Here is a 115,515-nt window from a genome sequence, read left to right on the forward strand (position 1 = left end):
TAAATTTTAGCTGAGAAGTTTTTTTGTTTCTCAGAATGAGGATTACATTGTGCAGCCTCCTTTGGGTTTGTTCTGAAGTTCTAAGTTCTGGCTAAGGTGATGTGAATGGAAAGGATATGCACAGCTTCCAGAATAAACACTTAAACATTGAGGCAGGTTCACCATGTCTCCTCTCCCTACCACACCTCGGGCTGGAGCACTGACCCCATGGGTGCTTGTGCACTGACCAGGTAGAAGGGCAACATTGGCTGGAACGTAGAGCAGTTTGGGAAGCACTGTTCTAGGGGTTGGTAGAGAACCAACCAAGGTAGAAAGAATCTGGATTCATTTCAGCCCTAGATCACTTATATTCTTGGCCTGTCACATGCAAGAGAACTTAAGTCTATCTAGTTTAAGTCATGGGGTCTTTTTATTCCAGCAAGTGAATCTGTGTTCTAACTCATATTTACTTCATGTTTTCTCCTCTAACCCCTCAGTCTCTTTCCATGAAACTTTCCCATCTCAGCTTGTATCAGCTTCCACTCAGTTGCTCAGGCCCCAAATCTAGATATCATTCTTGTTCTCTCTTCCCTTACATTCTTCACTAGGCCATCATTGTGACCTGTTGGCTCTGTCTCCAAAATATATCTCACATCTGGTCTTTTCTTATAATTCATAGTTCCACAACCTTAGTCAAAGCCATTAACAACTTTTATCTGAACTCCAAAAGGTTTGCCACTTTTCTTTTTTCTTTTTAATTTTTTTTGGTACTTATAGATAGACAGCATATCTTTATTTTGTTTATTTTTATGCAGTGCTAAGGATTGAACCCAGCACCTCACATGTGCTAGATAAGCACTCTGCCACTGAGCCACACCCCCAGCCCCTTTACTCTTCTCTTGATTCATACAATTCATCTATATAGCAATCAGAGTGTGATTATAAATTCACAAATCAAATCATATAATCTCCATCCCCTGCTCCAATGGCTTTCTTTTATATACAGAATAAAGTCCAGAGTCCATATTTGGCTTCCAAGATCCTATAAGATGCAGACCTTACTTCTTTTCTTTTTAATAGATTTAGTTGTAATATATTTATTTTTTAATGTGGTGCTGAGGATCAAATCCTGTGCCTCATGTGTGTTAGGCTCTACCACTGAGCCACAACCCTAGACTGACTTTTTGGGTATCATTCTCATGAATTCAAAGCAGCGGCAGCAAAAGTGAGGTGCTAAACAATGCAATGAGACCTTGTCTCTAATAAAATACAAAATAGGGCTGAGGATGTGGCTCAGTGGTTGAGTGCCCTTGAGTTCAATCCCCGGTACCTCCTTCCCCCTAAAAAAAGTCTTGTTGAGTGCAGGGGTGCACACCAGTCTGTAATCCTAGCAAGTCTTGAGGCTGAGACAGGAGTATCACAAGTTTATGGAGGATGGGCGCAAATAGAGTTCTCTGAAATATAGGGCTCTTTATAGTTAAAAAGAAAAAAAAATCTTGTCATGGTTTAGATGTGAAATGTCCCTGGAAAGCTCATTTATTGAAAGGGGAGCTTCATTTATGAACAACGAATCAAAAAGCTTTCTGCTGATTAGAACTAATTAAAAAATAAAAGAACAGACATGCAGGTATTTACTTGATGCTATAAATAAAAAAATGCTGTGGGGGGGGGAGGTGGATTATGAGGGCTCTAATCTCATCGATGGGTTAATCCACTGAAGGATTCCTAGTTTACCAGGCTTTTGGGAGGTGTTGGAAACTTTAGGAGGTGGGGCTTATTTGGAGGAAGAAGGTCAGTGGGAGCATGACCTTGAAATGTATATTTTGCCCCCAGTCCTTTCAATAATCCTTCTCTCTTTCTGCTCCCAGCCACCATGAGATGAACAGTTTCTTTCCACCAGGAGTTCCTTGCTATGATATTCTTCCACATCACTGGCAAAAAACAGAAACAATGGAGCCAAGCCCCCTGTGATGGCACACACCTGTAATTTCAGCAATTAGGGAGGCTGAGGCAGGAGAATTGCAAGTTTGAGGCCATTCTTAGCAACTTAGAGAAACCCCATCTCAAAAAATAAAAAGGACTGGGGATGTAGCTCAGTGGTAAAGCACCACTGGGTTCCATCCCTAGTACAGAGAAAAAAAGAAAGAAAACAATGGAATCAAGCGACCATGAACTGAACACTTCAAAACTGTGAGCCAAAATAAAACTTTCCTCATAATTCTGTAAGGTATTTTGTTACAATATAAAAATGACTAAATAACTTCTGCCTTTGTCTCCATTCCATTATTTAGGTGTGAAATACAATTTTGAGATTAGATACGTGAAGTAATTTTTAGAAAATGGAAGTTTTTCATGCTTATAAAAAACCTCTCTGGAATCTTATAATCATTGTTATCTCAATTCTGCCAAATTCTGCTTCTGTGAACTTGACTTTATTTCTGCTTTGGGTCTGTGCTTCAGTGGTTATTTCTTAGCCTAACAACATATCAGAATCAACTAGGATGTTATTTTAATTTTTTTAGAGCCCCACCCTCTAGAAATTGTGATTCAATAGTCTGGAGTTGAATATTTTCCCTGAATTTTTTTTATTATATGCTTAAACATTTTTCCTTTTAAATTTTTTCTTTGTAAAATTAAGCCAAGATTTAGATTTACAGAAAATAGTACAGATATTATAAAAGAGAATACAGAGTTCCCATATATTTCATGCTTAGTTTATTTTTAATATCTCATGTTAGTATAATACATTTATTATAATAAGCCATATTCTTTTAGTCAGCTTTTCATTGCTGTGGTGAAAATACCTGACAAGAACAATTTGGAAGAGGAAAAATTTATTTTGGCTTAAAGTTTTAGAGGTTCAATCCATGGTTGATCAACTACATAGCTCTGGGTCAGAGGTAAGGCAGAACATCAGAATGGTGTGGAAGAGGAGAGCTGTTCAGTCCTTGACAGCCAAAAAGCAGAGAAAGCTTGACTATAAAGAGTCACGGATAATATAATATAATCCCCCAGGGCAGGACCCCAATGACCTACTTCCTCCAGCCATGCCCTACCTACCTACCTACCTAGTTATCACCCATTAAACCATTCAAATTGTTAATCTAACAAATGGATTAATCCACTGATTAGGTTACAGCTTTCATAATTATTTCATTTCTGAACATTCCTGGTTTATCTTACACATGAGCTTTCGGGAGTATACCTCATATCCAAATCATAACATATACATACACAACTAAAACCCATACTTTATCAGATTTCCTTAGTTTCCTTTCTTTGTTTCAGAATCCCATCCAGAGCATCACGTTACATTAATAGTCTTGTCTCTTTAGGTTCCCCTTGGCCGTAACATTTTCTCTGATTAATGAAGACCTCAACAGTTTTGAGAACTGGTCAGATATTTTGTAGAATGTCTCTCAATTGGAAATTTCCTGATATTCTTATTAGACTAGAGTCATGGTTTGGGGGAGGAAGATCACAACAGTAAGTTGCCATTCTCATCATCTCATATCAAGTATACATGATACTGATATGACAACTCTTTTTGTTTTACTCTTGGTTATCTGGCTGAGGTAGCATTTGTCAGGCTTTTTCACTGTACAATTACTCTTTTTTTTTTTTTTTTTTTTTACAATACTGTACTCTTTGGAAGGAACTCACTATGCATTTAGGGAATTATGTTCCACTACTTTGTGGGTAGAGTATCTACATAAATTACATTTCTGCACAGGAGACTTCTCTGCTATTTTTAAATTCAATTATTTAGTTACATGATATGGGTTCATGGATATTTATTTTGTACTTTGGGATATGACTCTATACCTACCTTATTTCAATGCTTAAATTGTTCCAGATTTGGCCATTAAGAGCTCTTTTTTGTTGATTCTTATGTTCTTTCGGTATTCCCTTATTAACATAGGGTTTCTTGTTTTTTTTTTTTTTTTATTTTTGGTGATTGTTTCCTCACTTCCTGGCACTACAAAAATACTTCACGTTCATCTTGTATTATTTTCTGCCCCAGTCCTAGAATGCCACTTCTCCAAAGAGAGTTGGTACATTTTATTAGAGAATTTTATCAGAAGCCCAAATCTGAACATGAGATTCAATCTGTATCTTTAAAACCATTGCAGATGAGTTTGATGCAGCCAGAGTCTGGGTAAAACTTGCCTTTGTGAACCATTGCTTTTGGTAACTTTCTTCTTGGAAGAGTTTTTAGTAGACAGTGAGACATGACTGCATTATTTTGCTTGCTTTCTTACTGTTGTCCCAGGAGTAGATAGTTCTCAGTAAAACCCAGAGCAAAATGAAATCCTCAGTGATAAGCACAATGGGGTCCTTTTGTACAAGGTGGAATTTTAGAGAAAGGAAGAGATATTATTGACCACTGGACATGATGAAAAGACACAGGGGCAAGGGGTAAAGCTCAGTTGTGGAGAATGTGCCTAGCATGTGCAAGGTCCTAAGTTCAATCCCCTGCATGAGAGCCAGAGAGAAAGAGATGCTGAACTTTGAACTATATTATTGGGCAGGCAGAAAATATCTAAAGAATTTTGTTCTTATCAGTGTTGAGAGTGTCTCTCACTGCACTTACTTAGCATGCAGAAGGCCCTGGGTTCAATCTCCAGCACATTAAAATAAGAAAATGAGCTTTCTATAGTGGAAAACAGACTTGGTTCAGGCACAAAATATAACAATATCTGTCATTCTCTCAATTTTTTGCATTTCTTCCCTTTGGGTTCACTGAGGTTTGCAGCTCCTCCAAATGGTGGCTCATTTAATTTTACAACACAACATGGGATTTATTATACTACATAACTGACTGGTGGGGTGTCCAGTTGTGGTCCACGTTCTTGGGGTCCAGAACAAAGAATTGAGCAAGACACACAAAAGTAATAGGCAGAGCTTAGATTTATTGAAAGTGAAAGTGACACTCTATAAAGTAAAGCAAAATGGGGGGAAGAGGGAGGAAAAGGGGGTAGGAGGGAGGAGGGAGAGAAGCTCTAAAGGTCCCATGTCTGAACAAGTCTTGTCTTTTATATGCTGAGCTGTGCCTTGTTCCTCTACCCACAGAGAAGGGAGAGATTTGGTTGAAGATCTTGCCACATTTGTTCCCATTGGTTACTTGATTTTTGCCTGATTAGAATACAGAACTTGTGGTGGGAGTTTCCATGGCAATAAGCCTCAAAGGTGAGAGTTGTCATGGTAATGGGAGTGACCCTGAACAGGGACATGGTGATTCATCTCTCTGTCTTGTACTCCACCAGATGTTTTTCTTGTATCCTGCCTCTGCCATCTCAATGCCCCTGAACTCCTACCTCACTACCTCATAATCAGACACTGACCTAAAGGTGAGACAGAGATCATCCTGGGGATAAAGGGCAAAAGAACTCCTGGGCCTTAACTTATAGCCTGACAGCCATTAAAGATAGTTACAAGCCTTTTTTCTCTGCTGTCTCACCTTAACTCTTAGCCTGTTAGGTATGTGCCTTAAACAAGCTGATCATACTTAGGGCCAGGATGTTCTTACCAGGACAAACATAAAGGATAAAAACTGTTGCAGAGCCATCAAAATGGCAGATTCCCATGATTTGTGTTCTCTTCCATTTCCACCTATGTATTCACTTAATAGCTGCAGCAATTCATCCTTACCACAAGGCAGAGATGTGAATGCAGAATGCTGCATCCAAATTAACATTTGGTCCCAGGGTGACGAACTGACCTTACCTTCCTCAAAGTTAAAAGTGCCCTCCTAGAAAAAGAAAATCACATCTTTGACAATTATCATTCCTAAAAGTGCACTGCCCCCATCTCCCACACCGGCAAACAATTCTTTCACATGAATAAACCTAGCTCTCTACATTTGTTAGGGGAACCAGCCTTACACTTTGGTCAGTGCTGCATCTATCTCCCTTCTCTTACTAGAAGCTCTAATAAAAGGCTTGTCTGTATGTTCTCTTGCCTGACTTGTTTTCGTTTCTACCAACACCAAATCAAGAATTCTCTGGCATCAAAGGTGCCATTGTCCATTCCTAGTTGGGTGAATTCCTTCCAATAGGAACTCTTAAGTGTATTGACTCCAGTTTCCATACAACTTGGGTTTTAAAAATGGAAGGAAGGGGCTGGGGTTGTGGCTTAGCGGTAACCTAGCATGTGCCGGGCGGCCCTGGGTTCCATCCTCAGCACCACATAAAAATAAAGATATTGTATCCAATTACAACTAAAAAATATTTTTTAAAAAATGGAAGGGGAGTTGTTGTTGGGATGGTGACTGCTTCATATAACAATACAGTTGAGTGCATTAGTGCACACTCCTGTAATTCCAGGTACGGGGGAGGCTAAACAGGAGGATTGCAAGTTCAAGTCCAGCTTGGACGACTTAGCAAGATCCTTTCTCAAAATAATAAAAGCACTGGGGAGTGAAGCTCAGTGGTAGAGCAACTCTGAATTCAATCCCCAGGACAATAAAAACAAAAACCCCAATATTTATGTAGGGGTTTACAAAATATTATTTACGAACATTGTAATTGATTTTCAGTATTTAATGCTGCTCAAGGGTCACATAGTTATTGGTGAGTCACAGTATGGGTTGCTCAAAATACCAATAGTCTTTTTTTCTTTTTTAAAAGTAAGCAGGGTGACTTTTAAAATTTTTAAATATTTTTTTAGTTGTAGATGAACGCACAATACCTTTATTTATTTCTTTTTATGTGGTGCTGAGGACTAAACCCAGTTCCTCATGTGTTCCAGATGAGCGCTCTACCACTGAGCCACTACCCCAGCCCCATCAATACACCAAGTCTTTTAGTATTGACAACTAATGTATAGTTTCATAAGAAGCGAACATATTGCAACAGACTGAATGCAAAACACAGATGATTATCCAGCTGTTGTACAGTAAGTCAGAAATCTGCAAAAATGTAAAACCCGCCATGAACATATATTAGGTTTATTGTTATTTAAAAATACTTAATAATTTCACGTCTTCAGTTTTAATTTTGGCTATAATAAATACTGGATAGATATAACCAAAATAAACAAAAGCTCTTTGGAGGAACTGAAATCAAAAAGGTTTGAGATTCATTGAGTCTTTGGTATTAAATACATTTTTATTAATATGTTTTTTTCTTTGTAGTGCTGGGTATCAAACACAGACCCTTGCACATGCAAGCACTGTACCACAAGTATATCCCAAGTTCTTTTGGTGTATTTTTTAGTTATGAGAAAAGCTAAAAACCTGAATGAATTATTTACATTGATGATTAGGCCTGGCTCACATAAAGCTAACTTATTTAGCATTTTTTGTCCCAAGTCTAAATAATATTGATAAAATTTAAAAAATGTTTGGTACTAGGGATTGAACCCAGGGGTGCTTTACCACTGAGCCCTTCTTTTTTTTTTTTTTTAATGTTGTCAATGGACCTTTATTTTTTTTAATTTTTTTTTTGTTTTAATTAGTTATGCATGACAGTACAATGATCTTGACATAACATACATTTGAATCAGATGGGGTATAATTTCTCATTTTTCTCAGTGTACAGGTTGCAGAATCACATTAGTCTTTCAGTCATGTATATACATACAGCAATAATAATGTCTATTTTATTCTGCTGTGCTTACTTTCCCCCCTGGACCTTTATTTTTTATTTATTTGTATGCAGTGCTGAGAATCCAACCCAGCGCCCCACATATGCTGGGCAAGCGCTCCACCACTGAGCTACAACCCCAGCTCCTTTTTTATTTGGAGACAGAGTCTAAATTGCTTAGGGTCCCCCTAAATTGCTGAGGCTGGCTTTGAACTTGCAATATTCCTCCAGAGTTGCTGGGATTACAGATGTGCACCATCATTCCTGGCAACAAAATTAAACATTATAATGTACATGACAAGATGGCTATGATGAAAAAATAAGTTTGAGAACTTCATGAAGTGTTGATTATGGGGACTGAATCATTGTGTCAGGGTATTTACCTTATGAAAATTACAGGATAATAAAGAACATCAAAGCTGGGCACAGTGGCACATGCCTGTAATCCCAGGGGCTAGGGAGGCTGAGGCTGGAGGATTGAAAGTTCAGCCCCAGCAATTTAGCGAGGCCCTAAGCAACTTATCAAGATCCTATCACTAAATAAAATATAAAAAGGGACTGGGAATGTGGCTCAGTGGTTAAACACCTCTGGGTTCAATCCCGATATTCCCCCCGCCCCCCCCCAAATAATCATCAGCTGTCTTTCTTTAACCCAAAATTCTTTACATATATTTAATGTTTTCAGAGATTACCATCAAGAAAATTTAATATGAGAGCACAAGGAATTCAACCTGTTGCCAGTGGGCACTTATTTATGTGACTGTTGAGTTCTTGAAATACTGGGACACAATAACAAAAAAAATCCTGGGATGTTGTAGAGGAGAAAATTGTAGCCTTCCCAATCTTTTTTATTCTGTAGTGCTAGAATTATCCTGCTATGAAAGTTGCTTTATTCTCTTTTTAAGAAATATTTTTTAGTTGTAGTTTGACACAATATATTTATTTTTATGTGGTGCTGAGGATCGAGCCTTGCACGTGCTGGGCGGGTGCTCTACTGCTGAACCACAACCCCAAACCAAGCTGCTTTATTCTTCAAACTAAAATTGCTTTTCACTTTTACATATGCCCTTGCCTTCCAGACATCTCCCTACCCCTTCAATAGACATCCATTTTGGCATGTGAGTTTCAAAATTGTTTCAGTAATCTAATCCTGAATAACATCCATTTTAAAATACACATAGTTAAGCAATAATCAAACAAATGTTGAAATGTTTATTGAATGAATATAATCCATTTGAGAAGATATTCACATTAAAGTTTCATGAAAACCAACTAATGGAAAAAGATTATACTGTTAACCCATTTTATTTTTAACTTTTTGGTACTGGGGATTGAACTCAGGGGTGCTCTGCCACTGAGCTACATACCCCGCCCTTTTTATTTTGAGACAGGGTCTTGCTAAGTTGCTGAGGCTGGCCTTGAAGTTGCGATCCTACTGCCTCAACCTCCTGAAATGACTGGGATTACAGGTGTGTACCATCATGCCTCGTTTTTAAAAAGTCTAGTTGTGGGGCTGAGTAAATAGCTCAGTGGTAGAGTGCTTGTCTAGCATATGTGGAAGTACTGCAAAGAAAAAAAAAATCCGAATGTGAAAAAGAATCATGGCTGGCACAGAAGCTAACACCTGTAATCTCAGTGACTCAGGCTAAGGCAGGACAATTGGAAGTTCAAAGCCAGACTCAGCAATTTAGTAAGGCCAACAGCAATTTAGTGAGACCTTTTCAAAATATATTTTAAAAGGCTGAGGATGTAGCTTAGTGATAAAGCACCCCTAGGTTCAATCCCCAGTACCAAAAAAAAAAAAAAAAAAGAGAGAGAGAGAGAGAGAGAGAGAGAATATCATGGTTGGTGTTTGTTTGTGTAACATCTTTTAGGGAGTGGTGGGACTTCACAAATTGAGATACAGAACTGAGAAAATCATCAGATGAAATGGCAAGAAGCAAAAAATTTATTCTATTTTGAATTTGATTTTCTGAGAGAAAAACTATTATTTCAGAGTCATTTAATGAAACCTTAAGTTTTATTATGAATTCCTTTACCCACTGACAAGTAATGATAAACTTCAGACTAAAATTATTTCACAAATTTTGCCATTTTAGGTAATACTAAAGATATTGCACAGACATTGACACTAGAATGTCACAGCAATTGTACCATTTTAACATGCATCTCGATATTAATGATCTTTAGTATCTGGACACATTCCAGGTCAGAGCAAAAGCATATCATCATTTTTTTGTTTTCAGTATAATTACAGGTCTCACTCCTTTTAGGTAACATGTAATTACATGTATAATTATGTATATTAACATATAAAAGCATATAACAAGCTCAAATATTTAACACTATTGAATATTACTCCCTAAAAGCAAATGTCAATTTGACTCTGTATTCTAGGAAGAAAGAAAATAATGAAGAAATGTAATTGTAATTTAATATCCTGGGGATTCTTATAATCTCTTCTGAATACTGGCCCTATACCGCTATTATATAAATATTGTTTCTTATAATTTAAAGTTCTCTCTTTAGTCAGGGGTAAGCAGTCTTACAAAGAAACTTTAACATAAATGTTAACATTTTACTAAGTGAAAGTGCTTCTCTTTCCACAAAAGCCAAACAGAAAACAAAAAGCGTTACTAACATTTTCTATTTATTCATTGATAAAAAGTGCATAGTACAAGCCCTTAATCCCAATCCAAGTACTCAGTAAAAGATGAACAATAAATCCTGGATGGCACAGACATAATTTGTTTGGCATGATTTAAACATTTAAAAACAGCAATTTACATTTAGTACATCACATGACCACTTTTGCTTTTAACAAAGTAATCATCAGACATGGTAACAATACATATGATTTTTCATTTAGAAATATAAGACTAACCCTACTATTACAATAACAAAATTTAATCCATTAATTGTAAACTCTATTTTTTTCCTTCTTCAAGTTGCTGTTTTGTGTCTTAAACTCAACTGGTCAAATTTGAGCACATACCCATTTAGAGTGACAGATTTTCATTCAGAGCAATAGATTTCCAATGTTCCTTTGAAATTTTAAGATGTTGGTAATTCCATACACAGTATCATATCACATACCATAAAGATACTAATAGAAAATTTCTGCAAATTGTAAAATATGACTTACTGACAATGGGGGCAGTGCTTAGATAGATACATGATAAAATCTTTTACTATAAATAGTTCCAACGTTAACTTTTTCCATATGAAAAGCAAAGCCAAAATTACCATTGTTTTAAGAACATTAAATGACTCTAAAACACAATAAACTCTTTTTTTTTTTTCCTTTTGGTGGTGCTGAGGATTAAGCCCAGGGCCTTGTATATGCTGGGAAGCATTCTACCACTGAGTTACACCCCCAACCCTCAAAATAAACTCCCCCTAATAGCATTTGCAGAATGTTTAAGAGTCCAAAGTAATAAAAATGTAAGCCTCATCTTTCTTTTATGCAGATTATTTTAAAAGGATTATAGCCATATTTCAAGTGAATGTTTACAAGGTAAGGAATGATTTAAGAATGTGCTCAATTTAAAGGCCACATGTTGAAGCTTTAAGAATTAAATATAATAACATAAATCACTAGTTAACAAGAACACTTTATGTGCAGTACAGTGACTTTTCAGAAATGCAAAGAAATTTTAAAAGCAAAAACCCCAGGACTAAACAGTTCACTAAGAATTTCTATTACTAACTTAGTAGTAGATTCATATGAAAAGCCTAATGTATTTAGATACAATGCCAATTAAGTGTATGTGACAAAAATGAAAAAATTCAAAAATTTCAGGTCTCTGATACTAGACATTTTTATCCATATTTTGGCCACTTGAACAGAAGCCAATTCTAAGTTATGATCCACAGACTCAGTGAATATATTAGCATCTCTCCCGGGATTGGTTTTCTAGTGAGTTAGGAACAGATGTTAGGATATATGGGTGAGCCTTCTATGTTCAAGAGGCACAGCAGATAAAGGACTACATCAGGCAGTTAGCTCATATTTGCCATTCAACACCTTTCTGCTTTAAATACTTTACTAGCTATGGATAGAGATGGGAAAGCTTCCAGTGGGCCACTGCAAGACAAATCTTTACCCTGTGGTGTTCATTTATCCAAGATTTAACTTACCTGTGTTAATATTACCACTTTATCAGGATAAGTAATTAAGAGCTGGTTATATTATTTCAAGAAGTTGAGCATAAAACAAAGATGCACAAGAAGGAATGCAAGCAGTCACATTAGATTATATAATGAAATGATGCCTTTACAATGTTTATGGCCTATAATGTAATCATAATAAAGGGGGAAACACCCTATGAGTGTCACACAATTGTATCAGAGACCATTAAACAGTACAATAATATAGAGAAGTTTATTTAGTTCACACAAATAGTTTCTCAGATCTGTACATGAAAAGCTAGACTGACCTAGGTAAAAATCCTTACATTTGATAACAAAGTATCTTCTAGCCCCATAAATCATATGTAATCACTTGTTAAGGAAAAAAAATTCCATAACCACATGGGTTGTGCAGACATTTTTTAATGCAATTTGTATTTACTTTTTGCCAAACTCAGCAAAAACAATGTAACCTTTTACTTTTTTATGCATTTCAAACTTCACTTATATCAATGTTCTTTTCCACACCAATCCATCCCATTACCAAACAGGAATGAGGTAAGGGATGGGAAAATATTCTTGATTGTTTCTAATTTTCTTCCTTTTCCCTTGGAATAAAACAAAACTTCATTAAAATTTTTTTGAAGTTGGAAGGATAACAAAAGTCTCAAAATTTTCTTCAAATAGAGTAAATAAGTAAATAGGCATTCAAATGTCAGTAAGCTATTAAGCCCCAATATAGATGTAAGAAAGTTTCACTTTAACAGGGAAATGTTAGAACAAAAAGAGGTGTCCTGAGAGGCACTCATTTACAAAATAAATTATAGCTTAAGTTATTACTAGATAGATTATTCCTGGCAAAGAGAGAAAGAATAAACTTTTCCCCTCCTTTCACATGAACCTTGTAAGGCTAGGGTATGGCTTGCAAATGTCATACTGGACTGTAAATTATCTACCATATTGATTATTCATGTTTTTTTTTAAGTATTCTTGGGCTAGGGAGATAGCTCAGCGGTAGAGCACTTGCCTAGCATGTACTAGGCCCTGGATTCAATGCCCAGCACCGCAAAAAAAAAAAAAAAAAAAAAAAAAAAAAACTTAAAGAGTAAAAAAATTATTAAAACAACCATTTCACTTCTCCTCCTAGTCTAGCCACATAAGTCAGCTGCAATATATGATACAGACTTCAGCTATAATTTGTAAAATATTCCAAGAGTTGCCACAGTTCCAACAACTAGAGAAAACTGCCACCCACTAATAAACTATCAAAGTAAATGTAAATACAGTGTGGTTTTAATTTTCTTTCATATAATCCCAGGTAACCCCAAGTAACTTTATAAATACCTTATGAAGAAAAAAACCTTAAGAGCCTATCAAAACTATTTAAAATATTTAAATGCAGAAAACTCAAATTTCCTTCAATCAGGTCACACATCACCCAAAAATTATGGTCACAGTTATAAACAGAATGAGTGGAATGTTTAAAGTTTAGGACAACCAAAAAAGCCCCACGTAACTTTTTAAATATAATCATTTACTCAAATATACTGTAAATGGGAATGGTGATAACACAGGAAGCAAAAATAAGTTTGCAAGTGAAATTTCTAGAAGCTCATGAAAACAATACCATCCCATATTGCAGATGCAAAAGGAAAAACAGTTCTAATGGGGTTAAAAGTACTCTGGTCATCTTCGTTCATTTGGTCTTGCAAGGTGTTAACTATTTTCACTTCCCATATCACAAAGTTAGTCCACAGGAGGAGCTGGTGGATCCTGTCCCTGGCATTGAAAAAATAAATAAATTATTTGAGGGACTTCTTAGATCCTAGAGCAACCAATCTAACACAAATAAGTAAGAACTGAGTAGCAATGCTCCCACCCTCCAATCCCAAACTATATACTTATAAACTCATTTAGACTCTTCATATGTTCTGCAATGTTTGTCTCATTCTTCCCTGTGGTGTGGAAGAAAGGGTGATCTTCAAGCTAATAAAGTTAGTTTGATTCTTCTTGCTAAAGTGATGGGTTCAGTTAGTGCATTCATTATGAAGCTTCGGACTTTTGTTTCTCAGTACAGGATCTCATTGAAGAAGCTTGAGGCTCTATTTGTTCCTGGCAGCCATCCTGTAGCCATAGGGAAGCCCACCTTGGAATAAGCTAATGATAAAAGAAACTGTTAACCTTCTTCTAAACACGGAACCTATCTTTGGATTTTTATGTGTAAACTAATAAAGTCACTTATTCAAATCACTTTGAATTGTTTTTTGTTATTTGAAATAGAAAGTATCTGAACTGAATAGAGCTTTTACAGTCTTCAGAAAGATTTTGTTTATTTACCCTGACATACCCAGTTAAGGGTGATCAATATGTCTATCTGGAATCAGAATTAATATTCTTGCTTATTACTAGTACAGAGGGACTACTATTCCTAGAACCTGCAGCCTGTAAGGAACTGAGGTTAAGGCGTTTGTCATTTTAATGGCTTCTACTAAGTCAGGTTAAGATGGATTTTGGGGGGCTGGGGCTGTAGCTCAGTGGCAGAGCCTTTGCCTTGCACATGTGAGGCACTGGGTTCGATCCTCAGCCCCACATAAAAATAAAAAAATAAAGGCATGCTGTCCATCTATAATTACAAAAACAATTTTTTAAAAAAAGATGGATTTTTTTTTTTTAGCTTCAAACACTGGGAAAGTTTCTTTTTGATACAAAAGTAAGAAAGCTGCACACACAGTATAGGAAAAAAGTATATGGAGGAAACAATGAGGATAATATGCAAATTTTATGAACTCTTCCCTCTCCAAGAAAAAGTACACTTAAAACTTTTTATATGTGCTATTTTTTTTTTTTTTTTTTTTTTTTTTTTTTTTTTGGTGGTGCTGAGGATTGAGTCCAGGGGCATTCTATTATATCCACAGCCCCTTTTTAAAATTTTTTAAATTTTGAGACAGGGTCTAAGTTGCTCATGCTGGCCTCAACTTGTAATTCTTCTGCCTCAGCCTCCCGAGTTACTGGGATTACAGGTGTGAAACCTGGTGCTGGTTTTGTTTTCTTTCTTAAGACAGCATACAATATATCTAAATGTTCTGCTCCTAAAACCAAAGCACTGACCAATTAACACTGCACATTTGCTTTCTCCTTATATATAAAATTAGTCTTAACTGAATTTTTTGTTTGTTTTTTGTTTTGGTGGTGCTGGGGATTGAACCCAGGGCCATGTGCATTCAAGGCAAGCACTCTACCAACTGAGCTATATCCCTAGCCCTGAATTTTTTTAATACTTATTTTTTAGTTGTAGTTGGACACAATATCTTTATTTTATTTATTTATTTTATGTGGTGCTGAGGATGGAATCCAGAGCCTTGTGTGTGCTAGGCGAGCACTCTACCACTGAGCCACAACCTCAGTCCTTAACTGAATTTTTAATATTAATACTACAATATTAAGGAAAATTAGCAGTTATTTTAGGAATTCAATATGGTGAAGTTTGAAGAAGAGAATTTAGCATTTAAGTGAATCTATTATAGAAATTTATTTTGAAACAAATTTCATCCTATGTTTTTTACATTTTATTTAGTAAAACTGACAAACAAAAATTGTATATACTTATCAGATACAACAAGTTTTGAAATGGTATATGCACTGTAGAATAGCTAATTAACACGTGCATAAAATTTTTAAAGAGATTACAATATATCAAATGGAAAAAAATAATGCATAAATACTTGTTCTGGTAAGGATTAAAAAGAATCCTTTAATGAAGCTTTTATTAAATATAGTAGGGAAAACTCTCTGTTGAGTCACTTTATATTTTTCACTTAGAAGATTCTAAAAATGTTTGCAATCATGACTATAAAGATTCATCAACATAAGGAATTCCTCTCTCTTCTTTTACCAACTAAGTTAATTTACTGTGATGCTGGAAAATGGGTTTGAAAGAAAAGGATAGGAAAACAAGATGTAGCCAGATATGCTCACAATCTTTATTGTATTTAATAGCCAGAACAGAAGAGGGTAAAACATTTGAAATGAAGCTGGTAAGAGTGTTTCTGGGGGCTATAAGAACTAGAGGGGAGAGATCAACTGAAATGGATAGAATGGGCAATGCAGGACTGAGATTTGAGCAATACTGCTGTGGATTAGAAGCTGGATTGTTTTTGATGTTCCTTATATAAGGAAAGATTGGAATTCAGACAGCCACAGTAGTGTACACCTGTAATCTCAGTAACTCAGAAGGCTGAAGCAGGAGGAAGGTAAGTTGGAGGCCAGTCTCAGCAATTCAGTGAGACTCTTTCTTAAAATAAAAAACTAAAAAAGGTAGTTTACTGGCAGAGTGCCCTCGGTACCAAAAAAAAAAAAAAAGATAGGAATTTTTTTTTTATCTTTTCTTTTTTTTATTGGTTATTTAAAACATTACAAAGATTGCAGAATCACATCGGTTACACATCCACATTTTTACATAATGCCATAATAGTAACTGTTGTATTCTGCTACCTTTCCTATCCTCTACTATCCCCCCCTCCCCTCCCATCTTCTCTCTCTACCCCATCTACTGTAATTCATTTCTCTCCTTATTTTTTTCCCATTCCCCTCACAACCTCTTATATGTAATTTTGTATAACAATGAGGGTCTCCTTCCATTTCCATGCAATTTCCCTTTTCTCTCCCTTTCCCTCCCACCTCATGACTCTGTTTAATGTTAATCTTTTCCTCCTGCTCTTCCTCCCTGCTCTGTTCTTAGTTGCTCTCATTATATCAAAGAAGACATTTGGCATTTGTTTTTTAGGGATTGGCTAGCTTCACTTAGCATAATCTGCTCTAATGCCATCCATTTCCCTGCAAATTCCATGATTTTGTCATTTCTTAGTGCTGCGTAGTACTCCATTGTGTATAAATGCCACATTTTTTTATCCATTCATCTATTGAGGGGCATCGGGGTTGGTTCCACAGTCTAGCTATTGTGAATTGTGCTGCTATGAACATCAATGTAGCAGTATCCCTGTAGTACGCTCTTTTAAGGTCTTCAGGGAATAGTCCGAGAAGGGCAATAGCTGGGTCAAATGGTGGTTCCATTCCCAGCTTTCCCAGGAATCTCCATACTGCTTTTCATATTGGCCGCACCAATTTGCAGTCCCACCAGCAATGTACAAGAGTACCCTTTTCCCCACATCCTCGCCAGCACTTGTTGTTGTTTGACTTCATAATGGCTGCCAATCTTACCGGAGTGAGATGGTATCTTAGATAGGAATTTTTTAAAAAATTATTTTTGGACTACTACTATTTCTATGTTTAACTCCTCAAAAGGCAAAATAACAACATATAGGAAAAACTCACTCCATGAATTGAGTCTTCCTTTTATTAATAAAGATATTTTAGTCAAAATACTTTTCCTCCTCCCCACATCACATACATGCACTCAACCAAAAAGGATTTATAATTCATATCACTTACGTTATGAGGACTGGTTGGCTTTCCAGATAAGTTGGATCCTCTTAGATTAGGAGGTCTCAGCAAGAACAAGATCACTGCAATAACCATCCAGGCCATCAAGATCATAGTAATACTGATGCCATTGTCACCAGAGGGTCCTGGTACTAGAGACAAACAAAAAATGCATTTGTAGCAAAACTGTGGCCTGATTATACTATTGTTAAATCAATGTAAAAACAAAATCTAATGTTTAAGTACAGCTTCAAAATTCTACTAAAATAAAAAGTAATTTAGAGAAGAACAATTGTGGAGTATATCTTCAATTTCCTTTTCCTTTTTTAAAAAATATTTTTTCTTTAATTGTAGTTGGACACAATATCTTTATTTTATTTATTTATTTTTGTGTTGTGCTGAGGACTGAACCCAGGGCCTTGTACGTGCTAGGTGAGTAGTCTGCTCTTGAGCCACAACCCAGCCCTAATTTCCTTTTCCTTCAGTGAGAAAAATCTACATGGTACATGATGTTAAATAGTCATAAACCAAATAACAATATATATATATTTTTATTTTGGAAGTACTGAGGATTAATCCCAGGGGTGCTCTACCACTGAGCTATATCCCCAGAACTTTTCGTTTTATTTTGAAATAGATCTTTTAAAAAAAAAAAAAAAAAAAAATTGTAGTTGTAGATGGACAGAATGCCTTAATTTATTTTTATGTGATGCTAAGGATCGAACCCAATGCCTCATTCATGCAAGGCAAGTGTTCTACCACTGAGTGATAGTCTCAGTCCTTGAAATAGGATCTTGCTAAATTGAAGAGGCTGTCCCTGAACTTCTAGTCATCCCGACTCAGCCTCCTGACTAGCTGGGATCATAGACATGCTCCAACATGCCCAACAACAAATAAAGATTTTGAATAGTGTGATAGTTCTTAATATTTTGGGGTAATAATCCTCTGAGAATATGATAAAAATTAAGGACTTTGTCCACTATAAGATTTAACACAATATGAACATTCAACAATTTTGTATATCATGTGGAAGGTTCATGAACCCACCAATCCATAGACTTGCTGAAATCTATAACCCCCTCCCCCAATCTACTTTTTCTTTTTCAGTATTGGGGATTTAACCCAGGGCCTCATACATGCAAGGCAAGCACTCCACCAATGAGTTATAGTTAAGTTACAATCTTAAAAACAGGATGTGGGACTGGAGTTGTAGCTCAGTGGTACAAGCACTTGCCTATCATGTGTGAGGGACTGGGTTTGATTCTCAACACCTCATATAAATAAAGATTCAATGACAACAAAAAATATTTAAAGGGGCTGGGGATGTGGCTCAAGTGGTAGCGCGCTCGCCTGGCATGCGTGTGGCCCAGGTTCGATCCTCAGTACCACATAGAAACAAAGATGTTGTGTCCGCTGAAAACTAAAAAACAAATATTAAAAATTCTCTCTCTCTCTCTTTAAAAAAATATTTTAAAAAAGAAAAACCAGGACGTAAGGAAAAGGGAACATCTAGGTTGTATACTATATAAAATGTCCCTTTTATGAAAGATTATTTTGGCCTTCTTTTTCAGAAAAAGTTGAAATCTATGTATTTATCAGGAGAAAGAAGAGAGAGGGGGGTGTGTGTGTGTGTGTGTAGCTCTATTTCTGAGATCCTTGAGGCAGCCATGTCTTATTTAATAAGTGTCTAGCACAGTATCTGGCTTATGATACAAGGTGAAAACATAAATGAAACACAATCAAGTGAATTTATTTATTTTTATTTATTTATTTTTTGGTACTAGGGATTAAACTCAGGGGCACTCAACCATAGAACCACACCCCCAGCCCTATTTTGGATTTTATTTAGAGACAGGGTCTCATTGAGTTGCCTAGCACCTCACCATTGCTGAGGATCACTTTGAACTCAGCGATGTTCCTAGCTCAGCTTCCCAAGCCGCTGGGATTACAGGTGTGCACCACCACGCCTGGCAAAAGTGAAATTATTAAAGATCTCAATTTTTAAAAATTGAAAGTACAAAAGATTAGCTATCTAGAGAAAAACATAGTATCTCTAGCCTATTAATACTACATTGGTTTTGGTTTCCCTGTATTAGAAGAGAGTAAAAGAAATCCAGACAAGATGCTGAAATTATGATGATGCACACATTAGGGTCCACAGGCTCAAGGCTGACTTCCGAAAAGAGAAGGGATCAGTGGCTATACTGAGGCCAAAGGTCTCAGTAACCAAAAGAGATGGAATCAGTTTAAGAGCTGGGCTGGCCCAAGAATTGACCAGATTGGAATAGAGCTTCTGTTCCAACCCCAGTCATTTTACTGGAAACAGCCAAGGTACCTAGGGTTACCTTAATGTCATGAGAGTTTTCTACATTTACTGCCTACATCACCTTTGTCTTATGTGTCGTTATCACAACTGCCTGGTTTTCCTTCTAATACTTGGGCACTTCTTTACATGCACACTTTCCAAATATTCCAAGTTTTAAGATTTTAGAATTTGCAGAGCGCAGTGGTGCATGCATGTAATCCCAGCGGCTTGGGAGGCTGAGGCAGGAGGATTGTGAGTTTGAAGACAGCCTCAGTAACTTAGTGAGGTCCTAAGCAACTCAGTGAGATGCTATCTCAAAATAAAGTATGAAAAAGAGCTGAGGATGTGGCTCAGTGAGTGGTTGAGCACTGCTGGTACCAAAAAAAAAAAAAAAAAAAAAGAAAGAAAGAAAGAAAAAAAGAAAAAGAAAGAAAGAAAGGAAAAAAATTTTAGAATTCTTCAGTCAACTTTCCTTCTCCACACACTCATCCTCACCTATGCCTTCATTTACATTCTGCATGCAGACCGCAACTAAATTTACACCTAGCCTCACTCAACTCCTCTGAACTTCAGACTTCAATATCCAATTGTTTACCTACATCAATATTTCTCCTTTTTCTCCCTATGTCAATATTTCTTAATTTGTACTTTACATTAGAGTCATTCAATAGCTTCTTTAAAAATGCAGAAATCCCATCTCACGCTTAACATTCTCAATATTTCAAACTAAAACTATTAACATCTTCCCTGTCCCACTCCTCTACCAAACGAGGTCTTCATTCATCCAGTTGCCCAAGCAGGGAAGTTCTTTCTCAATAATCCTTCATTTTATATTTTATGAGAATCCTATCAATTTTACTTGCTAAATATCACTCAGATCTGCCCACTCCCCCGACTCACCCATGTGTTGAAGCTATCACCACCTCTTGTCTGATCTCCCTATATCTATTCTTGCCTCCTTTTCCCTCTATACTATTGCATGAATATTTTTAAATAAATATTATTTTTTATTATTAAAAATAGCTAAGACTTGAGTTTTTACTTTGAACTAGGTACTATCTCTTAATCCTTTTTAACAATCTTACTCTATGGTGGGTACTATATCTTTTTTTTTTTGCAGTTGTAGATGGACAGAATGACTTTATTTTTATGTGGTGCTAAGGATCGAACCCAGTGCCTCACATATGCTAGGTAAGCGCTCTGCCACTGAGCTCAGCCTCAGCCCCTATAATCTTTATTTTATAGATTAAAACTGGAAAATAGGGAACTAAATCCCAATCTCATATAACTAGTATATGTCAAAGATGGGATTTTGATGGAGGCAATCTCATTAATTGTTTGCTGTCATAATCTCTGACAATATCACATAATGACACACATTCCTGAAAATTATTAGTTCTGTGGGTAGTAAAATAGAAAAACATGGATACAAAAAGGGATAAGCAAGTTTATAACTAGTTACGTAAAACTAGATTATTTAAGGCTAGTCAAAGAAACATAATTATGCTTTGTATATACTATCACTACTACTACTTTTTTTTTGGGGGGGTGGTTCAGGGTTTAAACCCAGGTCCACTTAACCATTGAGCCACATTCCAAGTTGTTTTTATTTCTTATTTTGATACAGGGTCTTGCTAATTTGCTAAGGCCAGCTTTGAACTTGTGATCCTCCTCCCTCAGGCTCCTGAGCTGCTGAGATTACAGGCGTGGTTTATATTATCACTAGTGCCCTGGCTCAGAAATAAAATGGTTAATTACTTATATAGACTACAAGTCTACCCAAAGTCAATTCATGTTTTGCAACTTAATGCTTTGTTTTTTCATATTCTTTGCAAGTCCTCACATTGCAAGTTCAACGAATCCTTATTTATAGACAAAGCATCCTTTAAGATGGGGAGGGGAATATGATGTTGTAATGAGAAAAAGGAAAAAAAAAGTGTGTCACATTAGATTGGATAGAGAGAAGGGATGGGAGAGGAGGGGAGGCGTAGGGAGGATAGGAAGGGCAGCAGAATAGAATAGACAATATGATGTATGTACATTCCATGTATGTATTATATTTCAAAATGCATTCTACTGTCATGTATGACTAAAATAAATAAATAAATAAATAAATAAATAAATAAATAAATAAATAAAATGGGGAGGGGAATGGTGGCACAGGCCTGTAATCCCAGTGATTGGGGAGGTTGAAGTAGCAGGACCACCAAGTTTAAAGCCAGTTTCAGCAACTTAGTGAAGCTCTAAACAACTTAGCGAGACTATCTGTAAAATAATTAAATAAATAAATAATAAAATAAAAACAAAAAACTGCCAGGCATAGTTGAGTTGATATAAAAATAGTTCAATGTTAATTTGGGAGGCAGCCCTGTCCAAGGGCTGAGCATCCTCTCTCAGCCTTGAGTAAGGCGGGTGTTTGGTCTGGCATCGCACATGCACTGTGGGAAGCAAGTGGTCTCCACCTTCACTCGCAAAGGAGTTTGCTCTAGCTCTGGATTTGGGCGTTACCCAATGGGATTGGCAACCCCCCTTTGAAACTTTATCCCCTGCCTTATTTGGTGAAGAACATTCCACTTAAGCTCCTTTGTGTATCCCCCCTCTCCACTATAAAAATAAAGAGATTCTGGGTGCACATTCTCTTGCCTTCCAGAATGGGAGAAGACCCATGAAGTCACAGAGCAGTCCCACCCTCCATCTGAGAAACTCATGTCCGTGTGTTGTGTGATTTCTTCACGGTTTTCTTAGTTTAATGTTGCAGCCAGCTCCTTTAAACCCAGCTCATTTTGTCAGAGCAGGTTGATGGTGAGAGTTGAGGAGATAATTATTTTTCCTTCCTGTTATATACATTAAAAGAATATTTGTGCTGAGCCTGGGTGGTACATGCCTGTAATCTCAGCAGCTGGGGAGGCTGAGGCATGAAGATCCCCAATTGAAAGCCAGCCTCAGCAACTTAGTGGGGCCCTAAGCAACTCAGTGAGACCCTGTCTCTAAATAAAACACAAAATAGGGATGAGGATGTGGCTCAGTGGTTGAGTACCCCCAAGTTCAATCCCCGTAACCCACCCCCCCAACAAAAAAAAGAACTAGGGATGTGGCTCAGTGGTTAAGCACCGCTGAGTTCAATCCCATCCCAACCCACCCCCTGCCAAAAAAGAAGCCCAGTATCCTTTGAAAGAAAAAGTCTGCTCCTTTTTGAGGCTCTCTATTAGTTCCCTGTGTCTCCTACTGTGGTTCTATCACAGCTTTCCTCTTTCCTGCATATTGCGGCCAGAGGCTGGTTAGTCACCATTCTGAACATTCTCTGCTGATGTCACCTAATGACTCTCTCTCCACTGCCTACTGCTTCAACTCCGAGCTCTTCAGCTTGGCCTTTGCTTGTATGACTTGGCTCTATTCATCTAACTATCTCTCACCACTTTTCAGAAAACATGTCCTCTGCTCTAGTCACTCCATATTTCTTTAGCCAATGGTTCCCTGGCCTGGCTGTGTATCAGAATATCCTATGACCAAGATTACAGATTCTGAGGTCCTGCCTGACACCATGTGATTCGGGAGCTTAGGGGTGTGGCCAAGAAATACCAATATCATTTAAAAGCCTTACAAATGAATCTGATATAAAAATAGTTCAATGCTAATTTGGTTGGCAACATATACCAACTACACAAATTCAATTCTTCTGGGACACTCATCATCTCCCGCCATCTGGCACACTTTTACAACTAACCTCTATTTATTCACCTATATCCCTCTCTTTCCTTTAAAATCTCCATTTTCTCTGCCATTCTTTCCTCTGCTTTCTCTAAAATAATATAGCATTTATAAATTATCTAACTAAAAGAGAACTTTTAAATTCTCCTAAATTAGGTTATAATTTTTAAAGAACTTAGACCACTGGGTGAGGTGTCATACAACTATAATATCAGTGACTTGAGAGGCTGAGGCTGGAGGACCTCAAGTTTGAAGCCAACTTCAGCAACTTAGCAAAACCCTGTTTCAAAAAACAAAAAGGATGGGGATGTAGTTCAGGGGTAAAGTGTCCCTGGGTTCAACCCCCAATACCAAAGGAAGGCACTGAGACCATCTCCTAGCTGTTTGATTCTACTACTTATTAGTAGTATATAGTAGTAGGTAACCTTTGTGCCTCAATTTCTTTAACAATGAAACAAATATCACCATCATCTCACAGAGTAGTTGTAAGGATTTAAATGGTCAATACACAAAAAAGAAGCTAGTACAGTGCTGGTACGCAGTAGATATTTGATAAACTATCCTGTACCAGTAATAGGACCAATTAGAGCATAGAAAAGAATGAATGCAGACAGATCCTGGTGTGAAATAGCAGGCTAGATAAAATGGTAAAGTGGGAATGGAAAAGGCACAAATATAAATGGTGACAGGGTGGAAGAAGGACAATAACTGGTGAATAATTGAACAGGTGGCAGGAGGAGATGAAAAAAAAAGTGAAAAGGGGCTGAGGTTATGGCTCAGTAGTGGAGTGCTTGCCTAGCATGTGTGAGGCACTGGGTTTGAGCCTCTGCACCATGTAAAAATAAACAAAATAAAGGCATTGTGTTCATGTACAACTAAAAAAAAAAGAAAGAAAAACAAAAGAATGTCTCCAAAATTCCTAAAGTATGGGTGTAGGCATAAGAATTTCTCTACTTAAGAGTCTAAACAGGGGCTGTATAGCTCAGTGGTAGCATATGTGAGGCACTGGGTTTGACTTTCAGCACCACATAAAAATAAATAAAGGTATTGTGTTCATCTACAACATACATACATACATATATATATCTTTATCTTTTTTAAAGAGCCTAAACCAGGCAGGACATGGTAGAACATGTCTATAATCCCAGAGATGCACAGGCTGAGGTAGGAGAAACACGAGTTGGAGATTAGCCTTAGCAACTACATAAGACTTTGAGACCCTGTTTTCAAATTAAAAACATAAAGGCCTGGAGATATAGCTCAATGGTATAGTGTTCCTGGGTTCAACCCCTAGTAAATCCACCCCCAGCCCAAGCAAAAAGGCTAAAATGGATATCATTTTTGTGACCTCCAAGGTTTGATAATATCATTTCCTTTTTACCTACCCAGTGCTGGGGATTAAACCCAGGAGCCTTGCACATGATAAGCAAATACTCTCCCTCTGAGCTAATCCCCAATTACCTTCCAATTCTTCAATAACTCAAGGCCCATCTCAATAAATAATAACTGAGCTGGGCACAGTGGTGCATGCCTATAATACCAGCTGCTCAGGAGGCTGAGGCAGAAGGATCTCAAGTTCAAAGCCAGCCTCAGCAAAAGCAAGGCACTAAGCAACTCAGTAAGACTCTGTCTTTAAATAAAATACAAAATAGGGCTGGGGATGTGGCTCAGTGATAGAGGGTTTGCCTAGTATTTATGAAGCACTGGGTTCAATTCTCTGCACTGCATATAAACAAACAAAAATAAAGGTCCATTGACAACTAAAAAATATTTTTAAAAAAGAAGTTTCCAGCAGTCCCACAAAATTAAGAATGGCACTAGAATTGACATAGTGTGCAAGCTTATTAACAAAAAAATTGGAAACAAACCTCAAGAGCCCTGATAAATCAAGAGCTCCTGATTAATAAATTATGCTACATCCATACAATGGGATACTGTGAAGATACAAAAAATGTTAAGTCTCTCTGAAATATGCCTTTTAAAATTTTTATTTTGGTGATTAGGATAAAACCCAGGGCTTTGCACTTGCTAAGGACACACTCTACCACTGAGACATGGCCAGCCAAGATTTGCTTTTTGGGGGGATAGAAAAAATAGCAGGTGAAGAACAGTGTGTAAAAGGAAGCAGGATGAAGAATATATATATTTATACATATCTGTGTATTTATATTTGCTTGTACACGAACAAAAAAACTTTGGAAAGGTGCACAGGCTAATACCTACACAAATAACCTGGGGAGATAGAAAATGTGAGTAGGAAGACAACTTTTAACTGTATTCTGATTAAGTTCTTTTTATTTTATTTATTTATTTTTGTATTAGGGATTGAATTAAGAGGCATTCTACTACTAATGTCTAATTCTACTACTAATTCTACTATTGTCTACATCCCCAGACTTTTTTTGTTTCTTTGTTTAAGACAGGGTCTAAGTTGCCCAGGCTGCAATCTTCCCACTTCAGCCTTTCAAGTAGCTGAAATTGCAGGCATGCATGTACCAGGTAAGTTCTTAATTTCTGAACCATATGTAAATATGTAAACTTATTCACAATACTACCACCAAAAAAGGTACCCTAAAATATCACGGGATTGAAGACAATATCTAAACTGATTCAGACTCCATAAAATATTTACAAACAGGGAACCAATGAGGTCACTATAGGTTTTTTGTGATTATTTGCATCCTTTATGACAAGCTCTATTTCATAAAGTGTCAGAACAGGGGAAAATCAGGGTTAAACAGATCTGGAAAAGTATACTTCTCACACTTTCCAACACTATATACAGCAAATAAACACAAATAATGAGTTACTACTTTAAAATTAGTTCAGAGAGTTCAATGGGCCAAATTATGTGCCCACTATGCTTTGTTTAAAGGGTTCTATTAAAAAAGAATAACTTTTTGGCACTTATAATTGTGAATGCACACACACAATCATAAGGGGGATAAAAATCTTTCCCTAAGAATTCCCTGTAAATTATTTGACTTGAGTATTTCTCATTCTAGATCTGGTAAGATACCAAATCAAAAAATACAGCATTTCCTGTTTTGCTTAAGCATGAAGTCTTTGGTTACAAGCAAATGAACAGAACTGATACTCAGAGCTTTACAAATAAGGTGCCAAGTGGACTCTGTACAGTAGTACATGCCTGTAAAGCCAGAGACTTGGGAGGCTAGGACAGGTCTGTAAGTTTGAGGCCAACCATAGTGAGACTATATATCTCAAAATAAAATACAAAGGGTTGGGGAGGTAGCTAAATAGTAAAGCAACCCTGGGTTCAATCCCTAATGCTGCCAAAAAAAAAAAAAAAAAAAAACCAACACCAAGTGGAATATTCACAATGAAGTTGTTAGAAATCAAGAAGATGAGAGAGAGGGAGACTCCCTGAGTTGAGAGGTTCTGAGGGATTTTCACTATAAACTTAGGAAAGTTTCCAGTGGGAAAAGTAGAAATAGAACAGTACTGAAAGTGGACAGGTACCAGTAGGATTTAACCCTATAATTTTTGGTTGCATAATCATGTTATCCTCAGTACAGTTATCAAATTTCAAGCTGATTTACTCCAAAATTAAGTTAACCATAGAGTTGAAATGTTCCATACAACTTTCTCTGAAATGCATCTTTTGGGAGAAGGAGCAAACTTGTTCGACATATGTTTTTAAAAAGCAAAACTGTGGTTAGACATCACAATAAAAGTGGAATTTAGCTCAATATAAGGAATCATGCAACAACTAGAGCTGCTAACAGTGGAACTGCTACCACGTGAAACAAATGAATTCCACATTCAATTAAACCATTTCAAATACATGCAACACTCTATAGTGACCACAAAGGGTATGAAAGGTACAAATGCAAGTAAGTCATAGCCTTGAACAAGTTCAAAGTCTGAAATGCAGTCATCACAAAAAACCATAACGCAATCTGAGACAGGCCTCAAAGATGATTTGGCGCTCATTAGCCAGAAGGCTGGTGGCAATGGGTTGTGGAGAAGATGGAGAAACATGAGCAAAGGCAGAAGCATGTTGTCTACTGGGAATGTCATGAGCACACAGAGTAGATGTGAGGAGTAATGGAGATGAGCTGGACTGTGAAAAGTCTCCCATGTCACGTTAAGTTAGAACTGCCTTTACAGGTGATGGGATGGGGGTGACACTAAAGGCTTTAATGGCAGGAATGGCAGACTCTGGTCTGGAATTTCAGAAAGATGATGATGGTTATTGTAAGAGAACTAAATTTGGAACATAGGAGACCAAGTAAGATTCTATAGGCAGAGCTAAGACAATAGATGAAGAGGACACAATTAAGCATCCCCAGCAAAGGTAGAGATGAAGGGAACAATATTTAGATGTTAAAAATAAAAAACCAAAAGGACTTAAGGAATGAGAAGTCAAAGCTGATCTCCATAGTTCCTTAATGTTGTTCTGCTATTCTAACATTTTCAAACTGTGTTCTGTGAGGGTATTCCATGGTTTTAGTTTAGTAGATTTTAGGGAGACAGGCTGAATAAAAACCATCCTCCGCTTTGTTTAAAGGGTTCTATTAAAAAAGAAAAAGAAGGTTGGGGGCATAGTTCAAAGGTAGAGTTAGGCTTGCCTAATATGCCTGAGGCCTTGGGTTTGATGCCCAGCATCCCGAAAAATAAACAAACGTTAAAGACTCTCAGGCTAATTTTCTGATCATTAACAAACCACAGTACAATAAACAGTAATGCGAGATCCTATTAGAAAGGACAAAATGAACTATGTCTTTATTTATTTATTTTAGTGCTGGAGATTAATCCCCGGGCCTCATCATGTCAAGCACTCACTCTGCCACCGTACTACACTCCCAGTCCCTGAACTGTCTTCAAAGGTTGTTCTGCAAAAGGCAGAGCAATGTTCTTCACATGGTTGCTTTCCATGGTAGGAAAACATGATGACAACAAAATGTGGTGACTTTAAGATATAGCAGATTAAGGAAGGAAATGTTAAAAGAAGATGACATGGTTTAGACTTGGAAACTACCAAAGCATACAGGGAAATAGGAAAATTATTGCCTTGGTGCTACAAATACAGAAAACAGATGAAAAGAGTTTCCACCCACTTATAGCTATCTTTGCCCTTGAGGAACTTACAACTGGGAATGACCTAAGTAAATAAAATATATAGTTGCGAGAGACAGGTGCTAAATGGAAAAATGTAAAGAGGAATGGGGTATGGGGAACGAAAGGCATTTTATACGGCTAAGAGAAATCTCACTGAGACAGTAAGCTGTGAGGCTATCTGAAAGAACATCCCAGGTAGAAAAAACAGCAAGTATTCCTAATCAGGAGCCTATGGGATATGCAATGGAGGCCAATATAATTGTAGTGAAGTGAACCAGAGTTCAGATATAGAGTAAATTTGGAACATAACAAAATATTAAATAAAAAGAATATCAGAGATAGGGCTGTAGTTCAGTGGTAGAGCTCTTGCCTAGCATGTGGGAGGCACTGGGTTTGATTCTCAGCACCACATATAAATAAATAAAAGGTCCATTGACAGCTAAAAAAAATATTTAAAAAAAAGAATATCAGAGGTCAGATCGTGTAGACCTTATAGGTCATAATAAGGACTTTGGCTTCTATTATGCATTAAACAGAAAACCTCTGAAGAATTTTGGGCAAAAATAAGAAAACATCTGTTTCTCATTTTTATAGGACCACTGTGAGTTTTTTTTTTTTAATTTAATTTTTTTAAAAGAATTAGGGTTGGGCACAGTAGTGCACGCCTGTAATCCCACCAAGTCAAGAGGCTGAAGCCCTAAGCAACTTAGCAAGACCCTGTCTCCAAATCATGGGAGAGTGGGGGGAGAATTATAGGCTCATTGGAGACATTAGAGGAACCTATTGCTCTAACTATTTAAAAGCATGACTCCAAGAAAGGATTTTCCTCAAAAGCTAAAGGAACTTTAGGGAGGAAATAACTTGCTAATATGGCTAAATGAATATTCAAGCTCAAGAGTTCTGCCTTTCTATTTGTAGTAATGGAATGACATTTTGTCCACAGGAATACAATATATTTGGTTTTATAGGTGGCCTGGATCCAAGAGTCACAAATACCGCACATATAATAAACACTTATTATAGAAGTTCCATACGATTATTTTCAACTTAGAAAAGCGGGGTTTAGCTTCCTTGCTGAGGCAAATATTTGAGCTGCACATTGTAGATTAATGGATGCTACTAAAGAAGCAGACTAAGAAACATGGAGTGGGGGAACCACCACCCTAACACAAATGTGCGTCACTATTGCTTTAGTGCAGATCACCGATTTCATGTGTTACCTAGCTGCACTAACAGTCTATATTCTAACAAAATTTCTACTTTATGCTAGGCACTGTACTAGTTCATACTTCTCTAGTTGTTGCGTTGGTGGGACACCCAGTTCACAAAGCAACACAAATAATAATGAGGGGTAAGGAGTCTCTTTACATTGCTACCTTATTATCTTATCTTAGATTCAAATAAAAATAAAAGCAAGCTTGACTTCAGAGATATTAAATATAAGTAGCTAACCTATTAATAAATGTAATTTAGGGACTTGAGATACAGCTCAGGGGCAAAGTGCTTACATAGCATACACAAGGTCCTAGGTTCACCACACAAAAGAGTAAAAATATTTTGGTCGTGTCAAAAGCCTTTAAATGTGTGAAGGAAACCTCAAAATATGTCACTCTAAAATATTCCTCTTTTTTAAAAAAAATTATTTTTGAACTCAAGATAATTAAGAAATACCAAATGAAAGAAAAGCTCTCCATATATCCTACCATTTTCTGCCAAAGGACAGGATATAAATTCTTTTCTGGAGATAATTCTAGACTCTTTTTTTCTTTTTAACTTTTATTTATTTGTTTGTTTGTTTATTTGCTGGAGATAATTCTAGACTCTTTCTTTTTAACTTTTGTTTATTTATTTATTTTTACGTGTTGCTGAGGATGGAACCCAATGCCTTGCACATGCGAGGCGAGCGCTCTACGCTAAGCCATAACCCCAGCCCCAATTCTAGACTCTTATCAGCACCAGAGGAATCTTCAAACAAACCTTATTCTATAAGTTTTGTCCTATATTTTCCTTCCCACGCTTTTCCATTCGTGGAAGCCTAAAACCTCCTTCTATTAAGTGTCCTGTCAATTTTTCTGCAAATTTATTGATCCTAGTTGAATATGCTATATAAGTAAGATTTCTCAGCTATTGCTTTAAGAGCTACTTTTCACTGAGGTTTCTCCCACGTGTGTACTGACTGTACCAATAAACATGTTTTTCTCTTATTTATCTGTTTTCTGTTATACATATATACATATTTCAGCTAAGAACTATGAGTTGTTGAGGAAATAACTATTTTTACTTCCTGGCATCTACATTAAAAGAATACTTGTGCTGAGCATGGGTGGCACACGCCTATAATCCCAGCAGCTTGGGAGTCTGATGCAAGAGGATCACGAGTTCAAAGACAGCCTCAGCAACTTGGTGAGTCCCTCAGCAATTGAGTGAGACCTTGTCTCAAAATAAAAAATAAAAAAAGAACTAGGGATGTGGCTCAGTGGTTAAGTGTTCCTGGGTTCAATCCCCAGTACGATACAATAAAAATTAAAATTTTAAAATTATTTGCTATTGTTTATAATAGCAAAAAATATATTAGTAACGCAGGACTCCAACAAAAGGGAATCACTTAAATACTAGTGCATCCTCACAACAAATTATTAACTTTTTTTTTTTTTTTTTGCAGTGCCTGAGCTCTACCACTGAGCTATACCCCCAGACCAATAAATATTTTTAAGGTCAGATACAGATATATTTATAATATCGTAGTGAAAAACCACGAAGTAATCTCATTTCAGTAAATGTACATGAGATTCAACTGTACTGCACTTCACCATCCTGTGAATGTCACAGTTCCTTACAGTCTTAGACTATAATGCTGTTTTATTAGTTCCCCTCAAGATATTCTTATTTCTGAGTCTCCTCAAGAAGGCATGTGTCACTAGCAATTAGAGAAATGCAAATTAAAAGTACACTGAAATTTCATCTCACTCCAGTCAGAATGGCAATTTTCAAGAATATAAGTAACAATAAATTTTGGCAAAGATGTGGGGGGAAGGTACACTCATATGTTGCTGGTGAGACTGTAAATTGGCACAACCACTCTGGAAAGCAGTATGGAGATTCCTCAGAAAACTTGGAATGGAACCACAATTTGACCCAGTTACCCCACTCCTCGGCTTATACCCAAAGGACTTAAAATCAGCATACTTTAGTGATACGGCCACATCAATGTTCATAGCAGCTCAATTCACAATAGATAAGCTAGGGAACCAACCTAGGTGCCCTTTAACAGATGAATGGATAAAGAAAACATGGTGTGTATATACACAATGGAATATTACTTAGCCGTAAGAATGAAATTATGGCATTTGCCAGTAAGTGGATGGAAATGGAGAATAGCATGCTAAGTGGAAAAAGCCAATCCCAGAAAACTAAAGACCAAATGTTTTCTCTGATATGCAGATCCTGACTCACAATGGTGGGGGAGAGTGAAAGTTCACTGGATTGGACAGAGGAGAATGGGAAAAAGGGAAGAGGATGGGAATGGGAAAGACAGTAGAATGAATTGGACATGATTTTCCTATGTTATATATGAATACACTATTAGTGTAATTCCACATCCTGTATAACCACAAGAATGGGAAGTTATACTCCATGTATTATGATATGTCAAAATACATTCTATTGTCATGTATAACTAAAAAGAATAATTTTTTTTAAAAAAGGAGGTGTCACATAATGGTCACCAAGTCTGTCAATTACCATATGAGATCCATCTTCCTGCTTTGATTCTCACTTTACAATCACTTTTGTCCCTAAAGCCATGTGGATAAACCTCCCTACTGCCCATCTCTCTTGGGAATGATAACATAGAGCCAAAAGAATCAACTCCCCCAAAGCTTCCAAACCTGGGAAAGAATAGCCTCCTCCCTTCCCTCAAATTTCCCATGCCTGCCAATTGACACAAATAGATGCTAGGAAAAGAGTAGAGTGAAGCTAGCAGTTTAGGTATTCCAGTAAGTAGCTGAGGTCAGACATGAATTTGTGATCCTCCTGTCGTAGCCCCCAAGATGCTGGGATAACAGGTGTGTCCCACTGTGCTCGGCTAACATAGTATTCTAAAAGTCTCTCCTTTTTTTTTCTTATTTGTGATTTTATAACTTTATCCAATGACAGGGTTATGTTTGTTTTTTGTTTTTTCAGTCCTAGGGATAGAATCCATGGCCACTGAGTCACAACCCCAGCCTGTTTTTTTTTTTGTTTTTTTTGTGGGTGGGGGTACCAGGGATTGAATTCAGGGGCACTCAGCCACTGAGCCACATCCCCAGCCCTATTTTGTATTCTATTTAGAGTCTGTCTAACTGAGTTGCTTAGTGCCTTGCTTTTTGCTGAGGCTGGCTTTGATCCTGTCTAAGCCTCCTGTCCAAGCCTCCCAAACTGCTGGGATTACAGGCATATTCCACCACTCCTGGTTGGGTTTGTTTTTGAGGAAGATAAAAATCAATGTGTAAGTTAAAAAATGAAATATTTAAGTAGCAAATATATTACTGAAAACCATTTCCTTAAAGAGCAAATTGCTGGAACAACTTTTGACAATATTCATTCAATCTCTAATTCTGCTCCCGAGGCCAACCCTCCTCCTGCCCTTTTGGTACGTACATTCCTGAAGACATTCCGTGTCCGTGCAGTAAGACTGGGACTGCCGCAACTGAAGCGAATAAGAAGAAAGAAAAATTAACTATTAGACTTGACCAAAATTGGACAATAATTATTGGAAAGATGTTTTGAGCTGAGGGTGTAGGTGAGTGATGGAGACATGTGCTTAGCATGCACAAAGCACTCAGTTTGATCCCCAGTACCACAGAAAATACATATATATGTATATCCATATATATCTGTGTGTGTGTGAGTGTGTGTGTGTGTATATATATATCTTCACACACACATATTTTTTTCCCAGTGCTGGATATTGAACCCAGGGCCTTGGGCAGATTAGATGTGTACAGTACCATTGAGTTATATCTACAGGCCTTTTTAAAATTTTTGAGACAGGGTCTCACTAAGGTAGCCCAGGATGATCTCCAATTTGTGAATCTCCTGTTTCAGCTTCTCAAGTAATTGGGATTACGGGCATGTGCCACTGTGCCTGGTTTACTATATTTCACTGCATGAAAGCATCATCACTGCATTAATGTGCATTCCAAATCTTGCACCAAAGACATGTTAATAATAAATGACTTTTAAGTGATACTGGCACAAAAGCTTCACATAATGGTCACACCTCATTTTTTTGCAAAAAAATTTGGCATAAAATATGTAAAGACTATGTGGTAAAATATAGAATACATACTAGAAATCTTAAAAATATGCACTTTTTCACATACTTTTAATTACTGTAACAAATATTTATTGAGAACTTTCAATGTGCTAGGTACGAGAAGTTTAACTCATTATTTTGTTTAATCTTTAAAACCACTGGCAGGAGGCAGATACTATTATTCCGACTTACCAAATGAAAGGAAACTGAGTTTTGGAAGGTGTAGGGGTACAGCTAAATTAAAGAGACAAGGTCTCACTAAGTTGCCCAGGATGGCCTTAAATTTGACATCCTCCTGCCTCCACCTCCCAAGTTGCTGGAATCATAAGCATACAGTACTGTGCCCAGCTTCCCAGCCCTTTATAATTTTTTATTTTGAGATGGGATTTTATTAAACTGCCAAGACTGGCCTCAAACTTGTGATCCTTAAGTTAACAATTTTTGTTAACATATCATTATCATTATGAAGCATTTGCTCAACCACAGTTAGAGGTTACAAAATATTTTCAATGAGTTTCTGTAAAAAGTAGAATGGAACTGAAGCAAAATCAGGGTAATGTGAAAATGACTGAAGGTACATAATTACTCAGTAAACACTAAGACCAACACAGCCATATTTTCCTAGACACTAGGAGACCTTTTTTAGTGTCACGTAAAACAAAAAAGAGAAACATACAACTTTTGTCCTGCTACACAAGTTTTATAAACCCATTTGACTCATATACAAATTCAGAAATTTTATCAGTTTAATATGGAAATTGTATCAATCTCTAGGTAAGGGGAGTCAGAAGAATGGTAGTCAAATTATCACTTTCAGCAAAGAAAAGCTTTTCTTCACTGCTATGCAAAAAGGAGCCATTTTAGCTTTAAGAAAAAGAAAAATGATTAGCGGTTGCCTAGCATGTGCGACTCCCTGGGTTCAGTCCCAAGTACTTCAAAAACAAAGATAAGAAAAATGAGTAAATACATACACTGGTAAACACACACAACCAAGAATGACAGAAATTATTCATCATGGGGCTGAGGATGTAGCTCAGTGGCAGAATGCTAGTATATGCTAAGTCCTGATTCAAAATCTAGTATTGCAAAAACAAAAATATATAGAAATTATTCATCATTCATCAGGAGCCTGGCTTAGACTAATCTGCAGTGAGGCTTTGGGAATCCTTCTGAGATTGGATCTTGCCCATTTATGGGTTCCTGGCTATATTTTTCCTTTTTTGTTTTTTTGGTCCTAGGGATTGAACCCAGGGCCTTGTACATGCTAGGCCCATGCTCTACCACAAAGCTACACCTCCAACCCCCTTATAACCTCTCACATTCACAGGCAAGCTGTACTGTAGGCTCTGAATAATGAGGCGCCAAAGTATCATAACCACATTCCTAGTATAGGATGCAGAGTTTTTTTCCAAATGGGAGTAGGGTAATGCATATATTCAATGTGTCAGATTCAAACACCTAATTTGATTGTCTTTATTTTTATTTTTTAGTTGTAGATGAACATAATACCTTTATCTTTTTTATTTTTATGTGATACTGAGGATTGAACCCAGTGCCTCACATGTGCTAGGCAAGCACTCTACCATTGAGCTACAACCCCAGCCCTGATGGGTGTTTTTTATAGATTAAAAAACAATATATTTAGTAAAATGGGAGAATCTAACTTTTTGCTTTGTTTTTTATTACTGGGGATTGAATCCAGGGGTGTTTTATCATTGAGCTATATCCACTGTCATTTTTACATGTTTTTAAATATTTTTTTAGTTGTAGATGGACACAATACCTTTATTTTATTTTTTAATTTTTACTTTGTGCCAGGGATTGAACCCAGGGCCTTGCACGTGCTAGGCAAGTGCTCTGCCTCTGAGCCACAACTCTGGCTCCTTGTATGTATTTTTTGAGATAGTGTCTTGCTAAGTTACTGAAGGTAGGCTTGAACATGCAATCTTCTTGTTCAGCCTCCTAAGTTGCTGGGCTTAGAGCCATATGCCACTGCGCCCAGTAATCTGTTTTGATGAAACTCTTTAAGCAAGGAAGCCTAATTCACAATGCATCTTGGATTTTTTTATTGTTGTTGTTTTTGTTTTTTATTTGTTTTGGGAATACAATTGTACTACTGATGCTGATTTGGCTACTCCAGGAAAAAATCACTTGTAAATATAATAGAGAAAAACCAAGGATAACATGTACTATGAAGCAAATAGGCATGGCAATATCTACAACATGGAACCACAGACAAAATATTTTCTGCATTGTGAGGAATGGGGACCCACATGTGGACTATCTATTGACAATAACTGCCACCCAGTTTTTTTTTTTTAGTACTGGGAATTGAACCTAATAAATTAAAAAATAAATTTTATAATAAATTAAAAATAAAGGCATTGTGTCCAACTACAACTAAAAAATAAATATTAAAAAAAGAAAGCTAAAAATAATCAGGTTAAGTCTAAATATTTAAAAATATTTTTAAATGTCTAACACTAACAGGTTGAGCTATTTTGCCTAAATGATATACAAGTATAGCAACCACTCCTGATTTTCTCAAAAAATTTCCCTAACCCTACAAAATACTTTTTTTTTTTAAAGAGAGAGAGAGAGAGAGAGAATTTTTTAATATTTATTTTTTAGTTCTCGGCAGACAAAACATCTTTGTTTGTATGTGGTGTTGAGGATCGAACCCCGGGCCACACGCATGCCAGGCGAGCGTGCTACCGCGTGAGCCACATCCCCAGCCCCAAAATACTTTTTTTTAATTTGAGTATAATTACTTTATTGAACCAAGAATCATCATGCAAGTTACTGCCAATGAAAAGACAACAGCATAATTTACACCTATACTCTTACAGTACAGTTTACTGAGATTACATATAAAGGAAGATCAGTGCATAAAAATGTGACTAGAAGGTCCACAATGTGAACAAGTAATAGCAGCCAAGAGTTGCAATGGGTCGTGAGCGGGGAATTGGAAAGGGGATGTTAACATTTTGTTCCATATATCTACATTACTTCAAGCTTTCATAGATAGTCACATATTACTTGCATTATTAAAAGACAAAATTTCAAGGACTGGGGTTGTAGTTCAGTGGTAGACCACCGCTAGCATATGTGAGGCAGTGTGTTAGATCCTCAGCACCACAAAAAAATAAATAAATTAACAAAGGTATTGTGTCCATCTACAATTAAACAAAAATTTTTTAAAAAAGACAAAATTCCAGTACTACAAAAAAGAAGCCTGACATTGATTTGCAAATATGAAAATAGGTTAAATGAAAAAAAAAAAAAAAAAAAAAGCCCTCCAGTTGTAGAAATGCATAGTTTTAGTTTGGGCTGCTACTACAACTCCAAAAAGCTCTAACTCCAAGGTTTTGGTGGGTGTAAAGCTTTGGGCAGAACCATAGTGTCTGTTGATAGGGAGGTGATAGAACCTCCCCTTTGAAACTATGGAGGCAGCTCTGAGGATACTTGACTCATTATTCCCTTGTCTTGAAAAATAAGGCACATTTGCAACCAAACAACTCTATGGTCCTGTCCTGTAAAATCCAAAAAAGTCCAAAAAATTCTCCTTCATTCCACCCTGTCTTTTTCCCTTTCAGTTCTATCTGGCATTTTCCTGCATGAGTTGCTGACTAATACTATGATTCACACATACAATAATCTTCTTAGCAAATGGTAAGTCTACCACACCCTTGATGTTCTCTAATGAACTCACTTTCTTATTTTTTTTTAATATGGATAGGCTGCAAATTTTCTAAATCTTTTAAGTTCTCATTCGTTTTTGCTTAATTCCATTTTCAATTCATTTTTCTCTTTTCAAATATTCCTATAAACAGAAGAAAACAATTCACTTCCTTCAATACTTTGCTAATAAATCTCTTCACCTCAATATCCAATTTTGCCAGGTACAATGGAGCATACTTGTGATCTCAATAACTCAGTAGGAGAAACACAAGTTCAAATCCAGCCTTAACAACATGGCAAGGCCCTAAGCAACTTAGTGAGACCCTCTCTCAAAATAAAAAATGAAAAGGGCTTGGGATATAGCTCAGTGGTAAAGCACCTCTGGGTTCAATTCCCAGTACCAATAAATAAATAAATATCTAATTTTATAATTGACAAGTTCTATTTTCTATAATAGGTCACAAATAATTCAGGTAAACTATTTGCCACTTTGTAACAAAGATCAACTTTTTGCATTGTCCAAGACCAATATCAGACCCTACTGTATCTCTACCAAAATTATGTACTTGATTATTTATGTATTCTTTAAGGTAGAAGCTTTCTCTATAACTCTGCTTTTCTGAACCTTATCTATAAGTCCACATTTCTACCTAAAGCCCCTCACAGCAACATCAATCTATTCTATCATGTACCTAAAAACTCTACAGCCTATATGCATTACCCAGTTCCAATGCCACTTCTACATGTCTTAGGTATTTGTTACAATAGCATGCTAATTCTCAGTACCAATTTCTATCTCAGTTCAGGGTAAAATTACAAATACCATACACTGGGCAGCTGAAACAAACATTAATCAACAAGGTATTGGCTAATTTGGTTCCTGATGGAGGCCCTCTTCCTGATTTGTAGATGGATATCTTCTTGGTATATGCACACAGGTAGAGAGAGAGATCTCTTTCATGTTTCTTCTTATAAGGGCACTAATTCTATTAGAAGGGCTCCACTATCATGACTTACCTCCCAAAAGCTCCACTTTCAAGTATCAACAAATTTGAGATTATGGGGTTCAACATATGAATTTGGGGGTGACAATCCACATAATGTATATGTAATATGATCCCTTCTATGTAAATTAGAGATAACCTATATACATAGAAATATGCGTATAAAATTTCTAGAAATATATAGCTGGTTTTTCCAGCAACCGCCACAGTATTTCCAAGTCACACATGCTCTTCCAGAACTTTTCTTTTTAAAAACTATGGAACACTTAGGGCTGGAATTGTAGCTCAGTGGTAGAGTATTTGCCTAGCATGTGAGAGGCACTGGGTTCAAACCTCAGCACCATATGAAAAAATAAATAAAATAAAATAAAGGTATTGTGTCCATGTACAACTAAAAATATTTTTAAAATATGGAAGCTGGGAGTAGTGGCACACACCTATAATCCCAGTGACTCAGGAGGCTGAGGCAGGAAGATCATAAAGTCAACCTCAGCAATTTAGCGAGGCCCTACTCAACTGAGTGAGACTTTGTCTCCAAATAAAATACAAAAAATGGGGGATGTAGCTCAGTGGTTAAGCACCACTGGGTTCAATCCCTAGTACCAAAAATAAATAAATAAATAAATAAAAGAATACTTCACAAATCTGTATGTCATCCTTGTGCAGAGACCATGCTAATGTTCTCTATATTTTTCCAGTTTTAGTTTACGTGCTGCCGAAGTGAACACTCTTCCAGAATCTTGCTACTCTCCATGAAGAGGTAGAATCTAGGGGCTGGAGTTGTAGCTCAGTGGTAAAGCACTTGCCTAGCATGTGTGAGGCACTGGGTTCAATTCTTAGCCCCACATGTAAATAAAATAAAGATGATCATTAACTTAAAAAAAAAAAAAAGAGGTAGAATCTATTTGCCTTCCTCTTGAACATGGCCAGGCTAGTGACTGCTATAACTAATAGAGCAGAAGTGCTATATATGAGTTCTCAAGGTAGGTCATAAAAAGCTTCTGCCTTGAATAAAATACACAGAGACATACCAACAAAAATACAGTTCTCTCCTACTAGACAAAGGTGCCATAAACTCAAATTGGAGAAAAGATCGAATTCAACAAATGGTGCTAGGAAAACTGCAAATCCATATGTAGTAAAATGAGACCCCTATCTCTCACCCTGCACAAAACTCAACTCTAAGTGGATCAAGGACCTAGGCATTAGACCATACACTGGGCATTAGACCATACACTAGGCATTAGACCAGAGACCCTGAACCTACTTGAAGAAAAAGTAGGCCCAAATCTTCATCATGTCAGCTCAGGAACTGAATTCCTAAATAAGAATCCTAAAAAGTAAAATCAAGAATCAATAAATGGGATTGTATCAAACTAAAAAGCTTCTTGACACCAAAGGAAACAATCAAGAATATGAATACAGAGCCTACAGAATGGAAGAAAATCTTTGCCACTTGCACTTCAGATAGAGCATTAATCTCCAGAATATATAAAGAACTCAAAAAACTGAACACCAAAAAAACCAAATAGCCCAATCAATAAATGGAACTGAACAGACATTTCACAGAAGAAATATGAATGGTCTCAAATATATGAAAAAATGTTCAACATCACTAGCAATTACAGAAATGCAAATTAAAACTACACTGAGGGGCTAGGGTTGTGGCTCCATGGAAAGTGCTCACCTAGCGTGGGTGAGGCACTAGTTCAATCCTCAGCATCACGTAAAAATAAATAAATAAAAATAAAGGCATTGTGTCCACCTACAACTAAAAACTAGAATATATTAAAAAAAGCTACACTGAGATTTCATCTCACTCCAGTCAGAATGGCAATTTTCAAGAATAGAAGTAACAATAAATTTTGGCAAAGATGTGGGGGGAAAAGGTACATTCATACGTTGCTGGTGAGACTGTAAATCGGCACAACCACTCTGGAAAGCAGTATGGAGATTCCTCAGAAAACTTGGAATGGAACCACCATTTGACCTAGTCACCCCACTCCTCAGCTTATATCCAAAAGGACTTAAAATCAGCATATTGTAGTGACGCAGCCACATCAATGTTCATAGCAGCTCAATTCACAATAGATACACTAGGGTACCAACCTGGTGCCCTTCAACAGATGAATGGATAAAGAAAATGTGGTGTGTATATACACAATGGAATATTACTTAGCCATAAGAATGAAATTATGGCATTTGCCAGTAAGTGGACAGAAATGGAGAATAACATGCTAAGTGAAAGAAGCCAATCCCAGAAAACCAAAGACCAAATGTTTTCTCTGATATGCAGATCCTGACTCACAATAGTGAGGGAAAGTAGAGGTTCACCGAATTGGACAGGGGAGAATGGGAGAAAGGGAAGGGGGAAAGACAGTAGAATGAATTGGACATAACTTTCCTATGTTCATATATGAATACACTACCAGTGTAATTCCACATCCTGTATAACCACAAGAATGGGAAGTTATACTCCATGTATGTATGATATGTCAAAATGCATTCTGTCATGTATATAGATATACATGTGTGTGTATGTGTGTGTATATATACACACACATGTATATCTATACACATGACAGTAGAATGCATTTTGACATATATACATGGATATATGTGTGTGTGTGTGTGTGTGTGTGTGTGTGTATAAAGCCGCTGCCTTTTTTTCTCTCCTTCTTCATCTTAACTCAGGATGGATGCCTGACCTTGGAACCAAGCCACCGTACTGTGAGGAAGGCAAGCAGCCACATGGAAAGGCCATTCATAGGTACTCTGGCTGACAGTACTAGTTAGGGTTTCAGCTACTCACCAGCCTCAAGTAGTAGGGAATGAGCAAGCCTTCAGATGCTTCCTGCCCCGACCCTGAGTTTTCCAGTCAAGAACAAAGACATTATACACAAACAAGTTGTGTTCCATCTGCACAATTTTTAAGCTTAATAAATGGTTGTTTTATGTCCACTGTTGCTTTTTTAACTAAAACAAAAATTAATTATATGATTAAGTCTTCATAGCAACATGAAAAATTCTCAACATTATTATTAAATTGGGTGAAATAGAGATATACTGTAGTATCTAAAAACATTTATTAGAAAGGTCTGGGAAGATACAAATAAAATTCATCTAGGAAAGCAGAGAATATGCCAGGTGTGAAAAAGTGTAGAGGGAGTTAAGTCTTATTTTTTAAAGAACATATCCATACATTAATTTATTAAATAATTAAATAGCATCCAAAATTTTACTTACTTATTTATTTTGGTAATAATGATTGAACCCCAGGGTACTTAACCACTAAGCCATATCCCCAGCCCTTTTTGAGGGTATCCCTAAGTTGCTGAGGACCTTACTAAGTTGCTGAGGCTGAATTGAACTTGTGATCTCCTGCCTCAGTCTCACAAGCCACTGGGATAATAGGCATTCACCACTATGAATAGCTGTACAAAATTTTAAAAACACACTTAACAAAAATACTAGATACAATGTGTGCTGGGTACAGAGGTCTCATGTGAAACTTCTAGCACACATATTCTTCTTCCAGGGAAGATCCAGTAAATCTTTTTTTTTTTTCCCCAATATTTTTTTTAGGGGCTGGGGATGTGGCTCAAGTGGTAGCGCGCTCGCCTGGCATGCGTGCGGCCCGGGTTCGATTCTCAGCACCACGTACAAACAAAGATGTTGTGTCCTCCGATAACTAAAATAAATAAATAAATATTAAAAAAATTCTCTCTCTCTCCTCTCTCACTCTCTCTTTAAAAAAAATATATATTTTTTTTAGTTGTAGACGAACACAATACCTTTATTTTATTTATTTTTTATTTGGTGCTCAGGATTGAACCCAGTGCCTCGTATGTGCTAGGCAAGCGCTCTACCACTGAGCTCAGCCCCAGCCCAAATTTTTTTTTTTTTTTTTTGTGGTGCTGGGCGATTGAACCCAGGGCCTTGTGCATGCAAGGCAAGCACTCTACCAACTGAGCTATATCCCCAGCCCTAGCCCAAAATCTTATGTGATTTATTTAAGTGTAGTAGACATCAGGTATACTTCACAGGGTCATTCGGCCTATAAGGAAGAATCTGAGCATGGGTCTCTCAGATCAGATGCTTACAGTAAATTAATACAGAGGCAAATTTCAGTAAATTAAAGATGCAGATTTATGCTATTTGGATTAAGCACCGAAATGTAACTCAACAATTTAAAAGAAATAAAAAAAGGAGGATTATGTACATTCCAAATTTTAGGTTTTAAAGAGAAGAGGAAAAATAATTCCAGTAATTCAAGTTCAAATGTCTATAACTGTTCTCTTTCTGGAACTTCTATCACTAATAGAAGAAATTATATACCAAGAGACAACTAGTTAAAGAGAAGAGCAGAAGAAAAAAGTAGGTAAAAAGGAAGACAGTAAACCAGAATAATTCTTCAAATGAATTTAATTGAAACAGAAATGAACTGTCTCTAGAATGTTTTCATGGTTGCAAAGAAATGGCTGATTTTCTCCACCAAATGAATACTACATAAAGTAGCTACATGGATATACCTCTGACTTCTCTTTGTCCTTTTTTTCCCCTAAAGGACACCAAACAACTTAAAAGAATGATTTATGATTAGACCACAGTTTGATGCTGGCACTATTTTTCGTATGTGGTAGGTGTTCTATTAGTGTATCACTAAAACTCCAAATTTATCACTGGGTATTCTCCCCTATTAAATAAAACAGAACAGCTGGTATGACAGCACATGCCTGTAATCCTAGCTCCTTGGGAGGCTGAGGAAGGAGTATGCAAGCTCGATGCCAACCTCGGCAATTTATAGACCCTGTCTCAAAAGAAAAAGAGCTGGGGATGTATCTCAATGATAGAGCACCCTTGGGTTCAATACCACAAAAGAAAAAAAAAAAGAATTATATGTAACATGACAAAGAGTCTGATTTTAATTAAAAGAACTCATTGTATATCTGCTCTTATTTACCTCTTTGAGTCCTTTTAGATAATATTGAACAAGCATTAAAACTCTGAAGTAACAGGCTAGGAAAGAAAAATGTCCATGATTTAACATATCCATTTTAAAAAAATGTTTCTAAACATTCCTGTAACAAACATGTATCTGGAAAAATACAACTGCATTAAGACTAATCCAACACTTCTGTAATTCAATGAGAAAACTAAAATCAAAGTAAACCTTTGTCACAAGCACCCTAAAACGGGCATTCTTTGTAATGCAGTCATGTCAGTCTTGACCTTAAAGCCCTGTTCATTTACAACATGTAATCGGAAATAATCCTATCATAAAACACAGAGATGGTCATCTGCTCTACATTTCATATTGCAGATTGATAATAAAATGAATGAAAAACAAGTTTTATTCTTTGTACTAAACTTACCTAAAAACTGATCAGGCAGCAGTGGAGCCTTAGCAGACACAAAAGTGCTTTCCTATTTTTATAAACAATGATGAGAACGATTCCTATCAATTTAGACATCAAAGGTAATAAAAGATCTTATTAAAATTTCCAGGCTTGGGCCTAGGATTGTGGCTCAGTGGTAGAATGCTTGCTTGGCATGTGTGAGGCACTGGGTTCCATCCTCAGCACCACATAAAAATAAATTAAATAAAGGTATTGTGTCCATATACAACTAAAAAAAAATTTTTTTTTTTAAATTGCCAGGCATGGTGGCACAAACCTGTAATCACAACTACCTGGGAGGCTAAGGCAGAAGGGATGCAAAGTCAGCTTGGACAATTTAGCAAGATCCTGTCTCAAAATAATATTTTTAAAAAAGAGCTGGGATGTAGCTTGATGGTACAGTACTTGCCTTGCATGAGCAAGGCCCAGCAAAAAAGAGTTTTATTAAAACCATTGAGGGCTGGGATTGTGGCTCAGCGTTAGAGCGCTTGCCTAGCATGGGCAGGACCCGGGTTCGATCCTCAACACCACATAAAAACAAAATGCATTGTAAAAAATATAAATAAATAAATAAATAAATAAATAAAATTAAACCATTGAAAAGCTTGGTGGGTACCATGGTGTGGCAAGCTGTGTGTGCGCTGAGAGCATTTTGATGCTGCTCTGTCTGGGCTGTGCACATAGGTGTCCCTTTAGCTTGCTCTGCCTTTGATCATAACATAGCCCATGAGATGGGCGTGACCTTCCAAGATGTTCACAAGCAAGACATCAGGAAGCTAGACTCAACCCCCTGAAACCTGACTCCCTGCCTCATTTGAATGGCTTCTCCCTAATAAACCCAGGTTCAAAGCGTGTTCCTTCTCTTTCTTGCCTGCCTTACCCCTCTTGTGGGAGCTGTGGCTGAGGAGCGGTCACTGAACACAAAGAAAAGGTACTTTCTGTGCGTATGTCCTTATTTAGTCCCCAAATTCACTTGGAGTGGCCCTGACTAGTTTAGTTGTGTCTCACAACACCATGGTACACATGTGTAATCCTAGCTAAATAAATCATTTACATTTATTCATTTTCAGTAAAAAAAAAAACTTCTGTAACTATTACTTTTATGTGTAATTGTACTATTATAATGCCTTTGAAGCAGATTATGAAATGTTTATTTCATTTAAATAGGTAAGGCATTCACGCATTCACATGGTTCTAAAATGGAAAAAACTCAATGTCTCTCTCAGGATCCTATTCCTAACCCTCATCCTCACATATGTCCCCACCCCCTGATCGCCTATGCACTAACTTATAAGGTGCTAGAAGAGCAGAACATGATACTCAAAGAATAGTTCAGGGCCTACAATGAAACTTCTAGCAATGAATGTGCATCTGCCACTCTCTAGTCAGCTTCAGAACCTGGAATAATAACTTCATCTCTGTACCTCAGTTTCCTCAGCTATAAAGGAAATCCTAATACTTGCATCAAGTCTTTTCGTGGATTAGGCTCCTTTAAGACCCTCCCTATAATAACCACTGTCTGAGGTACAGTCCTTTTGACCTTTTTTAAAAATACATTTACAAACATACTATACAAACATCTCAAAGACATTTCTATGACTTTTACGAGCATTTCCAAAAATCTAAAATCAGTTTCCCTTTATACTTACAATAGTGTTTATATTGTTGTTCAAGAAATAACAGTTCAGCTGGGTATGGTGGTTCACACCTATAATCCCAGCATTTCAGGAGGCTGAGGCAGGAGAATCTCAAGTTCAAAGCCAGTCTTAGCAATTTTGTGGGGCCCCAAGCAACTTAGTGAGACCCTGTCTCAAAATTAAAAAATAAAAAACAGGCTGGGGGTGTGGCTCAGTGGTTGAACAGCCCTGGGTTCAATCCCCAGTACCCCTATTCCCAATTTTTTTAAGTATCTATTTCATCTTATCTTCTAGTATAGATACACACCTGAGTACATAGTGTCTCTCTTACTTTATTTTAAACTTCTCTGCATATTAATGAAGGATATATCATATACAAATAGCTTCCCTAATCAAGAAAGCATGTAAGCAAGCTAGAGTGCCTCTAAGCTCTCAAGCAGGGAAGACTCATTCTAAGGCTTTATAGTACATTTCATTCCTGAACCAGTTCCTTTTTTGAAGTACTGGAGAATGAACTCAGGAACAGAGCTACATCTCCAAGCCTTTTTTATTTTTTGAAACAGAAAGTCCAGCGGGGCTTCAAACTTGTGGTCATCCTGCCAAAGTTGCTGGGATTACAGGTCTATGCCACCACACCCAGTTTGCATTCTTTCTTTTCCTTTCTACTTTAGAAACATTTCAGAGGTTTGTGGCTAGTTACCCTGGCTTCCCTTTTGGTCCGTAACATCCATGCATCCATCTTGATGCCTTATCTCTACCTTTTTTTTGGGGGTGGGGGGGTGGGGGTGGGGGTGAATACTGAGAATCAAACCCAGGGTGCTTACTAGTGAACTATATATATCCCCAATGTTCTTTAATTTTTTAAAAAAGACATTCTAAGTTATTAAGGCTGGCCTTGAACTTGTGATTCTCCTGCCTCAGCCTCCCAAGTCACTGGGATTACAGGTATACCCCACTGCATCCTGCTTATCTTCTACTCCAGAAAAAAACAAGGCAGTCAAAACTGTTAGAACAAAGTAAGCAAGGGAGAAGGGTAGGGTGGAAGGGGACAGATCATGTAGGGACATGTAAATTTTGTCTTTCCACTCTGAGTGTCATGGAAACTACTTTGGAGCAAAGTAGGAATATTATTTGATTTATATGAAATCAATCATTTCAGCCCCAGTGGTGTGGTGAAACTAAATTTGAATAGGTAAAGTATGGCAAGATGTTAGAAGCAAGGAGATCCAAAAGGAGGGTAACAGCTGTAATCCAGGCAAAAATGACTATGGATTAGACTAGGATATTACACTAGAGGTGTAAGAAATTGCTGGATTCTGGATATATTTTTAATGTTGAGCCAAAGGGATTTATTTCTGTCTCAGATGTGGGGTTGAAAGAACAGAATAAAAAACAACTCAAAAGTTGCTTCTTTGAGCAACCAAAATAAAGAAGTATTTAGGGAAAACTGAAAAATGTAAGGTTGGGAAGAAGATAATAAGTTTGGTTACATATGAGTTTAAGATGTCTATCAGTTATCCAAATGTCTATGATGCATCAACAACAACAATTGTTTATACAAAAGTCTGGCATCTAGTAGCAGCAGCATCTTGGCTGGATTAGTACTAAGGGCATGTGTTTGGATTCTGTTCAGAGCACTTACCCTCCCCCTCCCTTTCATCCTCCCTATTCAGGTTAATCAATGTGAGTCACATCCATCCATCCTTTCTTTCCTTCCTTTATTTCTGGTACTGGGGTTTGAACCCAGAGATACTCTACTTCTGAGTTTCACCTCCAGACCTTTACTGAGACAGGATCTTACTAAATTGCCAAGAGTGGCGTGTGCTGCTCCACCTGGCAATATCTTTTTTTAAAAAAAAAAAAATGAGTTTTTGGTTATAGTTGGACACAATACCTTTATTTTATTTATCTATTTTTATGTGGTATTGAGGGCCTTGCACATTAAGTGAGTACTCTACCGCTGAGTCACAATCCCAGCCCCATGCACCTGTGGCAATATCTTAATAAAGTATTTTCTGTTTAAATCAGCCAGAACTTCTTAACTGTCATCATTACTAAATCAGGAAAAGAAGTTAAACTGTGAATTAATACAGCTTTTAAGTATTTAAATTGAGGTGCAAACTGCGCGCAGGAGTAGATCCACTGGAATGTTTCACAAATCAGTGTGTCATCCTTGCTCAAGAGCCATTCTTCTCTGTATCATTCCAGTTTTAATATATGTACTGCCACAGCAAGCAAAAATACATATTTATTCTTTTTTTGGTACTAAGGATTGAACCACTGACCCACATACCCAACCCTTTTTGAGTCAGGGTCTCACCAACTTGCTGAGGCTGACTTTGAACTTGTGATCCTCCTGCCTCAGCTTCCTGAACATCTGGCATTACAGGTATGCACCACCACACCTGGCTTTTTTTTTTTTTTTTTCCTGAGATGAAATCTTACTATGTTGCCCAGGCTGTCCTTGAACACAGGATCCTTCCACTTCAGCCTCCTGAGTGGCTGGGATTATGGATGTGTGCCATTGTGCATAGCTGATTATAACTTTATTAAAAAGCACATAAAAAACATATAACCACTGGGCATGGTGGCAGCCACCTATAATCCCAGCAGCTCAAGAAACTGAGGCAGGATGATTATAAATTCAAAGCCAGGGCTGGGGCTGGGGCTCAGTGGTAGAGTGCTTGTCTTGCATGTGTGAAGTCCTGGGTTCGATCCTCAGCATCACAAAAAAATAAATAAATAAAAATAAAGATATTGTGTCCACTTACAACTAAAAAATATTTAAAAAAAAAATAAATAAAATGAATTCAAAGCCAGCCTCAGCAACTTAGGGAGAGCCTAAGCAACTTAGTGAGACTCTGTCTCAAAAATTTAAAAGGGCTGGGGATGTGGCTCAGTGGTTAAACACCCCTGGGTTCAATCACCAGTACAAAATAAATAAATAAATAAATAAAAGGAATTTATAACAGATTTATGAATAGTTCTATTTGCTTTAGTATTATTTATAGTAGTATATATTTTATTATTTATGAAAAAGAACTAATTGTTAAATCCTAACTGCAAAGCCCATCTATTTCCACAAAACAGGCAAATATAAATCACAGCAACTAACCAACTACACACAACCACTAAGATCTTCAAGTTTCCCCAGGTTTATACAAGTTATTAGCACTTTAAATCCTTAGAAACTGATGAAACAATGGGCTACAAGAAAATCTGATTTTATTACATGAGATAAAAAAATAAAAATTCCAAATTAATACTGAGATATTACTTTCTTGCAAGAATAAACCAATGTCCATTTTTAGAAAATGAGACTAAACTGCTGTTCTGTAATTATAACATAAGTTTCCTGAGAACACAATTACATTTTGGTAATTGTAATTAATAAAGAAAAACTATATGCATGATACATGGCACTGAATTCAATATCCAGCAACACGCGTGCGCACACACACAAACTTATCCCCAGATAACTCACATTTAAAATAGAGGGGGAATTAACTTAGAATTCCATATATCTATCAGATCATAGGCGCTCAGATTTAAAAAGGTCCTCTGAGGGCCGTGTGTAGTGGTGCATCCCTGTAATCCCAGCAGCTTGGGAGGCTGAGACAGGCAGATCAAGAGTTCAAAGCCAGCCTCAACAAGGACGAGGCACAAAGCAACTCAGTGAGAACCTGTCTCTAAATAAATTATAAAATAGGGCTGGGGATGGGCTTAGTGGTCAAGTGCCCCCAAGTTCAATCCTTGGTACCAAAAAAAGAAAAAGAAAAGAAAAAAGGTCCTCTGAAGTAAGAGTAGAAGATAATGAAATCTGAGATGTAGAAAAGCCTATTGTATGATTAAAAAAAAAATACTGATGGTGTTAAATGGATAGTTTTTGTTAAATAACCTTTTCCTGATAAGATTATATATATATTTTTTTTCCCACAGGAAACTACAAAAAGAGAATTCCTACCCCATCTCATATATGTATTTTCCGAAATTAAACATTCTTTAAAGACATCATCATTTTTGGTAAACAGTAACTTAAGATTCCATCACATGCATATGCCATGATCTAACCGCTGCCCTACTGATAGGCATTTAGTTTATAATTTTTCACTACCATAAATACTCCTAAAGTAAACAACAGTAGTATACACAAATCATTGAATTTACAAATTTAAAGACCTCATTTAAGCCAAGTGTGATGGCACACGCCTGTAATTCCAGAGACGCCAGAGACTGAGGCAGGAGGATCCCAAATTCAAGGTCAGCCTTTGCAACTTAGTGAGGCCCTGTCTCAAAACAAAAAATAAAAAAAGCACTGGAGGTGTAGTTCAATGGTAAAGCACCCTGGAGTTAATCACCAATACCAAAAAAAAAAAAAAAAGGAAGCATGAGAAGCTGGAGTAAAATAAAGGAAAGGAGGAGGAAAGGACATCATAAAGAACCATTCAGGGCTATAGCTATAGCTCAGTAGTAGAGCTCTTGTTTAGCACGTGTGAGGCTCTGGGTTCGATCCTTAGCACCACATGAAGATAAGTAAATAAAATAAAGGTGCTGTGTCCATCTACAACTAAAAAAATATATGTATATTAAAAAAAAGAACCAATCATACAAATTAATAGACAAGCAAAAGGAAGTCTAGTAAACAAACAATGGGAGAAGGAGAACAGGAGAGATGGAATAACAGGAGATCATGAACAGGAACTGAATTCCATGCATGTTTGAGTTTGTTGGGATGAACCCAACATACTATGTATAACTATAAAGGTCTACTAAAAGAAGACTATCTTTAGTAAGTGTCTTACACCAAAATAAATAACAAATGCATAAAAAAATGTAAATGTAAAACTTACAATGTACATACCATAATTAAAGAGAAATGTCACATTAAAATATACATTAAGGGCTGGGGCTGTAGCTCAGCGGCAGAGCACTTGCCTAGCATGGGTGAGGCACTGGTCTGTTCCTCAGCACCACATAAAAATAAACAAATAGAACAAAAGAATTCTGTCTATCTACAACTACAAATTTTTTAAAAATATACATTAAATAAAAACTAAAAGTGAGATTCAATTTGAAGAAATGTTTATCAAACTCAATCAGTAGGTTTTCTTATTGAATCAAAGTAGTTTCTCTTTCTCTTTGGAATCTTTGTGTTATCACCGCGTTATACATGAAACACCTTCCATAGACTAAAGAATGTAAACTTTTAGGGCTGGGATATAGCTCAGTTGGTAAAGTGCCTGCCTCACATGCACTAAATTGCCAAGGCTATCTTCAAACTTGCAATCCTCCTGCCTCAGCCTCCCAAATCATTGGGATTACAGGCATGCACCACCACACCCAGCATATTTTTTGTTATTAATATCAGTGTTTTAAAATTTTTGCCTTATATTTGATTAAATTTAGACTTGAGGGGATAGGGGTATAGCTCAGTTGCTTATTAGGCAATAGGCCCTGGGTTTGATTCTCAGCATTGCAAAAAAAACCCCAAACCTCAGTTTTTTACTTTATAAACAAACAGGAGAAAATATCTTTTAAGAATATTTTTCCTGGTTCAGGTATGATGATATGCACCTATAATGCTACTGGAAAGACTGAGTGAGATGGGAGGTTCAAATTTAAGACCAACTTGGGCAACACAGCCAGACCCAGTATAAGGAAAAAAAAAATCTCTCCTGGGACTCATGCATCCATTTATCAGAGATTGACATTCCCATTATATTTCTATACCTTCAAGAGTCTAATTTTGGGGAATAAAGGGAAAGAGGGTTGGGACTAGGAAAAACAGCATTATGTTCATATATGAATATTCGACCAGTGTAATTCCATTACCTGTACAACCACAAGAATGGGAAGTTATACTCCATATATGCATAATATGTCAAAACACATTCTACTGTCATGTATAAAAAGAATAAAAAGTTTTAAAAGAGTCTAATTTCATATACTTTATTCAGACACTCTTAAGGATCAAAAGTGATAGTACATGCTAATTCTACAAAAAGCATACTTCTAATCACTATATAAAGAAACACTGAATTGATAGAAAATCTACTTATTATCAACAATTTATTTGAACAAATGTTTACACCTGCTTTAAGTGGCCCATGAGAATATACACCTATATAAAACTGTTTTAAAAACAACCAACTAGCTGGGCACAATGGCACATAACTGTAATCCCAACATCTTGGGAGGCTGAGGCAAGAGGATCATGAGTCCAAAGTCAGACTCAACAACTTGATAGAGACACTTAGTAAATCAGTGAGACCCTGCCTCTAAATAAAATACAAAAAAGGGCTGGGGATGTGACTCAGTGGTTAAGTGCCTCCTGGGTTCAATCCTTGGTATCAAAAAATAATAATAATAAAATAAATAAAACAAAACAACTGTTATAATAGTAATGAATATATACTTTGGGCTGGGTGTATAGCCCAGTGGCAGATACTTGCTGAGCATAGGCAAGCCCCTGGCTTGATCCCTAATACCACACACATAATACAAATCCATAAACAGGAACTGTGGCTTTTGCCTGCATCTTAGCAGGCAAAGAAGTTCTATGAAACTAAAAATAATTGTATGCTATACAGCAACAAAGGCTGTACATGAATGTTTATTTACCTATGATAGCTAATTTCACCAACATAAACCTATATAAATAAAGGTAATAATGGAAAGAATTGCTCTAATTAAGAGCTTTAATTGTTATAATTCCATCCACTATGGAATTTCAATTATGAAATACTTTTTTAGTGCTCATCAGATGAAAACCTCCAATAACCAATATTCTCACAAAAACAGAATAGGAGTGGCTGGGGATGTGGCTCAATGGTAGAGTATTTGCTAGTAGGTGTGAAGCCCTAGGTTAAATTCTCAGCACCACAAAAATAAATAAATTAAGTAAAACTATGGAATCAACTCAAAATAAAAAAAAAACACAAACAAACAGAAATACAGATTATTCTGAATGTGACTGTCCTGATTATCTCACCAGATTGATCAGCCTTCTCATCGCATGTTCATGAGAGCAAACACATTCACAGGGATCGAATCCACCTTCTGCCATGATTACCCAGCTTGATTTTACTTGACTGTTTAAATCTAGGAGGAAGGAAAAAATAGTATAAGACTACTATTCAGTTACTCATTCTTTTGAGCATTAAAAAATTTATTGTATAGATTCATAATATATTTAATTATATAGTTCATATTTATTAATGACCTACACCTGTGTACTTATTGATAATTCTATAAGATTATGAATTTATCATATGAATTATGAATCTATACAAGTGAATTTTGCTCCACCTGCCATCAGACCAATTTCCTAAAAAGCAAACATCTTCAGATGCTTTTAAACTGGGCCCACTTAGGATGATACTGCCTCTTCTGAATTACTTTTTTATCTTTTATTAGTTCCAGTAATCAAAATTTAAAGCAACTTTTACCTCATCAAGAAAGTAGTCTGAAAGAAAAAAAACTAAGGTATCTTTAATAAAACCAAGTTTGTTTGTTTTTGGTGCCAGGGACTGAACCCAATGGCGCTTAACCACCGAGCCACATTGCCAGCCCCTGTTTAAAATATTTTATTTAGGGACAGAATCTACTAAGTTGCTTGCGGCCTTGCTAAGTTGCTGAGGCTGCCTTTGAACTCATAATTCTCCTGCCTTAGCTTCCAGAGCTGCTGGGATTATAGGCATGTGCTACCACACCCAGTTGATACCAAGGTTTACAGAAGGAAATTAATAATGATAGTTAGGATATACATAGGTTGATTCTGAAAAACAGAGAGGCCTAGATGGAGTACTAGCAACCAGATTTAACCTCCTTTTTAAAGCAATTTTTGAAAACTGAATAAATGAATAGTGGTTTTGAAACCTCTGAACATCAGGCAATAAAGATGACAAGATTCCTGAAAGATGGGAGAACAAATGAGATGAGTGCAATGATTGATTCAGTTTAGTGCTTGGAGGAGTTTTTTAGGCAAAGTACAGGGAGGGGAAATGGTCTGAAATAAGACCAAAGAAGTTAGAAGGAGGCCAGGCCACACAGAGTCTTTCAGGCCTTGTTGGGGATTATGTCTTTACCCAAAGAGCAATGCAAAACCCATAGTTTTATTCTGGCATACTTTGAAAAGATCATTTGGCTGCAATATGGAAAACTGAGAGAAGTCTGACTAGATAAAAGGAACCTAGTTAAAATGCTCTTTCAATAGGATATTGATAATGGTGTATATTGTAGAAATATATAGATTTTGATGACACCATATAAAATCACTGGGAAGAAAACAAAGTATTCCATAAATTCAGATAATTAGCTCTCCCACTATCCTCATTCTTTAATCTAAAATAAATTTTAGAATCCATGAGTGATTTAACTTTTTAAAATGAAGTCACACATAGAAATAGTCAAATAAAAAAGGATCAGTATAATGTCCACAAACTAACCCACACATACAACTGCAAGAAAATGACTAGGGTACACACAGAAGGACAAAAAGCTAAGAAACTGTAAAGGAACATATTGATTTTAACAATCAAAAACAGTAAATAAGGGGCTGGAGCTGTGACTTGGCAGTAGCCCACTTGCCTGGTATATGTGAGGCACTGGGTTTAATTCTCAGCACCACATATAAATAAATAAATAAAGGTCTATGAACAACTTAAATGTGTGTGTGTATGTACATACATACACACACATACTATGTATGTGTACATTATGTGTGTGTACATACATACACACACACATATACAAAAACAATAAATAATAAACAAAATACACTATAAAATGAAAAGACAAACTTAGAAAAAACATGTACATTATATATCAGGGCTAATATAAAATCAGTATGAAAATAGCAACCTAACAGAAAAATAGGCAAAGACCATGTTCACAGAAAAATATAGCCAATAAGCAAACACAAAATGAAAGAAATGTAAATCAAAACAGTGCCATTTTTACCTATCAGAAGATTGGTGACACATGTTTATAATTCCGTCTACTTGAGATGCTAAGGCAAGAGAATCAAAAGTTCAAGGTCAGCCTGGGCAATTTAACCAGACTATCTCAAAAATAAGAATAAAAGGTCTAGGGATGTAACTTGCCTAACAAGCACAAAGCTCTGGGTTCAACTCCCATTACCACACAGAGAAAGACTGCTAAAATTAATTTGGACATTCATATCAAAATACATATCAAATTTGGTGGCAGGGGTAGGGTGAGTGATTGCTGGGGATTGAACCCAGAGCTTTGTGCTCTACCACTGAGCTACACCTCTAGTCCCCAAAAATGCAAAAATTTTTATAAGAATGTTCACTTGAATATCATAAGAGAAAAAAAGGTTATGCGAAGTGTCTATCAGGGTTGTTCTGATGAAATAAATGATAGTACGTGAAATCCTATACAGGTGTTGGAAAGAATTAGATTTATATGTGGTGATTTGGGGAAATATCTAAGTTGCAGAACTATCAGGGCAAATCTACCTCCCATCTAAAACCTGTTTGTCAGAGCTAAATAGAAGGGAGGTAGAGCCTAAACTGGAGAGCCCTGCCTTCCAGAAGCTAGGAAATACAATATACAAATGTGATTAATTCATGTTTTTGTCCAAGACTATTCTGTCCCTTTGTTGTTTTTTTTTTTTTTTTTTTTTTTTTTTTTTTTGGTACCAGAGATTGAATCCATGGGCTCTGAGCTACAATCCCAGCCCCTCTTATTTTGAGACAGGGTCCTGCTAAATTGCTGAGGTCTCAATAAGTTACTGAGGCTGGCTTTGAACTTTCAATCCTCCTGCCTTAGCCTCCTGAGTCTCTGAAATTACAGATATACACCACCATGCCCAGCCTCTCATATCTTTAAAATTGATTAGCTTTCAAGCTGGGGTTGTGACTCAGTGGTGGAGTGCTGGCCTAGCATGCTTGAGACACTGAGTTCAATCCTCAGCAGCACATAAATGTAAAATAAAAGATACTGTGTCTACTTAAAACTAAAAAATAAATGTTAAAAAAATTGACTAGTGGGGCTGGGGATGTGGCTCAAGCGGTAGAGTGCTCGCCTGGCATGCGTGTGGCCCGGGTTCGATCCTCAGCACCACATACAAAGATGTTGTATCCACTGAAAACTAATAAATAAGTATTAAAATTCTAAAAAAAAAAAATTGACTAGCTTTCATGTTAGTGAACTGTGCACATACAACACAGAAAACTCTCAAAGTAAATATAATCTACCTTGATGGGTAGACAAAATTCACCCTTGAAATTTCTCAATAGGGTAGAGACTGCTGACGTGGATATAATCAAGCGGAGACTAACATTGGTCCTTGGTCCTCCATATCTGTAAACCCCCAGACCAATGGTATTGGTTAAAATTAAAAGAAATTTTACTAAGATTTAAAAAAAAAATAAATGCAATTACAAAATGCTGAATACCTACCCAGTTCCAAAGCCTCCGAGCATGGAAATTTTAAGACAGCACTAGAATGATTTTGCTAAAGAAAAAAAATGTTTAGGGGGCTGGGGTAGTGGCTCAGTGGTAGAGTGCTTGTCTAGCATGCATGAGGCACTAGGTTAGATCCCTGGCAGCACATAAAATCAAACTAATATGTATCCACCTAAAACTAAAGATACATAAATAAATAAATATTTTTAAAAAAAGAAAGAAAGAAATGTTTAGCCACGCACAGTGTAACACTCCTGTAATCCAGCAGCTTAGGAGGCTGAGGCAGGATATCTCAAGTTCAAAACTAGCCCCATATGTATATACGTGACTGCATGACCAATGTGATTCTGCAACCTGTACACTCAGAAAAATGAGAAATTATACCCCATCTGATTCAAATGTATGACATGTCAGGATCATTGTACTGTCATGTGTATCTAATTAAAACAAATAAAAAATAGAAAAAAAAGCTAGCCCCAGCAATTTAGCAACTTAGTGAGACCCCCATCTCAAAATAAAATTTTAAGAAAGGGCTGGGGATATGGTTAAGTGCCCCTGGGTTTAATCCCTAGTAGCAAAAAAAAAAAAAAAAAAAAAAAAAAAAAGTTTGGTTTTATCACTGTACCATACATTAAAATGGTAAAAACACAGTTATTTTCAATTCTCTGCTTATTTCTATTCTGTTTGATTAACAAAATTAGGTTTTATTCCTCTCCCCTGGGGAAAAAAAAAAAAGATTCTTCAGGACAGGAACCTTAGTTGTTACCATCTCCAAACACTTCATTTACTGTTTCAGCCACTGTATTCATGAATAAATATTAACTGAATTATTGACAATGTTTATTCTCTCTATATTTATAAATGCCAGGAACAATGTAAACAAACTAGAATTTTTAATTATATTCCAGTCTTGACTAATCACAAGTAAATGAAAAAGTACATTTATAAATACGATATTCCTGAGATTTAGTGCTGAGCTTCTGTAGAACTTCCTTCAAGTAAATTCAAACTGTTTTAATTACTACTTAGTTTCCAGTTAACAGTTTCCATTTGAAGATCACCTTTTGTCTACTCAGAGAAATGAAAAAATGCTCCAGAGAACTTGGAGTAGGCTGTCTATTCCCTACAACTTTTTTTTTTTTTTTTTAACACAATGGACACAGCTGGTTAAGACCCAAGAACAATCTCAATATATATCAGCAGCTAAAGCACTAGAGCAAAAAGAAAAAAGAAAAAAAAGCAGTCCCACCCACCCCATATTTAAATCCCTTGGTCTCCAGATAGGACAAGAAGCTGCTCTATCCTGAGTGAGAGAGAACAGGGTTACTGAATCAGTACTTGGTAAATCTGCCTCAAAGAGGTCTTCAATAGAAAGAAATTTGAAATAATGATTTTACCCTTCCTGTTTCATAGAGTTGTTAGCCTCCTCTATATCCCTAATTTTAGAAAACAACGCTAATATCAAAAAGGCATGATCCTGGCTAGGTGCAGTGGTGCAAGCCTGTAATCACAGAGGCTCAGAAAGCTGAAGCAGGAGAATTGCAAGTTCAAAGCCAGTCTCAGCAACTTGGTGGGGCCCTAAGGAACTCAGTGACACTGTTTCTAAATAAATTACAAAAAAGGGCTGGTTCAGTGGTGGAAGTGCCCTGAGTTCAATCCCCCCCCACACACACACAAAAAAAAAGGCATGTTCGTTAAGGATAACTACCTTTACTACTTTTTTTGGCACGAATTTAACTCAGGGGTGCTTTAATACTGAGCTATATCCCCATCACTGGTCCTTTTTTTGTTGTTTTTTAAAGACAGGGTCTAAGTTGCTACAAGCCTCACTGTGTTGCTGAAAATTACAATCCTCCTGACTCAGCCTCACCAGAGTGGTTGGGGTTAGAGGTGTACACAACCACACTCAGCTACTATTTGTTTCTTAAAAATGTGTAATATGGGCTGGGGTTGTGGCTCAGTGGTAGAGCACTTGCATAGCATGTGTGAGGCACTGGGTTCGATCCTCAGCACCACATATAAAAAATAAAGATCCATCAATAATAACAAAAAATTTTTTAAATGTGTTAATATATTGTTACAAATAGTCATAAAACCATGGAAATGCACTTAAAATTTTCAAAATTTTAAATAATGGGGGGAGGATTGTTGAGGATGTAGCTCAAAAGTAGAACACTTGCTAGCATTCAAGAGGCCCTGGTTGTAATCCCCAGTACTTCAGAAAAACCATCCTCATCATCCAGGGGGAATAAGGGAATTAGATATTGGCTTAGATGAAAAGAAACTAGACATGAGTTGACAATGCAGTTATGTGATAAGTACTAAGGAGTTCCTACACTACTCCTTTATATTTTCATATTCATTTGATTGATATTTGACACCAATATATCAGCATCTTCCTAATATAACAAATATTTATGATAGCAATGTGACTCTAGGTATACTAACCAACACAGCTCATAGGTCATTTTTAATGTAGTATTAAGTAAAATAAGAACACAAATTTAAAGCTCTCAAACCCATCCACTCTTAAACAATTCAAAGCACAGAAACGAAGTGAAATAATGTGCACTGTATGTTGAGAAGGCAAAAACAATTCCTCTTATTTGCTGATCTGGGTCATTTTCTATCTCTACTACAAGTAACATAACCTTTCCTCATAGAATTTGGAAGTAATAAATTAGTTGAGTCACCTGTTTCTATTTGTGGTGAGGGAATTTTCCAAACTATTAACCAATTTATCATTGACTATTAGAACCTTAAAACACTTCACCTCATGATAGGTGTGTTTGATTTATGTAATTTCACCTTTGGAGAATCAAATTTAATTTCCTGCTTACAATTTTGGTTAAAAAGGAGATATCGTTCTTCTACTACAAAGTGCTTTTAGCCTGGCATGGTGGTGTAAGCCTGTAATCCCAGTTGCTTGGGAGGCTGAGGCAGGAGGATCATGAGATCAAAACCAGCCCCAGCAAAAGTGAGGTGCTAAGTAATTTAGTGAGACCCTATCTCTAAATAAAATACAAAATAGGGTTGGGGATGTAGGTTGAATGCCCCTGAGTTCAATCCCCAGTACACAAAAAAAAGTGCTTTTAAAAAAATTATTGTTGTAGAATTAGGCTTAGAATGAGGACTTGATTCCTTAAAAGCAGTTCATAAGGGGCTGGGGATGTGGCTCAAGTGGTGGCGCGCTCGCCTGGCATGCGTGCGGCCCGGGTTCGATTCTCAGCACCACGTACAAACAAAGATGTTGTGTCCGCCAATAACTAAAAAATAAATATTAAAAAAACTCTCTCTCTCTCTCTCTCTCTCTCTCACTCTCTCTTTAAAAAAAAAAAAAAAAAAAAAAAAAAAAAAAGCAGTTCATAAGAAGGTACCAGGTATTGTGATGCACACCTGTAATCCCAGCTGCTAGAGAGGTTAAGGAAGGAGGACTGCAGATCCTAGACCAACATTGACAGCTTAGCAAGACCTGTCTCAAAATAAAAAATAAAAAGGGCTGGGAATGTAGCTTAGTGGTAGAGCACCCCTGGGTGACATCCCCAGTGGGCGGGGTGGGAGTAGGATAGGACTGGATCTTAATAAGAAATAATAACAACAGCAAAGATAGTCCTTTATATCTTTAGCAGATCAATTTCCATTGTACTTTATGTACTCTGGGTCACCAGAGTACATAAAGTACAATGGAAAATATCAAACTTCCTATTCTCTCCATAATTCTTCCTTTCCCCCAAAGGTTATCACTTAACAGTCTCATATGAATACCTTCAGGTCTTTTTTTAAATATTTATTTATTTGTAGATGAACACATAGTATCTTTATTTTTATGTCGTGCTGAGGATAGAACCCACTGCCTCACATATGTGAAGCAAGCGCTTTACCACTGAGCTACAGCCCCAACCCATACTTTCAGGTCATTTAATACACATTTATACACACACACACACACACACACACACACACACACACGTGTTGTGTGTGTGTGTAGTTTTATGAGGTGTTTGGTATGTGTTTTATGTGTTCTGCATCTTGCTTTTCTGTAACTTAAGTCTTGGAGACCTTTCATTTCAATATATAAAACTCAGCTGGGTATGGTAGCACAGTTCTTAATAAGGCCAGAGGCTGAAGGCAGGAGTATCACAATTCAAAGCCGGCCACATTTCTGAGGCCCTAAGCAACTCAGCAAGACCCTATCTCAAAAAACGGGGATATGGGAGCTGGGGTTATAGCTCAATGGTAGAGCGCTTGTCTAGCATGTGTGAGGCACTGGATTCAATTCTCAGCACTGCATGTAAATAAATAAAGTTCCATCAACAACTAAAAAATTATATATATTAAGACTGGAATTGTGGCTCAGTGGCAGAGCACTTGCCTTGCATATAGAGACATGGGGTTCCTCATAACCACATAAAAATTTTTTTTAAAAAAGGCATTGTGTTCATCTACAACTAAAAATATATATTTTTAAAAAATAATATATATATTTAGGCCAGGTGTGATGGTGCATGCTGTAATCCCAGTGGCTGGGGAGGTGGAGGTAGGAGGTGGAGGCAGGAGGATCATGAGTTCAAAACCAGCCTCAGAATTTAGCGAGGCACTAAACAACTCAGTGAGACCCTATCTCTAATAAAATACAAAATAGGGCTAGGGATGTAGCTCAGTGGTCGAATGCCCCTGAGTTCAATCCCTGGTATCCGCCTCCCCACCAAAAAAAAATTATATATATATATTTTTTAATGGGGATGTTGCTCAGGTAAGATTCCTGGTACATACACACACAAAAAACAAGGCTCTATCTCACTTTATAATGGCTATATAATACTCTAAAACATGAATAAATAAAATAACTTAAGCACTCTGGAGACTAAGTATTTATGGCATTTTCAATTTTTAAAAAATATTGCAACAACCATATTTGTACCTATATTTTGGAAGACTGAAAAAGAAATCTCCAAATTTAAAGGAATGCATAAAAAGGCTTTACCATTTTATTTTTGTGGTACTGGGGAAGGAACCCAGAGCCTTGTGTATGATGCTAGACAAGCACTGTACCAATAAACTACACATAATCCATCCCTAGTTAAACAATTCTACCAACAGTACATAGTACATATTACAAATTATAGAGTACAACTACAGATTACTAATTATATAGTAGTATGTAGATATAATCAATTTTTAAAACTCTGTCAGTATGTCAGGCTCAAAGAGTATCCCTGTTTTTATTTCCCAATTTTAACAAAACTGAGTGAGCATTTTTTCAAGTTTACCAGGATTTATATATCTTCCTGTTCAAATTCTTTTTTCTCTTACTGATTTTGGGAGTACTTTATATTACTGGATTTTTTAAAAAAAAAAACAAACAGGAATTGAATCCAGAAGCACTTAATCACTGAGCCACACACCCAATCCTTTTTATTTTTTTGAGACTGGGTCTAAGCTGCTTAGGGCCTTTCTAAGCTGTTGTGGCTGGCTCCAAACTTGTTGATTCTCCTATCTAAGACTCCCACATCACTAGGAATACAAGCAGGAGCTACCAAGCCTGGCAATATCTTCAATTTTTAAAAAAATTACAATGTAAAAGCTCCTTAAAAGGATATATTCCATATGGGTGTGGAGGCTCATGCCTGTAATCCCAGTTCTTCTAGAGGCAAAAGCAAAAGGATCAAAAAATTTGAGGCCAGCCTGTATGGCTTAACAAGACCCTGTCTCAAAAAATAAAAGTTAAAAAAGAACTGGGAATGTAAGTCAGTATAGAATGCTTGCCTAGCATGCCCAGGGCCCTGGGTTCATTCTTCTACACACACACACACACACACACACACACACACAAGGATACATACCAACCAGGTAACCAGGTATTTTTTCATCAATACAACTAATGTGAACTCACACTCGCTTACCATCATATAAACACTTTCCTCCCTAAATATTTAATGGACTTGGAAGACATTTTTCATTACATATCAAATAAAGAGCCTCAGCCCCTAATAGCCACAAAAAATCATCTCTGAAAAAGGAAAAAAGCTGAAGGAAATTGTCAAAAGAAACCCTTCCCCAAGATAATGAAAACCCAAGGTTTATTATCACCCTTTAATTCCTTTAACATAACTCTGGAAGATACTGGCATATTTATTAAAAGAATAAAGCAAATTAAAATAAACCAGGTAAGGTGTCACATGCCTGTAATCCCAGCTACTTGGGAGGCTAAGGCAGGAGTATCACAAATTTATCAAGCCCATGTATTAAAATAAAAAGGACTGGGATGTAGTCAGTGGCAGAGTTCTTGTCTAGCATGCATTGGTCCTGGATTTGATCCCCAGTACTGCAAAATAAATAAGTAAACCCTTCCCAAATATTTCTTCAAAAACATTGCTTTCGGGCTGGGGATGTGGCTCAAGCGGTAGCGCGCTCGCCTGGCATGCGTGCGACCCGGTTCGATCCTCAGCACCACATACAGACAAAGATGTTGTGTCCGCCAAATACTAAAAAATAAATATTAAAAAAAAAAACATTGCTTTCAGTGCTAGGGATTAAACCCTGTGCCCTTTGCCCATGCTAGGCAAGTGTTCTACCATTTAATTACCTCCTCAACCCAATTTCATGTTATTATGTTATTTTCAGTTTCTGTCTTGGATTTGAACTATTTTTCTATGATTTATAGTTTTATTAACTTGTTAACAGTCTGAAATGATAGTTATTTTAGTAGAAAAATATGTGAAAACAGAATTTTAATTTCACTTTGAAGATATCTAGATGAAAGAAAAGCAAATAATTTACAAAAAGTTCTCAATCTTATTGTAATAATAGAATAAAAGCCAATAATAGGGGCTCGGGTTGTGGCTAAGCGGTAGAGCGCACACCTAGCACAGGAGAGGTCCTGGGTTCAATCCTCAGCACGACATAAAAATTAATTAATTAATTAATGATATTGTATCCACCTACAACTAAAAAATAAATATCTTAAAAAATATAATAAAAAGCCAATAATAGAGCTGGACACAGTGGTGCACACCTATAATCCCAGCGGCTAGGGAGGCTGAAGCAGGATAAAGCAAGGCTCTAAGCAACTTAATGAGACTCTGTCTCAAAATTAAAAGTAAAAAGGGGCGGGGATATGGCTCAGTGGTTAAGTGCCCTGGGCTAAATTTTACTAATTCCTAGGGGTAACAAATATGCTCAAAACAGAAAATGTGATCGTCAAGATCATAAAAATAATTTTCAAAAGGGTTTGATATTTTTGTAACACAGCAATGCAAAATTGTAAATATTTCAAAAGTGCTTTTAAAATAAAATGCTTGAGAGAATCAGTCATGAATTTTTAAAGCATATAATCCAACCACAAACTAAATTAATTCAAAATAGTTCTCACATTAATTTGGACTGGAACTACCATTATCTGATTTTTACCTAAAATGGCCTTATACCTTCTTCTTTTACTAATGGCTAGCAACTTAATAAATTTAACAGGCAAAACAAAATTTCTAAAGAATACAACAGGATTAACAAAGTCTTGGTCATGAGATTTACATAAAACAAATTTTGTTCTTTTGAAGGGGTGGGAGATACCAGGAATTGAACTCAGGGGTGCTTAACCACTGAACCACATCCCAACCCTTTTTTAAAAACAGAAAAAATATCTTTTAAGTTGTTGATGAACCTTTATTTTATTCATTTATTTATATATGATACTGAGAATTGAACCCAGGGCCACACACGTTAGGCAAGCACTCTACCACTCAGCCACAACCCCAGCCCACATCCAGCCCTTTTTTTAATTTTGAGACATGACCTCACTAAGTTGCTGAGGCTGGTTTTGAACTTGTGATCCTCCTACCTCAGCCTCTGGAGTTGCTAGGATTACAGGCGTGCACCACCATACCCAGCCTAAAGGTTTTTTTAATCTAAATCTGAACTAACCATTTATTGCAAAATGAGTTTTTAAAAATTTACCTTTATCCTCCCTACTCTCTCTCTTGTGGAAGCCTTAATACCAAATTAGAAATGGTGTTTAGTTCAGCTATTGAGCATTTCATAATTAACAGTACCAAATTAAGAATGGGGTTTAGCTCAGCTATAGAGCACTTAGCATGCATGAGGCACTGGGTTCAATCACCAGCACTGGAAAAACAGAATTACTGAAAGAATAGTTAGTTATGTACCACCAACTATTAATGCAGGTATAGTATTTTCTTAGTTTTGTGGGCTTTATGTGGTACTGGGGATCAAACCCAGAGCCTGGCACATGCGGAACACTTGCTCTACCACTGAGCTCCATCCCACTCTTTGAATTAGTTCTAAAATAAAAGCCTGGGGCAGTGGCAAATGTTTACAATACCAGTAACTTGTCTGTAATCCAGCAACTTGGAAGGCTGAGACAAGGGGATTTCAAGTTCGAGACCAGCCTTGGCAATTTAGTGAGACCCTGTCTCAAAAAATTAATAAAAGGCCATGGGTGTAGTTCAGTGGTGGAGAACTCCTGGATTCAAACCTCAATACTAAACACACACAAAAAACAAAACACACGTTAGACAGAACAAAAAAGAGAAAGCCTAGACTAGTTTTGTTTTAGATCTTTTCCCAAAGTATAGCCAGAATCAAAGTCATCTGGATGCTTATCATTACTGGAACAGCAAGCAGGATGAAGGAGTGATGTAAGAAAATATTATAACCCACTATATAGAAAGCAATATTTTTTTCTAATTTTTATTTTATATAAAAAATTTTGGGGCTGGGGTTAGGGCTCAGCGGTGGAGTGCTTGCCTCACACATGCAAGGACCTAGGTTCGCTTCTCAGCACCACATAAAAGTAAATAAATAAAGGTATTGTGTCCAACTACAACTAAAAAATAAATAAAATTTTTACTTCCATATAAGATATGAATAAAAAATATTTCAATAAATCATCCTAGGAAAACTCACTAGCAAAAAAAAAAAGAGAAAAAAAAAAAACAAAGATTGTAGCAATTTTTTTGTGTATGTGTGGTGCTGGAAATCAATATTAGTGTCTCACACATGCTAGGTAAGTGCTCTATCACTGCACTACATCCCAACTGTAGAGATAATTTAAGTGAATATTTATGCGACCTTTGGAAAAGGACTTTCTAAAGATATATACAACAAAACAAGCTCAAAAAAATTATAAAGCAATTAGAAAAAATTTTTTACTAATATTCAGACATTTAAGAAAACTTTTTAGTTATGGATGGACACAATAACTTTATTTTATTTATTTTTATGTGATGCTGAGGATTGAACCCAGTGCCTCTACCACTGAGGTACAACACCAGCCCATATTCACACATTTTAAAAAATATTTATTTATTTATTTTTTAGGTGTAGATGGACACAACACAATGCCTTTATTTTTATATGGTGCTGAGGATCGAACTCAGGTCTCGCTCGTGCTAGGCAAGCGCTCTACCGCTGAGCCACAATCCCAGCACCAGATATTTTAATAATATACAGATTCTTAAAAATATGAAGGAGCCATATATAATTGCATTTGAGATTATAAACTATAATAAGTTTTCTGACAATATGAATCCAAAAGTTTAAAAATGTTCATATTCCCTGAATAATTATATTACTATATCAAGAAAAATAATATGAAATATGAAATTTTACATACAAAGGTAGATTATCATAGTTTTAAAAAGTGAAAAACAATTAAATGTCTCAAAGGGAATGTTTAAATTATGACACATACTAGGGATGGGAGGGGAAGGCAGGGAATTAGCAAGGATGGTGGAATGTGATGGACATCCATTATCCAAAGTACATGTATGAAGACATAAATTGGGTGTCAACCTACTTTATATACAGAGATATGAAAAAATTACACATATATGTGCAATAAGAATTGTAATGCAAAAAAGTACATGTATAAAGATATGAATTGGTGTGAACACACTTTATATACAGAGATATGGAAAATTGTGCTCTATATGTGTAATAAGAATTATAATGCATTCTGCTGTTGTGTATTTAAAAAAAATAAAATCAATTAAATAAAATAAATAAATTATGACACATACAATAAATCATTATGTAGCCAAATGTTTCATTTTCTTTCTTAATAACAGGAGGAAATTATCACAAAAAGTATATTTAAAAGGATATAAAAATAAACAGCACATGCACACATTTTAAAAGGTACAGGAAAACACTCAAGAATGGAAAAGTTGGAAAAAATAAAACTTGAACATCATATCTCTGGGTAGCAGGATTTTACCTCTTCCTTTGTACATTTATTACAGAGTTACATCCCAAGGAGCCTCACTCTTTTTGTCTTTCTTTTTTTTTTTTTTTAATACAGGGCCTCAATAAATTGCCAGACTGGCCTCAAACTTTCCATTTCTTCTTTCAGCTTCCAGAGTAGATGGGATTACATTCATGTGCCACACTATCATCTCAACTGGTTTTAAATGTTTTTATGTAGATGCCAAACAATCTCCTCCATTTCCCTTACACCCTACAAGGCTCTTCCTGTGAGATAACAAAGGCTAACTCAAGGTCAGAAAATTAACAATTTAATGTATATTAAGTAGGTGATTTATGATGGAATCACTTTTTCACATAGTCAGCTGAATCTTTACAATGAAGAAGAATGATATAAAAATTCTTTCAACCCACAGCAAGAGAAGTAACAAATTAGAATGCATGCAATTCTTTTGTTTTGTGGTACTTGGGATTATGGGGAAGGGGGATTTTATTTTTGGAAAAATAGGGTTGGAGGCTTAGCTCAGTGGTAGAGTGCTTACCTACCATGCACAAGACTCTGGGTTCCATTACCAAAAACTCAAAACAAAACAGAAATCAGAACTCAAAAAAAGTATTCTAATGTATTTTTATAAAAAATAAAATAAAGCACCAATTTCACTGAATAAAGTTCCAGTTTTAAAACTAATAATGAAACATTTTAGAAACTATTAGAATTGCCACAAGCATGTTCAGGAAAACTATATTTGAGTTTACTCTATTCATTTTTTTTTTTTTTTTTAAAGTACTGGGGACCAAACCCAGGGCCTCACATACCAAGCAAGCATTCCACCACTAAGATTTACCTCTAGTCCTACTTTATTCTTTTTTTTTTTTTTTTTTCTTTTTTTCAGTACTGGGGATTGAGCCCAGAGATTCTCTACCACAGAGCTACATCCCCAGCCCTTATTATGTTTTATTTTGAGACACTAAGTTTGTTTAAGTTACTGAGGCTAGCCTCGAATTGCAATACTCCTGCCTCAGTCTACCAAGTAGCTAGAATTACAGGTATGTGCCACCATGACCAGTTACTTTATTTTTTATCAGAGATTGGGCTGAAACAAATATAGCTATGCCTTAATAGTTTTTTATTAGAATGTAGCTTTACTAGCTGGGGAGTGATATTGGTAAAATTACATTGTTATATTGACTCAATATGTACAAACATAAGGCACCAATAAAAATGGAGAATGAGAAAAAAATGATATCTCAATAAGTTAAAAAAAAAGGAATGTAGCTTTACTAGTTACTTTCACATATAAACAAAAACCCTTCTGATAACATCAAAACAGGAAAATTATCCATTTTTAAAAATGAGGAAAACTGGGGCTGGGGATGTGGCTCAAGTGATAGCGCGCTCTTCTGGCATGGGTGCGGTCCGGGTTCGATCCTCAGCACCACATACAAAACATGTTGTGTGTACCGAAAACTAAAATGCAAATAAAATATTAAAAAAAAATGAGGAAAACAAGGCATGGTGGCACGTGCCTATAATCCCAGCAGCTCAGAAGGCTGAGGCAAATTCAAAGCCATCCTCAGCAACTTAGTGAGACCATGTCTCAAAAAATAAAAGGGCTGGAGATGTGGCTTAGCAGTCAAGCACCCCTGGGTTCCATCCCCGGTACAGGGGAGAAAAAAAAAGAGAGAGAGAGAAAAACAGTTAGGCACAGTGGCACATCAACAAAGAAGAATGAGACAGGGGAATCAAATGTTAGATGCCAGCCTCAGAACTGAACAAGGCCCTGAGCAATTTAATGAATTCTAAAATAAAACATTAAAAAAGAGGTGGGAATGTAGCTCATTATTAAAGCACCCCTGGATTCAATCCCCCCTCAAAATAAATGAACATGAGGAAAACTTTTTCAGATAAGGTAGTAATTTGACCAGGATTGCATATATAACGTGACAAAGTTTGGACATAAAGTCACAGTTAAATTCCCAATCAGATCTATTCCACATCTGCCAGTCATGACCAGCCATAGACTGCATAGCTTATAAAAGCAGAAACTTATTTCTCACAATCTGGGAAGCTGGAATGTCCCAAATCAAAAAGTGTACTCAGTGCCTGGGGAGGGGTGCTTTTTTCTGTGTTCTCATAAGGTGAAAGGAAGCAAAATAGCCCTCAAGGGCTTTGTTTGTTTATTTGTTTTGGTACCAGGGACTGAATCAGGGGTACTCTACCACTAAGTCACATTCCCAGTCCTTTTTTTTTTTTTTTTTTGAGACTGGGTCTTGCTAAGTTGTTCAAGACCTCAGTAAGTTGCTAAGGCTGGCCTTAAAATTCACAGTCCTCTGGGCCACTGGAATTACAAGTGTGTGCCACCATGCAAGGCATCTAGGGCTGCTTTTATAAGGGAATTTGTCCTATTCATGAGGAGCCCTCATGAGCAAATCACCCCCAAAGGCTCCTACCATATCATAATATTATCACTTTGCCAATTAGAGGGTTCTTTTTTTTTTTTTTTTTGCTTCCTTTTCGGTACTGGGGATTGATGCTTTGCCACTGAGCTACATCCCTAGCTCTTTTATTTGGGACAGGGTCTTACTAAATTGCTTAGGGCCTCTTAAGTTACTGAGGCTGCCCTCTAACTTGAGATTCTCCCGTCTTAGCCTCCCTAGTCACTGGGACAACAGGTGTGTAACACTTGTAGGTTTAATTACAAATTCTGGGAGACACAAACATTCAGACAGATCATAGTGTTAAGTCTTAGATATTACCTCTTCTTTCCTCAGTGACACTTTACATCCTTACCTATATTTGATTCACATTCTAGGATTACTTTGAACTTGCAAAGACAACATGGGATAGCAGAAGGAAAATATTCTAGATAAAATTCAAGTAATAGCACTACTAAGAAATAAATAATCAACCTCTCTATAACTTTTTCTATAAAAGAGAAACTATTTATTTTAAAAGGTAACATAAAGACTGAGTAAGGGGTCTAGTTGTAGCTCAGTGGCAGAGTGTTTGTCTAGACACTGGGTTCAATCCTTAGCACCACATAAAAAAATAAATAAAATAAAGGCACATGTCCATGTTTAAAAATAAAATTTTTTTTAAAGACCAAGAATTTGTAAGGTTGCTTTATAAGTGAAAAAGTAATGGGCCAATTTGAATCTAAAGTACCTTTAACACTCAGGCCTATACTGGAGTGTTTTGTGTTCCCCTGGGACCACAGCTATCATTCTTCTACATAAAAGGGAAGAAAGGTACCTTGTATTCTGAAGCTCAGTTCTTCACCTACTAATTTGTCTTTTCCTGGCTGTAATTTACTCTTGTATGATACAAAGATTCTTTCTACCTGGTCAAGGTCTAGAGGTAAAATTTATCACAAATAAGCTGAGCATAGTGGCACACGTCTATAATTCCAGCTACTCAGAAAAGGCTGAGACATGAGGATCATATGTGAGGCCCTGGGTCTTTTCAGGCAACACAAAAAATAATATAGGGATGTATTTAAAATATATGAGAACTGAGTATGGTGGCACATGCTGGTAATCCCAGGCACTTGGGAGGCTGAGGTAGGAGGATTAAGAGTTCAAAGCCTGCCTGGGCAATAAAACTCCATCTCAAAACAAAATAAATATCTGAGGTTGGCTGCCATTGTAGATCACGATACAGTGCTTGCTGAGCATGCACAAGTCCTGGGTCCAATCCCCAGCTGAGAGTGGAAGGATATATGGTTGTGTGCACATATATATGTGCACCATAAATACTACACCATTTGTATCTAAGAGACTTGGACTTTGGTGTCTCTGGGGGTCCTGGCACCAAAGGACAATCATAAATTCATGTTTTAACAAACTGTTGTATTGAGCATAGTGGCACACAACAGTAATCCCAGTGACTCAGGAGACAGGAGGATCAAACATCAGAGGCCAGCCAGCTTTAGCAATTTAGTGAAGCCCTAAGTGACATAGCTAGACCCCGTCTCAAAATATAAAAGGATGGGGTATGTAGCTCAGGGGTAAAACACCTCTAGATTCAATCTCCAGTACAAAGAAACAAACAACAACAACAACAACAAAACAGAACTATGTTGTAAGACAAAACACAACAGCCAAAACACTAACTTCTAATTCTCATGTGTACCACTGAAGATGATAACTGCATCCCTAACTTGATGTGGAGTATCTTTATTAGGTGTTAAATTTTGAAATCTTTGCACTTATAATACTTGTTAATAAGTGCAGGCAAGCATAAACTAGCTTTATTTTGTACTTTTACAAAGCTGATACATTTGTGCTTTGACCTAAATTTAAAAAAAGAAAAAAGGGAAGTGAAAATTCAATATGAAAATAAGCAACGAGAAGGAAACTTTCTCCAAAATAAAAATAGTAAAATTTAAAATGTTACTAAATATATGTATAGGCTCTACTATCCACTTAAAAATTGTTTTAGCTTAGAAAACACTTTCCTAAGATGATTATTTTAAATCAATACATATTTCAAGTTAAAATGTTCAAATACCATTTCCCCCACCCCACCCCCACAAAAAAAACCAGAAAAGTAAGTTACTTTCCTCAGAGACACCTTCTACTTTCAGATCATAGTGTTAAGTCTTAGATATTACCTCTTCTTTCCTCAGTGACACTTTACATCCTTACCTATATTTGATTCACATTCTAGGATTACTTTGAACTTGCAAATATATGAAATATACTTTCATATATTTTCTAGGCATACCTGAGTACATGTACACTGTTTATAGCTGTTGAATTATGATTAAAATCCTTTGTTTCAAATCATTAAGGTATCTTTAATATGGCATATATTAAAATTAGACTATGTAATTCTTCAGAGCTTTGATTAACTATTTAAAGCAATGGACCATCACAGTATTATAATAGTAATAAAACCATTCATGTCCAACCTTAACTGAGCTCCAAGCCAGTTTATTCAAAATATCTTATAATATACAGTCAGTTAAAAATCAGGTTTAGGGGACTGAGGTTGTGGCTCAGTGGTAGAGGGCTCACCTGGCACATGTGAGGCACTGGGTTCAATCCTCAGCACTACATAAAAATAAATAAAGAGATTGTGTCCACCTACAATCAAAAATTTATTTTTTAAAAAAATCATGTTTAGGCCAGGCGTGGTGTTACATGCCTGTAATCCCAGCTATGTGGGAGGCCGAAGACAGGAGGATTGCAAGTTTGAGGCTAGCCTACACAAATTAGTGAGACCCTCTCTCTCTCTCTCTCTCTTTTTTTTTTTTGGTACTGGGGACTGAACCCACTGAGATACATCCCCAACCCATTTATTGAGACAGGGTCTCATTAAGTTACTTAGGGCCTCACAAAGTTGCTATGGCTGACCTTGAACTTGGGATCCTCCTGCCTTAGCCTCCTGAGTCACTGGGATTACAGGTGTACCCCACTGTACCCACCTGTAAGACCCTGCCTTAGAATAAAAAAATTAAAAGGGCAGGGAATATATAGCTCAGTGGTAGAGTGCCCCTGGGTTCAAGATCTAGTACTTCAAGAAAAAAATCATATTTAGGGTCCTGGGTTTAATCTCTAGCACCATAAAAATCATGTTCAGAAAGTCTCTAAAGGACAAGCTGAGAAGCTCACTGTATTAAACAAACAAAAGTATATAAGAATATGTAGGTAGGGGCTGGGATTGCCTCGCATGTGTGAGGCACTTGGTTCGATTCTCAGCACCACATGTAAATAAATAAAATAAAAGTCTATTAACAACTACAGAAAAAAAATCTTTAAAAAAAATATGTGGGTATATACCCTTTACATCAATTTTATTTTTCTTGCAGCATTGAGAATGGAACCCAGGGCCTCATCACCAAGTTACATCCTCTATCACCAAGTTACATCCTCAGCCTCCACTGGAATTAAAAAAAAAAAAAAAAAAAGACAAGACAAGGAAATACATATACAGAAAGTACTTCTAAGATGATTATGCATTCATTGTTGGTTTTATACATTACTTCTTTTACAACTTTTCAATTTTACAAGTAGGTAAAATGATAGGAGAGAGCCTGGCTGTTTATAGAAGTCTAAGGTGGGTTAGGCTAGAGCTCTGGTAAAGGACTGAGTCTCCACAGAAATAGACTTAGCCAGTTTGAAAGACTATAAAGGAAAACTATAAAACCACCAGTACTTCTCTGGGTTGAAGACTCCCCCCAAATCAAAGTAACAATCAAATTTAACATTATTTTCACTCATTTGGAAAGAAGCCTTACATTAAGAACTCTCCGTAGTTTATGATCATCCAAAAGCAGTCCAAAAAGTAAAAATCAATAAAGAAAGAATTCAAATGACTTACCATGAGGTAGAAGGTGATAAGTGATGTGGAGCAAGGGGAAGTACTGGGGATCAAACCCAGGGACTTACACATGCTAGACAAGTGCTCTACCACTGAGTTACATATATAATCCATTTAATTGGATGTTTAGACAAGTATCTGTCACTGAGTTATACCAGGGTCATCTTGAATTTACAATCCTCCTGCCTCAGGCTCCTGGTTTTTTGTTTGTTTTTTTGGTGATGGTAGGGGTACTGGGGATTGAACCTAGGGGTACTTTAACCACTGAGCTACATCTCCAGTCTTTTTATTTATTTATGATTTTGGTACCTGAGATTGAACCCAGTGGTGCTTAACCACTAAACCACATTTCCAGCCCTTTTTTAAATTTTGAGACAGGGTTTCACTAAATTGCTTAGGGTCTCACTAAATTGCTGTAGCTGGCCTGGAACTTTTGTTCCTCCCACCTCAGCCTCCCAAATTGCTGGGATTACAGGCATGTGCCACCACATCAGGCTCTTATTTTTTGAGACAGGGTCTTACTAAGTTGCTTAGTGCCTTATTAAGTTGCCAGGCAGACCTCAAACTTGAGACCCTTCTGTCTCAGCCTCCTGAGTCACTGAGATTACAGGCATGGGACACCATGGCAAGCCCAGCAAGAAGAGTTTCTTTTTTTTGGTGGGGGCAGAGAGGAGGGGGGGGGACCAGGGATTGAACTCAGGGACACTCAACCCCTGAGCCACATCCCAGCCCTATTTTGTATTTTACTTAGAGACAGGGTCTCATTAAGTTAGTTAGCACCTAGCTGTAGCGAGGGCTGGCTCTGAATTTGCAATTCTCCTGTCTCAGCCTCTAAGCCACTGGGATTATAGGCGTGCACCACCGCACCCAGCAAGTAGAATGGTTTCTGATGTGGGGAATGCAATGTAATATACATGGAAGGAAAAAATACTCTGAATTTATTTTTAGCTCAGTAGACTCTCAGAACTCAATACAAAAAAAGCAAGTCAAACTGGGAGTCTATTTTTTTTTTTTTTTTGACGCAGTGTCTCACAATATTGCTCAGTCTAGCCTTGAATTTCTAAACTCAAGAAATCCTCCCACTTCAGTTTCCCCAGTAGCATAGAGTGTTTCTGAAGGCCATTTCCCAACTAAGCAACTTCAGGCTAAACCAAACAACAACCACCACAAAAAAAAAAAAAAAAAAAAAAAAAAAAAAAACATGGAGCATTGAAGACAGGATCAGAAATGAAGCAGAGAATATATCCTGTCCTTCAACAAAACATGGCCTATCTTAACCAAAGTACTGTGTACAGTTCCAAATGCTGTAGTTCAGAAGCAGTAGGGTACAAAAGCAGTAGGGTACAAAAGATCACAGATTGAGGTTCAAATCCAAGCTTGTACCACTTACTATGTCTGAACTTCATTTGTAAATGGGAATAGGAATTCCTCATCTGTGTTGCTTTGCAGTTGAACAAAAAATACATGAGAGTAATTTTTAGCTTAGTAACTGATAGTGTTAAAAAAAAAAAAAAAAAAAAGGAGGGGGGGCCGGGATGTAGCTTAATTGGTGGTATGCTTGCCTTGCATGCACAAGTCCCTGGGTTCAAACCCCAGCACCACCAAAAAAAAATAAAAAATAAAAATAAAAGAACTTATCATTACTACTATAAAGCTAAAAGTAATCTCCCAGAAAATATTAAAATATTAAGAGACATTTGCAAACTTTAATGTATATTACAGTCACCTGAGGAGCCTGTAGATGCATTTCTCCAGAGCTTAATTTCATTGGTTTGAAATATGATGAGAGTGTTCTCTTGCCCAGATATCAAGAGTTATTGAAGGCTTGGGATGTAGGTCAGTGGTAGAGTGCTTGCCTGGCATGCCTGAGACACTAGGTTCAATCCTCAGAACTGCATTAAATAATTATTGAAGAGGGGCTGGGGCTCAGCGGTAGCACACTTGCCTGGCATGTGTGACGCACTGGGTTGGTTTCTCAGCACTGCACACAAAAATATAAAATAAAGGTCTATCAACAACTAAAAAATAAATTTAAAAACTATTGAAGAGAATTCAGGCACTATCCCATAAAAAATTAGATTCTCAGGCTAAAATTAGATTCTTTCATAGAAAGGACTGGCCTAAAGCAAGAATAAAAGAACAGACAAGGCCCTCATTCTCAAAGAACTAATCTCCAATGGAGACAGACAATTTTAAAGGGGGGAATTCAGGATAGTGAAGTGTTGTTATAAATAACAGAAAGGAAAGACTGGGTAATCTCCTTGAATAGCCAACATCTGAATTGCCACCTGAATGGCACCACGGAATCAACAAAAGCAAGATCTCAAAGAATTATGAAACCACAGGGCATGGCACTTGCAAAGGCCCTGAAGCAAGATCTAGCTTGGCAAGTTCCAGAAACAGCAATGCTGAAGAGAACAGAAACTAAAAGACACACAGGTGGCCAGACTCCAAAGCACTGAACTAGGCAGAGGGTTACAAAGTAAGAAAGAAAGGCAATGTCAAAAATATGTAGTACCTGGCAAGTTCTATATGGAGTTTGCTTTTTATTCTGAATTGGAATAGGACACTTTCCACAAGAAGGTGATACAATGAGTTTCAAGGATCTTTTAGGCTATGATAACAGGAATATATAAGCCCAAATGAAAGGAGGGAGACCAGAAGGTTATTCAAGAGGATCAGGTGAGAGATGGTGACAGTGTGGCAAAGTGGTGGCAGCAGAGATGGGAAGAAGTGAATACATATTGAATGCTATAATGTAAGGCAAATCAAGGTGAAAGAATTAAGTCATATAACAAGTAGTAAGCACCTGGAACTAATTATTCAAGGAATAAAAATGAGGGCTAGAGATGTGAATCAATGATAGAGCCCTTGCCTAGTATTCATGAAGCCCTGGGCTCACTCCCCAATACTACAAAGAAAAAAGAGAAAGAATGAAAATAAAGATTTACAGGTTTTAGCTAAGTTTATGAGAAATCCATCCCAAGTAGGTTATTAGCAGATTTAGGACACTTCATGGTATTTATCCTTTGAAGCTGAGGTGAAGAGAACATTACCTTCCAGAGTAGGTTATTTGGTGCCAATGTTGAAAACTAGACTAAATGGGCACAGCCCTCAGATCCAATGTCAATAAACACATTAAGCATGTTGTGTAAAGTAAAATCTTCCAGGACATTCCTACTAAGGTCCTGAACAGTTGATTAGAATTTGGAATACAGTATAACTGAACTTAACCTCAATGAAACCATTAAATAAACACTTTTTAAACTTCCATACTGTCAACTCAGGCCTGTGCCTGATTTCCCAAGAGTTAAGCTAAGCCTTACTTTGTCACACATAATGAAGATTAATTTCTTAAATCTTAAATAGCATCATAGAGATTTGGGAGGTAAACTTTTCTTTTTTTCTTTTTTTTGCGGGGGAGGGGGTGGTGAGACAAATTTTTAAAACCACTTTAATAATTAGTTTTTCCAACACAGAAAATATTCCCTGAAAGTTAAGGTCCAAAGTTTAAATCTGCAAAAAAATTTTATTACTCAAAAAAAGTACACGTACATGAAAAAGCAAGTTGCAGAAAAGCATATATGGTATGATACCATACTTTTCTGGTGACGTATTGATTATTCTTTTTTGGTACCAGAAATCAAACCCAGGGGCACCTAACTAACCACTGACCCACATCCCCAACCCTTTTTGAAATAGGGCCCCACTACTCCCTAAATTGCTGAGGTTGGCCTCAAACTTGTGATCTTCAGCCTCCCCAGTCACTGGGGTTACAGGCATGCAACACCACACCTCGCTGATTATTTCTTTTTGCTTATCTGCTTTTATCAATAGTGTCTCCAAGTATAACAAAGCATTTTGTTTAAGCAAAAATATTCAGTCCTAGGTTAGCACAAGGTCAAAAGCTAAAAAAAAAAAGAGAAAACAGTTTTCTTCATTCAACATCCGCATGATTCTAAATCACAGGATGAAAGGTCCAAAGAAGTTCATGTTCCACCACAAGGACATACTCTTCAAGGAAGAAACAAACTCCTAAGAGAACTCATCCTGGATTTGATAGGGGGCAACTGATTATGGTTTTGTTGGTCTTTCTTGCTGTTTACCACAGAAACAACTCCACTAGTGAGTTATCTGAGAGGATAATGTTCATTTTTTGGAATCGCGTTAGGACGCGAAGGTGGTTTGGTTTTCTGATGTCTTTATCACGAAGGGAAGCAGGCTGGGAGCAGGCTACACTAAAGGAATCTGCGTAAGCAGTCATCTGAAGTGGGAACACAAGCGTTCTGTTATCTTCCCTGGATAGTGAGAACGCCTCCTTAAAGGTCTCAAGACTAAAATACCTGGAAGGTTTTCTGCTTTCCAAGTTGCTGTATGTTAACAGTTTGACAAAACAACACAAAAATTGGAAGGTCCTTTCCACAAATGTAGATATTAGATGAGTGGAGTTCATCCCACTCGTATGATGCAGAACGAAAAAAATTCTATTAGTAAAGCCACATCCTTGATTTTGCTAACGGGGGCAAGTGAAAATAGCCTACCGACTCTACGGCTAACAAATGCCATCTTGGCTAAAATCCTAACATGTTAAACAGCCACTCACTCTGGCGAACTTTGGCTTTAAACAGCAACACGGGACTTATCGCATAGTATTCGTTCCAATACCGGGCGCTACCTCTTTACCGTCTGCCCTGGTCCCACTTACTAAACGAATATAAAATGGGAATCCTTAAAATTCGCAACCGAACAGGGGTCAAAAAGCTCTCGCTTCCAGGATGGCAGATTTCCCGAATCTTCAATCACAACAAAGGACGCATCCTAGTGACTTCATCATATCCAGAAAGGGCTGAAGACGGGTAAACGAAATAGTGTGGATTTCAGGGTGGCTGAGTTTTTCCCTTCCAGCTACGACTCTCTGCTTTTTACTCCATTATATGCCTCCACCCGTGTTGACTGGCTGGCCCTAAAAATAAAACCACCCGTGGCTCCCCTTCACTTTCTCGCCCAGCCCCGACTGGGGCTTCTTGCAGAGAAAGCCGAACAGCAAGCGGTCTGCCTGGTTCCTCTCCGGGGAACGCACGCTCGGCAGTAGGGGGCTTCTCCGGTGCTGAACCGCCAGTCTGGCGGCCGGGAAAGCACCGACCCAGAAACGGCCCCTCTGTGCCGCAGCCACCGCAGTCCCCAAGAGCTTGAGGAGTCCCCAGGAAAAACCGGGGTGAGGGGAAGGTGGGCCGGCAAAGGGCGGTGGGAGAGGGGAGACACTCACCCGCCCAGACAACAACCGACGGGGCGGGGAGGGTGGGGGCCGGGACCTAGTCTCGGCAGAAAGACCGCCTGGGGCTTCCGGAACGTTGCGGCTGCTCCGGACGCCGCTGCCGCTGGTGCTCCTGGCTGCCGGCGTCCTCCCCCTCCTCTGTTTGGATTCGATTGACCACGTCACTCTTAGCCACGAGACCCGGATCTGCCGGCTCCCGCGGACGAGGGCGCAACAGATTGCTGCGCCTCGAGACCCCAGAGGCCCCGCCCGCCGAGCATGCGCCCGCCCCGTGCCTGTCCAGGGCGTCGGTGGGAGGCTGCGAGGGCTCGAGCCGCTTCAGGCGCTCACGTCACGCCCGCGTGGGGGCGCGAAGCGCGGGGATGTGGTTCCGGTCGGGAAGGGTGGGGCAGAGGACTATGAAGGAAGCAGGGTGAGGGCACACGTCTGTTGATTTATCTCGCGGAGCCCGTTTTCTTTGGTAGACTTTGTCTTCTCGCAAGGCTCTCTTTGCTGAGCTAGAGTCCCTTCGTGACCATAGTCTTTAGAATACCGACGTAGAGGTAGAAGTAAGCACAATTTGATCTCAGCTGAAACCCGGTACAGCTGTAGAGAGGGTGGTGTATTGGTAACAAGCTCAGGTGAAAATTGGAGCTTGAGGATTAAAGAAGTATGTGACTCCCTTTACCCTCTAGAACACTTTTGTACCAGAAAACCAACGGGAATATTAAAAGGACTTTGTGACCAAAGATGAGCTGCTCGTTAGGAGGTGGAGGGGAACGCTCTTGTTAGGCAACCAGTCCAAGCTTTTGTTGCTTTGGTTTTAGGGAAATGGAATGAGGATGCTGTTTGTGGATTAAGAAATTCTTTTTTTTTTTTTTTCTTTTTTTTAAGCTAGGAGCTGTGGAGCACGCCGGTCATCCCAGGTACTTGGTGAGACTGAGGAGGGAGGATTGCAAATTCGAGACCAGCCTGGGCAAGACCTGGGAAGACCCTGTCTCTAAAAGGGAAGGGCGGGATTTGGTGGCGCTCGCCTGTAATCCCTGCAACTCCGGAGGCTGAAGCAGGAGGATCGCGAGTTCAATGCCAACCTCAACAGATTAGGGAGGCACTTAGCAACTCAGTGAGACCCTGCCTCTAAATAAAATTTTAAAAAGTGGGGAAGGGGGCGGTTGGGGATGTAGCTCAGTGGTAAAGCATCCCTGGGTTCAGTCCCCAGTCTCTCAAATAAAAACTAAATTTTATTTTGTAGACTTAATTGGTGCTTCCTACTTTCCCATTCTAGCCTCAGTTTAATCGCTAAAAGAGGAAAGTTGGCAAAATTTAGGACTATGCTTTTGTTTTCTTAGGTCTGTGAATTGATGAACTTTGATTAACTGTAACCAGTACTGGGCTTGGTGGTGTGTGTCTGTCTGTAGTCCCAGCTATTTGGGAGGCTAAGGCACGATAATCGCTTTAATCTGGGAGTTTGAGGCCATCTGGGCAACAAGTGTGAGTCCCAAAGATTTTACAGAAGTACCTCTTGCCCTATCCTATAGGAGAGGTGAAAGCTATAGTTGTCTTTCTTGTTCTCACTTGGTAATCTTTTCACCTACCCAGCTTCTCCCTCAATTTGGTTAATTACTCCTCTACAAGCTGAATCACCTTAAGCAAATTACTATAATCTGCAAGAATTTTTTTGTTTTATTTTGTAATAAAGTAGATATTGAACACCGGTAAAGGTTCCTAGAAAACTAAAGATTTCTGGTAAAACTCCAAGTGTTTCCTTAGTTAATTGTTATTAGGAGTTGGTATAAAATAAGCTTCTTACCGGGTGCTGTGGCTCAGGCCTGTGGTTTGGGAGGCTGAGGCAGGAGGATCCAGAGGTCAAAGCCAGCCTTAGCAATGGCTAGGCCCTTTGCAACTCAATGAGACCTTGTCTATAAAAAAAGAAGTAGTAGTACAAAAAAGCGCTTAGGATGTATGTCAGTGGTTAAGTGCCCCTGAGTTCAACCCCCTGTACCCAAAAAAGGCCCTTCTTGGCCCTTAACTGCAATCCTGACCTCTACTTAATCAAATTCAGATATTTTTGAAGTGGAATCTATTGCCTTTATGAAGTTCGTGAGCTGACACTGTAGCAGAAGGTCTCTAATTTGTGGAACTCTGTAAACAGTTTTGTGTGCTTGGGTGCATCCATGTGCACATGTGATTGAAAACACAGCTGTTTTTAAGAGTGTTGAACAAAATTAAAATGTACTAGAATTTTGTGCTGCACAGAATTCTTTATAAAGAATGCTGCAAGAAAATCAACAGGGTGGGATTCTGTGACTGGCCACCAGTGATTCTTAGCTCTCAGGATTGAGTCTTCTCTAGTCATTTGTGTCAAGGTTACTTTAACCAAGAGAGTACAACAGGAAGATAATATGGCTTCTGAAGCTGTCATAAAGGCACAGATAACAGCTTTCTACCTCATTCTCTTGGATAGCTTGCTCTGGGAGAAGACAGTCATCTTGCCATTCTATTCAAACAGCCCACAAAAACTCTACTTTGGAGAGGAACAAATGTTTTTAGCAAAATAGGGCACCGACTTGCCAGGCATGTGAGTGTACTCTCTTCACAGATCCTGCAACCTTAATTATGCATTTGGATGATTCCATCCCTGCCCAATGTTTTACCACAATCTCATGAAAGCTAGAAAGGGCAACCTCTGACCCACAGACTGTGCTATAGCATCTTGTGTGGGGTTTTGCTTTGATCTTTAAGTTCAATCTTTATAAACTTTAAACAATGGATGAACTAAAGATTCAATATGTAAAGTAACTTAATGATAATTCCTACCACAGTACCTGAAGCATAAAGATAGAATAAATATTTGTTGAATGGGCTTAGAGAATTAAAAGAAACATCAATTATAAATGGAACAAATCAGTATTTACTGATAAAGAAGTAATATACTATATGAAGGGTTCATAACAAATCAATAAGGTTGATATTAATGCCTCCAAACATGTAGATATAAAATATGAATTGTTAATACACAAAAAGGAAATACAAATGAGTAATATTTGAAAATTTTCAATATCAGTAATTTAAAAATGTAAATTAAAGCAAGGTTTCTTTTTTTGACTACCATATTAGGGAAATATTTTTAAAAAGGGGTATCTCATGTTAGTCTCTGTTAGCATTGCTGATAGAAGTGTAAATTGGCACATTACTTTTTGGAAACCAATTTTTGGCAATATTTCAAGTTCCATAAAAATACATTCATTGATCCAATTTCACTATTAGGAATTTATCCTAATGAAATAATCTTTTTTTTTTTAAAGAGAATTTTAATATTTATTTTTCAGTTTTCGGCAGACAAAACATCTTTGTTTGTACATGGTGCTGAGGATCAAACCCAGGCCGCACGCATGCCAGGCGAGCGCGCTACCGCTTGAGCCACATCCCCAGCCCCTAATGAAATAATCTTAAAAGAGAGTAATATAGCATAAAGATACTAATTTTCATTTATATAATTGGAGAAATACAGAAATAAATGACATGTAAAATGATAATGGGAAGGATAAATGTTACATCATATCTTAGGATCTAAAAATCTTGGTGATATACAGTCATAGTTTGTTTGGAGAACATATTCCCAAAAACATTTATGAATACATAAAGCATGCATGTTGACAAACTTTTCTTCTTCTAAAGCAAAAATTGACTTTACATTGGTCATTCTTGAAGGGAGTAAAAGAGTTCCTTATGACATTTTTTTTTTTTTTTTTTTTTTTTTTTGGTATTGGGGATTGAACCCAGGGACATTAACCACTGAGCCACATCCCCAGATCGTTTTTATTTTTTATTTTGAGACAGGGTCTTGCTAAGTTGCTGAGGCTGGCTTTGAACTTGTAATCCTCCTACTTCAGTTTTCTGAGCTGCTTGGCTTACAGGCATGCACCACTGTATCCTATGACTTTTTTTAAAATATTTTTTTAGTTGTTGATGGATCTTTATTTATATGCAGTGCTGAGATCAAACCCAGTGCCTCACACATGCTAGGCAAGTGCTCTACCACTAAGTTACGACCCCAGCCCTCCTGTGACTTTTTGACCTTTTATATGGTTTGAATTTTTTCACATCCATATTTTTTTTTTTTTTAGAATAAAAAAGTCATTTATTTATTGTACTGGGATTGAACTCAGTACCTCATGCATGCTAGGCAAGTATTCTGCCACTAAGCAGAACACTCCCACCTTTTTTTTTTTTTTTTTTTTTTAATTTTGTTTTGAGGTAGGGTTTGGCTAAATTGCCCAGGCTGGTCTTGAACTCGCAAACATCATAAATAACTGGAATTACAGGCATGTACCACCACACCTGTGTTTTTGTTTGGTTGGCTGATTGGGGTTTTGTGAGGGGCAGGGGTTTGGTTGGTGTTTTTGTTTTTTATTTTTTTTATTTTAAAAAAATGGTTGTATTAGTCTGCTCAGATTTCCTTAGAAGAATATCACAAGGGGCTGGGGGTATAGTTCAATGGTAGAGCACTTGCCTACACTTGTGAGACCCTGGGTTCGATCCTCAGCAACACATTAAAAAAAACTAAATAAACAAACATTGTGTCCATCGACAACTAAGAATATTAAAAAAAAACCAACAAAACATATATCACAGGATTGGGGTTGTGGCTCAGTGGTAGATGCTCGCCTAGCATGTGCAAGGCCCTGGGTTTGATCCTCAGCACCACATAAAAATAAATAAATAAAATAAAGGTATTGTGTCCAACTACAACTAAAAAATAAATATTAAAAAAAAATATATCACAGCTGACAGGTGGTGCACACCTGTCAGCAGAAGGATTGGGAGTTCAAATCCAGCACCAACAAATGGGAGGCACTAAGCAACTCAGTGAGACCCTGCTCTAAATAAAATACAAAGTAGGGCTGGGGATGTGGCTTAGTAGTCAAGTGCTCTTGGGTTCAATCCCTGATACTGACCCCCCAAGAAAAATCACAGTATAGGGGCTGGGGATGTGGCTCAAGTGGTAGCGCGCTTGCCTGGCATGCATGCCGCCCGGGTTCGATCTCAGCACCACATACAAACAAAGATGTTGTGTCCGCTGAAATATTAAAAAAATTCTCTCTCCCTCCCTCCCTCCCTCCCTCCCTCTCTCTCTCTCTCTCTCCCTCCCTCCCTCCCTCCCTCCCTCTCTCTCTCTCTCTCACTGTCTCTTTAAAAAAGAAAAAAAAGAAAAATCACAGTATAGCAGGGGCCTAGATAACTGCACCCACCACCACACATGCACAAGCCCATATAGATGCAATGCATATTCATAGCAGCTACATAACAATTTTCAGTTCAAGCAATCAAAAGAGACTTCTGGAGTTTCTTGATCACAACTCCAATTTAGAAGAGAGAAGCCAGAGAGCCCATCTTGGTCCACTCCAGGTCCAACTGACTACAGCTAGAGGGGAATATGTTTGAGCAAACTTGGAGAAGGAAGGACTGGCAAGCTCATTTGAAGCAGTGGAAGGGTGAAAAGAAAAAGAGAGGTATCTAGCACAGTTATCTGCAATCATGTTTTTTTGTTTGTTTTATATCTTTTGGGGTGTTGGGGATTGAACTCAGAACCTGTGCATGTTCATCAAGTGCTATGCCACTGAGCTATATCCCCATTCCTATAACTAATATTTTGATGATAACATCAAAATTTTGAACCAGACCCATTGTAAAAAGAAGGCATGTTTCATTTCCTACTCTAATCTTCCATTTAAAAAAATTTTTTTTTAGTTGTAGATGGGCACAATACCTTTATTTTATTTATTTTTATGTGGTGCTAAGGATTGAACCCAGTGCTTCACACATGCTAGGCAAGTGCTGTACCACTGAGCTACAATTCCAGCCCCGCAATCTTCCATTTTAAGGACAAAGAGAGATGGGATGGGGTTGTGACTCAGCAGTAGAGTGCTTGCCTAGCATGTGTGAGGCCCTGGGTTCAATCCTCAGCACCACATAAAAGTAAATAAATATATTGTGTCCAACTACAACTAACAAAATAAATATTAAAAAAATAAGGACAAAGAGAGAAAGGTTCATTTGGAATAAGGGTAGCTTTACTTAATGATTATGTATGTATACACCCATGTAAATTACTATCCAAAGGACACTTTTATTCCCCTTCAATAATTGGAAAAATGCCTTTTGGCTGGGAATGTAGTTCATCTGTACAGTCCTTGCCATGTGCTGGATCCCCAGGACCACAACACACACACACAGGAACACTAGCTTCTCTATAATTTACCTATAATATCAAAGCCTTCTAGGTAGTAAGGAACCAAGGTAGATTCCTGCTTGTCCTCATGGATTTCCATTTTTTCTTGTTCTCCATTCATGTCTGTCTTTTCTTCCCAGCTGTCTGCCACACTAACATCAGGCCCCGCACCAGATATTGAAACAAAACCATACATAAACTATTTAACTAGTTCCAATAATTGTGTAATGTCAAATTTCTATAATAAAACTTATCTCATTCATAGTGCTACTGTTTCTTTGATCAAATCCTAACTACAGCATTACAAATTTTATAATCCTTTAAAATTCTTCCTACCAATAAATGCTCAAGGATATTATTAATGGAGAATCAATGCAGTGTTCATCCCTAGTTCAAAACTGTTTGGAAGTTATTTCATCTAGTCATCTGTTAGTGTGTTCTTGTTTTTTGCAATATTCAGCTCAAGATTATTATTTAGATTTTCCCTATGTTCAGTTTGGGTATATGAGATGAACACAAGACTGGATGAAATAACCTGGCTGAAACTTTCAGGTCTATTGAATATAGTAATTCAATGTATAATACTGGTTAGACTTGCTAATGAGCACTTTAAAGTGATAGAATCGATTTAAGTGATACAAATTTTAAGTGATACAAATTAAAATACAGTTAAGGGACTGGGGTTTTAGCTCAGCAATAGAGCGCTCACCTAGCACATCTGAGGCCTTGGGTTCGATCTTCAGCACCACATTAAAATAAAGGTATTGTGTCCAACTACAACTAAAAAAATAAATATTAAAAAAAATACAGTTAAGGGCTGGGGTTGTGGCTCAGTGGTAGATTGCTTGCCTAGCATGCAAGAGGTACTGGATTCGGTCCCTGGAACCACATAAAAAAATAATAAAGGTATTATGTCCATCTACAACTAAAAAAAAAAAAAGTTAAAATTTAGAATTTATGATCACACAGGGCAGAATTTATGATGGTGCTGGGGATCAAACCAGGTTTTTGCACATGCTAAAAAAATACTTAACTCTTCCACTGAGATAACCCCGCACCCGCTAGAATGTATTTTTTAAAAAACTGTATACTATGTAGGAGTCTCCCTTACTTGAATGTATTATTGGTATACTTATAATGTTAGAATGGAAATCTTTCCCCATCAAGTAAATTTGTGTGTGTGTCTGTGTATGTGAGAGAGAGAGAGAGAGAGAGAGAGAGAGAGAGAGAGAGAGACACTAGAGATTGAACCCAGGGGCTCTACTACTGAGCTACATCCCCCGCCCTTTTCAAATAATTTTTTACTTTGAGACAGGGTCTCACTGAGTTGCCCAGCTAGACTCAAACTTGTGATCCTCCCACTTCAGCTTCTCAAGTAGGTAGGATAATAGGCATAAGCCACCACAACTTTTCTGCCTATCAGGTAAAATTTTAAAAGGAATGATATATTCATCTACTCTTTGATCACTTCTAGTTGGAAATACAAATGAGAACCTTCAGAATTACTTATGTTAGGCCTTGCCTACTGCTGTTTCTCTTCTGGGATCCTGATTTCAACCATTTGTTCAAAGACATTAGGATATTGTCCCGATTCACTGAAAATAGTTCAGTATCAAGAGTCATGGCTCAGTATGCAACCAGTGTAACTCCATAGCATGTACAACCACAAAAATGTAAAGTTATACTCCAAGTATCTATGATATGTCAAAATACATTCTACTGTCATGTGTAACTAAAAAGAACAAATAATTTTTTTTAAAAAATAAGGTCACGGTTCAGTATTGAAAGCAGCTACACTGTACCTAGTATATGGTAAAATTTCTCATGAAAGAATATAAAGGCAGGCATAGTAGTTTACACTTGTAAACCCAACTACTTGGGAGGCTGAGGCAGGAGGATCACTTTTCATTTGAGCCTAGGATTTTAGGCCCAGCATGAGCAACACAGACCTATCTGAAAAAGAAGAAGAGAACAAGTTGGACCCAGAAGCTGAATTATAAGTTTGTCCCTAACAATAACAGAAGAATCAGTAATTCTCACTAAAGGAACCCCATGCAATGCCTGAAGGTGATTGGAATCAACAAGTTGATGCCCTAGTTTGAACTCTTAAAATGGCAACCTAAGTCTATGAAATAGATTGACATAAAAGAACTCAATCTATGGGGCTGGGGATGTGGCTCAAGCGGTAGCGCGCTCGCCTGGCATGCGTGCGGCCCGGGTTTGATCCTCAGCACCACATACAAAGATGTTGTGTCTGCCGAAAACTAAAAAAAAAATAAATATTAAAAATTCTCTCTCTCTCTCTCCCTCTTTAAAAAAATAAATAAATAAATAAAAAGAAAAAAAAAAAACTCAATCTATGCAATTGGCTAGATGACCACATCTGCCAGTGGCAGTCACAGAAGCTCAAACCATTAATAATAATATTTATTTATTTTTTTGCTACCAGGGATTGAACCCAGGAGTATCTAACCACTGAGCCACATCCCCAAACCTTTTTCAATTTTTTTTTTTTTTTTTTTTTTGAGACAAGGTCTTGCTAAGCTGCTTAGGACTTGCTAAACTGCTGAGACTAGCTTTGAACTTGAAATTCTTCTTCCTTAGCCTCCCAAACCTCTGGGATTACAAGCATGCATGACCTTACCTGATAATAATAATTATTCTATTTGCCAATAGAAAATACAATGTTTGCGATTAGACTTTGGAATTATTCCCAGAAGGAAAAGTCCAACCCATAGCTGGCAAGTACATTATATTGACCTGTTATTACTTCACATGTACTTAAGTGGATACAGACAGAACTTGATACTGAAGGAGTTAAGGATGCACCATCCCCAAATATGTCAAATTATTATATTGATTATTTCAAGCTGAAGTCACTTCAGGAACTGTAACTGCAGAAAAGGGCATTTGGATGCTCAGGAACCTGAGATGGCTTGAGAGAAGGAGTTGAGGCCAGCCAAGGCAACATAAGACAGACCTGTCTCAAAAAAGCAAGCCATTTGACCGTCTCTTCCTATATGCAAAAAGCCACAAATATTCCTTTATGAGGGGTATTCTCCCCACACAAAGGCAGGAAAATAGCCATTATCACCAGACACTGACAATTGAGACTGTAATGAACCTGAATTAACAAACTCACTGAAGTAACCTTTATCTTCCACAATCTTTATTTTCCTCATATATGTCTTAGTGATTTCCGTAGGATTTTTTTACTAGTCCAGCGATCCCTTTGTCCTGTCATTCACATTTTGTTTTTTTTTTTGTGTGTAACCATGGTAATAACTGCACCATTTTGTTTGTCACCTTATTCAAGATCAGCTTTACCTTGCAAAGTCTTTTTAATTTTAAGAAACAGCTTTATTGAAGAAAAAGCAGGGCTGGGGCTGGGGCTCATTGGTAAAGCGCCCGCCTCGCATGTGTGAGGCACTGGGTTTAATCCTCAGCACCACATAAAAATAAAGATTTAAAAAAAAATCTGAAATTCATCTGGAAACATAAGAGACCCAGAGTAGCCAAAGCAATCCTTAGCAAGAAGAGTGAAGCTGGTAACATTACTATTCTAGACCTTAAACTATACTACAGAGCAGTAGTAATAAAAACAGCATGGTATTGGCACCAAAATAGACCTGTAGACCAATGGTACAAAATAGAGGATACAGAGACAAACCCACATAATTACAGTTATCTCAGATTAGACAAAGGCACCAAAAACATATATTTAAGAAAAGATAGCCTCTTCAACAAATGGTGCTGGGCAAGCTGGAAATCCACATGTAAATGGATGAAATCAAACCTCTCTCTCTCAAGCTGGGATATAGCTCAGTTGGTAGAGTGCTTTTCTTGCATGCACAAAGCCCTGGGTTCAATCCCCAGCGCCACACATACACACACACACACCAAAAAAAAAACAAAAAAAAAAAAACAACTATCTCTCACCATTCACAAAACTCAAAGTGGATCAAGGATCTAGGAATTAAACCAGAGACCTTGCACCTAATGGAAGAAAAAGTAGGCCCAAATCTCCATCATGTTGGATTAGGCCCTAACTTCCTTAATAAGACTCCTATAGGGCTGGGGATGTAGCTCAAGCGGTTGCGTGCTCACCTGGCATGCATGCGGCCGGGGTTCGATCCTTAGCACCACATACAAACAAAGATGTTGTGTCCACCAAAAACTGAAAGATAAATATTAAAATTCTCTCTCTCTCTCTCTCTCTCTCTCTCTCCTCTCTCCCTCCTCTCTCTCCTCTCTCAAAAAAAAAAAAAAAAAAAAAAAAAAGACTCCTATAGCCCAAGAAATAAAACCAAGAGTCAATAAATGGGATGGATTCAAACTAAAAAGCTTCTTCTCAGTAAAAGAAACAATCATTGAGGTGAATAGCCTACAGAATGGGAGCAAATCTTTACCACAAGCACATCAGATAGAGCAGTAATCTCCAGGACATACAAAGCACTCATAAACCTTAACACCAAAACAACAAATAACCCAATCAATAAATGGGCCAAGGAACTGAACAGACACTTCTCAGAAGAGGATATACAATCAGTCAACAACATATATGAAAAAATGTACAACATCTCTAGCAATTAGAGAAATGCAAATCAAAACTATTCTAAGATTTCATCTCACTCCAGAATGGCAGCTATCAAGAATACAAACAACAATAAGTGTCAGAGAGGATGTGGGAGGATATGCTCATATATTGCTGGTGGGACTGCAAATTGGTGCAGCCAATCTGGAAAGCAGTATGGAGATTCCTTGGAAAACTTGGAATGGAACTACCATTTGACCCAGCTATCCCACTCCTCGGTTTATACCAAAAGGACTTTAAAAAAAGCATACTACAGGGACACAGCCACATCAATGTTTATAGCAGCACAATTCACAATAACTAACCAACCTAGATGCCCTTCAGTAGATGAATGGATAGGGAAACTTTGGAATATTACACAATGAAATATTACTCAGCATTAAAAGAGAATAAAATCATGGCATTTGCAGGTAAAATGGATGGAGTTGGAGAATATAATGCTAAGTGAAGTAAGCCAATCCCCAAAAAACAAAGGCCGAATGTTTTCTTTGATATGAGGATGCTTACTTATAATGGTGATGGGGTAGGGAGGAGCATGGGAGGAATAGAGGAACTTTATATAGGGCAAAGGGGAGGGAAGGGAAGGGAGGGGGCATGGAGGTAGGAAAGATGATGGAATGAGTTAGACATCATTACCCTAAGTACATGTATGAAGACCCGAATGGTGTGAAAATACTTTGTGTACAACCAGTGACTTGAAAAATTGTGCTTATCTATATATGTAATATGAAATTAATTACATTCTGCCATCATATATAACAAATTAGAAAAAAATAACTTAAAAAACAGTTTTATTGCGATATAATTCATGTTCCATACAATTCATACATTTCATTATTTTTACTTTTCTTTTCCATATTTTTTTGGTGCATTATAGTTGTACATAACAATGGGATTTATTATTACATATTCAAATGTGCACATAATAAATCATTGTTTTTAGTTTTGCTCAGTGTTGTAACTTCTAAAATAAAACTGCCATTAATTAATTAATTTGCAGTACTGGGGATTGAACTCAGAGATGCTTTACTACTGAGCTACATCTCAAGCTCTTTTTATTTTATTTTTAAAAACATTTATTTTTTAGTTGTAGTTGGACACAATAACTTTATTTCACTTATTTATTTTTGTGTGGTGCTGGGGATCTAACCCAGGGTCTCACATGTGCGAGCCACAACCTCAGCCCTTATTTTTTATTTTGAGACAGGGTTGTTAGGTTGTGCTGAGGCTGACCTTGAACTTGGATCCTTCTGTCTCAGCCTCCTGAGGCCCTGGGATTATAGGCATGCACCACCATATCCAGAAAAAAACACTTTAAATGGTTAAGATATTAACTAGTAGTGTCAACTATTCCAAGAAATGGGGACAAAGATAAAAAATTGGTGCTTGAACCCCCTAATCAGTAATATTTCTTTAGTTTTTCAGAACTGGATCACCTGGTGGTCTTCAAATGACATCAAAATGTGGGCCACAAACTTTCTAATCTTGTTCTCTAATCAGAAGAAGAATAGAAGCTGGGATTGTAGCTCAGTGGTAGAGCACTTGACATTGGGTTTGATTCTTAGCATCAAAAAGGTCCATCAACAGCTAATATACATAGGAAGAAGATATATAGATAGATAACACAACTATATATATACATATATATGTATATATATGAACAAGAATGTTTAGCTTAAATGAAAAATGATATAGTTATCTAAAGAATTACAGAACTGCCTCAGGAGCTAAAGATCATTTGTAAACCCAGGAATATCCAACTAAGAAAGAAAAACACCCTCTGAAGATACACAACTCAGAACGCAGCTTTCCTGTCCCATATCTTTTCTTCCCTCCTCATAAAAATCTTTTCACCACTTGAATTCTTTGAAATGGCCATTAGAACAAGGTTTTGGCCATTTTTCCTTCCTACTAACTCATCTCCGAAATGTTGGCTGTTATGTAACCCGCAAAACTGAGCCTTGATAGATAATGATTAAAACGCATAAAAACAGGGTGCAGTGGTGCATACCTGTAATCCCAGCTAATTAGTAGGCTCAGGTAGGAGGATTGCAAATGAGGCCAGAAAATTTAGTGAAACTGTATCCCTCTCTCACTCCCTCCCTGCTTGCAAAAAAATATATATATATATAAAAAGTCTTGTTTTGGCCATTTCTTCAGATTTCACTGTTTTGTGGAAATCCCCATGTATATTCAAAATTAAATTTGCTTTCTTCTTATTAATCTGCCTTGTGTTAATTTGGTTCCTAGACCCAGCCAAAGAGCCCACATAAGTATTAAAGTGTAGACTAGGTGTGGTGGTATACTGCCTAGAATTCCAAAGACAGAGGCAGAAGGATCACAAATTCCTATACAGCCTCAGCAATTTAGTGAGACCCTGTCTCCAAAATAAAATTAAATAAAGAAGGGCTGGAGATATTAGTGGTATAGCACCCTGGTTTCAATCCCTGTACTCTGCTCTCCCACCCCATACACAAAAGGGAGAGAGAGAGGCATTAAAGGGTGGGGGATTTGAGGGACTCTTCCTGTATAATACATATTAGAGTTTGGCTTTGCATACCTAGTGACTGAAGCCAATACTATTAAAAAACTGCAACTAAAATACTGGTCATCTAAATTACATTTCCTTAAATAAAGACATTAATTTCTTTGCCCACGTGGTACAACAAGGGGGAAAATTCATATTCAATGAACTAGACATCACATTCCTTATCTCCCTCAAATTAGTGGATTAACAAATTAAGCCAAACAATATGCAGGGTGCCAGGCACAGTGGTGCATGCCTATAATACCAGGATGAGGCAAGAAGATTGAAAATTTCAGGCTAACCTTGACAGTTTAGCAAGACCCCGTCAAAATAAAAAATTAAAAATGTCTGGGTGTTGCAGAGAAGAACTGCCTGTGGAACTGAAGCAGGCATGGGGGTCCAAAAGCCACTGGCTTGGGCTGGGGTTATGGCTCAATGGTAGAGTGCTTGCCTCGTACGTTCAAGTCCCTGTGTTCAATCCTCAGCACCACATATAAATAAATTAAATAAAGTTATTAAAAAAATAAAAATAATAAATTGGTTCTTGCAATTTGGCAAGAAGTATTTTTTCAAATAAATTGCAGATAACAAGCAGGAAAGTAACAGTTCCACATTATGCTTTGAATATAGCCCTTGCTGCTCTGCCACTGCAATTTATTTCTTAAATGGACCTGTTTCTTTTTCTTCCTCTTCCTCTCTCCCTGCTCCTCTCTAATCTCTACCCCCACCTTAATCTCAGGGGAAACAGGAGTTGAAGGTGATGGAACATTTAAGAGGTGGAGCCCAGTGGGAGATCTCAATCATGGGATGTGCCCTTGAAGGGGGTAGTGAGATTTCAGCTCCTTCCACTTTTTTTGTTCCCAGGTAAATTGTCTTTCTCCACCACATGCTCCTATAATAATATACTGCCTTACCACAAGCTCAAAAGCAATGGAACTAACCAACCATGGACTGAAACCTCCAAAACTAGGAACAAACAAACGAACAGAAACAATAAAAAACACCTTTTTCTTTCTTTTTCCCCCTAGTACTTGGGACTGAACTCAAGACCTTGCACATGATAGGCAAGTGCTCTACCTCTGAGCAACATTCTTAGCTTTATCCTTTCCTTTTTTCAAGTTGATTATCCCAGATACTTTGTTGTAATAATGTAAGCTGACTAACATATTAGATGAACCCCATTTAATTACAATTATTAGTATGTGCATAGAGATTAATCTTAAAATATTCTAAAAGAAGCCAGGCATAGTGATGAATACCCATAATCCCAACAGGAAGACGGAGACAGAAGGATCATTAGCTCAAGACCAGCCTTCCAATTGCTTAGCAAGACCCTCAGAAAGTAAGATGCTATTTCAAAATAAAATTTTAAAAAGGGCTGTGAATGTGACTCAGTGATAGGGTACCCATGGGTTTAATCCCCAATATCCTCCCTCATACACACACACACACACACACACACACACACTTAAAAAAAAAAAGAAAAATTAATAAGCAGAATATCTTAACTCCAGAATCTCACTACTTAAGAATGGGGTCAAAACTGGCTATTCCAATCCCAATTCCAACAAGTCTCAAAACATAGCAGTTTATCCGAAATTACAATACTTACCACATGGAAGGCTGGCAGGAGGATTGCTGGAGCCCAGGAGTTCCAGGTTGGCCTGGACAACATAGTAAAATTCTAAGTCCAAAAATACACAAAACCTTCATTTGGTATGATATCAGGATGCGGTTTGTGAAGAGTATGGTCAGATTTCAGAAAATCCAAGAAGAGGTGTTCATGGATAAATTGTTATATTTTATTAAATAGTTTTGGTGGTGGTTGTTGTTTGCAGTGCTGAGATCAAACAGAGCCTAGGCTAGGCGAGCACTTTGACTCTAAGCTATACCCCCAGCCCTTTGTGAAATATTTTATAACATCCAGCATAAATTGAAATTGGAAAGAAGTTTGAAACTGCCAGGTTTGGTGGCACATGCCTGTAATCCCAGCAGCTTGGGAGTCTGAGGCAGGAGGATTGCAAGTTCAAAGCCAGCTTTTGCAACTTAGTGTGGGCCATAAGCAACTTAGCAAGACTCTGTCTCTAAATAAGATATAAAAAAGGGCTGGGTGTATGGTTCAGCAATTAAGTATCCTGGGGTTCAAGTCCCAATACAAAAAGAAGAAGAAGAAGGAGAAGGAGAAGAGGAGGAGGAGGAAGAGGAGGAGGAGGAAGAAGAAGAAGTAGTAGTAGTTGTTAGAAACAGGAATTTCTCATGGAAGAATTTTCAGGTTTTTTTTTTTTTTTTTTCCAGTATAAGTTAACTAAGGCCAGGGCGAAAGTTGTGAGAGAGCAAAAGATCAGTTGGATCCAACAGATAATAATGAAAAATAGGTAATTTTTGGCAATATTTTAAAAGTACAACATACAAGCAAATAATCCCTACCCTAAAATTTTAGAAAGCAAGGTATTTGTATCTGAGTTGGAGACAAACTAGGACAAATGTTTCTAGACAGGATTATCTATATGGGTGGAGGCCTGCTTTTCATACTGGAAAACTGACTCTAGTTAGAAACATAATTTAATACCAGATATAATTTTCAATGATTAAGTCATAGAACTCCCAAGAAACATAAGGCCAAAGACAGACACTGTGATTATTAAGTGTTTGAATAAACATAATATAGAAACAGAACACATAGTTCTTGGCTTTGATAAGCAGTTCTCCACCCAAATACTGGAAATCACATTAAGCAACAACTGCCATTAAATCATGGATGACTCTCTCTACCAATTACTTTCAAGCAGAGTAGGTAGATTATTGGGGACAGGCTAAAGTAAAACCAATAGTCATTAGCCAGCAATATTTGAGCACTTTTGATGTGCCAGATCTTGTGTTTTGTGTAAGACACAGTATGTAATTCTCCCAATAATGCTACCAATAACATTATTATTACCTTTTTACAGATGAGGAAACTGAGAATTATAAAGTCACCTCAGCTTTGATTTCAGAGCCAGAATTTTTAAATACCTTCCTCCAAAACTCTAGTCTCCATAGGCCAATGTTTAATGACCTTTACAGGGTGATTAGTGATTAGTGATATTTGAAAGTGGAAAAGCAGCTTATGCTAGGTTTGGTGGTGCATACCTGTAATCCCAGCAACTTGGGAGGCTGAAACAAGAGGATCACAAGTTCAAGGACAGCTTCAGCAATTAGCGAGGCCCTAAGCAACTTAGTGAGACTCTGACTCAAAAAAATAAAAAGAACTGAGGATGTGGCTCAGTGGTTAATCAATTCCCCACCCCCACAAAAAAGCTCATGAGAATTCAACCCAAAATGATGACCCCAAATGAAAACTTAATAAACTGTTTTTCTATAAATTATATGAATTAAATTAAATTTCCACTGTGGGGCTGGGGTTGTGGTTCAGCGGTAGAACACTCACCTAGAATGTGTGAGGCCCTGGGTTCAATCCTCAACACCACATATAAGTAAATAAAATAAAGGTATTGTGTCCACCTACAACTAAAAAAAAAAAAAAAAACTGAGTTAAAAAAAAAAAAAAAGTTCCACTGTTAAGCAGTAGTCAGTGCATGGTACTAACCTGATACTAAATCTTTCAAAGAACCACCCAATCAAAAAGTCTTTATGGGCTGGGGTTGTGGCTCAGAGTTAGAGCGCTATCCTACCATGCATGAGGCACTGGGTTTGATCCTCAGCACCACATAAAAATAAAATAAAGATATTGTGTCCACCCATAACTAAAAAATAAATATTAAAAAAAAAGTCTTTATGCTTCCTGGTGTGTTGGGGACTTTTTAACACTTTCAATGAAGCAAAATAATCCCACCAAAATAAATTTCCAAAGAACGTTGCATGACAATTAAAATAATGGAAAATCAAAGTGTTAAATTTAAAACAGAGATTGAACTGAATGATAAAGAGGTGATTCTATACTGGGCACAGTGCTGCATCACTATAATCCCAACTACTCAGAAGGCTGAAACAGGAGGATTGCAAGTTCTAGGACACCCTGGGCATGACACCCTGTCTCAAAATAAAAATAAAAAGGGGGGGGCTGGGGTTGTGGCTCAGTGGTAGAGCACTTGCCTAGCATGTGTGAGGCACTGGGTTCGATTCTCAGCACCACATACAAATAAATAAAGGTTCATCAACAACTAAAAAATATATTTTTAAAAAAAGGGGGAGTGGATATATCTCAGTGGTAGAACACTACTAGGTTCAATCTCTAGTACCAAAAAAGAAGAAAAAAAAAAAAAAAAAAGATGATTCTTTGCCTTTATCTTCTCATAGCCCAAACACATACATTTAAACTTTTTCTGAGACTATACACATAACAAGAGAACAACTAAATTGACATTATACAATGTAGACTGTTTCAAATACAAAAGACAAGCATTTAATATTTTAAATAAAAATTTTAAATTTTATTTATTTATTTTAATTTATTTTTTAGATGTAAATGGACATGACACAATGCCTTTATTTTTTATGTGGTGCTGAGGATTGAACCCGGGTCCCGCCTGTGCTAGGCGAGCGCTCTACAGCTGAGCCACAATCCCGGCCCCCCCAAAATTTTACATTTTAAACATATTTGTTATATTACTAGTAAATATATTTTTATTGATTTTATTTTTTAAATACACAACAGCGGAATGTATTATAATTCTTATTATACATATAGAGCACAATTTTTCATATCTTTGTATAAAGTATGTTCACACAGTAAATACATTTCAAAAAACGTATCCAAAGCCACAGGTGTGCTCCAGAAATGCTTCCTTAAAAACCTTAAAAAATTGGGCTGGGGATGTGGCTCAAGTGGTAGCACGCTTGCCTGGCATGCATGCTGCTGGGGTTCGATCCTCAGCACCACATACAAACAAAGATGTTGTGTCTGCCGAAAACTAAAAAATAAATATTAAAAAAAAAAATCTCTCTCTCTCTCTCTTAAAAAAAAAAAAACCTTAAAAAATTGGGGCTGGGTGGTAGAACTCTTGCCCCTCATGCATGAGGCATTGGGTTCAATCTTCAGCACCACATAAAAATAAATAAATAAAGGCATTGTGTCCATCTACAAATAAAAATATAATTTTAAAAATATTATTTATTTTTAGGGCGGTGTGTACCTCAATAGTAAAGAGTTTTGCCTAGCATGCATAAGGCCCTGGGTTCAATCCCTAGCAACAACAATGAAAATTTATATATATATATAAATAATAAATAAAATTTATAAATAAAATTTATATATATATATATATATAATTTGTAGTGTTGGGTATTATATATATAAAATTTGCAGTATTCGTTATTAAACCCAGGTCCTTGTACATGCTAGGCAAGATCTCCACCACTGACCTACATCTCCAATCTAGTTCTGTGGTTGTTGTTGTTTTGTTTTGTTGAGATATGGTGTCACTAAGTTGAGCAGACTAGGGTCAAACTTGGGATCCTTCTGACTCTCTGCCTTCCAGGTAGCTGGACTTATAGGCATGTAGGCATGTCTATGTGGAAGATTAAGGCAACAAGATCCCAACTTTGAGGGCAGCCAGGGTAACATAGTAAGCTCAAGAAGAGACAAGGAAGTGAAAAAAAATCCAGAGTTCTTGCTTTTGGTTATACTTCTCCTAATAAATTCATACAATTCATATTCTTGATCATATTTCCTATCATCAGCAGAAAATAATCAATAGATGATAACAGAGCATTTGCCGTGTGTTCAAGAAACTTTGATGGATATTGTGTGAGAGAAAAGGAAATAAATGACAGGGCATTGGTCTATGAAGAACTATACTGAATTGCAGAGATAATGGATAACTGTCACTATCCTGATTCCACAAACTGCCTTTCTGGCCCCATCTCACTTTCTTTTGCTGGCTCCCATCTCTCAGCATTGGCCCTTTTAATGTAACTCTTCTTCATTGTTCTCTTTTTCTTCAATACACTGTCACCCTAAGTAATCTCAAATTCTCCCAAAGCTTCAAATTAATGTCACTTCAAATGACTTCCAAATCTGTATTCCAGAATCACATTTCTACCTGCTGGCTGGGCTCACTAGAGTGAACTTTGTAATCTCTACACCCCTTACATCCTAGTTCCTACTATGGGTAATGGATGGGAAGTTCTATAGATCCTGTCCAACCCCCTTTGCTAGTGATTTGTTAAATGAGCACAGAACATTCCTTCTACCCTCAAAGAATATTTCAGTCCTGAGCTAAGTGAGATCCAACCTAGGCATCGACAAGTTAGTAAAGAGAGATCTACAGGAAGTGATAACCTCTTTTTCCCCCCAACATAATTATGTTCAGGTGTGAGGCCAAAATAGTTGTAGTTTCTTAAAAAAAAACAGTTTGAGATTGGGGATACAGCTTCATGGTAAAGCACCATTTAAAAAAAAAAGAAAGAAAGAAAGAAAAAGAAAAAATCAAAACAAAAAAATAGTAAAGAAGAAGCTGACGTAGAGAAGAATGCCCAAAGAATCAGTGGGAGATAGAACTGGGGACACCTTAGGTCAACCATTCCACCTCTGGATTTCCAATTTGTGAGCTCAATATTGACCTTAATGTTTCAGCCCATTTGAGTAGGGGTTTATTGTATTCCAAGTCATACTAATTGATACACCAATCTAAATAGATCCATAGAACAAACCGGAAGAACTGACTCATCAAAGTTTCTTCCAAATATGTTCCTAATTATTTTCAGTGTTGGTTAATAGATACATCATGAACCTATTTGCTTAAAGTAGAAATTGGAGTCATTTTGTGCATCTCCCTCTTTCAGTCTCGTTGCCCCACTATCTCTGCCCCCATGCTCTATCTTATTTCCTTCTTTTAATCTCCCAATTGTCATTTTCCCATTGTCATCACCTCTCTCCTACAACATCACAAAACTTTCTTACTGGAGTCTAATTTTTTCCTCTTCCTTCAATGTGTTCAACCTGTTCTGCCAGCAATCTTTTTTGTTTGTTTGTTTGTTTGTTTGTCCTGGGATTGAACCCAGGGATGCTTTGCCACTGAGATACATCCCCAGCCCTTTTTATTTTAAGACAAAGTCTAGCCAAGTTGCTAGGCCCTTGTTAAGTTGCTTAGGGTCTCACTAAATTGATGAGGTTGGCCTCGAACTTGCAATCTTCCTGAGTCACAGAGATTACAGGTGTTCTATCTCTTCCATCTGCCAACAATCTTCTAAAGCATGCATCCATGACATAACATTGTAGAAGCTTCAGTGAATTTCTGTAACTTATAACAGCATTTCCTAAAATGTGTTCCATATAAGAAGTCACAGGAAATTATCATCAAAAGAGGTTTTTGTGCTAGGTTCAGTGGCACAAGCTTGTAATCCTAGCCACTCAGGAGGCTGAGACAGGAGGATCATAAATTCAAGGCTGACCTGGGTAGTTTAGCAATACTCTGTATCAAAACAAAATACAAACGAGGTCAGGAGTATAGGAAAAAAAAAACAAAGGCAGGGAGTGGGATTTATATTTAGGAATTTCATCTGTGGTGGCCAAATTTCAAGACAGCCCCTAAAGATCCTTGTCTCCTGGTATTTACTCCCTCTGTGTGCTTTTTTAAAAAATATTTTCATTTTTTAATTGGTGCTTTGTAGTTTTACTTAAAGGTAGAATTTGTTGTTATATATTTGTAATGCAATCTTCTGTGTGCTTTTTCACTGTATTAGCATTGGTCTGCATGATCAATAGAATATGGTTTATGACTGACACTAGGACATACAAGCTGTCTTCTGTGCTGGTATCTCTTGAATCATACATTCTGGGAAGCCAACTTCCATGTCACAAGAGGTCCATGTAGCAAGGAATTGAGGACTCCAACCAATAGCCGCAGTCTACTTGATGAGTTTAAATCTTTTTCTTTCTCTCTTTATTTTTTGGTACTGGGGATCTAACTCAGGGGCACTTTATCACGGAGCTACATCCTCAGCCCTGTTTTATTTTATTTTTAAATTTTGAGACAGGGTCTCACTAATTTGCTGAGGTCTTGCTAAATTGCTGAGGTTGGCCTTAAACTTGTGATCTTCCTGTCTCAGCTTCCCAAGTCACTGAGATTATAGGTGTGCATCATCACACCTGGCTTAAACCTTTTTCTCTATTGGTATGCTTAAAAGAAATGTGGAAGAGCCCTTTCCTCACCACCCTGTCCTTTCAGTGTCTACAATATTAGCACAAGACTATGCTGGGCAGGAAAGTACTTATTTACAAGAGAGAATTATACTATAGAAAGGACAAGGATTAACAGCTGCTCTCTTGAACTTAACCGTGCATTCCGTAAGGGAAAACACCCAAAGACTTTATTAGGAGATAGTCCTCTCTGGGCTCTCCTTCCATTAATAAATGGAAACTCTAGGCTCCTGTCCATGTTTCTGCACTGCCTCAAGCATCTCTAATTCAACACATTCAGTTGTGCAACACTAGTTGTGCACTCCTAGGCAGGGAAAAAAATCCTGCTCCTGAAGTCAGAAAAGATTTCTTCCCCTAGGTCCTTCTTCCTTGATCTGCCCAGTCTAAGCCCTGTGGTTTCAAACAGGGACTATAAGAGGAGAGGGAGGTCAGCACAAATCATTGTTAAGAAGGCTGACTATGCTGCAAAATAATATTATCCCTACTCCTAGGCGGACCTCTTAAGAATTTTTCACCAGAGGTATATATATCATCTTCGATGTCTGGCTGTGGTCTTGGGTAACATTTTGAACTTCAAAATTCCTTGGTTTTATATAAGTCTATTTCTCAAGGACTTAAATTATGATTTTCCTTTTCTTTTTTTCTCCTTTTCTTCTTCCTCTTCCTCCTCCTCCTCTCCTTCTTTTGCAGCGTCACTGATCTATATCCCTAGCCCTTACAATTTCATTTTGAATGTTGCCCAGCCTGGCCTCAAACTTGCAATCCTTCTGCCTTGGTGTCCTAAGTAACTGGGATTAATAATTTTTCTTGACGATATCAAGGTCTAAACTGAAAAAAGAATATCTTCAGTCATCAGAACTACCCTGTTGAGTTTAATAAGTTCTCAATGGTTTCTCGCCTCCAAGGAGTTTGGGAACATCACAAAATTACTAACTGCTTGTTAAAGTTTCCCCCTAATTCAGAGATTAACACCAGCCTCAATTATGTTCTATGGACTCCTCCTAATATGAAGTGATAAAATAGGGCTGGGGATGTAGCTCAATGGTAGAGTGCTACCAATCTAGTGCTCAGTTCACTAGATGGATCATTTTGATTTTTGACTTCAAACCACAATTAGCACCATTTCCTAAGTCTCCAACTATGATTGCCTGGGCTTTTTGGAGTCTCGGTATTCTGAGAGTCAGATACAAGTCAAACAACCAATGACTGATTTGGACAATTCTGTGATTTTCAAGTCTGTTTCCTAAAAGGTTAAATTAATAGAAGTCATCTTCTAGATCCTTCTTTAAACCCAGATCAAATCTTAAACAGCCAGCTCTCTGGCTCCCCCTGGTTTCCTTTAATTGTCAAGAATAAAAGAGGAGAGGAGAGGGAGAACTTGTGGAACCTAAAGTCCCATAAATGTTTTTTTTTTTAAACCCTCAAATGCAGTAACCCAGGCCAATCTATTTTCTGTCTTTCGGAATCTCTTAAATCCCTTTATAAGTCTCATTCAAGTAAGTGTTCAGATGTAATCATTTATGGAGGGATAAATGTCCTAATTTGTCTACTTTACTTTACCAGCCAGTACTATCAAAACAGCTTTGCATTTCCATGGTAAATCCAAACTTCTCATCCTTGTCTCCATCCATTATAGATCCTTATGATTTCTAGTATCCTCCCTGTAAGTTTCAGTTGAGAGAAATGGAATGGGTGAGAAGATTGGAAAAGGAAACCAATGCAGAGCTAGAGAACCACTAATTGATTATAAATTAGCATTTTCAGTATAACATGACAAAGGGCTATGATATGGAAAACAATCCCATATATTATGTTGTATGAAAGAAATTTGCTTTGACCTCATTTTCTTCTCATTATCCCTTTTGCAGCTTTTTTTCTCTGTTTTATTGGAAATACATTTTTTCAATTTATTCTTTAATTCACCAGTCTTCCTTTCCCTTTATATTGCTTAGAGCATTGTAAGAATGCATGTTTTTTAAATTTGTCATAGTGTAATTTTTGTTCTGGGTTTTGAATAGAAATTGAGCTAGAGGAGAAGTTTAAGATACAAGAAATTGGGCTGGGGTTGTGACTCAGCAGCAGAGCACTCGCCTAGCGCGTTCGAGGCCCTGGGTTTGACCCTCAGCACTACATAAAAATAGATAAATAAATAAAACAAAGGTATTGTGTCCTTTACAAATGTTAACAAATGTTAAAAAAAGATACAAGAAATTTGTGTTATATTCCCTTTTTGCCTTTATAGAAAATATTGCCTTCTAGTGTTTGCAATAACATTTTGTATTTGCACAATTTCCATTCATCCGACAAGTAAAATTATATTTTTTAGAAAAAAATGTTTTATACTTTTTGTAGTTCTCCTACCTTCTTTATCTATTTATTTATTACTTTTTTTCATGGGTACTGGGGATTAAACTGAGCTATACAACTCGCCTTTTCTTTTTTTTTGAGACAGGGTCTCACTAAGTTACCCAGGCGGACCTCAAACTTGGGATGCTCCTACCTTGGCCTCCGGAGTAGCTGGGATTACAGACATGCACCACTGTGCCCAGTTGTATTTATTAAGTATATGCTTAGCTCTATTATCCCTGTTTTATAGATTAAAAAAACAAGAATCATAAAGCATTTATTTGCTTGTGAGTTGATGATAACACTTACCAAATGTAAAGGGGCTAGGAAACTGTATTCCATTTTAAAACATTCTCCACTGAGCTGCCATCAGGCACAAACCGAGAAGATAAAATTCATGATATTGCCAATCCTACTACAATAATGCTAAAGCTAGAGAATTGTAAAAGCTTATTGTTGAAGGGCAACAGCATGAACAAGAAATGTTATCAAACAGGCTGCTCAAACTTTCCATCTCTCAAGGTAACCCTTTTAGGGGTGATTTGCAGACATGTTTCCTTGGTTCTGGTGCTCCTCTATTTCTCCTAGAACTGATTATCTTTTTGTGAAGACCATCTGTCTCAAAGAGGCAGATCTATTCCTTCAGAGATTTACCAGATGTGAGAATTCAGTTATAGCTCAGTAGTTTCAGCTTTCTGGGTTTGAACAAGCATTCCCCTAAAATAATGGATTCTCATTTGTCGAATATTACAAAAATGTGGGAAATAGGTATATGTATGTTTTTTGGTTTTTGGTTTTCTTTGGTACTGGGGATTGAACTCAGAGGCTCTACCACTGAGCTACACATTTTATTTTTGGTCTCAAAGTTGTGCAGGTTGACTTCAAATATCCCCCGACCCCGTACCAGGGATTGAACCCAGAGTGCTTAACCATTAAGCAACATCCCTAGTCCTTTATTTTTATTTTTAATTTTGAGACAGGGTCTCACTAAGTTGCTTAGGGTCTCCTTAAGTTACTAAGGTTGGCTTTGAACTTACAATCCTCCTTCATCAGCCTCCCAAGCCACTGGGATTATAGGTTTGTTTCACCACACTGGGCTGGCCTAGAACTTTCGATCCCCCTGTATCCTGAGGACAAAATTAATTTCTTTACATCTGGACTCCGAAATCTTCACAAGGCTGCATTGTACTACAACCTTGAAAACTGCTTTGTGTCTTGCACTCACCATCTGGGTCTTGGGTGTTTTGGGTGCCTGGGATGTATTTTCCACCTTGACTTCTTGTTCCATACCTATTCATTCTTCCAAATCTGCTGACTGCAACAGATCTGTGACACTTTTCTGAACCTCAAATTCTTATTTGATTCTTCTTCTGCACTACTTCACTCCCTTTTACATACTTTGGTAATTTCATACATGACACACTGTTACATTATTTTTTAATAAGGCTGTGCTTCCAATTATGCTGTTAGTGCATTAAAGAAAGAGATTGACTCACAGTTATAATCCAATGGAAAGGACAGGACTAACATGTGCTGGCTATTCTAGAACAGTTTATTGGACTGAACTGAAAATCCTGCCTCATTGAGAGAATTTAGGATAGACAGAAAAGTGATGAAGCAATGAAAATGCTAAACATAAACTTTGTAGTGGCTAAATATTAAGATGTCCATTTAGAGTCAATCTGAATCACATTTTTTGAAGTTCAAAATAACAAAAATGAAGCAAATGAATATAGAATTTAACCACTAACCAAGGATTCTTCCTAATCTTTCAGAGAAACACAAAATGATGCAAGTATTCTTTTAATGGGAAATAAATGGAAATTCAAATCAAGTATTAAAATGTAAGGTTGTGGGGGAGATGGCCTAAACAGCTAGGAGTAGTGGTGAAAAGACTGTAATCCCTACTACTCAGGAAGCTGGGTAATATATAGAGAGCATGTCTCAAGAAAGTAGGGGAATTTGGAGATGTAGCTCAGTGGTAGGGTACCCCTGAAATCAATCCCTAGCACTGAAAAAAAAAAAAAAAGTCTGAATTTCTATTTTTAAGATGGATACAGTGGTGCATGCCTATATCCCAGCAACTCTGGAAGCTGAGGCAGAAGCAAGAAGATCACAAGTTTGAGGCCAGCCTGGGCAATTTAGCAAGCCCGTGTCTCAAAATAAAAAGTAAAAAGGGCTGGGAATGTGGGCTGAGTTTGTAGCTCAGCGGTAGAGCGTTTGCCTTGCATGTGTGAGGTCCTGGGTTCGATCCTCAGCACCACATAACAAAATAAATAAAAATAAAGATATTGTGTTCACCTACAACTAAAATATCTATTAAAAAGGGGGGGGCGGGGGGATGTAGCTGGCCCAGTGGCGCACACCTGTAATCCCAGCAGTTTGAAGGCTGCCACAGGAGGATCACGAGTTCAAAGCCAGTCTTGGCAATTTAAGGGGGCACTTAGTAACTCATTGAGACCCTGTCTCTAAATAAAATATTAAAAAATGGCTGGGGATATGGCTCAGTAGTTAAGCAACTCTGGGTTCAATCCCTAGTACCAAAAAAAAAAAAAAAGGCTGGGTATGTTACTGGCAAAGTGACCCTGGGTTCAATCCCCAGTACCAAGGGAAAAAAAGTAGTTAAATTACTATGTGAAACTCTACATTTTAGATAAAATAATACAAATAGGAGACTTCAAGAACTGTAGATATTATTTGTTACATAAGAGAACAGCAATAAAAATGCTTTGGAGTAGTTAAAATATTTTCAAAAGCCAAGTTTTGTATAAAATGGTCTATGATCCTGGGCATGGTGGGGCACACCTGTATCCCAGCAATATGGGAGGGGGGAGATCAAAAATTTGAGGCCAGCCTCAGCAATTTAGTGAGACCCTGTCTCAGAATAAAATATGAAAAGAGCTAGGGACATGATTCAGCAGTTAAACACCCCTGGATTCAATCCCCAGAACCAAAAGAAAGAAATGGTCTGAAATATATTTCAGTAGGTTAGTCCAAAAATACTAACTTGTAATAATGGTGTACTCTATCAGTAATGTATAAAGGCAATATCAGGAAAAATTGATGTTTCAAGCAAGAACAAGGAACAGAAGGTGTAATGATAACACATGATAGAGGAAAAAGTAGAATTAATCAACTCCTACTTTGCTTCCATTTTCCATCATAGAGAATTTTCTTCAAATTAGAAGAGGTAGGATGTACATGGTAAGGAGGAATTTAAATCTGCAGCAGGTGAAGGGGTAAGAGACCACCCAGCCTCTTAACAAAACTTCACTTCTCTGGTTTTCTGAAAGAACCTGAAATGTGATGGTGACTTTGTTGGGAACAGGAGAGGTGCCATATGATTGGAGATGGACAAATGTCCTCATTTTCTAAAAGAAGAAACTATATGCCCGTAAGCATATTTTCCTTGGCAAAATTCTGGAATGGATAATTAGACAAATGGCTTGTAACTCTTCAGAAAAATGGTGAAAACAGGGCATTGCATGAATTCGATGAAAAAGAAGTTGGATTTAAACTGAGTGCTCTTGGCTGGGATGTAGCTTGATGGTAGAGCACCATGCTTAGTACACCTGAGGCTCTGTGTTTGATCCCTTGCACCACAAAATAAAATAAATAAGCAAAATAATAAAATTAATAAACTAAGTGCTTTTCTTCTCTTATATGATCTTACATTTCCTGATCAGATGCTAAGGGAAGAGCATTGGCATGGGAATCGGATGAGACTGAATTCTAATCTTATTGTGCCACTTACCAAAAGTGAGACTTGGATATTCTACTCCTCTAAGCTGCTCATGTAAAACACGTGTAATAGAACTTCTTTGGCCTAGCTCTGCCCTCACAAGGACCTTCCTTGAGACCGATTTCACTCAGAATCTTATTACAACAAAACAATAACAACAAAAATTCTAACTTTGAAGCCAGTGATTAATAAAAGGGATTATAGTATACATGACACAAAGACCTGATTTAAAAAAATCCCCATCAATAACATTTCTCCTAAGATTGCTCCTCAGGAGATGTATTTCATTCCCTTCATTTCTAGCTCCATTAAAATAAAACAAAACAAAACAAAACAAAACCACTATCAGCACCACTACCACCACCAACAAAACAAAATAAAACCACTATCAGCAAAACAAAAATATCAAAATGGAAACGCAAACACTTTCTCTACAAATTCTCCAAGTATCTTCTGCTTTCCTCCCAGTCAATAAAACAACAAGTGGCCAATAATATTTAGAAAAATGAACACATGATCTGGGGTGCAGTGGCACATGCTTAAAATCCTGGCTACTTGAGAGACTGAGACAGAATAGAAAGCTCAAATTAGCAAATTAGCAATATCCTGTCTCAAAATAAAATAAACAATTTAGAAAGGCTGGGGATATAGTTCAGTGCCAGACACTTCAATCTCTAGTACCACAAAAATAAAAGTTAAAAAATTAAGTTAAAAAAAATTTTTTTTAAGGGGTGATAATGTTGTTTAGTGGCAGAGTGCTTGTCTAGCATGCAATAGGCCCTGGGTTCAATCCTTGGCAACATCAAAATAAATAAATAAATAGATGGATAAATAGACAGTTAAAAAAATTTTTTTTTTTAAGAGGCTGGGATGTGTAGTTCAGTGATAAAGCATTTTCCCTGGTCTGGCTGAAGCCCTGAGTTTGATCCCCAGTTTAAAAAAAAAAAAAAAAAAAAAAAAAAGGAGCAAAGCAATGAACAAGTAGTTAGTTAAAAATAGACCACACTCTCATATGCTGTAAGGATCCTTAGTTCTTCTCTCACAGTAAAAATTAAATAATAATATCTACCTTATAAAGGTTTTGTGTGTATGAGGTGCTGGAGATCAAATACACTGTTCTGTTATCACTGATCTGTATCCCCTACCCTCTCAGAAAATTTTTGAGGGGACTAAACTAGAAATAATATACAGGAACTAGGGATATAGTTCAGTGGCTGAGTACTTTCCTAACATTTGCCAGACCTCCAGATTCAATCCCCAGCACCAGCAAAAATAAATAAATGAAGTTAATGAAAGAGAAGTTGTGGCCTAGCCATGTAATGAATGGTAGTAATTATTATTCATTACTAATTGTGTTAGCTTTTTGCTGCTGTTACCAAAATACAAAAAAATTTTGGCTCATAGTTTCAGAGGTTTCAGCCCAAGGACAACTGGGTCCATTGCTTTGCACTGGGATGATGCAGAACATCATGGTGGAAGGATGTGGTAAAGCAAAGTTTCTCATTTCATAGGGAGCCCATAAGTATAGAAGGAGAGAGAAAGGGTTCATAGATAAGACACAGTCCTCAAGGACATACTCCCACAGCTCTTCATCTCCTACCATTTCCACCACCTCCAAATAATCCAGCAAAGTTTTGGGGGTTTTTTGGATTTTTTTTTTTTTTTTTTTTTGTACTGTAGACTAAACTCAAGGACAATTTTACCATTGAGCTACATCCTCACCTTTTTTATTTATTTATTTATTTGTTTGTTTGTGTATTTGTTTTTAAATTGGGTCTCACTAAGCTACTTAGGGTCTTGTTAAATTATTGAGGCTGGCATTAAACTTGCTATCCTCCTACATCAGCCTCCCAGGTCACTGGGATTACAGGCATGTACCACCATGCCCAGCCCCATTTGCTTTTTTGTTTGTTTGTTTTTGGTACTAGGTATTGAACCAAGGGGCTCTTAATACTGAACTAGTTTTTGAGTCAGGGTCTCCTGAGTGCCTCACTAAATTGCTGAGGTTGTCTTTGAACTTGAGATCCTCCTGCCTCAGCCTCCTGAGTCACTGGATGACAGGTTAAGTGCCACCATGCCCAGCCCCATTCAGTTTTGAATCCCTCAATAGATTAATCCACTGATGAGGTTAGAGCTCTCATGATCTAATTATCACTTCCCAAAGCCCTGCCTGTGAACATTGCACTGGGGAACAAGCAGTCAACATGTAAGCCTTTGGAGGGGTCCAGCTCCAATCCATAAAACTACTCTATTAAGGTAGTTAAAAATTTATTTTGTGGCTGGGCATGGTAGAACACAACTACTATAAACCCAATGACTCCGGAGGCTGAGACAGGAGGATAGTACGTTCAAGGCCAGCAGGACCCTGTCTCAAAATAAAAATAAAAAGGGCTGGAGATGCAGAGCATCCCTGGGGTGGAGAGAAGAATGAAAATGGTATGGACTTTGTATGTCTGTGGTTTTAGAAGTGTTTGACAAATCCTTGTGGACAAGGAAGGCTGGACAATAGTACAATTTGTTGGAAGCTGAACTTACTTGTGCTAATGTTGAAACAGAAGTTTCTAGCAGTTTCTATAAGGCCTCTTTCACTGCATTCTGTTAAAACATTTTAATGAATGGCTAAGCATGGAAGAGCATGGAGGATACATGTTCATCAAATTTGCGTTTACACAAACTAGAGAGTGGATTAGTAGGTGATAAGATGAATAACAGAATGAAGACTGCATAACATTTAAAAAGGCTGATCCAGGAAATAATTTAATGTAAAGCTGAATGTGTGTGCTTGAAAAAATAACTGCTGCTAGGGCTGGGGTTGTGGCTCAGTGGTAGAGCGCTTGCCTAGCATGTGTGAGGCACTGGGTTTGATTCCTGGCACCACATTAAAAAAAAAATAAACAAATAAAATAAAAGTATTGTGTCCATCTGCAAATAAAAAAAAATATGTTTTTTTAAAAAAAATAACTGCTGGGCTGGGATTGTGGCTCAGTGGTGGCGCACTTGCCTCGTACTTGCGAGGCACTGGTTTTCGGTCCTTAGCACCACATAAAAACAAATAAAATTAAACAGGGGTGTTGTGTTCATATACAACTAAAAAAAAGATTTTAAAATAACTGCTGCATAAAAACAGAATGGGGCTACTTGGATGTATTTGTATTTCAAGGGATAAAAAAACCCAACATTTGTTGACTCCATGCTCAAAATTAGCATTTTCTATTGTGTGAAAGCTAAACAGCAAACAAATAATAATATGATCCTACATATAGAATACAGAGGAAAGGTGTTTGGTTTTTACTTATTCTCCCATTTTCCTACAGCATAGAATAGTGATATCATACCCTGAATATTCCAGGTACTAGTCTTGGCTCCAGCACTTACTACCTGTTGCTGTAGCTTTCTGGGAACTTTCTAACCCTGAAATTCAAAAAATGTAGGGAATTTTGGTCTAACATTTCTTTTTTCCTCTCTCTCTCTCTCTCTCTCTCTTTTTGTTGCTACAGATTGAACTCAGAGCTCAGAGCCTTGTGAAGCACATGCTCTACCTTTGAGCTATACCCACAAACCCCTGAAACTAAATTACTTCTAAAAGAACTTCTGGCCATAAAATTCTATTTCGATTTTTGGGAGAGATTGCTAAGGATTAAACCCAGGGCCTTGCACATGCTAGACAAGCTCTACCATTGAGCCACACCCCAGCCCCCTTTCAATTACATAACTCAAGTCCACTACCTATTTTAGCAGATTGTATTAATTAGCTTTGTGTCACTGTGACAAAATACCTCAGAGGAACAACTTAAAAGGAGGAAAGATTTATTTTGGCTCACAGTTTCAGAGGTTTCTATTCATGGTCTTTTGACCCCATCACTATGGACCTGTGGCAAGGCAGAAGATAATGCAGGGAGCATGTGGCAGAGCAGAGTTACGCACCCCACATTGGCCATGTAGAAAAAAAAGGGGCAGGAAGAAGGCACCAAGAACAAAATATACCTTTCAAGGGCACAAGCCCAATGACCTACTTCTTGTAACTAGGTTTCTTCACCTAAAGTTTCCACCACTTCCCAATAGCCTATTAAGTTATAAATCCATAAATGGATTAATTCATTCATGAGATCAGTGCTCTCATGATCCCGTCACTTCTGCAAGGATCAACCTCTGAACAATATTGCATTTGGATCAAGCCTTCAACATGAGCCTTTGGAGGACATTCCAGATCCAAACTATAACACAAATTAAGGGGCTGGGGATGTGGCTCAAGCGGTAGCACGCTCGCCTGGCATGCGTATGGCCCGGGTTCGATCCTCAGCACCACATACAGACAAATACTAAAAAATAAATATTAAAATTCTCTCTCCCTCTCTCTCCTCTCTCTCACTCTTTCTTTAAAAAAAAAAACAAACAAACAACAACAACAAAAAAACAAATTAAACAATTTCCAACATATTGTTTGTTTATTTATCATGGTACCAGGAATGGAATCTAGAGGCACTCTACAACTCAGCTACACTCACGGTAATTCTTATTTGAGACAGGGTCTCCCTAAGTTGCCAAGGCTAGTATTGAACTTGCCATCCTCCTCCCTCAGCTTCCCCAGTTGCTGGGAGTACAGCTGTGCACCACCATGCCTACATCTTCAAATGTACTTTAGCCCTACTCTCTTCTCTCCTTCTATAATTCTTATAATAAGAATGTTAGATCTTTTGTTATAATCCAACAGAGACTGTTAATTTTTTTAAAAAAATCTACTTTCTAGTGCTGGAGATGTAGCTCAGTGGCTGAACACATGCTTATTAGCATGGGCAAAGCCCTGAGTTCAATCCCCAGATCAAAAATAAATAAATAAAAAGTCATTTTCTCTGGGAGGCTGGGGTTGTGGCTCAGCGGTAGAGCACTTGCCTCACATATGTGAGGTCATGGGTTTGATCCTCAGAACCACATAAAAATAAATAAATAAAACAAAAAGTTATTGTGTCCAACTACCACTAAAATTTTTTTTAAAAAATCCATTTTCTCTCAGTTATTCAGATGGGCTAGTTTCTACTTTGTTTTATTTTTAAGTTCACTGATTCTTCTATTGTCTTCATTCTTATTTTGAGTCCTTTCATTAAAATTTTTATTTTGGTTATTGCATTTTAGAGTTCTAAACTTCCATTTGGTTCACCTTTATATGTTCTATTTCTTTCCAAAGATTTTCTACTTCTTCACTGAGATTTTCTGTCTTTTCACTTGTTTCAAGCATATTCATAATTGCTTGTTGGAGTGTTTTTGATGGCTGCTTTAAAATCCTTTTAAATCAAGGACTGGGGGTTGTAACTCAGTAGTAAAGCACATATACATGCAAGGCTTTGGGTTTAATTCTGAGGTCCCCCCTCAAGAAAAATCCTTGTCAAATAATTGTATCATTATTGTCATCTTGACATTGACATCTACTAGATATCTTTTTCATATTTGATGGGATCTTCCTGGTTCGGGGTATTTTTTTGTTGTTGTTGAAACCTGGGCATTTGAGGTATTTTAAGCCTGTAGATCTATTTTTTTTTTAAGAGAGAGAGAATTTTAATATTTATTTTTTAGTTTTCGGCAGACACAAGGATCGAACCTGGGCTACACACATGCTAGGCGGGCACACTACCGCTTGAGCCACATCCCCAGCCCTGTAGGTCTAATTTCAATCTTGTGTTTTCCCAGTCCCATTCTGATACGACTCTTGTGGGTGAAGGGGATGTTGCCTTATCATTGTTAAGCACAGGTAAAGCTCAGTTTCCTGTTTGTTTATTTGTTGTACTGGGGATTGAACACAGGGATACTCTTAGCTATATCCCCAGATCTTTTCATTTTGAGGCAAGAACTTGATAAGATGCCAAGGCTATTCTTGAACTTGCAATTTCTGCTCAGCCTCCCATGTTGCTAGGATTATAGGCACTAAATTGATTTTTTTTAGATTATCATACAAATAGTTAATTCATTTCATTAATTCATTAGAGATAAAAGCCAGTAAAATATTTTGAGTTCCTTGGGAAAAAAAAAGAAAAAAAGGAACTAAGAATAAATAGCCAGTAGGGAAAAGAATGCTGAAATAAGATTGCTAAATTACTTATGAAACTGGTCAGTGGCTCAAAGGCCAATAAATATAAACTTTGGGATCACCTACACTACCAATAGAAAGAAAAAAAAATCATTTTATCCCTATTCATTTCTATGAATTATGCTGGTTATGTGATCAGTAAATACCTGGTCTATAATTAACTATTGGTGGTTTACTTTCTTTTTCTTTTTTAAATAAATATACCAGCTTCTCTTTTTTTAAATTTTTATTTATTTATTTTTATGTGGTGCTGAGGATCGAACCCAGTACCTCATATCTGCCACTGAGCCATAATCCCAGCCCTCTTTTCTTTTTTCTTTTAAATATTATTTTTAGTTGTAGTTGGACACAATACTTTTATTTTATTTATTTTTTTTAATGTGGTGCTGAGGATCGAACCCCGGGCCTTGCATGTGCTAGGCAAGCGCTCTACCGCTGAGCCACAATCACTCCTTCTTTTTCTTTTTTCTAGTGTTAGATATTGATCTAGGGCTTCATAAGTGCTAGATAAGACCTCTATTAGTGAGGTACACCCCCAGCCCAGAGTTATTCTGATGCCAATGATCCTTTTTTTTTCTTAATTTTTTGTGTGGCTCTGGGAATTGAGCCTAGGTCCTTGCTCACACTAGGTAAGCACTCTACTACTGAACTACATGCCCCAGCACTTTTTACTGTGTTTGAGACTGGGTTTTGCCAGTAAATCCCCAGTACCACAACCAAAAAAAAAAAAGGACAGGACAAGAACAAAGAAATTCTTAGGAAAGCAGGCCCTGTGGTGCATGCCTATAATTCCAGTGACTCAGAAGGTTCAGGCAGGAGAACTGCAAGTTCGAGGCCATTCTGGGCAATTTAGCAAGACTGTGTCTCAACATAAAAAATAGAGGGGGCTGGGGAGATAGCTCAGTGGTAAAGCACCTGCCTAGCATGCATGAGGCCCTGAGTTCAACCCCTATCACCACATAAAAAATAAACAACAATAAAAAATGATATTAAAAAAATAAAAATAAGGGGCTAGGGATGTGGCTCAAGTGGTAGCGCGCTCGCCTGGCATGCGTGCGGCCCGGGTTCGATCCTCAGCACCACAAAGATGTTGTGTACGCCAAAAACTGAAAAATAAATATTGAAATTCCCTCTCTCTCCCTCTCTCTCTCTTTAGAAAAAAATAATAAAATAAAGAGGAAATCCTTTAAAAAAAAAAAATAAATAAATAAATAAAAAATAGAAGGGGCTGGGGATGTAGCTTAGTGTTAGAGTGCCCCTGGCTTCAGTCCCCAGTAGCACAAAATAAATACCTAGGTAAATAGGTATAAAATAGTAAATAGATACAAAAAAACCAAAAATACTTGGGATGAGGTGTTCTAAGGAAGTCCAGTGAAAGACAAGCACTCTTTCTCTAAGAAAGTCTTAGAGAAGTAGCTGAGTGATAAGAGTGCCTGCTTAACATGCATGAAGTTTAATCTTCAGCATGCATGCATGCACACACAGTGTGTGTGTGTGTGTGTGTGTGTGTGTATGTGTGTTTTTTGGGGGAAAGTCAGAAAGCCTTGTTTTAATATAAATATAAATCTAATCATTTAGCATGCGTAATGAGGCTTTGTTTTTGTAGTGGTAGGGATAGCATCCAGGGCCTCACATATACTAAGCAAGAGTTGTTCAAATTAAGCTACAACCTCAGCCTCGGTTTTTGTTTTTAAAAATAATATTCTTGGTGGGACTGGGGCTGTAGCCCAGTGGTAAAGCATTTGCCTCACATGTGTGAGGCACTAGGTTTGATCCTCGCACAGCAAAAATAAATAAATAAATATACTATGTGTTCATCTACAACTCAATAAATATTAAAAAAATAATATTCTTAGTAAGCAATAAGACTGTGAAGTCTACTTACAGTCTAGATATAATTTTTTTGGAAAGGCAGGGGTACCAGGGATTGAACTCTGGGGCACTTAACCACTGAGCCACATTCCCAGCCCTAATTTTTATTTTATTTAGAGACAGGGTCTCACTGACTTGCTTAGCGCCTTGCTAACTTTCTGAGGCTGGCTTTAAAATCACAGTTCTCCTGCCTCAGCCACCCAAGCTGCTAGGTACATTTGATGCTCTAATTATCATATTGCTTTTGTTTACTTTTTAGTTGGGAAATATGAGAATGTCTTCTCCTTAATTAAAAAATGCAAAATCGTGGAATATTAAATTACCACAAGTTTATGCTATTTTTCTTTAAAATTAACCCTTTCCTAGTGTTAACTTAATAAAATATTATGCTAATAGGTAAAGATATGTAAAAATGCATTTTTTTATGTGCTAGGAATTGAACCCAGGGGTTTGTACATGCTAAGTGCATACTTCACTACTGAGGTACACCCAGAGCCCCATATCATTGTTAATACACCAAAAGGAAGAGAAAATGTATTTGTTGTTTTGATACTATGGATTGAACTTAGGGGTACTTTACCACTGAGGTATAACCCCAGTACTTTTTTTAAGACAGGGTCCTGCTAAATTGCTCAGGCTGGCCTCAACCTTGCCATCCTCCTGCCTCAGCCTCTTGAGTAGCTGGCATAACAGGCACATACCACCACTCCCAGCTAAAATGTATTTGCAAAAAGATTGTTTCGTATCAATTAAAATGAGATTGTTATTTTCTGGAAGGATTATATAATGAATTCTTAGAAATGGAACTGCAGAGTTAATGTTTATGTGCATTTTAAAAATTACTAAACCTGCTGGGCCTGGTGGCATGTGTCTATAATCCCAGCAACTCAGGTGCCTGAGACAGGAGGATCACAAATTCAAGGCAAGCATCAGTAATTTAGAGAGGCCTAAGAAACTCAGTGAGACCCTGTCTCAAAAATGATTGGGGGGCTGTGGATGGATGTAGCTCAGCTGGTAGAGTGCTTTTCTCAAGGCGCTGGGTTCAATCCCCAGCACCTCAAAAAAAAAAAAAAAAAAAAAAAAAAGGATGGGGATGTAGCTCAGTGGTAAAGCACCTCTGAGTTCAATCCCCAGTACCTCCCCAAATAAAAATTACCAAACCTACTAGGGCATATAGTTCAGTGATGGAATCCCTGCTTAGTATGCAAGAGGCCCTGGGTTCACTTCTCAGCATTGAAAAAAACAATTACTAACCCCCCACACACACCCGGCCAAAAGAAATTATCAGATTTCTCATTGGCCCCTTGTGATTTGAGTATTCCAAGTTTCTTTAGAATTCCAAGATTAGGATTGGGGACTGAATGAGAGTGGTAGGTGTAAAATATTTTAAAAGAGTTTACACACATCAAAATAATGTAGTTTAAATATACCGGCACAAATACATATAGCATTGCTTGATTTACATTATGGCAATAATTCATTGTACCATGATCTATGTAGAATATACAGTTGACTCCTCTTAGGACCACTAGGGGGCTCTGCTATAAGGGTTTTATCATTTATGTCTACCCATTTGTGGACCTGTTTTGAGATGATGCTTTAAAATTCTGAGGTTTTAAAACTTAAATAGATCATCAAATCCAACTTCCTTATTTCACAGATGAGGAAACCAACCAAAACTGGCCAAGAGAGATGGTATGGGAGGGAACTGGAATAAAATATTCCTTTTTTTTTTTTTTTTTGTACCAGGAACTGAACTCAGAGGAGCTCAAACACCAAGTCACATTCCCAGTCTTTACTTTTCATTCTGACGCAGATGCAGAGGCTCACTAGGTTGCTTAGAGCCTCGTTAAGTTGCTGAGGTTGGCTTCAAACTTGCTATCCTCCTGTCTCAGCATTGCGGTCCACTGGGATTTCAGGTGTGCACCACCTCACCTGACAGTTTTAGTTACTTTTGCAAGATCAAGTATATGTGATATTTTTATAAGATACTTTACTGATTGGCTAGGTATAGGAAGTGCACAAAGTAGTCACTTCTAAAATAACCTTTATTACTCACTCCAAAATGTATTATTCAACACCAAAACCATGTTACTTTTTTAAATTTTCTAGAATATGGACACAATCCCTTTATTTATTTTTCACGTGGTGCTGAGAATCCAACCCCCCAGTGCCTACCACTGAGCCACAACGCCCCCACTCTCGTTACTTTCTGTAAACCCAAGCAACCACTTTCAAACTTTTTTTCCATTGAGAATATTCTTTTTTTTTTTTTTTTTTTTAACATTTTCTAGCGCATGCTAAGCAAGCGCCCTACCACTGAGCCACAACCCTGGCCTTATCTACTTTTTATTTTTGGTTGTTGATGGACCTTTATTTTATTCATTTATTTATATGTGGTGCTGATAATTGAACCCAGTGCCTCACAAATGAGAGGCAAGCGCTCTACCACTGAGCCACAACCCCAGAGTACTTTGTTCTTTATTCACTTATTCATTCAAT

The 115,515-nt window shown here is 37.3% G+C and overlaps 1 protein-coding gene and 3 non-coding genes across 4 annotated transcripts; all 4 read right to left on the bottom strand.

Moving 5' to 3' along the window:
- Window positions 1-10,198: 10,198 nt before the first annotated feature.
- On the bottom strand, window positions 10,199-77,737 carry Smim14 (small integral membrane protein 14). Its single transcript, XM_076863999.2, has 5 exons — window positions 77,494-77,737; window positions 52,239-52,348; window positions 32,869-32,917; window positions 17,145-17,287; window positions 10,199-13,475 (listed from the first exon to the last, which is right to left on the bottom strand). Exons 2-5 carry the CDS (start codon window positions 52,311-52,313, stop codon window positions 13,443-13,445), a joined length of 300 nt encoding a protein of 99 aa, XP_076720114.1. The 5' UTR covers window positions 52,314-52,348; window positions 77,494-77,737; the 3' UTR covers window positions 10,199-13,442.
- Trnas-uga (transfer RNA serine (anticodon UGA)) lies at window positions 14,881-14,952 on the bottom strand. Its single transcript has one exon. It is a non-coding gene; the product is annotated as a tRNA-Ser (tRNA).
- LOC143406638 (U6 spliceosomal RNA) lies at window positions 38,833-38,939 on the bottom strand. Its single transcript, XR_013092271.1, has one exon. It is a non-coding gene; the product is annotated as a U6 spliceosomal RNA (small nuclear RNA).
- On the bottom strand, window positions 47,384-47,491 carry LOC143406563 (U6 spliceosomal RNA). The gene has a single exon (XR_013092216.1). It is a non-coding gene; the product is annotated as a U6 spliceosomal RNA (small nuclear RNA).
- Window positions 77,738-115,515: the final 37,778 nt, after the last annotated feature.

The sequence above is a fragment of the Callospermophilus lateralis genome, chromosome 8 (genome assembly GCF_048772815.1).
Source record: "Callospermophilus lateralis isolate mCalLat2 chromosome 8, mCalLat2.hap1, whole genome shotgun sequence".
NCBI lineage: Eukaryota > Metazoa > Chordata > Mammalia > Rodentia > Sciuridae > Callospermophilus > Callospermophilus lateralis.

Coding starts and splice junctions, on each gene's coding strand:
- Smim14 (XM_076863999.2), bottom strand. CDS start 52,313: ATGGCAGAAGGTGGATTCGATCCCTGTGAATGTGTTTGCTCTCATGAA. Junction 32,918..52,238: donor TGAGAAGGCTGATCAATCTG/GTGAGATAATCA, acceptor TATTCGCTTCAG/TTGCGGCAGTCCCAGTCTTA. Junction 17,288..32,868: donor CACGGAATGTCTTCAGGAAT/GTACGTACCAAA, acceptor GTTTGTCTCTAG/TACCAGGACCCTCTGGTGAC.